Here is a 144,179-nt window from a genome sequence, read left to right as displayed (position 1 = left end):
GAGACTCTCCTCATTATTTTTGCATAGTGATGTGTGCAAAAGGCTGTGAAGATTAAGAGCGATGTAGCGCTAGACATTATTTGGGGACTTTTATTATGAAAGCGTTACGTGCGCACGAGCGCAGAAGCAAACAAATCCTCACAGAGCAACGCATATCGCCTCAGACGGCAGTTTATCTCATCCACGGGCGCTGGAGAAGACGAATAATGTTGGTTATCAGCCTCGGATTGAGTGTGTATTGTGCTTCTGTGCGTCTTATAAGAGTGAGTACGGTTTGCTGATCTAGGCTCGTTGTGTTATGATGCAGTTATCGGCTGTGTGCTGTTATGGCACAATGCCAATTCATCCGTGCTTTGCCTCATAACTTATATGTCGATCTACAGTGTTCATAGATAATGTTTATGATGTTAAAATAATTCATGTAGATAAATAATAACAGTAAACGATGGAAGATATAATTGTGAGTTTAAAAGTAACATAATGCTTGTCAATATGACATTATATTTTGTGTTCATGCATTATTATGTTCATGTATGAGGGGAGTCAATAGATTGTATATTAGTGCTATGATAATGTGGCATATGTAAGAGTGCTATAGTAATGTGTAATAGTGTTGCTGTTGTTAGAGTGCTGCTCTTTGTCTGTTGCAGGGAAACCACATCAAAATACCAGCACAATTCATACGTTACACTCTCATCCGATCAAGACTGTGCCCCTTGTGCCCACATTTCTATGATCACTTGATACTCGCTTTCACCTAAACGCTCCTAAAGCCCATTACGGTCTACACGCCTCCTTCTCTGTCCCTCAGAGTTATTGATTAATGTGTGTTAACGGTTGGCTCCCCCCTCTGATGTTCATCTTCTCATACCTGTCATAATAAACCATTCAAGTTGATCACTCATCTCTGTCGTGTTCTGACCGACACACCTAGTTCACTGCTAAACACACCTGAAACCAGCCCTTATCATCTATAAGAGTAGCCTTCGCTACATTTGTGGTCCTTCGAGCCGGATAAGCAGCTGTGCTGGGAATATGCAGCAGAGTGATGAAGCATCATGGGCCACGCGGCCCAAACGTTAGTTAAGACAGCCATACTATTTGAAGGATTATGGGGTCAGTACAGTGCGACCGAAGATACGTGGCCCACCACATGTCAGCCCCGTCCCATACACGCCTGAAGTGGATGAGTGGAGCCCCCAGCCTCGTGTTAAGTGGAGTAGGGCCCCTGATGTACAGGACGATTTCCCCCCCAGCTCAGAGGAGAGCTTTAACGACAACAGCCTAGGATGGCAACATACCCATCCGCCCTACACTGAAGAGGGAGCAGGGCAGAGTGGGCTACATCGAGAGAGCGGGCAGTACCGTTTTGCGTCCTCTCACAAAGCTAGAGGGGATTCGTGTGAGTTAACAGCCTCAGGCAGAGTGCTGGCAGCAGCACAGCACGATCAGTTTTTTGAGCAATGGCCAATGCCACCCCTCCCTTTACCAGCCGACTCGTTAGCGATAGGGGAGGATGAGTATGATGAGGGACTGCCACCTCCACCATGGCCTTCATCTGATTACCCTCCACCTTCTGCGGTTGCCGAGGAGCAGCGTATGGTCACCGTGATAGACCGAATGATGAGTGAGTTACAGCTAATGAGGGACAGTGTGACTTCCAGCGTCACAGTCCATGCTCGGCCACATTCTACCCCTCGTAGCTTAAACCCCCCGAAGCCTAGACAAGGTCCTGATCAGCATGACATCCGGTCCTACACCCCGGGGCCAGAACCCTCCATGCCCATCTCACGTCCGCAGCCCAGTATGTATCGCACAGATGCAGGATCCTCAGCTCAGTACCCAGCCAGGCCTGATACAATCCAACCACACCCCACTCGAGGCAGGCAGTTCTCGCCAATATCGGCAACTCTGGGAGGAGGAGAGTACAGGGGGCCAGCACCAAGAATTCCTTTCTTCGTCCATAAGAACCCGATGGAGTTCTCTCGTCTTAAACTAGCCCTAACAAACCTGCTACCCACCGACGCTACAGAGCTTTTTAAGTATCAGATTCTGGTGGATCACATAAAACTTGAAGAGGCCTGTCTCAGTGCCGACTCCTTTATTAACTCGCCTAGGCCATACACTGACACCATGGCAGCCTTGACAGAGAAGTTCGGTCAGCCGCACCATGTAGCCTTGCAGAGGATCGCTGCAGTGATGGATTCTTCTGAGATCAGAAGAGGAGATGTACTGTAGCTGCCTTTGAGAAGTTCTCTCTGCATGTGCAGTCACTCGTGGGCATGTTACAGACACTGGGCCCAGATGGAGAAGTCGAGCTGAGATGTGGCTCACATGTGGCCCGACTCCTCACCAAGCTTCCAATGGAGATGAGAGCGAACTTCAGGCGTCAGATGTTCCATCGTCCCGGACACACTCATACACTGCTCGACCTGGCGGAATGGCTTCGATACGAGTCGTGGTGCCAAGGTTATGATAACCCTTCAGACATCCGTACCCAGGGGCCGTCAGGCTACCGAGTCGAGAAGCGACGCAGCAAGCCAGCAGCTACAGTGCTACATGGAGCAGAGAGCTATCCGTCGAACCGGGGATTGAGACAGGAGGGTCAGAGCTCATCTACGCCAAAATGGAAGAGCAAATCAAAACCCTACTGTCCATACTGTGAGGGCACAGAGCACTTCTTGAATAGGTGTCCAGTGATTCAGAGAATCACCAAAGAGGAAGTCATAGAGTGGATCAAGATTAATAAAAGATTAATGATACCCTCCTTCCTGGACCAACATTGGGAGCCTCTCTTCTGGGCATTTTACTGCGCTTCAGGGAACATGCAGTAGCAGTCAGTGGTGACTTCAGAGGCATGTTCCACCAGGTTCAGCTCTTACCAGAAGATCGGTCGCTCCTCAGGTTTATCTGGAGGGACATGAAGCGTGAAAACCCCCCTGATGTCTTTGAGTGGCAGGTCTTACCATTTGGCACTGCGTGTTCACCGTGTTGCGCCACTTTCGCTCTCCAGATGCATGCTAGAGAACTTGGGGGTCCAGTAGAAGGAGTAAAGCATTCAGTGGAGAACTGTTTCTACGTGGACAATTGTCTTCAGAGTGTGCACACAGCAGAGGGAGCTAAGGAGCTGGTTGACCGACTCAGGGAAGTGCTAGCATCTGGAGGGTTTGAGATCAGGCAGTGGGCCTGCAACATACCTGATGTCCTCAGGCACCTACCTGCAGAGGCGAGGTCCGACAGCATGGAGCGATGGCTTTCGCACGAGGAACCTGGACATTCAGAGCCGGCCCTCGGACTCAGCTGGCACTGGGAGACAGACACCTTAGGCTACAAGAGCCGGCCTCTGGAGTATGGAGCACTCACAATGAGAAACGTTTACAAGGTGTTGGCCCGACAATATGACCCTCTGGGATTCATCGCACCTTACACGACCTGTGCCAAGATAATCGTCCAGGGTATGTGGGACAAGCCGCGTGACTGGGATGACCCACTTATCCCTCAAGATCTGCAGAAGGCATGGAAGGAGTGGGAATCAGAGTTACACCTGCTGCCACGCATCTCATTATTCCGACACTATACTCCAGCTCTAACCGATCAGATGGTTGCTTCCAGACAGATCCACGTGTTCAGTGACGCCTCGGAAAGGGCCTACGGATCAGTCTTTTATCTGAGAACAGAAGATACCCAGGGACGGGTATACCTGGCATTCTTGGTGGCTAGATCCAGGGTAGCACCCCGGCGACAACATTCTATTCCCCGCCTCGAGCTCTGTGGTGCCTTGACAGCTGCTCAATTGGCAAAGACGTTAGAGAGAGAACTGACGTTGAAGACGGATCGGACAATCCTCTGGAGCGATTCGACAACAGTGTTAACCTGGTTACAGTCGGAGTCATGCCGCTTCAAGGTTTTCGTGGGTACACGTGTCTCTGAGATCCAGGAGCTGACAGGAGAGAGTACCTGGCGCTATGTTGACTCTGCGCAAAACCCGGCAGATGATGTGACTCGTGGAAAGACCTTGGCAGAATTGGCTGTGCCTAACCGCTGGAGCCAAGGGCCGTCCTTCCTCCTAAAGGGACCTGTTGAATGGCCATCCTCACCAGGAGAGGTACCAGAAGAGGATGTCACAGAATATAAGAAGTTTGCTTCGTGTGGAGTGATATCTAGAGCAGATAGACAGGAGACCCACCTGGGCCAGCCATACGAGTCCTGGAAGGAAATGGTTGAGGCTGTAGCGCAGGAGGTACATGGGGCGGCAGACCAAGATGAGCCCTTGATAGCAGCAGACTACCAGCAGCAAGGGCGCCGTAAAGGGGTGGAAGGTTAGGACGATTCTAAGGGCCCAGGCTGATTTAGGGCCCAGAAGAGCAGACCCCCTTTTTCTTTTCTTATTTCTTTTCTCTTTTTTATACATACATTAAATGTGCTAGGGCCCCTCATGCACTAAATGTGTATTTTGTCCGTTTTGACCATAGATTTAATATTTAAAAAACAAATAATTTATTTACTGTTTCAGTCACACCCCTCCCCCTCACAATGGTTCATTCCACCTGCGCTGTCCGAGCTACGATCCTGAAGCGTCTCTTGTCTTGCTTATTGCACTTGCTATGACGCAGCGCAGACAGTGACACGCGCAGGCACGTCACATCAAAAGTCAGGGCATCAAAAACGGAAAGAAATGAAGGAAAGAGAAGACAGAGAACGCCGAAGTCGACAGTATGTCTCACAGTTTTTCAAAAATAAAGGTAGCTTGCCCTATTCCTGTATTCCAAAACTTTCAGAGTTACTTATTTTTGTTGCTACATGACCTGCTTTTATCTATCGTCCACCTTCCCCCACGTACCCACGTCCCCGTCTCAGCCGAACAAGGTGAGCCTGAGCGCGAAACTTCACGAAGATTGAAGCCTCTAAACACGTCTTATCTACTGTGTTCGCCACATGATGATAACTTTACAAAACAAAAAGTAATCTACACGCTTCAAAAATTACAAAATCAGTTTGCCGTGTGTGTCGTGTGTTCTGTGAAGTGACAGTGCTGCTGCTACGATCGAACTTGACGTTCTTAATATGAATAAAATGCCCCAGAAAAAATAATATACAATTGAATAAAACATGTGTCTGTAGTAACCATTGGCTATAAGGAGTTTACAAAATAGATATTTTAATATTTTATATTAAGAAAACTAAATAGGCCAATACAAATAATAATAATAATTGTTCATGTAAAGTAGGCTATATGTCTATAGCCGCTTTCCGACCAAGTAGTTCTAGGAACTTAGTTCTAGGAACTGTCCACTTCTAAACAGTTCTAAGAACTACTATCCCCTAAACTCGGTTTTGCTGTTTGCGTTCGCACTGGCCAAATGGCCATAGGAACTGGTAGGAGGGGTATGGGAGTGACGCAGGCACGGTGACTTTTATTTTGACGGCGCGACGGACCTTTATTTTGGCAGCGCTGAGAACGCCAGAGCAAACAATGCTCGCATTCTCTGTGTTTATTAGTTAGAAATCTGTCTAACAGTACAGTTTAATATGTTATTAGATAGAACTGTAATAGAAAGTAGACAGTATATGAAAAAAAGGTTATTAGCCTATGTGGTTGATGTCCAGTGTTGCTTGCTGGGCAGATAAACAATCATGTTTGGCTTGGTCCCCTCAAAGTTGCGTTGGATTTTCTCTTCAGCATAAAGGTTTAGAGACCCATCTATCACTGTTTTCCATGTTTGTATAGTTAGTTTATGGAGTAAATATATAGGCTATAATCTGCGTGTTTACATTCTAGCTGTTTTAAAAATGGCGGGTGCTGGTGCTCCGCGTGCGTTCGGTCAATCAGCGTACACTAACGTCACGGATAGTTCCTATAGTGCTGGTTTAGACCCTACTCTGAAGTAGGACCTAAATTAGTTCCTACAAATGGAGTTCCTAGAACTAAAATCGTTCCTAGTTCCTGCGGTGCGAACACGCCAACATCCGGGTACTTTAGCCAATAGTTCTAGGAACTGTGAAAAGGTTCCTCCGGTCGGAAAGCGGCTAATATGTGTACATTATCTTCTGTTGTGCTTGCAATTGCAATTGAGATAATAAATGTTCTCCCTTTTCTGTAAACAAGTACATATTTCTATATTTTTTTCTTGTTTTTGTAGGCTTTGTACTCATCTTTAGACATTTTAACTATGCAATGTGCTAAGTATCTTTTTTAAAGTATACAGGGCATGTTTATTGGGTTAAATTGTATCTGTAAAAAATTTAGGGGTCCCAGAAATTTTGGTTTCCATAGGGCCCAGAATTTCTGGCGGCACCCCTGACCAGCAGGCAGAGCTGACCATCTTCCGGAGAGTTCAGGCTGAGTGCTTTCCGGAGGAGTTGCGTCACCTGAAGGCAGGGAAAGCGGTACTTCGAAGTAGTCGTCTCCTTACCCTGTCCCCGGAGCTGGACCCCGACGAGGGAATTATACGAGTTGGAGGAAGACTCCGACGTGCCGAATGGTTGGACCCTGCATTTAAACATCCTATTGTCCTGGACCCTTTGCATCCAGCAACAAAACTCCTTATCCAGGACTACGATGAACGTCTCTGTCATCCGGGTCCTGAGCGGGTTTTTGCAGAGATGCGCCGGGTCTTCTGGATTCTCCGTGGCAGAGAGGCAGTTCGGAGGGTGAAACACCAGTGCAAGGAGTGCCGAAGGTGGAAATCTAAGCCGCTGGTCCCGAAGATGGCCGACCTACCTGTGGCCCGTCTACGCTTATACAAACCACCGTTTTACTCTACGGGTGTCGACTGCTTCGGGCCTTTTCAAGTCAAAATCGGACGACGCTCCGAAAAGAGATGGGGTATCATCTATAAGTGTCTTACCACCCGGGCGGTGCATCTAGACATCCTGCACAGTATGGACGCAGACTCCTTCCTGATGAGCCTCAGGCGGTTCATCGCTGAACTCTATTCCGACCAGGGTACGAACTTCAAGGCAGGAGAGAAGGAGCTCCGTGAGTCTTTTAACAGCATGTCTCCAGACCTCCAACGACTCCTAGCCAAGCAGAAGATTGATTTCCACTTCAACCCCCCCGCAGCTCCTCACTTCGGGGGAACATGGGAGAGGGAGATCAAGTCTGTCAAGACTGCGCTGTATACTGTCATAGGAGTTCAACCTATCTCTGAGGAGGTACTACATACTATCTTACTGGAGGTAGAGGCAATACTGAATACCAAACCTTTGGGCTATACCTCATCCAGTGTTGCTGACTTGGATGCCGTGACTCCTAATGTCCTCCTGATGGGGCGGCTTGATGGAGCACTACCACCAGTTGTCTACCCTAAGAGCGAGGGACTAAGCCGGCGGAGATGGCAACACTGCCAAGTTATGGCAGATCACTTCTGGGCAAGGTTCATTAGGTGCTACCTGCCAACCCTCCAATCCAGGCAGAAGTGGCATGGTGCCCCAGCTGATCTGACAGTGAATTCAGTAGTTCTGTTGGTGGACCCCCAGTTTCCCAGGGCACTTTGGCCAGTTGGCAGGGTAGTTAAAGTACATCCGAGTGCGGATGGTCATGTGCGATCCGCAGACATGCAAGTCAAAGATAAAGTGTATACCCGGCCAGTTGCCCGGCTTATTACTCTTCCAGTCATCCCAGATGCTGAGGAGGATGAGGAATGCCCTCCAACGGATTCAAATTTAGGATAAGCCTTTTACGTGAGCAAATTGCACGCAATTTGGGGGCGGCTGTGCAAAAGGCTGTGAAGATTAAGAGCGATGTAGCGCTAGACATTATTTGGGGACTTTTATTATGAAAGCGTTACGTGCGCACGAGCGCAGAAGCAAACAAATCCTCACAGAGCAACGCATATCGCCTCAGACGGCAGTTTATCTCATCCACGGGCGCTGGAGAAGACGAATAATATTGGTTATCAGCCTCGGATTGAGTGTGTATTGTGCTTCTGTGCGTCTTATAAGAGTGAGTACGGTTTGCTGATCTAGGCTCGTTGTGTTATGATGCAGTTATCGGCTGTGTGCTGTTATGGCACGATGCCAATTCATCCGTGCTTTGCCTCATAACTTATATGTCGATCTACAGTGTTCATAGATAATGTTTATGATGTTAAAATAATTCATGTAGATAAATAATAACAGTAAACGATGGAAGATATAATTGTGAGTTTAAAAGTAACATAATGCTTGTCAATATGACGTTATATTTTGTGTTCTTGCATTATTATGTTCATGTATGAGGGGAGTCAATAGATTGTATATTAGTGCTATGATAATGTGGCATATGTAAGAGTGCTATAGTAATGTGTAATAGTGTTGCTGTTGTTAGAGTGCTGCTCTTTGTCTGTTGCAGGGAAACCACATCAAAATACCAGCACAATTCATACGTTACACTCTCATCCGATCAAGACTGTGCCCCTTGTGCCCACATTTCTATGATCACTTGACACTCGCTTTCACCTAAACGCTCCTAAAGCCCATTACGGTCTACACGCCTCCTTCTCTGTCCCTCAGAGTTATTGATTAATGTGTGTTAACGGTTGGCTCCCCCCTCTGATGTTCATCTTCTCATACCTGTCATAATAAACCATTCAAGTTGATCACTCATCTCTGTCGTGTTCTGACCGACACACCTAGTTCACTGCTAAACACACCTGAAACCAGCCCTTATCATCTATAAGAGTAGCCTTCGCTACATGATGCATTTAAAAGTTAGTGGCCAGACAAATCCTTATGAAAGTTTACATTTGTTGCAGATCAAATATTTAACACGGATGATTTTAATCAGGTTAAACGTTTCTTTTTAGTCATTCAAACCCCTTTATCTAAACCGCTCTACACATCTGTCATGTTTGTAGTTTTTTAAACACTATTATTTCGTGTTTGTAGTCCTCCAAAGCACAATGGGTTCTGGGTAATATTAGCCGTTATGAGCAGGGATCCACACTTCAGCATGTGTCTCAGTTCAGAGGCTGCATCCTTCCAAGGCTGATCGCTCACCGCGGCGCGACGAAGACTGTCCCAATTCAAGGCACCTCTAAGTGCAGCCTTCCCTTCCCGTGAAATGAGAGATACCATAGATGGATCCTTCAGCCTACCCCAGAATTCATTGCACGCCAGTGATGACAGAAATGCCGAATTACACATTTAAATGTAAGTATTGGGTTTCAACTTACTCAAATATCTAATGATACAAATGAAAAAATAAAGAATTTTTTTTTACATATCTTACTAAGATGCGATTATATTCTTTATTATATACAGAAAATTAGAAAATATGAACTATAATACTAATTTAATTTATTTAAAACAATCAAAATAAAATATTTTTGTATATTGAATCTTCTTTATTTATTGAAGTATGCCATTCAATATTTCAGGTTTTCATTTTAACACAGGAAATTATATGTTTTCTTGTTTCTTAACAATAAACAAAAATAAATAACACAAATAACTAAAAGTAACAAAACCAAAAAGACATTACATTATTTCTGCATTCAAAAACTAAAAAAAACTAAAAAATAATTGCAAAATTGCCTGTTGTTTTACTCCCTGACCGAGGGCACCCTCAGCATGGATGCACTGGCACACAGCGGGCCCCGGGGCCACCGCAAGTATGCGTTTCCCCCTGTGAGCCTTCTCACACAGACTCTGTGCAAAGTCAGCGAGGAAGAGGAGCAGGTCTTGCTAGCTGCCCCTTATTGGGCCAACCGGACCTGGTTCCCGGAACTGCCTGGTTCCCCACTCCCTCCTTCAGGGAACGAGGGTTACAGATGTAACCGAGACGTTTGCTGGTACAAAAGGCCTGAAGAGTGCGCATTCTTGTACCATAGAAACTGTTGACTTCAATCTAGTAATTGTAAAAATAAATAAATAAATAAAAATGACATTCTCATACAATTTTATTAATGTTATTAAACCAGCATTTGTCATTTAAGAAGTAATTGCCTCTGATCATTATGATTTCCACACATTAATTCTATGAATTCATTATATTTACTTCAAAAAATATCCAAAAGTGGCAAAAAATACATACTTAAGAAATAATCTCAGTATATTCATGAAGAAATAACAATAGCTGTGTCACATTCATAGCTATGAATGATCAGAAGTTTATATTTCTCAGCAAATAGTCCATTCTGACTGCAGAAATGGATGATCTGAACACATTAGCTTAGCTTTTCTACTTTTACCATAAACTGCCAAATCAACCGTTTGGTTGAGCATGTTTTTGAAAAATGATTAAAAACATACTAAAGGTTTTTCATGGCACCAAGTCATATTGTAAAGTTAAGGCTCTTACAGTGTAATATGTCCAAAAAAAAAAAAAAAAGCTTACTTTGCAAAAGTTCACCAAAACCAGTTCACATGGCAGGAGTGATTTTGTTTGTTTCTGAAATCCATGTCAGAAGAAGTGTTGTGACAAGTGCTGTTGACTGACACGGTGACATCTAGTGGATTTGTTTGGCATAACACACCTCACCCAGATGGCAGAGATGGCTCGATCAGGTACTCCTCTCAATAAAATATAGAGACTCAAAATGTGCTCAACCATTTGGTCGAGCAGGCAGACAAACACACATAAGCATGAGTGTGTTGCTTTAATACATAGCATAACAAGTCAAATTTGGACTAAACAAAATTGCACGGACAAAAGTGTAAAAATTACATTTGGTACAACTACTGTAAATGAGAAAAATACTTCACATCCTTTTAGCGAATAAAAAAAGCAAACAATTTTGATGTTCACAAAAAGATTTTCTTTACAAATATGCATACTGGCAAAATAATGTCATTAAAAAAAAAAAAAAATGTGAAATGTTTTGGTTGAAAACTGCTTGTGCTGGTTTTGATATATACACTACTGTTAAAAAGTTTAATCGCAATAGACGTGAAGGACTATAAAGCGTTAAGAGCTCGCTCAAGCACTGCGGAGCTAAACCATTTAGTGCTTTGTAAGTAATCAGCAATATTTAAACATGTATATGATGTTCAATAGGGAGCCAGTGTTGACAGAACCGGGCTAATATGGTCATACTTCCTGGTTCTGGTAAGAACTCGAGCTGCTGCGTTTTGGACCAGCTGTAGTTTGTTTATTAAGCGTGCAGGGCAACCACCCAGTAGAGCATTACAATAATCTAGCCTTGAGCTCATGAACGCATGGACTAATTGTTCCGCATTTGTCAATGAGAGCATATGACGTAATCTAGATATATTTTTAAGATGGAAAAATGCAGTTTTACAGATACTAGACACGTGACTTTCAAATGAAAGATTGGTATCAAAGAGCACACACACACACACACACACACACACACACACACACACACACACACACACACAGGTTCCTAACCGACAAAGAATAGTTCCAATTAAAACATACTACATGTTTATAAAACTTTATGACTTGTAAAAAAAATGTTGAGTGAGTGTTTGTTGTGCATCACAATAGATAACGATCATTATTTTAACGTTTAACGATCACAATAGATCATATATTTGTGAGATCATCATAGTATATCATGCAGGTACACAGTGCAACACATGGTCAAAGAAAGGACAGATGACAGAGAGTAATGCAAAATGTTTATTATGCCACTGATACGGATGTGGATGTTATTCTCAGTCATTGCTAGAGTGATATAACACAGTTGTAAAGCTTCATAAGGAATAACGGTCACAGTCTCCAGTACCCGTGATTGCCACCAGAGGGCACTCCACCCCGGATCAGTGTTATTCTTGCAAAGACTATATTTCCCATAACTCACTGCCCGTTTGTATTAATTTGTATTATATTTGTTTGTTTTTTTGTATTAATTAATTAATCAATTATTATATTCACTTTTAAATCTTTTTATTGGAAACATTAATAAAACATTTTTAAATTTTTTACAACCAGACAGCAGACAGTTCACAGCCAGAGCACATGGAGAATGTTGAATAGTTTGGCTCATGAACAGGGTAAGTTAAGACATCATGGATCATCACACCAGTATATGTTACAAACATATATTATGTCCACAGATACATTTAACTCATTATTATTTACGTAAGCTCCGCCCACTGAAACCCACCATCAGGAACCGATAATCCCGGAACGCCTGCGTCAGTTCTGTGGGCTTATTCGCTACCGTGAGTCGGGAGTAGGTTTGCAGAAGAAAAGTGATTAAAGGGATAATTTTTAGTCATTAAATCAAAAATGGCCGAAGAAGGTGAAAACTGGGATGACTATTCAGAAAACGACTCGGTGTTTGTCCTCCTCAGAAACTTGAGTAAGTCTTTGACATTCCCTTTTTTTCTGTTTGACATTTAGACTTTTACCAACAGTGTGTGATAGAATACTAAGTCATGTAAAAAAGAAAAGAAAACAAACAACAAAATAATATTGCTCTTTTTTATTATTCTAAGCAAAATTACCCTTTAAAAAGAAAGTGAAACTAACCAGCAGTATCGCCGCTCCCTAAATGTATTTATATATAGCCTATATATATATATATCAGTGGTGTGCGGTGGTGTCTTAAAATTAGGAGGCGTCCTCACATTTTTTTTTCTGTACTGTATATAAATTAGATTCATTATTTCTCCTCCCTCCAGCTGTACGTGATTTAGATAAACTATTTACAAGTCTATTTTAATTCAGAAAACTGAATATTATTTATTTTGAAATCAAGGCATACACAAAACACAAACCCGAAATTCAGATGATCATAATTCTGAAGGAAGAGTACCAACTGGAAGAGATGTTGGTGAGTGAAGTTTTAATTATCAATAAATTAACAAGGTATATTGTGTTATATTATTTAGTGACTGCCATAACTGAAACAGCATGTTTAATTTTAACATGTTTTGACGTCCTACTTGGCAGGTAAAAAAACAGATTTAGATTAGTGCATAAATCACACAAAAAAAGTGGCATGCCTGTGCTTTAGTGTCATCATGCATGAAAGTAATCAAACTTTGAAATGAATCTCTGTTTCAGCAGTGACATTGCCTTGTGGTCATCGAAGGCCAGCACATTATATCATCGCATGCTTCAAGTATTATATTAAACAGGTAGCTCACCGTTACACTTTGTGCACATACTTCCTGACAGTTATTGATTCCTGTGCTGCCTTTGCATATTTAACCAGTTCTCCTATTTTAGGGACAGACTGAGTTCACCTGTCCTGAAGTAAAGCAGAGAACCTGTGGAGCGAAGCTGTCTTACCAGGACATCTGTCGCCTGATCGTTCTGACGAGCCAGCAGAGGGGTTTCCTAGAGGAGAACCTCGGCCTTCTCACTGCTGAGAGGCTGTGCACATTCAAAGCTGTCAGCTGTTTTTCCACAACTGAGCGTAATAACCAGAAATTCCTTACAGGAATAGTTTACCAAAAAAATCAAATGACACGTTCATCAGTGTCACCATTCACTTTCAGTGTGCTTGATCTTTGGGTGAACCATCCCTTTAAAGTATGCACAGTTTAGTTTGTGTACAGTTTGCAAATTAACCAGTTCATGCCTATACTGTAATCTGTCACACAACAATCCAAATCCCTGTTTGACCATTTCTGAAGTGTCCAGGGTGCAAGTCCTTTGTGGAAAGACGAGATGAGAGTAACCTGTGTGTGCACTGCACTATCTGCACAGCCAGCCAGAAACACACGTACACGTTCTGCTGGAGCTGCCGGAGCGAGTGGAAGGGGCCGGTGCACTCCTGCAGGGATGACCGCGGACTGGAAGCGGTAGATACACTGCATATCTGGATTGTAAATTCTTACTTAGACCAAAGCTTTCTGACCTTTTGGTTGGTTTATTAAACCATTGTTGTCTTACAAAAGTATTTAAATTCTGTTACTTCTGAACAGATAACTGGAGATTGTCTTGTGCCATGCGAACCTGCATTTAAACAGAAGAAGCTTCTAAAGAGAGATGATGTGAGTATTTTCAAAGGCCTAAAAAAGAGTCTGATATTGACCTCTACTTTGATACAATATGTGGACTCACTTTGCATCATTACATTTCTGTATGTGTAACAATCCCTTGCAAAAAAAGCTTTTTGAAGTGTTCCATAAGTATACTTCTTTTTAAACTAAAAATAAGAAAGTATATTTCCATAACATATGTTATCACTGTTATACAGTAGGAGGCGCTATTACGCATCTTCTGAAGGAGTACAGAATCTCCTGATGACAAGCGAAAAACTTTGATGCATCCAAAATCACACACTCTCTTGATTAGGCACTTATTCTGAATACGTAATTACTTCACGACCGCTAAAAACTATGTTCTATATAGAATGAATGTCATCCGGGCGTACTACATTCGCCGTGTTGCCATTATTGTGTGACCTATACTTCATAAAATGAACATGAAGTATACTTATTTTTTGTAAGGGATGTCATAAACTCATATCAATTGTCCTGACTTGCTTTGAATCCCTCTTCTGTCTCAAGATTTACCCAATGAAGGACAAGTCCATTGACAGAAAACGTCTAGCGCTCCTAATTAACAACGTTGAGTTTGAATATGTAAATGATCGTGTTGGGGCCGACCAGGATGAGCTGAGTATGGAGAGACTGCTGACGGGTCTTGGTTACAGTGTGGTGACACTGAGAGACCTCACGGCACAGGTACCTATGTTAGATGTGTATGTATACGTGTGCAATATGAACAGCTGAACAGAATCATGCCGTGTGTTGTTGACGGTCTGATGTCCAGGGTATGAGAGCTGCCATGCGAGACTTCGCCCAGCGAGAGGAGCACAGCCAATCAGACAGCTGCTTTGTGGTGTTCATGTCACATGGAGACGCCACTGGAATCTGTGGAGTTTCCAGTATAGTGAATTCTGATGGGGTAGAGGACACGTTCTCCATAGATGAAATTTTTAATTGCTTGAACACTCCAAACTGTGCTGGACTGCGGGACAAACCCAAAATCATCCTTGTCCAGTCGTGTCGGGGTGGTAAGTTCCAGATTAACAGGAAGTGACACGTTCTGAAGTGATGCATGTTTATACTCCATACACTGTTGGAACAGTGGCAAACAATTTATTGCCCTTTAATAGGCATAGACAGTAAAAGAAATGGACACAGCGACCCCATTGGATTTAACGGAGACAAAGTGAAGTCAATTAGAAGCACTCACTTCCTGGGGGTCGAGCGTACTGCGCAGACTCAAACTGAGCTTGACGACGTAGATGTGACGTGAGTAACCCGTCTGTCTTCTAGTAGCTGTGCCGAGAGAAATCTGAATCATTCCCTTCCGAAACTTGCAGAGACGGAGAGTGTGAGTAGGAGGTGTCCATGAGCAGGAGCAGGAGCAACTTTTGCTAAGTATTCTGATTAATTATTTTGTCATTTTGCCTCCACGTCCCCCCGATCGCCCGCGAGCTTCTCCTCCTCTCCATCCGGTAATCTCTCTACTGTGCGACAGAGAGTCGCGTGGTTATGACGCAATCGTTAGCCTATTTTTACAAAAACTGCTTCTACGGGGCCATAACATAAGATACAAGGTAATGAAGCCTTTTATACATTTTCGTGTTTCTTTAGAAATAAATAATGGACAAATGGAGTCTTCAAACGCCTCAGATGTAAAGTTATTTGCTGTCAAAGTGACGCCAAAATGAATGGGAGTCAATGGGATGCTAACAGCAGGTGGGGGTCCGCTAGCCAATGGCGGCGCCCGGGGGTACCTTCAAAATAATAGAAAACCCTGCCCCCCTCTTAATAGGCTCTATGCACGATCGCCTCCGCGTTTGGTCTCGGCCCGCCCAGTTACATCCGGCGCTGCGTCGGAAGCCGTTTTTGCATTAGGTGGAGATAATGGCAAATTACACTCTCCGTTTACAAGAACTTCCAGCGGTTAACGTGAATGTTGTTAACAATATTGTGAGGCAGTTAGCTGTCACACCTAAGAGTAAGAAAGAGAAGGGCTTTAAATGATCAATTTCGAGCTACATCGACAACTTTGAGGGTGAGTATTCTCTCATATCGCGCGAAATCCGACTAGCGAATCAGTTTCTAAAATCGTTGTCTCCGTTTCTGAGAAAATGAATTTTATTAAAGGTTTGCCGCTATACACTTCGCTATAGAACGCTCTATGCGGAAGTAAAGACGCCGGCTGAGATCCTACCGTAAATTCGTCAGCAGCGTTCGTGCAGAGAGCCTGTTCAGTCAATTCAGCCCTCAACAATCCAAATGTACTTTGGCTTAGAACCTTGGAAAAACCATCAAGCCAAAAGCCAATAACAATAAAACATTAACAATATCATTAATATAGCAATAAACATTCTTTAAGCACTACCACGCCGGGGCCCTGTCATACACCCGGTGCAATGCAGTTTTCCAGGAGTGTTCTGGCGCATTGTTGGACCGGTGCTATATCGAGGAACTGAAATAGACTGAGCCGTTGACCGACTGAAACCTATGGAAGCTTGTTTCCGCCACTGAATAATAAATAAATAATAATAATTGCGATTTTTTATCTCACAATTCTGACTTTTTTTCTCACAATTGCGAGATATGAAGTCAGAATTCTGAGAAATAAAGTCGCAATTGGGAGATATAAAGTCAGAATTGCATGATATAAAGTCGCAATTGCGTGTTATAAAGTCAGAATTGTGAGATATAAACTATTATAAGGTAAAAAAAAAAAAAAAAGTCTGTCTTTTTTTTCCATAGAATTGGACTTTATATCTCACAATATTGAGAAAAGATTTCAGAAAGAAAAACGAAGCGTTGTGCGTATGGATTGTGCAAATCTGATACCCGGTATCCTAAAAGTTTGGAAGGGGTGGTGGATTTTGTTCCCTGACTGGTTGTGTCTCATGTCACAGGTAATGTTGGATGTGTGGATGTCCCGGACGGCGTGCCAAAAACAGCACACACTGAGAAGGACTTCTGCTGCCTGAGGTCCTCTACTCCAGGTAACACACATTTAGATATTATAACATTACACTTTTATATGGTCAACAAAGAACAACATAACCTTAATGAAGTAACCTTCATGCGTTGCTATTACTTAGTTTTTAATGCACTGAATTGTATTAGTTTTCTCTTTGGCTCGCATCTCAGCTGTCGTGCAGTAATGTGTATTCTCTATTCAGATACTGTGTCCTTCAGGCATCCTGAGAGGGGCTCAGCTTTCATCCGGGCTATTGTGGAAATATTTAATCGGCACGCTTATGAGGACGACATTGAGGAGCTTTTCAGAAAGGCAATGTTACTATGAACTACTTAGATTTGTTGTTTAGTGTTGTCTCAGTATTTCACTGCATGTCACTGACTATAACTCAGATCTAAAGTCCAATACAAGGAAAATACTATAATAAAGGAATAACACATTTTTTAGTTGACTATGTTAGTGTGTGTAATTAGTTTTAATTTTGTCTTATATATATATATATATATATATATATATATATATATATATATATTTTAAACAGGTCCTTAAGAAGTTTAAGGATAATCATCCACGTCAAATGCCATGCAAAGACAGAACAACGTTGTCTAAAAAGTTCTACCTCTTCCCTGGGCTGTGAAACGGAAGGACTTGAAATCTGCCCTCCTTTATAAGAAATGTGATCACACTAATGTCTTCTTTTTAAGCTTTGTATATACACATATTACAAATATATAAAGGTGATAATGAAATTATGCGGGTGGAAATTAGCATTTTTGCTATAACTTGGCACATGACATCTCTTCTTTTTTAGACTAATGTTTTTTGTGCATTGTCCCTGATCAAAGAAATAAATAATAATAAAAATAAAATATTTTTTGTTGTTGTTTTCAATGATGTTCAGGGGTCCGTTCTTCTTACGTTGCTTAAAACATCCGATATCAAATGAGACATCCAAGATGATATCATCGTGCTAATCATGATCTGGCTAACTCGGTTCTTCGAACACACCTGCCGGATATGATTAGTATCGCTGGATTGAGTTATCTGAGATAATTGCGTGTTCATGCGAAGTTTAAAAGGGGATATGTATCGATAGTAGAAACATTGATCAGCAATTCGCAGGGGTAGGGGTGGGAGATATTGACAAAAATGAATATCTCGATATTTTTTTCCAGTATCTCGATATCGATATTCAGACGATATTTTTGCCATCCTTCAAAGAAATGTGTGCAAACTGGCAAAGAAGGTCCAGTTGGTCTTTTGACTTGCTGCATTTGACCTATTATTGTAGGCTATAGAAAAAACAATAAAGGAGCTAACTAAACAGAATCTGAGGTAGCCTAGCCCCTACTTTTTCCACGGAAACGGAAATAGGCACCTCTTGCAATAGTGATTATTAAATCAAACAACAATATTGTTGATGATAAATTCAAAGTAAAAAATATATATTTTCAAAACGCTATAAATCCATCCATTTTTCCCCAAAACGCTATAAATCCATCCATTTTCCCCCAAAACGCTATAAATTCATCTTTTTTCTTTTTTTCATTTTTTTTTTTCAAAAATTGATGGTTTGTCTTTTAAAAAAAGTCTTTTGTCTTTTATTTTTCGTGTTTGCATTTATGAGGAAAAATATTATGTGACAGTTCTCCATTATGGACACGAGTGCTCTGAAAGCGGCACTAAAAGACTTTCAAACTTTCACAGAGACATCAAAACAGAAAGCACAAAGCCTTTCTTTGAAACGAATTTATTTTAATTAACCAATTTCCTGGATTTAATACATAAAAAGTAAATATAGGCTAGCAATCACAACATAAGGTGCTTGAACTGGAGATTATATCGTCGTGAACCGGACCGTAGCCTACTCGCCTCACAGGCCTAAAACATGTGAAATATATTTACAGAAAGCTGGTTCTAAACAAAACCATCCAAAACAAAATAAAACTATGTAGCCTAATAAATGTGCATTCTCCGGTGCGTTCACTAGCCTACTGCGAAGATCGCCTATCGTCAACGTAGCCTATCGTCAACTTCATCTTTGCAGCCGACACAGAAATTAATAAACAATTCAAATGTCTTATATGTCTCGAATTTTACATATTCATAATCATTACTTTTGCTGGTTCTTTGAGGCAGCTTTTTAGGTTTATGGCGTTTTGGAAAAGAGCTCTTCACGTAGGCTACAAACACTGTTTCACCAAGGCACAGCGGCCCTTCAGCACATAAGAACAAAAAGAGAAAAAGCACGGACTTACTAATTACGAAACTTTGGTTGAACAGGTGAAACAGTCACAAATTCCTCTGCAACTCAAACCTTCTCAGTACGGGTTATGAGGGATGAGAACAGCATTACAGTTTTCAGCGCGTCCTCCTGTGATTGCTGTGTTCTGACTGGAAAAGTGCGTGCAGGAGCACATGCGCAAACCGTAGGTTTGTAAAATGTCCTTTTGTAAAATGACATATGATAAAATAAAAATAATATATATATAATTTTACAAAACGGTTTTGCGCATGTGCTTCTGCGCGCACTATTTCGAATTTACGTATGAATGTGCGTTTTTGACGACATGGGACCATGGGCTGGGCCACTCGGAGGTTGCTTCCGGGAATAGTACTGCCCTACAGTATTAAAAATCGCTACATATAATTGTTTAGAAGGTTATAGTGTGCGTTATTTGTTTTCTCTTTACCTTCTTTCAGCTCTTTTCATGTTTGGGGGGTCGGATTGTAAAAATTTTGAAATATTCGATATCCCAATTTGGATATTATCGTCTAAACGATATATCGCCCACCTCTACCCAGGGGGCAAAGGGGGTTTAGCAGACATGGGCTGCTGTAAAAGGTTGTTATATAAAAATGAAATCTATGATGTCTGAGGATCACAACCTGGGTGGACAACCCGGTCAACAAGCTGCTGGAAACTTGTAATTAGGGTCAAAACAATGCTACCTCAAATTCTGCTTTTACTCCCCGGAATCACCCAAACATGCTAAAAAGGTTTAATTATATTCATGGATCCTGAGGCATATCTCCCTGATACTTTATGCTAGAAACAAACTGAGCACACCTTTAGAAAGAGTGGAAGATAAGCTTTCATCTGATGCCTTGACTGTACATGTAATTAGAATGTAAGAGTTAACAATGCCTCTTAATTCATAGGTAGGCAAAAAAAAATATATATATATATATATATGGAACATTCCATTTGTAATCGGTCGCATTCTTTTCCCTTTGTTGTTGTTAAAATAAACAAATTACCATGTGAAGTTAACTTTTACTAGATGAAATCATATTTTGATCAGTTTCACTAACCAGACAGTCCTCATGGCCCATAACACATTCAGAGGGAATTCAATTTCAAGCCTATAATAGCCTGTCAATTCAAACAAGATCCAAGAAAGAAGATTACCATTAACGGACGTTAATTGTTTACTGCTCTGTTTCTGTATGTACAGTATATCGTTTACATATTTATGCAATATCTATTATTTGTATTGCAATGTCTAGTATTTCTAATATTCTTTCTCACCGGGATCGGCCATGGGGGTGAGTGCGACAGCCTCCCTAGCTCTGGGTACCAGATTTGGTTCTCCCATCGCGGGGCTATAAGAAGCACTGGGTGGTGCGTTTCCCTGATCCTCGTGATGACCTGTGGTAACAGGGAGAGGCCAGGTTTGGCCCAGCACGTCCTCGCTTTTTGAGAAGAACGTCGGGCAGTGAGCGTTGTCCTTCGACGCAAAGAGGTCGACTTCCGCTCTGCCGAATAGGCGCCAGAGTAACTGGACTGTCTGGGGGTGCAGGGATCATTCCGTGATGGAAGCAGACTCTAAGCCTTTCTCGTCCAGATCGCGGAGAAGATTGGCTTGGAGAATCTGCAGCACGGCCATCGAGTGCAGGGCAGATGCAGCCTGTCCGGCGGTGGAGAAAGCGTGGCCGACGAGGGCTGATGTGGTCCTGCAAGCCTTTGATGGGAGGGCAGCCTTTGAGCGCCATCCAGAAGGCGGGCAAAGGTGCGCTGCAACCGCCTCTTCCACGGGGGGAATGGCATTATACCCCTTCTCAGCAGCGCCGTCAACTTGTGAGAGCGTCGATGAGGCGTGGGAAGAGACTCTCGCGGAGAATGGTGCATTCCATGATTTAGAAAGCTCGCTGTGGAGCTCTGGCAGGAAGGGTGCAGTTCTGGACGCTGGCGATCGGCGGCGGCGGCGATAAAGAAAGCAGCTGTCGAGTCTGTTGGGCGCTGGCTCCTTAGGAGGAGACCACTCGAGGCCCAGCTGGTCAACGGCCCTGGTGAGGAGGCGCAAAAGCTCCGCGTCCTCGCCTGCTCGAGTACGGCCGGAATCCTGGACTGTAGAGGAGGCGGTAGACCATTCCTCGCTGTCAGAGGCCAGGATGGAACAGCTGTCAGCGGTGTGCTCGTCTAACTCATCCGCCTCATCCCCTGACGCGGCGGCGGCGCGGGCAGGAGCCGGCGGTTGAGCGGCCGGGAAGGGGGGCGGGAGGGCGAGAGAGAAGCTCGAGGGAGGGGTTCCGGCGACCTTCTAAGTGCCTCATCAGTCTCCAGTGGTCTCTACGAGCGGCGCTTCTTCTTGCGCGGCCCGGCAGGGACAGGTGGAGAGACAGCTTGGTCGAAAACTTCAAGTCAAGCCCGCAGGGTCGACATTGAAAGTTCTTCGCACTCGGGGCAGCTGCCCGTAGAGAGTGCGGTGGCGGCGTGCTCGCGGCCCAGGCAGAGAGCGCAGATGAGGTGGCGGTCTCCGTTGCTGAGCGGGGCGCGGCACGAGCCGCAGGAAGAACGAGGCATTTTGACAAAAACGCCTCGTGCTCTTTTAGAGAATTGAGAGAAAGTGTGTGTCGCAGGGCGAACACACACAGCAGTAATAAAAGGATATGTCGCCGGATAGCGTAGCAGGAACGGATGGCTGAAGGCGGCCGGGTTCTTCAGGCGCTTTCCTAAGCTTGCTGGTTGCTGGTTTCAATGGCGGCGGCTCTCAAGATCCAGCGATGCGAAGAGCTTCGCTGAAGACAAGAAAATCAGATTTTTCAGCCTGTGAGCCCTCCTTATATACACACTGGCCACACCCATCTTGACGGTTAGAGGGGTGTGGAGGGTGCGAAGCGCCCTCATAAGGTGTGACGTCACACAGGGCTCACTGGTAGGCTGCAGCAGTTGCCGCCGGGCAGCCAATGAGCACGCTCATATAGCCTCACATTACTATTTTTAATGTTTTTGAGAGAAGTTTCTTCTGCTCATCAAGCCTGCATTTATTTTATCAAAAATACATTAAAAAATTTAATATTGTGATATATTATTACAATTTAAAATAATTTGTTTTCAATTTATTATACTTTAAATTGTCATTTATTTCTGTGATGCAAAGCTGAATTTCCAGCATCATTACTCCAGTCTATCACATGATCCTTTAGAAATCATTCTAATATGATTCATTATCAAAGTTGGAAGCAAATGTTTTAAAAATAGAAATCTTTTGTAACAACAATATACAGTAATTTGGGGTCAATAATTAATTTTATTTATTTTTTTGAAATAAATCAATACTTTTATTCAGCAAGGATGTGTTAAATTGATAAAAAGTGATAGTAAAAAAGATTTATATTATTAGAAAATATTTTTTATTATGAATAAATGCAGTTCTTTTAAACCTTTTATTCATCAAATATATTAGGCAGCAGAACTGTTTCCAACACTCATAATAAATCAGAATATTAGAATGGTTTTTAAAGGATCATGTGATAGACTGGAGTAATGATGCTGAAAATTCAGCTTTGCATCACAGGAATAAATGATAATTTAAAGTATAATAAATTGAAAACCAATTATTTGAAATTGTAATAATATATCACAATATTACATTTTTTTTCTGTATTTTTGATCAAATCAATGCAGGCTTGATGAGCAGAAGAAACTTCTTTCAAAAACATTAAAAATAGTAATGTTTCCAAACTTTGGCCTGTAGTGTATAACATCGACTATGCAATACACTTTCATTTATTTAGTGCTAATAAAATTATTAAGCCTATTTGGAGAGAGAGATGTTTATAATGTGAAAATATGTCAGTAATCGTGTGATAACGAAATATGACTAGGCCTAGACTACTTGTTCTGAACAGGTGTCAGTGAACAGGCTGTAAAACTGTTGGCTAATTAAGTTACAGACACTGAAAAACTGATGCTAATTATCTGGGAAACATTCTTTAACAGCGGTCAAGTTGTCACTGTTTGTGTCAAACAAGTTGTGAATTTGTTGTAACATTAAAACAGGAGATCATGACTTACTCTGTGCTCAAAGTGATGCTCGGAGCTCGGAGTGGTTTCCTCTGTGAAGTGTGAACGAAACTTCGGAAGACGCTGTAGCAGAATCAAGTGAACAATTCCAGGATATGCTTTTTTTTCATTGGTTGTTGCGTTAATTCTTACCCAGATACAATAGTGCTATTTTCTGATTGGCTATTGTGAAGCCCCTTTCTTTTTTTGATTGGCTGATAAGTGGCAGGCTCGACTAAGAACTCCAGTACCCCTTTTCCACCAAGGCAGAGCTGGTGCTGGTTCGGAGCCAGAGCCTAGTTTCAAATCGGTTCTTTGTTTTTCCACCGCCAAAGCACCAGCTCCGAACCAGTAAAACTGGTTCTTAAGTAGCACCAGAGCCCGTCTACGGAGAGCCTGGCCACTCCCCATTAAGCCCTATTGTACCGAATTTTGGTTGTAGTACCACCAGAGTTCCACTGGGGGGCGCTCGCCATGAGTGCAAAATGAATGGGAGTCAATGGGGCTAGACGGCTAAATTTGTCTCTTTCACCCGATTGCCGTTGAGAAATCTCAGATTTGATTGTAGGTTTTGCAAGTTCAACATGGGTTTTAGGTCGAAAGTTGAATGAACGAGTACTTATGTCGTTTTGATTTCTTACAGGTTGATTTGTTGTTGCCCATAACACGCTAGCATTCTGCTAATGACGTCAGCATTCTGACGTCATTGACATTTTGAAAGACTTTTTTAAAGCAAATAAGTGACTCTAAAAAATCTAACACCCAGCAATGTGTAATTTCTTTGCATCTATCTTTCGAATACAACATTCAAATTACTAGACAAAAAATTATATCCTGAGAAAAGTGGATTTTGAGGGGTATACCGCCATTGACCTCCATTCATTCTGCACTCGTCCTGTGAGCGCCCTCATATGGAATCAGAGTGGAACTGCAACCAGTTCAGAAGCCGGAAGTGTAGTGAGAGTGAAACTTCTCGCCATATTAGACATTCTCTGGTAGCACCAAATCATTGCAGGGTCTAGAACGGAGCCAAGAAAGAACCGCTTGCGTCAGAGGCTGGGGGCGGGGTTACCGTGGCCAACAAGACTGAAGAGAAACTTGTGACCGCCATTTTCAAATAGCAGCTAATCGAGCTAACAGCAGCTAAACACGATGGACGCGATCTAAAATATAAATCTAAGGCTAAAGTCGGCATCTTATTGTTAAAAATAAATGTTATGTACATGCCGTTACTCTCGCTTGTAATCTCCGTCTGTACAAATAATGGCGAGCCGCGCGAACACGTTGGATCCGCGTGTTTGGATGCCGATGTAGGTCCGCAAAGCCATGAACATCAATAGCAAAGCAACGTGCGCCATTGTTGATATTGTGTTTGTGTTTGGCGCCGCCGCACTAACGTTGCCGAGAAAGATGAGACGTAGCTGTGACGTAAGACCTGGCTCTGCGTTGGCTCTTTTAGCCTGTGGAAAAGCAAACCGGTTCTTCAGTCGAACCAACTCCGAACCGGCACTAGCTCTAGCTCCGAACCAGCACCTGGTTCTTGTTGGTGGAAAAGGGGTACAGGAGAGACGCGTTTGACTCCTGCTGGTTGAGCGGCGCGGCCAGAGAAATGTTGGGCACTGCAGCATATTAAATATATTATAAATAGTTTTTTCTGCGTGAGAAATACAATGTGTGGCGGGAGTGCGTGACAAAAGACCGAAATGAGTGACTGTCACGCTCAATGCGTGACACTTGAGAGCCCTGATGACATATCGTTCACAGTATTTATTTGAATGGAAGAAGTCAGATGTTGCAACTGACCCCGACCCAGGGACGGTTGCAACATGTTAAAAATACCTTACATTTCTAGTAAAAGTGCAAAAATAATCTCCATGTTTTACGTAAGTATTATGCAAACAAGGGCAACTCAACATTATACCTTAAATCAAGGTGGGAAAAAGAATTAAATGAAGAAATTCTACCAGGTGTATGGTTTGATATGTGTGAAATTCAACATTCCTCCACAAGCTCGCAACAAATGAGGGTATTCAATTGGAAGAATTTGGTACGATTTTTTATTACACCTAAAATCAGCAGTAAAGCTTCTTCTACACCCCAACAATGTTGGAGACGATGTGGCAGCTTAGAAGCACACCATACTCACATTTTTTGGAGCTGTGAAAAACTGAAGCCATTTTGGGAAGATGTGCATCTAACCTTAACAAAGGTGCTTGGGTATGAGATTCCACTGTCATGCATTGTCTTGTGCTTGGGTCATATTTCACTGGTTACACTTCAGGAGGACCGATACCTGGTAAAAACACTCCTTACAGCAGCAAGGAAAACCATAACCAGAAGCTGGTATAAGCCTGATTCACCTAAACCACAACAATGGCTTGATGTAATTCAGGAAATAAGGGCGTTGGAACATAGGGCTGGTGTGTTACGATTGAAGGTGGACTTGTATGCCAAAAGATGGCAAAAATGGAAAATTTACTTTGACAAATCATAAGGTCACTGGCTCTCAGACTGTACTCACCAAAGTTTTAGACATAATTGTCAACTGTGCTCTTATATACCCAATTGTCTTCCCTTTCTGTATGCACCATGTTTTTACTTTTTCTACAGTATTCTCAACACAGGCTGTTTTTATTTTATTTTTTGTTATTTGCCTGTTATTGAAATGGCTTATCATATCCGACTCAAATTAGCCTTTTCTTCTATTTGGAAAATTGTATTTGATTGTAAACAGTTGTGACATACTAAAAATACAATTAAAGTGAAAAAAAAAAAACACTTAAATTTCACTAATTAACTTTAGCTTTTTATCTCAATGAGTAAAGAATTCTGAAAATATTAACTGTTTTGGGCCTACTATAATATTATAGTATTATTTATTTCAATAATATTATTGTAGCCTATTATTTATTTATTTAGTCATATTTATCAAATAACGGTTATTGAGTTTTGTTTGTTCATGTGTAGAACATAGGCCTACATAGATTCAGTGTGCAGGTGTTACAGATGCTCTTCAATCTCTCCATATTTCAGTGTCAGACAGGAAGAATTGAACAATTTGCAATGCAACAAACTTTTATTAAACATGCAATTTATAACTTGTTGCAACTGTCCCAACCCTACCAGCCATGACAGAACATCATACGCCTGCTAGACACACTGACTCTGACACATGCTAACCATGTCACTTAGAAGTCAACAAAACAATAATTCAAACTAAGTAAGTTTTGATTAATTCATACAAAATTTCAGGACAGTATGACAAAAATATATCTCATGAAAAAATTTACTTTCATACCTCCAAAACAAGTTTTGTTCAATAAATGCAGCAGCAGATGTTGAATATGTCTACTGTCTTTTTGGTGGGGGGAGGGTCTAACTGTGCATGTGCAGTATGAGTGTCATCACTCTAGCTTGTTTCTGATTGGAGAAAAATTACATGTTGCAACCATCCCCTGTTGCAACCATAGATATCATATAAAGGCTAGATGTCTTAAGGCGGACAAAGAGTATAGAAGCCCAAGAGGCGAAACTCAATAGAACGCTCCATAGCAACAGTTGCCCCCATGACGTGACGGCGCGGCCGCCATTATGGACTGAAAACTGAAGGAAAACGCCGAAAAATAATGGGAGTCAATGGCACTGAAAAACTTGACATAACAAAAACTTAACATAACTTAATTTTTTCTGGCCGTCATATCTAAATATGAAAACAATTTAAAATACATTAATGAGGATGACCGACGTTAAATGACGTTAAATGACAGAAAATATTCGTCTATGTGTTGGTTATGCATGGCCTAATTACCCTTAGGAAAATAGTATTTTGGGACAAAATATTACTATAGAAGTACTATAAGACTACTATAGAAATACTATAGCGGCTCTAGGATATTATAGAGTTATTACAGAACATAACATACTTCTGTGATGTTCTGTAATACCTCTATAATATTTTAAAGCTGCTATAGTATTTATATAGTAGTCTTATCGTACTTCTGTAGTATGTCCCAAATTACTATAGTATTCCTATAAGATTACTATAATAATTTGTCCCAAAATACTATAAGATTCCTATAGTACTTTTTAGTAAGGGTATGTCCCCCACCGAATCGGCTTCATTAGCCTATACGGTTTGCAAATATACAATTATAAAATTACTGCAAAACTTGAATCTATCAATATTTATGTTCTATTATGCATTTTCCTTGTTATATGACTAACAGAAATTCATGAAATAATAGGCTATAGGCAGACACACAGTAATTAGATATAAGTAATAAGATATGTATTCAATGTTGATTTTGAAATTAGTGAACATCACCATATATATGATTTGAAAAAATTATAAATTATAAATGAACATTTCTAAAGACAGTTAATATTTTACATAGAATATCACAAAAATATTAACAACTTGTTTTTTCACCATCTTCAGTGAAAGTGCACACAGTGAACGTTTCAATGGCAAGAAAAAAACAATCTATGAATGTCCTATTACAGGAGGAAAGGAACAAAAAAGATGTGCAATCTAGCAAGTGCACACATGAACTATAAACACCTACTAAAATGGATTTTGCCATTGACTGGCGCTAACGATTTCAGCAGCTTTCAGTCCATAATGGCGGACGCGCCTCCGCAGCGCCATCTACAGACTGTTACCCATAACACAACAGAGTTTCGCCTCTTGGGCTTCTATACTCTTTGAGGCGGAGTCACTTCCGGCATCACCGGCGGCCATCTTAGGACAGGACTCTGTGAATTAAGGTGAGTGAGCAGCACGCACACAAATCCTCTTATCTCGCTGAAATCTGGACGGATTTACAAACGGTTTGGTTTCTTACAAACGTTATTAACGTGGCTATAATTCTGAATGCTTAAACATTTTGAACATAATTATTCATATGTATGCAGTATAATAGATACATCTCTGACGTTTATAACAAACCAAACCGTTTGAAAATCGGTAGAAAATTGAGCAAGTTATGGTTATTTAAAAGTACATGCACCATGTTATGAGTGAGCGAGCACCCTGTCTTAAGATGGCCGCCGTGTGCGGATGTCGAGCTCCATTGGCCAGCAGCGCGGACGAGACATCTAGCCTTTATATGATATATATGTGTGCAACTGTCCCCGGTCTCCCCTACGAAGAACGGGCCCCTGATGTTGTAATATCAGTCTAACATGTTGTTTTATATATCAGTAAATCTAATTCCATGGTTCCTTTGTGAGTTCAAACAGGAAAAATGTGAATCTTTATTATATCTTAAAAATATAGGGATAACAGAAGTGATATGATTAAATAAATGCCTACAGTATCTTCCAATTATTAAACATTTTTTTATTAGAAAACATGTTTTTGCTGGTGTATGTAAAAATGAACAAATAAAGAGTAGAAAATACTACATGCAATAAGAGTTTTTATTTTGAAGCCGCTAAATACACAATTACAGGCAGTTGCACAGGTGAGTCACCTTCGGTTGATTACCAATCACTACAGGGATCTCACAATCAGCACTTTGCAGTTTTTGAAATTTCAATCAAATATCACACAATAGACATTATATAATACTTAACAGATCAGGAGTAGCTGTATAATCCAATATGAATATATATGAAAGATATGAATCAAAGTGTAATTTTTTTTACCATCTGAATGCACATTAACTAAAAGTTTTACCAATTTATCACACAAAGTTGTTTCTCTTTTCTCCATGAGACTCTAAATCTTTATCAAGCTTTTACTCTAATTATTGTCAGGTTGACTTCAAGTCAATTCTGAAGTACATTCTGAATCTTATGTAGATTTCTATCTTTTCTTTAGTTTTTTTGATGACGTCAAAAAACGATGTTTGATGACGTCTTTTCTTTTACTGGCTTTTTTCTCATGTGAGGCCTCAGTTTTCTTATGTTTCACTTTTCGTGGTTTCATGACATAATATGGGCTTTTGAGCTTATGGTTCTCATCTACAGTCTTCTGCAATTTGGTAACAAGTTCTTTTACCTGGACAAACAAGTCTGCACCAATGTCAAGAACATGATTATTTATGCCTGTATAATCCTTTTTTATTAGTTCTTTTTTGGGATGACCCTTACAGGTGAAGACAATCATAATATATTTACTGGACTTGTTTCCCATAAACCTATAGATTTCTTCAAATGCTTCTTTATCTTTCTTGTTACACATTAATGGGGCCACCCAAAGAACCATGTGGGGACCAGGTGTGCACATTTCAAGAGAATCTTTGATTGTTTCACCGTGCTGCAGCTGTGATTCAGGAGACACTTCACACAGAATCTTTACCAGAGTTTTTATATCAGTCTCTGGCCTGTTCAGCACAAGGATCCTCAGATGATCCGTCACAACAGACACTGAGAAAATATACAGAGCATATATTAACATTCATGAGTGCGTATCAGTGGAATCAAACACTGGTGTGTATTAAGTGGTCACGATCTTAAAAAACTGTAAGAAATATTTCAACAAGACACCACTATTAAATAAAGAATGTTAATATATTTTAATACCAACCAAGGAAAAGGAACAAAAAAATATTATCAACTTTAATAATGTGTTGAAACTTTTCAATGTGTGAAATGAACACACCCTCTGGATTCTTTGTAGGTTCTTTAGAATATCTTGGTTCATTGCAAAGAAATAATCTTCATTTTTATAAAAACATTGCCAGAGGTGGGTAGTAACGAAGTAAATTTACTCCATTAAATTTACTTGAGTACAGTTTCTGGATACTCTACCTACCTCTGAACATTACTAGTAAATTAAACAATTTACTGTGTCATTAAACTGAGGACAGAATGAAATCCAGAATTAATGTTAAATTGTCAGTTGGAAGTAAGAAGTCTTACCTTCCAGTTGTGGTTTATCATGAGCTCCACCACACTGTTGAAAAAGAAAGTCAGAGGAAATATATGGAAAGGATTAAAAAAAAATACTATTTGCAGTCATTCAATACTGTATATCACTTCCACTCCGCTTAACAAATGTTTCAGCATAACTGCAACAAAACCGCATTTTTGTTAATTAATAAAGCAATTCAAATTCCATCACCTCTGCTCTGTCAGCTTCTCCTGCTTCTTCTGGTTCAGCAGTTTTCGTTTTGGGCTCTTCTTTCATGTCCTCCACGCATGGATCTGATGAAGATATTAAAGCACGAAGATCAGAAATGGCTGCTTCACTAACCCTAACCCCAACCACACATTTATAAATAAAATAATCCATAGAAGAACAATAGAGTCCTAATAAACTTACTGTAATAATCCATAAGGGCAAAAATAATGTAGGCAGCCTTCATCAGATTGACTGAATATGCAATAGCATGTATTAATATCGTTGTAGTACTTTTTTTTTTTAGAGACAGCTTTTGATGAACAAGAGAATCTCACATTAAATGTAAAATTGTGAATCTACTCACTTTTCTGGTACAAAAGCAAGTAAGCTTCCCCAGACCTACATTGAAAAGATTAAAACTATGATCACTTTCATTCTCAGTTGATTAAGAAATGAACAGAGTAATTTGACGTTATTGGCACGTACCTTTTCAGTTTGCTCTCATCAGTCTGAAGGAAATCACAAGAACACAGTTGAATGATATTAAGCAACAGAAAACAGTGGTAATTTAAATATAAAATAATAACACATTACCTCTGTGACACGACTGTCATCAAAACAGTACCACTTGTTATCTGTAAAAGATTGGATGACAGCAGTGTAGTGACCGCCAAAACGGCTCCCTGTGTGGTTGATCACAGCATAGAGCGAATACTCATGCTCCTGAAACAACATAAAGCAGGTTATCACTAAACTTATGCCTTTTGGAAATATATTACAGTTGTCTGTATTTCATAGATTGTGTTCTCTAATCCTTACCATAGTAAAATAAAATAAAAGGGTTTATGGTGTAGTGTTTAGTGGAGTTACATACCTGAAGAGATAAATGAAGCGGAACATCCATCGGGCAATCATTTTTCACAAACCCATATCCATAGTCATACACAAACCTTTTGAGGTGCAAAGGCAGTATTGTTGGATATTCGTGTATTTCACAACTCTGTGTAAAAAAGTAATACAGTTTTGCTTTTTGTAAGGCAATTTCATTGCAAACCTGTAAAGCTGCTTTGGAAAAACTTGTATTGTGAAAAGCACTATACAAAGAAAATTGAATTGAATGCACCAGAGAAAATGGGGCGCCACTGAAAATGTGAGACAAGTGTCATTTGAACGCTATTCAGAAGTATACTAGCTTTGAGAATTTGGCTCTTAAACATACATTGAACTTTGTATAGAAGTGCATCAGCAGCAAAAGTCCATTTTACCCATTCTGTATCTCTTTTCTCATCGCAAGTCTCACAGTACATCTGGTCATCTGCAACTAATTTTGTAGACTCAAAATATTTACTAACTCCATCTTCCTGAAATCAGAATAAAATGTTTTATTATGATCTGCACACAAACCCTCTTTTAACATATAATCGTGAATACAGAAAGTATTTGATTGAATTTTCCCTCACAAGTGTGAACGATCCATCTCTGATGATTACAGGAATCTGTAGGGACTTGAATGGGCTGTCATCATGGGACTTGTGCTTTTTTGAACATATTCTGATGTTTCTCAGAGTTCCACTAAAGACCTGTTTCAGTTAAATGAATCACAGAGCACACACTATGAGTTATTACCAGAAGATCAACAAGCAAACGTTCTGTTTTTCTGCATTGTTACATATTAAATGAACAGGAACAGAAATAGGCTACCTTGGCCAAATCAGGGCCTACTTTCTCTAGGATATCAAGGAAGTATTCCACAGCATCCTGCTGCTCATTTCCTGAATTAAAGAGATTACAACACACTTCATACACACAAACCAAACTAAATATTTCATTATATTATATATAATTCCCATCATAAACTTACTCTGTATACCAAGAGAATTGATTATTCCATGAGTTGAGACACTCGTAGCACCCCTGGCCTGATTGCTGAGCTCTTCAAATATTTCCTTTAATGCTGACTCTAATTTCCCATTCGTTTCACTGGGAGCTCTAAAATTATACAACTGTTTTTTTTTATTTCAGTACAATTTTTCAATTTAGTCACTAACAATTCAGACAGATGAAAAAATAAAGAAGACAAAACCAACAACACCACTGACCCCAGTAGAACTCTCTCTCTGAATGCTTTGGTCATGAAGAGCACCTGCAATGTTGCATTCAAATAGCAGGTTGCACCTAGATTGGGCAAACCTCTATAAGAACCTAAGGAGAGGCAGCAACAATTTTAACAAAAGCAATAATCATATCAGTAGTAGCAGTCATACTGGGAACGGCAGTATTTGACTATTGACTTTGATTTTGAGATTATAGATTGTAAAATCATTAAACAAAGTCGACAGATTCATTACATATTTGTCAAATCCAATCATGAACTTTGGCCTCTAATAGAGTCATTAACGGTATCTGGTAACATTTTATAATAACATTCAGTTGTAAGTCCTTTATAAGTGGTTAGTTAATGATGAACTAATAATTTACAAAACATTCATAAATGATTAGTAAGTGATATACTAACATTTTATGTATGTTTTTGTTTTGTAAATTCCGTTACAAGTCATTTACAAGTGATTAGTAAATGATCAACTAATTATTTACGAAGCATGACTGTAACGTTGCTGAGCAAGACAGGCGAAGACGAGGATCTAACAAAGTCGACAGCTTCATTACATATTTGTCAAATCCAATCATGAACTTTGGCCTCTAATAGAATCATTAACGGTACAGTATCTTTTTATATTATATCTATATAAAATCATTTTGTTGCAGTTTCATGTTTTGCATAGCTGTTTTAAGTCAAGTCTCAAGTCTAGTTTATTTATAAAGCCCTTTCCACTACAAAGTAGACCAAAGGGCTGTGCAGTACAAAAAAAGTCTTAAAAAAACCAACAGAAAACCAACAACAAGTTATAATAAACAATACCTTTCACTATTTAAGAGGTTTTCATTTTATTTTTAAATTACTTATTTTTACATTTCTCTGATGTTTTAAGAAACTGGACAAGTATGTCAACTCACAGGGAACTTGGTTGGTCTGTCTTGTCTCCTTTGGATCCTTTATATGCATCATGTTAATGCCCTTTGCCATCCAATTTACTTCTTCCATTGAATTACCTGCAGAGAGATACAACTACAACTTAACCTCTCTGTACCACATTTAAATACAATCATTGTAACTGAATCTAATATGTATACACTGTTTTGTGAAAAAAAAGGAAAGAAAAGAAAAGAAAAGAAAAAGGACAAGAAAATACAGCACACAACGAAAGGAATAGGGAACAAAAACAGTCTTTATTAGATCCATAATGAACACTCAAAAGAGGAGGAGAATCGATAACACTTTCTATGAAGCCTGTATTTATTCTGTAAGTAGTATGATACTGTGCAGATCCTAAAGGCACAATATGTAATATTTTTGTAATAAAATATTCAAAAACCACTTGCACAGTGTGATATATTTCATGCAGTTGTGTACTTACATTATCAAAAAAGTTCCCAAGGATTTGTAAATCCAGAGAAATTCCAGTTTTAAATAATGGCTCGTCCCTTGTGATTGTCGCCTATCAATGATGTAATATCTGCGCTATCTTCGGTTTCCGCTTGATAGAAACCATGGCAACATACGTAGACAAATGCGGACGTGGTGGTTATACAGCATCTGGCATGCCGCTGTTGTGTCGTTCATTATGGATCGTGATTATTAACTGGCGATTACAGAAAATCCCCCCAAAAACTAAACGTAGATCAACTGAGGCAAGCAGGCTTTGGGACAAACGGAGTGTGGCAAACAGGACGCGGCCGAGAGCCATGAGAGAACAGCGCGAGGTCGGTGCGTGGTTGAAGCGTCACCTGTGAGCTGCATAGGTCTCTATCTCTCACGGAGGAGCTTCATAAGCATAAAAGGGGGAGCGATGACAGTGAAGGACGAGAGAAGACCAGGCCTGGACTACTTTTCCTTATGTTTTGTTCATGTCAGTCGTCCATGAGGGGCTGACGCTTTTACTTTCGTTTTATTTTATTATTAAAGTGTTTAAAATTGTATTCTCAAAGTGCGGGAATACCCTAACCCTAACCCTTGATTTGCGTGTTGAGGAGGATTGCCTTAAGACTAATTTTATCACTGAAATGGCACTGACTACTAAACATTTCCTATTTAAAAACCAGTATTATTTACAGATTGAGGACACAGCCATGGGGGCTACCATGGCTCCTGATTATGTTGATTTATATTTGGGATTCTGACAGATATGTTTTCAATAATTACCCTTTTTTCTGACAACATTATTTTGTTTAAGAGATACATTGATGACTGTTTTGTTATTTACAAAGGCTCTGAAAGTGATTTTGAAGAATTTGCTTTATATGTGAACTACTTCTCTGTATAGAAAAGATACAGCAAAGAACAGCCTCCTTCAAGCTAAGTGTGCTCATCCAATCCCCTTAAAACGTGGGTTATCCTATAGCCAGTTTTTAAGACTCCACCGTATCTGTTCTAAGAAAGAGGATTTTGAGCCTAAAGCTCAGAACCTGTATACAGATTTCACACACGGGGATATCCTAATAAGTGGCTCGATACTGCACTTGAGAAAGTTCGTATTTTACATGCACAGGAAGAAAGCAACTTGATCACAAATAATAGAAAGAAGAGCTTCCCATGTGCTTTCAAATACACTTAAGTTTTTAGGTAATGTAAGTAGGTAATGATTTGGTAAGTATAGGTATATAGGCAAGTATTATTACTGTTCTTTTGATTATTCATGAGATGACATTATAACACATTATAAGGTTGTTTATAAGACATTATGCACCTATTATAATGCATTAAGAATACCCTTATAAAAAGGGTCAAAGTTCAAAGTTAAACCCACATCAAAGTTAAACTAAGAAACTAAAACTCAGATCACCCATAGAATTAACCATTACAGTACTTTTTTTCTTAGGTTTTCTAAATTGTGTGATTGTTGCTTTCTTCAGGTGAAATGGTCTTACCTGAATCTGAGGACTCTGGCAGAGCAGTCTGATCAGTGCTGGGGGTATGGGACTGTCCCTCAATGCTGTTATTAGAGGCATGGGAAATCACCCTGCTGATATTACAGAGCACACAATTACATCTAGCATATATAATGTCTAATAAGATTAATTCATGCATCAATAAGGCCTTACCTTTGCTCGAAGTGTGACCATGAGGAACTTCTTTTCAGTGGTTTTACATCAGAGTCCAGGTTAAGAGTTCTTCAAATATTTGAAGATATACAGTATACAGTGTAAGATTCTGCTGTATTATCCAGTTTTTCCACAAGTAAACAATCCATATGGGAGTCACATTCCTTCACATTTTCTCTAGTCATGATTTAGATTTAGATTTGTCTAGTGAATCATGTAAGACACTTACTGGTTTGGCAAAGCTGTATTTTCTTTGGTCCTCATTTCATCTGTAGAATAAGCAGTGGTGGTAAGTAACGAAGTAAAAATACTTTGTTACTTTACTTAAGTATTTTTTTCGGGGATCTGTACTTTACTTGAGTATGTTTTATTTGCATCTACTTTCACTCTTACTCCACTACAATATTAAAGACAAAGTTTACTTTTTACTCCGATACATTTCCCCATGCCTGCTCCAAGTATTTATTACACTGATTTTCCAAACCAATGAAAAAACTTGGTTTTCTTCTTTTTTTTTAAAAGCACGCGCTAGGCCGCCCGCGTGCTCGCAAGCTCTTTGCCAGCATACGCTCACGCAGCAGTTAGTTCGAGGTGGAAGATGACCGCTGAAACAGGTGATAATGCAGCTCTTGCCCTATGACTTACCCTGAGGAATTAAACAACTCGGGCGAGGGAGATGAGGAGGAGATTCAAGAAGAGGACGAAGTTGTTAACTTCCAAGAAGTGGCAAGTGTGCTTGATGTAGGTGATGGCTTTTAATATCATTTACCCAAGCATCAGCATTGCGCGTGCCACCTTCTCAATTTGGTGTCAACGGTAGATGCTTTAAAGGCAAACTCAAATGAGGCCTACAAAAAAGTGTCCAGAGCCACATTTTCAAAGTGCCACGCACTATGGAACAAGAGTGGACGATCCACTTTAGCTGCAGAAACCATCAAAGATACATGCAAACTTCAGCTAATTAGGGCCAATGCAACCAGATGGAACTCGATGTTCCTTGCAGTGGAGAGAATAGTGAGGATCGTCAAAGAACAAGGAGAGGGAGCCATCAGAGATGTCTGCACATCATTCAAAATTCCAATGTGAGTACTGTATTTTTGTTTATTGGGATGGTTTTCCGATGCCACTACTCCTACACTATTTAAGCTAGACACACCACACCAACTTTATTGTAGCCTCTACAACTGTCCCATTTATTGTAACTACTACATACTAACTAAATTGCCCCATTAGAACTTTCCCACTCCTAACCCAACTCTTAAACTTATTAACTACTCCATTACAATTATTCAATGAATCTACCCCACACTAATCAACCCACTACAGTTGCCCCACTCTGAACAAAATAAATCACTTAATCCTAAATCCTTAATTGAACATTCTATTCCATTCTAAAGCTACTACCTAACACTTGATTAAACACTCACTATGACTACCCCATATTGAAATAAAAAAAATTCTGTTTCAGGCTCAATCCAACAGAACTGGCCTTTTTAACAGAATACTCTGCAATCATGAGTCCAATGGCCAAGGCCATCGATATTTTGCAGACTGAAACCAACATACAGATGGGATGGCTTCTTCCCACTCTGACTCAACTGAAGACAAAACTGGACCGGATCAAGCCATCATTAAAGTTTTCCAAGCCACTTGTTGATGCTATTCAACTGGGTTTGAAGAACCGCTTCAGTGAAATCTTTGAAGACCCAGAACTGATTGCAGCCGCCATCTTGCTGCCAAAATTCAAGACATTGTGGACCAAAGATGAAACCGTCCTCAAAAAGGGTAAGGCAAAGCGTGTTTCTTTTGAACAGATATTTTGTATTTATTTTCAAAAACCTGAATAGGGATGTCTACTGTGCATTGATGGCAGTTCATGCATTAAACCTCACATTAAAGGGGGGCGGGGGTCATAGGTATAATTAGGGGCCAAGCACCGAAGGTGCGGAGGCACCTATTGTATCTGTTCCATTTCTTATTATTATTCTTCCGCCATGGGAGTCTATGGCAGCCCATAGAACCGATTGCGGGAAAGTTGTTTTGGTTTGACATTCGGATAGAGGACAGTCCCAACACTGAATACACCAATTTTTGTGTTTCTAAGTCATTCCCTCTAGCGCCACCACCTGTCCAAAGTTTCACTTTTATTTTGCTAATAACTTTTGAAGCGTAAGGCCAATCAACAAAATTCTTTTTTTCTCTGATTCCTGAGCTCATGCCAATTCGATTGCACCCTATGACGTCATTTCCGTCATAACAATATGGCCGCCATTTTGAATCATTCGAAAAAGCTACTTTTTCGAACTCGTCCTAGACGGTTTGTCCGATTTGCACGAAAATTGAACCAGATCATCTTCAGGTAGTGCTGACAAAAAGTTATGGAATTCAAATTGATTCGTCAAACCGTTTTCGATAAGCGCACGAATAAATTTTACGTAGCGCTAGCAAAAACAGTCGTAAGGCTGTATCTCCGCAACGGTTTATCGTATTCAGACCAAACTTGGTACATGTACTCACAAGCATGACCTGAGGCAACATGCTGCGTTTCGGCGCAGCGCCACCTACTGGTCCGGAGATATGAAAAATGGCTATTTTTGCTTATAACTTCTGAACAGTTTGTCCAAAAATCATAAAATTGGTCTCGTTAAATTCAGGGCAACATGCCGAGTCGACTGATTCAATTTGACCATATCGGCCATTTTGACTGTCGGCCATTTTGAATTTTGTGCTAAAATGCTGTATTTTAAGAACGCATGAACGGATTGTTACGAAACTTGGTATGGGTCATCAGCACAATGTCCTGAATTAGCGTGAGAAGTTTCGAAACAGCGCCACCTAGTGGTGAATTTTTTAAAAAAAATGCTTATAACTTTGGGTGTGGTCGACTTATTTTCACGAGACTCATCTAATTAGACTCCTGAATTGTTGCCGAGTCCTACGATACCAAACATGCTAGGTTTCACCTTACGGTTTGTGTAGCGTTGTGATTTAGCGCTTAAAAAACATTTGGCTATATCTTCGAAACCGCTAGTCCGATCGAGACGAAACCACCGTCAGAAATTTGGAAACATAGGTCGATATCTAATCTACAATGCCCAAATGCGAAAATATTGATGTTTAGAGGTAGTAAATTCCAATCAAAGTCATGTGTCAGTCATTTTTTACGTGTTTTTTCATATAAATGTCTATAACTCCGAAGCGAATTGAGATATTTTCACCAAAATCGACACATATATGTATGGGCTCACTCTGAGGACACATAAAAAAAATTGTGGGACTGAGCCTCTTGGTGGCGCTATAATAGAACAAAACATGAAATTCCCATTGACTTCAATATAGTTTTGTGAAATAAAATGCTATACTAAACAAATGCATTGGTGTAATATTACAAAACTCAGAATGTGCCATCAGCACCATCCCCTGAAGGTACCCAAAATATTTCGAGACAGCGCACACCTAGTGTTCAAAAGTAATAACAAAATTTCCAATAAGGCTAATAACTTTTGAATAAATTGGCCTATTGAAATGACGTTGGTCTTATTAGATTCCTTGGGTCAGGCTGAGAACATAGATACCAAGTTTACCTCATTTGGCCGAACTTCCTGTCCGCCATCTTGATTTTTATTCAAAACCTACTTTTTCGAACTCCTCCTAGACCGTTTGTCCGATTTTCACCAAAATCGAGTCGTATCATCTCCAGACCGTGCTGACTAAAAGTTATGGATTTCGTGTCGATTGACAAAACCGTTTTCGTATACCGCAGCAGCAAAGTTGAAGCATGATGCCAAAAGGACTACTCAGGCTTTATCTCTGCAATGCCTTGACATATTGACACCAAACTTTGTTTGTCTCATTGTCACTTCACTCTGACCACATCACATCAGTTTTGTGACCTCGCCACCTATTGGTCAAAAGTGATAATCCATTAAATCATATTTTTAATTACTGTTTATATGATTTTTCAGGCATTTTGCCTAAAATCCTCTTTAAATGTCTTTAATTGCTGATTGTTGCAGTTGATCTGACACTTTCAGCAATGTTGGCATGTCTTGTCGTCTTATTCTGCTTGGCCCCGGTAATTGCTGCTTGCAGCTATATTTATTTATTTGTAATCATTCTCTTACCATATAATAATCAGTTAATTGTTTGACCAGTGCAATACCAATGTCCATGTAATGGCCAGAATTGGCCTGGCTCGTAGCCCCACTCCATTCCTCTTATTAAAGGTTAGGGAGGGTAAGAGAGTGATTAAAATATTAAATAAATATAACCTATGCAGTAGATTAACAGTGACACACAATAATGGGAATTTTATTCCATGATAGGTTGCATGCGTTTTATGACAATACAGCTTGGGTTGCATGCATCCTTGAGGTGGAAGGTTTATGTCTGTTAACGGTGTAGAATGATATCATGGCTATTTGCCAAATGACAATTACAGTTAAGAATAGAACTATGAAAAATATGTCATTTGACCATCATTAACTAATGTTCTGAATGCCATGTATGGGATATGCACTGTTTTTCAGGACTGGACTACCGTATTTTCCGCACTATAAGGCGCACCGGATTATAAGGCGCACCTTCAATGAATGGCCTATTTTAGAACTGTTTTCATATATAGGGCGCACCGGATTATAAGGCGCATAGAATAGAAGATACTGCAGTCAAACGTTTGACTGGGTTTGCGTTATGCAGTGGTCACCAACCTTTTCAAGCCTAAGATCACATCCAAAGTCCAAATGTAAACCAAGATACCTTGTTTATACTCGACGCGTCCGCATGAGCGCGAAGTTAATAAAAAAAATAATATCCGTCTGCTCAGGCAGATTCGGCTTAACAGCGCGCGCGCCTCTGAATCCGAAGATGCATGACTTTGAGCCGAATCTGCCCGAGCAGACGGATATTAGTAGTACATCTCATCACACCGGCACCCAGTTTGCGCGTCTAAATCAGTTGTATGGTCTGGTGTTCAGTCTAAAACAAAACAGTTGCGTCAAGTATAAATGCCTCGTCTGTTTGGGGAGTTGCGCGCGCAGTCAGCGGAGGCTCGCGCTCCGGTGTCAGGCGAAAGTATAAACAAGGTTTAAGTCAGCGGTTGTTTAACGGTACGTTCACACGGGGCATCAGCGTCAACGCTTCCCATTGACTTTGAATGGGTGACGTCAAGCGTTGACGCTGGCGCCCCGTGTGAACGTACCGTAACAGACGTTAACATAAGGCGCCAGATCCATATATAAGGCGCTCCGGATTATAAGGCGCACTGTCGTTTTTTGAAAAAAAATAAAGGCTTTTAAGTGCGCCTTATAGTGCGGAAAATACGGTACATCAATCTGGAGATGGAGACCTTGCATCCCCTCGGTAACTTGCATGCCACCTCTTCTGATGGTGACGACTTTTTCTCATCCATCAAGTCAAACGCACAAGAAAGCTCCAAAGAACTTGAAGGATATTTGGCATGCTGTGCTGACCACACCAGTATGCTGAAGACCTTTCTCTCCATCTGCAAGTTGTACATCAGGTTAAACACACCCCTTCCTGCCTCAGCGGCATGTGAGAGGCTGTTTAGTACAGCAGGACTTTTATTTAGCCCCAGGAGAGCCAGGATGGACTCTAGCAATTTTGAAAATCAGCTTTTGCTAAAGCTGAACAGAAGCTTTTACAACTTTGAATAGTATTGTGTAGCTTAATGGTGTGTTTTGAAGATATTTCAACTTAAAGAGGTGGTTCTTCCTCTGATATTTTGAAACAGTCTTACCTTGTATCTTGCACATCTTCTGTTTGATGCAGCTATAATGTTTGGAACGTGTCTATTGAAAGTTCAACCCCTATACTGCGATAAGGTGCTTCATTGTCTCTTTTGATTGTAAATCTAACAAATTCTTAATTGCAGTATCAAATCTCATCATTTGTTCAATTAAAACACTGCATATCACTCCCAAAACAATTGATCTGCTTAATTATTGATATTTACAGTTCATTTGAATATTTACTTTTTACTTCCGGTACTTAAGTATGTTTTAAATCTGATACTTTTGTACTTTTACTCAAGTGATGTTTGAATGGAGGACTTTCTGCTTTTGCTGGAGTCATTTTTTATTTAGATACATCTACTTTTACTTGAGTATAACTTTTGAGTACTTTTACCACCCCTGAGAATAAGGAATAAAATCACCTTAGATTCAACATACCTCAAACCATTATAAAGATTTTTGCACACACAGACACAAATATATGTGCGGAAAAACTATTATTTCTGAAATGATCTATTTTAAAGGCACGGCTCCTTTAAGGCTTGTCAGTAAACAGCCACTGTTATGATTGGCTAACTTCATTGCATAGGAAACAGTATCAACGCCCACTCGCTACTGCACTGTCAGATCCAATACAGTCACTGCTTCAAATTTAAACAAAAGTTTCTTTGCCAATTCTCCATAATACTCATTTACAAAACAAAATGTTCCGAACAAACATATAATCCTCCGGGGTGATCCAGGACGCCATTAAAATAAACCATCCACTTGTTTCTGACGCTGAGATCCTTCTGAAGTCTTTACAGACACTCAAACTAGCTTTTTTAACTGAACGTTGTTTCCCTCTTCCATTTGTCCTGTTGTCGACAGACTCAAGCGTATGGAGTAGTGGAGTATCAGTGTAGACAGTGTGGACTCTATTTGCTATTCTTTATTTTATATTCTATAATTGCTTTCTTTATAATGAGGAGGTTGTTTTAAGCTCTGAAACTTGCAGGATATTTTAATGGTACAAAGACCTCTATATGTCAAAAGATCAAGGCAAATTTGATTTCTCATGCTATGACCCCTATAAATCAGCTACCATCAAGCACAAAAGACAAAAACAAGATGCAATAGATACATGCAAAGAGTCAATGAAAACAGAAGCATGTGGAAAATAGCTACAGTTTTCAGAAATATTCAAAGTGACAAACAGGCATTATAACTGCACTTCAATTTCCATTTAAATCTAAATTGTGTGGTTGTTGCAATCGTCAGGTGAAATGGTTTTACCTGAATCTAAGGACTTTGTTGTAGCAGGTTGCTGAATCCTGGGATGAAGGGATTGTCCCTCACTGAAGGCAACAATATTCTTAAGAGACACCTAAGCATCGCAAGCAAAATAAATAGAAATAACCGAGTTAGTCAACAAAATAGTCAACATCATCTAGCATAAGATCTATGAAGATGAAACTTTCTTTTATATCTAAGGTGAGTAGCCACTTGCAACTTGTTTTCAGTGGAATGACAAAGATATTTTGGGATAGGGAGAGTTTTTTGACTTCATCAGTTTGTGTTAGCTTTCTAAGGGTTCAGAGTATATATTTTTACCCACATTAATTTCACACATCTAGTACAATTATGTGGTTTTGTTTCATTTAAACATTGTATACTTTTTTCTTGATTTACCCTAAAAGAATGGAAGTGAAATGTGACAACATGCTCCAATAGGTGATTAAAATATGACAGATTAAAATATTATCTGATCTAATAGGCTATATATAAAAAAAGACAAACTAAAACATTTAGTCAATAAAATACAATTATTAACTTTTTCATATAAAACAATGGCCTTTTTTAATAATTAAAAATAAAGTAATTTTTGAGTTTGACAACCAACACACCACACTGAACATTCTGAACATTGACTCTCAGTCTTTATTCACATTTTCTCATGATTTCTCAATAGAATTCATAAAAATATAGAATAGAATAGAATAGAATAGAATAGTTCTAATAATGATTCATTGTAAAGCAGTGACAACATGCTCCACCTGCACAACTGCTAGTGTATTCTGCTGTTAGATCAGCATTAAACAACTATCTCAACTGTTAAATAACAGATGGGCTATACGTTTAAAATAGTATCAGATTTGTCTAATTTTAAATAAACACAAAAACAGAGATGAAAAAAAATGAATTCTAGTAAGAAATTTACTTTTGCAATATGGTAAATAAATGTTCAGTGATATCTTCCAAAGATGTTTTAATTTTGGCGCAATTATTAGTGGCGTTTTCTTGCGGAGGCCAAGGGAAGCCAGGCTTCCTCACTTTTTCAGAATATAATCGTCATTTAATAAACACTTTTGTTTTCACAGTTTACGTAATCCTTCTGTCATCTCCTCATCGTCTCTCTTCATTCATTACTGAGTGTTTTATGATGTGTAAAACAGCGCCCCTATAAAAGTGACATGGTGAATGAGCGTTGAAAACATGGTACTGCACCCTATATCTGTGAGGAGGCCAGGCTGAGTTGGCATCCCTTGATAGAAAAAAAAAAGAATGATTAACCAATCAGGTGACGCTATTGTCACGACACTGCTCCCCTGTGATTGGTCAGGACAGTGTCAAGGGAAGCCATGAACTTGTTGGCATCAGGCCAATCACATCACGTTATCATCGTCAATGAATGAATGAATGAAATAGCGGAAGATTTGTGGTTTTGTGCCCATCTTTTTAATTCCTTTATTTATTGACCATACACTCAAAACAAAACAAAGACACATTTAAATGTAAGCCTTACAAACAACCTTTTCACACGTAAGTTTTTCAAGGCGACCGTTATTGATCGTAGTATCACTTTATGGTTCCCATGGAGACGCGTCTTTCATTGCTTGTCACACCGCAGGCACAATAGCGCTGAATGATCAGCTTTTATTTCCTTTTTTTATTCAAAATTTCACAAATTTATTAGCTATAGCAGGATATATCTGATATTCCGATTGTCAAATATGTGCAAGAGGATGTGTTTTGTTGTTCAAACACCTTTATAACAATCGCGTTAGTTGAGCTGTATGCGCAACATATTTTAGGTAACGTTATCTAGCTCAGGGGTGGGCAAACTTTTTGGCTCAAGGGCCACACTGGGTTTTAAAATTTGACAGAGGGCCGGCCCAGTAGCAGATTATGAAACACGATCTCATGAAAGTGCGTATCTATACCACGAATTTTATTTCTCGTGCCATTTATACGCCAAAAAATATTTTTTTGCATGCATATGCTGCGCACTGTAAACCGCTTGGTTAGGATTAGGGGTGCTGAGTGCGTGCCTATTACACGCCATTAAAGGGATAGTTCGGCCAAAAATGAAAATTCTGTCATCATTTACTCACCCTCAAGTTGTTTCAAACCTGTATGAATTTCTTTTTTCTGCTGAACACAAAAGAATATATTTTGTAAAATGTCGGTAACCAAACAGTTGATGCCCCACTGACTTCCATTGTAGGAAAAAAAAAAATACTATGGAAGTCAATGGGGTCCATCAACTGTTTGGTTACCGACATTTTACAAAATATATTCTTTTGTGTTCAGCAGAAAAAAGAAATTCATACAGGTTTGAAACAACTTGAGGGTGAGTAAATGATGACAGAATTTTCATTTTTTGGCCGAACTATCCCTTTAAGTGCGTATCATATGCACGCGAAAACTTCGTTTCATAAGAACTACAAATACAATTCGTCGTATTCGCACTTTCATGAGATCGGGCTGAGCAAACACATTTACGTTGTGGCAACGTCTGCGCGAAATTCAACAACTGAGAGACGACATTCTGACAATACATTTTTTTTATGCTAGATATATCCCATTTAGCATGTTATGTTTTGAGGTTAATTTTTAATTAGTCAGATGTTTGCTACATGGCAGACAGGGGAGCGTAACGTTAGTCGAAAGCCGGGCGATTAAGGAGGATACATCCACAAATCCAGAGAAGCAAAACTAAATAGCAGACAAATCAAAGGAAAAACTAAACATGTGTGCAAGCGGTTACCAAACATTTTTTTCTCTGTGAGTTTTCAAAAAAAGAAAAAAACATTAACGTGCACCAAGTCTATGCGCTTAAGTCGCGGTCTGTTTGGTTTCCATGGTGACGCGTCTAGCTTGTTACAACAGCGCTGAATGAATGATGATCTGCTTTTATGTCATTTTTCCTTTTTTACATTTGTTAGCTATGGCATGAAATATCTGATATTCCGATTGTCAAATATATGCAACGCAATATATATATATATATATAACGCAAAGTATTGCAAGAAAAAAGCTAAATGAATGCGATCTTTAGAATTTTTTTTAAATACTCGACGGGCCGGATTAAACAACCTAACGGGCCGTATGTGGCCCGCGGGCCGTAGTTTGCCCACCCCTAGCTGCTACGTGCTCAAAGTGTTGGATTGTAACAAGCGTAAGTCCCGGTAAGATGATGCTGGGCGCTCTAATAGTTAATCAAAATAGCAACATATACATGGTAACGTATGATTTTCTGCCCCCACCCCTTAAAACACACAGTTTAGAAGTTGTGTCTTAATTGGCTTCCTCAGAAATTTTCCCCACGCCACGCCAATGTTGATATGGCAAAGCTATGTGTGTGACAACTAGCCCCGCGTTAGTTTGTGCCTCGCTCACCTCTACAGAAGGTCAGCAATGGAGGACAGGTTATAAACAACGCAAGAATATACTGTTATCACGCAAAGAAAATGTTCACGCTGAGAGAGACTTTAGTAGCAAATATACACTTACCTCACACACAGCAAGAAAGAAACAACGATAGCCTAATAAAGAGCAGCCTAAGGCATGAGGTTTTGTCACTCTATGGAAAGTTTTAATGGCCAGATTCGTTTAATCGATAACCAATCGTACGATGTAACTTGCTATTATTAACAGATCATCAAAATGCAAATCGAAACTACAGTTGGACCTGTAACTTACAATAAATAGTTTCAGTTCTAGAAATAGTTACCGCCCTTCAGCTGGTGTTCGGACTATGTGCTTAATCTGCCTACCTCGCATGGCATGTCCTCAGTGCAAAACATCTGGTTAGATAAATGAAAGTAAAAATGCAGCAGGGCGAAAACATCTAATGAAGAGCTCAAAACATGAATTTAGCTTTCGCTTTCATCGAGAAAGTAGAGGACGGGTAATTTCACTGCTTAAATTGGCTGACAGAGAACACACACACACACACACACACACATAGGCTACTATTACAAAGGACCGTTTAGTATGTTCCCCAAAGCGATGTCCGACTCAGCCTCAGACAGACATAACCTACGTACCGTTTACCACCCGTCCTCTTCTCGGGTGTGGTTCGCCATTCGATTCATCACTTGGGTCAGAACTGAAAGTGTAAATTAAGCCGAGATTCCCAATAACAACTCAAGATCACGCCCTTTAGATTTAGCCAAGCCTACGTCCAACGTTGTTTTACGAGGGAGCAACGCCTATTAGTTTCCAAATCAGCACATCGCTCGTTTACATAAAAATATAGGATGGCACATGGAAATATAGGCTAAATATCGGGCAATCGAAACCTTTGCTAAACTAAACAGAACATTCGCTTTCAAGGCTGTCTCCAGTAACGTATATGTCTCCCCAGCACGAACACACAGTCAGACATAAACATTTTATAGAGGCGCTTAAAGTTATCAAACATGACTAGTAAAATAAATAATTATGGTTTTTGAAAGAAGGGTTTAGTCAATGAAAAGGGATCACGGGCACGTGCACATTATGTGTAATAATTAGATTCAGCTCATTAGATCAGTGACATGAAGTGGTGTGACAGATGAGATGAGATGACACTCTGTGAATGAGAAACTTTAGATTTCAGACTTGATATTTGTTTCAAAACATTTATTAAATCCTGTCTTTACAAAAAGGTAAAAACTGCACAAAACAGATTAGGAAAAATCTGGTAAAATCAGGCAGTATACAGTGCTATTTGCAGCAATTGCTGAACACCCGTGTAAACATTTGAATCTACTTCATTTGTTACAAGATATTGAGTTCATTTTGTCATGATGTTACGATCCAGATTTAGTTGTGTCTCTTGATACATTTAGAAATATTTATCAACATAAAATAAACTTAAGTAGAAACCTTAATGGCATAGGCTAATCGATCTCAGCATAAAGTCTACATTTGTAGTTCGTTGGAGAAACATGACGGTTGAATATACAGCACACTTGACTCTTGTTAAAGAGCCTCTCCTTCGAGTCTCACGACTTCTGGTTTATTTTCCACCCGGCAACCGGAATATAATGCAGATAGTGGCTTTATCCTTGATCCCGTGGTCAGAAAACTTGTCGGTGTCGTTGAGTTGTTTACTGGTGTAGAGTAATCGTAATCCAGAAGGGTCTGTGAGAATTCAATTAAATGTTAAGTTGTGGCATCAATAATAGTTCAATAATAATCCAGCGTTATTGTTTCTCAAAGTCGTCTATTCAAATCAGAATCACATTTAAGGACCAAATGGGTTTACATGTGCAAGGAATTTGTCTGTAGTGTTCGTACTTAGCGATAACAATAAAATACAACAACACAATAGCCCAATATTCATAAGAGAAACATTGTGAGGTAAGGTACGTGAGTAAAAGAGAGCTTTTAGTGGGTCAGTACCTGATGCCTCCTGTGGCAGTCTTTCAGCAAGTTTTTTTTTGAATTCCATCACTGTTGTGTTATTGAATTCTTCCTCCGAATTTGCGACGTCTATAGTTTTCCTCTCGTTTTGCATTCCGACCACAAACACTTGATATGTTCTCCCCATATCTCACAGACGCAAATAGCCTAAATCACACGGACTGATGTTACTTGAGTCATACTTTTTCTTTTCGATTGCATGTGAACGAAGCAAGTTTTGAAGGATTGCCCAATCGCGTCAAAGTGAAAGACAAACAAGGGATGGTAGAAAACCGAGCACACCCAACCTAAACTCATACATTTAAATAGCCCTCAGTTCAGCTGACGGTTTATCAGAAAGAGTGCAATTTCTAAGAAGTGTTTGGTAAACAGAAAGTAGGGCAGCTCATGTTATCTCGAAGACAACCGCACAGTCCTGAAGAATAAAGGATTCTTCATACCATTATGTAGAAGTCTATTATTTTTACACGACGATATATTTATTCTTTATCGTCAACTTTTATATTATATTTACAAAACTTTAATATTTCATGATTTATTAGAACACCCGCATGTCTGAGTGGTGGTTTCGCTTTCCTTTTTTCCAAACTGAAAGCGAACGCATTATTGGTTCACTTCATAAGTAACATATCGATCCCCTTCCCAACGTCCTCATTCATGCTTGTTGTCATTCTAGACGAACTGAAGAAGGAGCCTTCATCAAGATGGAAGACAACCAAAGCAGTGGACAGTACGACCTTAATGATACAACGCTGAAATTTGTCAGACGGAAAGACGACATTAGTAAGTTTTTTTGTAAATAATCTGTCAGATTAAAACAATACTTGGAGAAACGAAAAAGAGAAACTTTTGAAAAATTGTCGCCAGTGTACGTAAATAATAGAAGTAGCCTACACAAAACGTTGTGTTTTAGTGTTTTCAGTGCCACTGCTGATGCTGGTTTATGACCTTTTAGCTTTAGATGATGACCCCGACATTCTGAGAGCGGAAATGTCTTGTGGTCATGCTGTGTCCCCACAGTCACTAACTGCCTGGTGTCGAAGTTTGCTGGACCAGGTAGGTCAGAAATTCTCTATGTGGAGTTAAACGTAAAAAAATAATAATAAAAAAATAATAATAATAATGTAATAGTCTAATTATTATCATCATTTTAACATGATTGTGCCAGGTAACGCATGTTCGTGGATCAACATCCTTGTTGGTTAGGGAATTTTAGGGTCAGGTTTAGGGTGACGCTTAAGGGCAAGTTGATGACCTTGTTTGCCTCAGTTTTGTTGGTGTGCACAAACCTGTTAGACAGTAGACAATTAAATCTGAAACGAACCTTGTGCATTTTAATGCGACTGTGTTCCTATCTCCCTAAAGAAATCGTTCACAAGCTCTGAGTGTATCTGCTAAATGTCAGCTCTGGGTGAAAGAGTGTTATATGCTCTATCCTTGACAAAAAAGACCCTCTTTGAGAAGTGGTCTTTGTATCTCTAGATGTCTTTTCAGGCTTCACATTTGCTTCTCATGCAATCACATACGCATTCTTAACAATTATCAACAACTTGGAGGCAGAACTGGGCAGCCAGAAGATCGTGCCTGTACTTTCAGTTGGAATCTATAATCATTTTTGTTTTATTCTGTCCTTTCTAACAGGGTCAGTATAAGTTTTATTGCCCAGCTATCTTGCATGGCACAATAAAATGTGGTGCAGAGTGGCCATACTTGGAGGTCAGGAAATTGGCAGTGCTTAGTGATACAGAACAGGCTCATTTTGAAGAGAATATGGCTCTTCTGGCAGCAGCTGAGTACTGCGAGTTCAAATCAGTGAGTATAAATAACACTTCAATGCTCTCATGTATTTTTTATGTCTTCTGGATAATGTGAATTCAGTGACAATTAATGTACAATTAAATATGTCTCTGTATATTGAAAGTGTCCAAGCTGTGAGTCCTTCGTTGAGCGTGAAGACCTGGCCAACCTCTGCGTGAAATGCACTCTCTGCACAGCTGTGAACAAGAAGACCTACCAGTTCTGCTGGCAGTGTATGAGGGAATGGAAAGGAGCAGCTGCTAATTATATCCGCTGTAGTAATGAAAACTGTATCAACCCAGATGTTGACAAGCTAGCAAAGTGTAATAATATGAGGCTGTCTTATGTGAACAATGTAGAATGTCCTGCAATTCGTGCCTGCCCAACCTGCGGTCTCCTTTTAGAACACAATGGGTTCGCTTGCAAAAACCTTATGTGTAAGCGCTGCAAGGTGGAGTTTTGCTTCCTTTGCCTGAAGCTGAAGAGTATATGCAATCCAATCCGTGGGCCTTATGATGTTTGCTCAGTTGCAGAGCGGCAGACTGAAATTCCAGTTTGGAAGAGATAATGTGTTGGAGATATGACCAATCGACGTGAAACACATATGCTCTTTATGTCTTGCTCTTTAAACATATTTTTAATCGGTTCTTTACACTTATTCTTTTGACATGATGCACCATTGTCAAATAGACTATTTAAACAGCAGTTTATTTTTATAAAATGGTTTGGAATTTTGATTAATGCAGTGTACACCATGAAATAACCATGATTTTAAGTTTAAATAGACTTTCCATTTGAAATGTATCTATGTGATAAAAAAAAAATGTCTGATGTGTTCAAGGTATGAGGGATTGAACATGACAAAGACTGTATTTTCATGAAGTGCCATATAATGTTGTGTTGATCAAACAATACAAAATAAATTGCAAAGCTAAAGTGACTGAGCTGGTCCTACTTATAATTTCACCATTATTACAACCAATAAACTGTGTGCTTGCCGTGCTATACAGATCAGAGTACTGAAGATTTGAGCCTGCCATTGAAGAGAGGAGGAAGAGGATTATGAAGAGCAGGCTCATTTAGCACACTCTCAATTTATTTATTTAGGTTTGTGAAATCATAGCACCTCTCTGTCTCCGTTGTCATTTTATGATGTGACAGGCCTCCTCCTTCTCTGTCATGTTCGTGGACCAAAATGGTGTCCAATGGCTTATCAAAATGCATCAATATATTTTAATCACTGTCTATTTGCCTCTAATAGAATATGAAAGACTGGAAAAAGATCCTTTTAAGTTGCATGTAATTAACTTACGAGTGGCCCCTGTCTCTCATGAACTTACAAAGATTTTTACGCTTACAATACATTTACATTTACATTTATTCATTTAGCTGACGCTTTTATCCAAAGCGACTTACAATTGCTATATATGTCAGAGGTCGCACGCCTCTGGAGCAACTAGGGGGTTAAGTGTCTTGCTCAGGGACACATTGGTGTCTCACAGTGGATTCGAACCCGGGTCTCTCACACCAAAGGCATGTGTCTTATCCATTGTGCCACACCACCCCAAGGGTGGTGTGGCACAATACTACTTGCACAATACACAATACTACAATACTACTTGCATAGCTACTTACCACAGATAGCAATGCTTTTGGGCAATATACAGAAGAGATTGAGTAAGCCTACTATTTATGTGCATCTAAGGTAGTACTTGGGAAACCCTGAAGCAATCATTATGCACTCACCATTTCCATCAGTGAAAACGCTCTAAAAGTAGCCTATCGGCCTGTGAACAAGAGAATTTATTTGACAACAGAAGAGATGATGTAGACTCGTGTTCTTTTAAAACAGCGAAGACATGGATATGTTTCCAATAGGATGTTCCTGTCAAATTCATAGCCTCATGATGTCTTGAAAACACCTGGCAGTCATGAGACTCATCATCAAACTGAACAAACAGAAAGGCATTCCTTACGTCTTTGGAATTCTCTTGTTTATCAAGGAAACAAAAGGATTCATCAGTAGTTTCGTTTAAATGACAGGTATACAAATACTCTTTTGTCTTTTCACATGACAAATATGTGGAATTTCCCTTAACATTTCCAAAACATTTCTGATAATGTGAAATGTGCCAATAAAACTTAATAACAGTGTAATGGAAAAATTTGATTTCCATTGATCTTCAACATACACTCACCTAAAGGATTATTAGGAACACCTGTTCAGTTTCTCATTAATGCAATTATCTAATCAACCAATCACATGGCAGTTGCTTCAATGCATGTAGGGGTGTGGTCCTGGTCAAGACAATCTCCTGAACTCCAAACTGAATGTCAGAATGGGAAAGAAAGGTGATTTTAGCAATTTTGAGCGTGGCATGGTTGTTGGTGCCAGACGGGCCGGTCTGAGTATTTCACAGTCTGCTCAGTTACTGGGATTTTCACGCACAACCATTTCTAGGGTTTACAATAGAATGGTGTGAAAAGGGAAAAACATCCAGTATGCAGCAGTCCTGTGGGCGAAAATGCCTTGTTGATGCTAGAGGTCAGAGGAGAATGGGCCGACTGATTCAAGCTGATAGAAGAGCAACTTTGACTGAAATAATCACTCGTTACAACCGAGGTATGCAGCAAAGCATTTGTGAAGCCACAACACGCACAACCTTGAGGCGGATGGGCTACAACAGCAGAAGATCCCACCGGGTACCACTCATCTCCACTACAAATAGGAAAAAGAGGCTACAATTTGCACGAGCTCACCAAAATTGGACAGTTGAAGACTGGAAAAATGTTGCCTGGTCTGATGAGTCTCGATTTCTGTTGAGACATTCAGATGGTAGAGTCAGAATTTGGCGTAAACAGAATGAGAACATGGATCCATCATGCCTTGTTACCACTGTGCAGGCTGGTGGTGGTGGTGTAATGGTGTGGGGGATGTTTTCTTAGCACACTTTAGGCCCCTTAGTGCCAATTGGGCATCGTTTAAATGCCACGGCCTACCTGAGCATTGTTTCTGACCATGTCCATCCCTTTATGACCACCATGTACCCATCCTCTGATGGCTACTTCCAGCAGGATAATGCACCATGTCACAAAGCTCGAATCATTTCAAATTGGTTTCTTGAACATGTCAATGAGTTCACTGTACTAAAATGGCCCCCACAGTCACCAGATCTCAACCCAATAGAGCATCTTTGGGATGTGGTGGAACGGGAGCTCCGTGCCCTGGATGTGCATCCCACAAATCTCCATCAACTGCAAGATGCTATCCTATCAATATGGGCCAACATTTCTAAAGAATGCTTTCAGCACCTTGTTGAATCAATGCCACGTAGAATTAAGGCAGTTCTGAAGGCGAAAGGGGGTCAAACACAGTATTAGTATGGTGTTCCTAATAATCCTTTAGGTGAGTGTATATTGCAAAGTAATGTGTCACATGTCTATATTGTGGAATGTGAACAGGATATATGTACGTTTGTACATCTGTCTCCGTGCAGAGTGAGCCAGGATGGGGATAGCTGAAGAGTGACCTTCTGACCTCAGAGGTCAGGATGCATCTAAAATTTCCTGGTCCCAGTGTCAGAAGCAGTGATGAATAGGAGCATGTGCAAAAGTGTGTCAAAGTTAGTGGAAAACTACTAGGAAAAGCAACAGCTGAAGGAGAACTTGGTAAAGAATATGTTTTTTCTGTGTGTGTGTTTGTGTGTGTGTGTGTGTGTGTGTGTGTGAGAGAGTGAGTTTGTGTGTGTGTGTGTGTGTGTGTGTGTGTGTGTGTGTGTGTGTGTGTGTGTGTGTGTGTGTGTGTCCAGGCGCAGGTCCTTCATCAGATCTGGATATGGCCTGGATCCGGCGGACTGCGGTAAACCTTGGGATAAACAGAGAGACTAATATTAGCGTAGATGCCATTCTTCTTATGATGTAACGAGTACATCAGGATTTATGGGAAGTGTTCCCGGTTCCGGCTGACCTGATCTATGCAGCCTAATATGGAATTATAGAAGTCTATAATGTGTTATGTGAATGCTAGGTCAAAGAGATGTGACAGAGTGTGTCTGCTTCCCGGACAATGGTAGGAAGACTGTTCCAGAGTTTTGGTGCTAAATAGGAGAAGGATCTACCGCCAGCAGTCGATTTAGATATTCTAGGTATTATCAACTGGCCGGAGTTTTGAGATCGCAATAGACGTGAAGGACTATAATGCGTTAAGAGCTCGCTCAAGTACTGCGGAGCTAAACCATTTAGTGCTTTGTAAGTAATCAGCAATATTTTAAAATGTATGCGATGTTTAATAGGGAGCCAGTGCAGTGTTGACAGAACTGGGCTAATATGGTCATACTTCCTGGTTCTGGTAAGAACTCGAGCTGCTGCGTTTTGGACCAGCTGTAGTTTGTTTATTAAGTGTGCAGGGCAACCACCTATAATAGCATTACTATTGTACATAATCATGAAGGTCTCTAGAATCATCCAAACAAAACAAATCTTACAAGAAATCTATAGTTTTTTGTATACTAAGTCAAAAGTCCAAATGTCAACTATAGTTGCAAGTGGGCAAATGCCTTGTAAGTACATATCTCAGAGACCCCAGGCAACAAAATGTAATTTTGTAACAATTATTATTTTTATTTTTTAAACAAATGTAATTTTACTCAGTTTATTAATGTTTTTACTCCACATTTGGACATTTTACTCCACAAAATGTATATAAATTAATTAAAAAAATATTATCTAATTTTCTGATTATATCTATATTATAATTATAATCTGATAATCTCTAATAATATGATTAGAATCAAACCTGATCAGGATGTTACAAAGAGAAAAGTTGAAGTCTTTAGAGTTTATCATTTATTTAAAACATCTGTTTTTCATATAATTCTACAAATTTAAAGTGTGCTAACTTAATATCTGTCTATGTCTGTTCTGTGTTGTTTCTGATTTTGGGATCGTATATGGAATTACTACTGAAAGCATTCCTCTTCTCGTAGCAGGTTTCTCCTGTACGTTGATGGAGAACCTGAATGTATCTGATTCTGTGCACCACCGTACTCCCAGAGCTCTTTCAATTGGTAGATTGCTTTTGTTTAAATCTAAGTCCCCTACCTCTTTGGATCTTTCATTTTCTGGAAATGATAACAGGACTTCTCTGTTATTGCTCACCCACTTAGTCAAATTGAATCCACCTTTAGAGCACATAGATATCAGACTTCGTGATAGTTTGATTGCTGTCTCCTCAGAGGCGACCGATTTTAAGCAATCGTCCATGTAAAAGTTTTGGAGAATAGTATTGGCTGCTTCAGCTGTTTCCTCTGTTTTTCCATCCATTGGAGCCTTTCGCAAAGCGAAGCATGCACAACTGGGAGACGAGGTTGCCCCGAACAGGTGTACTGTCATCTTGTATTCCTCTGTAGGCTTACCTAGATCTCCTTCAGGCCACCACAAAAATCGCAAAAGATCTGAATCATAATCTGGGACTCTAACTTGGTAAAACATTGATTGAATATCTGCCATGATAGCAATTCGCCTTTGGCTAAGCCACACCCTAGAATGTAGATTGACCAATCACAGCGCAGCCAAGAACGAGCTCCCACAGAGCTCCGACACTTTTTCACAGCGCTCCATTGACTTTAACACAGGCGTCTCATATTTTTGGTCTCGGCAGGCTATTACCGTCGTAGTTTTATCAAAAATATGGTTAAACGTTGTGCCTGGGGCATTTGTAACACAGATACGCGTTTCCCAGAGAGGTTGGAGAGGGGGGTGTCCGTTTTTTTCCCTTCCCAAAACCGAAGTCAAATCCTGACAAGTGTCATCTTTTTGGATTAAACTGTGTGGACGTCCTCACAGTCAGCTAAACCCCTCAAGGATCAACAAGTACACTTTTGTGGTAAATGTTGCTTTTAACCTTACTGTGAAGTTATACTAGTTAGACAGTTTTATGCTGTTTTAGGTTATGATTTCGGTTCTCTACCCTAATTAAAGAAGAATCAAGGTGCTAGCAAGCAAGCTTAGCGATAGTTTAGTTATCACGTAAGTCAGGATTGTATGTTTTGACTAGCGGCTGGATGTCAGCTAACTTTGTTATTTAAGATACAAACACCTAACGTTAATGTTACAGACACGCTGTTGTGGTAGTTTTGAAGGTGACTAACGTTACCGCCACCGTGTTGCCCAGATGAAGTTGTCGGACGTAGCAACAGTAACTAAGGGGGGCGGGGCTTAGCCAAAGGTGAATTGGCTCTTGTCTGCATCGATTTAGCACACCAATGAGGGTATTGGTCAGGTCAGGTCCCTGCAACAGTTGATCATTCAGTGAGAAGCCCTGGTAGGTCACAGTGCAGTCAAAAACAACTCTGATTTTGTTCTTTTTCGGGTGATATATCCCATGATGTGGAATATACCACACTCTGTCCTTGCGTTTCAGTTGTTCTAAAGGCACTTTTTTAGCATAGCCTTTGTCAATTATGTCTGACATAAAAGCTTTATAGTCTTTGTGAAACTCTGGGTTCCTGCTGAGCTTCCTTTTGAGACTGATGGCTCTTTGTTCTGCTATACATCTGTTGTTGGGCAGCTTATCAGGATCAATCTTAAAAGGTAATTCAATACAGTAATGTCCATCTTTATACTGTACTGACTGCTCAACGCTCTGCATGAACTTTAGGTCTTCTTGTGACATTTCAGCTTTGTCACTATAATTACGTTAAGGGAAGTCTTCATTGAATTGCTCTACTAACAGCGTTTCAATGTCCACCACTGCAATCCTGTTCACTGTGAAACATGGAGTTCTGACCTGGTCCGATTCGGTGCTCACATCTGGTCGTAAAGGTCCATTCACTATCCATCCTAATGCCGTCCTAAGAGCATAAGGTCCGTTTCCTTCACTGTTTATTATTTGCCATGGTTCTATTGCCTTATGTACATTAGCGCCAATCAGTAGGCCTACTTCTGCATTGAGATGAGGAAGGGTAACTTGTCTCAAATAAGGCCATATTTCCAGGTCCTGTTGTTGAGGGATGTTTTCCTGTTTTACTGGAATCTCTTTCTGAGTGAACATTTTTGGAAGTTCTATGTAATCTTCGCTTTCTAAACCACTTATTTCCAGGTCTGACAGAATGTGACTATGAACAGGTTTTTCTTGTCCCATAGTACGAAGAAGAATCTCCGTCTTTCTGCCTCTCAAGTTTAACTTTCTCATTAAAGACTCTTTGACTCAAATGTTTGACTCAAAGACTCAAAATGTTGCAGAGCTTCCTTGATCAATGAAAGCATATGTCTTTACTATTTTGTCGCTTTTCTTGGACTTGATCTTGACTGGAACTATAGCAAGAATGCATTCACTGTTTCCGGCTCCAGTGTATCCACAAGTTTCATGGTCTATGGAAGTTGTTCTCTTGCTAGTTTTGTTCTCATCACAGCTGCTGGATGTGGGACTGTTCTCCTTTGTAATATGCAAAATACTTGGGTGCATCTTGGAACATTCTTGACAAATAAGTCTTTTCTTGCAGTCTCTGCTTAAGTGTCCTTGTGTGAGACATCCAAAGCACAGTCCTTTTGTTTTCAAAAACTCAATTTTATCTTTGTGTGCTTGTTCCTTATACTTGAAACAGGAATTCAAGGCATGATTCTTTTGACAGAACACGCATTTGACATGAACCGTTTTGTCAAATTGAGGTTTTGTTTCTTTCTTAGTCTCACTTTCTTTTTTCTGATCAGTACAGACACTTTTAACGAAACTACTTCCTTTAGTAGTAACCGTTTTGTTCTTAAAGTCAGAAGCTTTGCTTTTCTTCCCAGCATCAGCACTTACTATCTCCTGAATGTCTCCAAACAAGGGGTCATTTTTTACTTTGGCTTGACGGTCGATATATTGCACTAAGTCTGCAAACTAGCTCTTCTGCCCGTCCTTTCATGAATATCATACGCCACGTTTCTCCAGTTCTCTCTCATTTTGTATGGAAGCTTGGAGATGATAACCCTCAGGTTTGTAGGGTTGTCCATTTCTGCCATGTAATCTACATCTTGCATAGTGTTGCGGCATCCAATCAAGAAAAGAGCATATGCATTTAGCAAGATTACTGCAACATCATTACGGTGATGAACTCCCGTCTTCCGTTTTGATCTGAGGCCATTTTAGTGCCTTCTCAATGTACGCTGAAGCAATTTTGAGTTCATCACCGTAATGATGTTGCAGTAATCTTCTTGCCTCTTTATATCCATTTTCTGCACTCATATGTCCACAACTCCTTACCAGGTCTTGCGGTTCACCACTGGTATATTGCTCCAAATAGAACAGCTTGTCCTTGGCGTTCTCAGTTTTACTGTCTATGCTATTGTCAAAGGCTCGCATAAACGATCTGAAGTTAAGAGGATCACCAAGGAAGATTGGGACATCTCTTTGCGGTAGTTGGGACATATTTTGTTGCTTTACTAGCATTTGTGTGATCTCATTTTGTCTTTGCATTATTTGAAATAAATTGTCTTCTGAGCTTTTGGATTTTGGAAATTGTTGACTGGCATTATGAAGTCGAGTTTGTTCAGCTACAGGCCTTTCTTTTCTTCTGGTTGCAGCCTGAACATCAGAACTTTCATCATCAGGATCTTTCTTAAGTCCTGACCTCCTTTCATCCAATGCATGCTCTGGTTGAACATATTTTTGCACTGATTCAGCAGAATTTTCATGTTCATCAAAAACTTTCAGTTTTGCGTTAGAAACAGCAATTGCTGTCTGCAGTTCTAATTGCTCCAGTTTAGCTTTCAGGTTTTATCTCTTCTACCTGTAGAGCTTGTTTCTTTTTTAAAGCAGCAGCTTTTGCCAACAGAGCAGCTTTTTCAGCCTCTTCTTTCATTCGTAAAATAGAACTTGAACTGGTGGCTGATGATGCGCCAGAACTGTGTCCAGCTGATGAACCTGCTCTTCTCTTTTTCATTACTGCTTAAGCAACTTCAGAGACACTGTCACCTGGTACAATGTCATCATTTTTTGCAGCACTTTCATCCTTTACATGTTAAATCCACTGTTCAGTAGCAATAACAAAATTCCTGATTTTTGATGATTTTGGCTCAAACCAGATATGCTGATCATCTTCCTTTTCATCATCCAGCAAAAGCTCTTGAACATTTTCATTCAACTCAATGAACTCCTGATACAATTTGGTGAGTGTTATAAGAACTTCTTGTTCTATTCTTTCAACATTGGCATCATTTTCTTTTAATTTGTCGATTTCTTTCATTTGAATGGAAAGTTGAGCCATTTTTGACTTTCTCAAATTAATGAGTCTGTTCAAACGCTCCTCCTGCGCTTTATGCATGTACTTGAACACCCTCTTGTGGCCATCTTTATCTGAGTCGGCAATTTCTTCTACGTCAAAAATCAATGAATTGAAAAAAGTAACAACAAAATTACCTTTTAAATTGTATTACGAGTCCAGTTTCAATTTGAAGAAACAAGTTTAAATGTCTATACATCCAAATAGTCCAGACCGGGAAATCCGCGCATCTCGTGGTTTAGGTTACTTTCAGTTTCGTCCGTCGCAATAATCTCAAACTCGCAGTTTTTTCCGGTCATACAACATGGACTGTGTTCATGATCCTTGAAAATCCTTTTCGGTGACCATTGCAACATCAATCCTGGCAAACCGATTTCCACTTCACGCAATTCCAATGTGAAGAAGACTTTTGACTAAAATGTAATGGCAATCTGAGCCGTTTTTCGTTCTTCGCCATTTCCACAAGGGTGTAGCACAAAGGATTTGACGCGTGAATCCATAATTTGTCTTGTAAACTTTACTTTTCCGTTGTCAGGTTACATTTTAAGAGAAATCAAAAACAAAACAAAAAGATTATACACTTATTCACGTTCCAATAACATGAATTCGATCCTTTTCACAGTCAAAAGACTGTAGCACTAACCCTTTCTTCTTCCTTATTCTTCTACAAAAAATTACACGTACGGAGCACGTGAAGCTAGTCAAAATCTCGCGATACAATACAAATAACACAAAATATGCATTTATCAAAAAACATAATCACTCTTAATATAAAGAAAAAATATGACAAAATTATTAATGTAGTTATGGCTCTAACATCAGATATTCTGTCAGCATAGGGTTGCAAAAAGGTGAAAATAAAAGAGCTGGATCTATTTGCAAGCAGTTTTCTTTAATCAAAGTAAACTCAAAATTACACTTCTTTAGGGCAATCTGGAAACAAAAACATGGGAAACAGAACAACACCTATTGTGAGACGAAAACTGACAAAGAGCAACTGAAAATAAGCACTATATATACCGAAACAAACACTAGGGACTAAACAAGGTAATTAACTAGGCACTGGTGTGACATGAGGGCAAATCAAAAACTATGGTAACTGATGAACTAACACAAAGGAAACATGATCAAACACAGAAAACAGTGAAAATAATACAAGATAGCAATCCAAACCAAACTCAAACCCAGAACAGACATTACATTTTGTTTTTTAAAATAATTGATTATAAATCTCGACTGTGTAGGAACTGACGCATATTTTATTCACCCTTTTTGCGCACACCTTTGAAAAAGTCATATTTCACCTATTATCAGTGACCCAGTCTTAGTTAATTTTCCTTTCTGTAAAATGCATCTTCATATCCTCAAAAACAATCTCCTAAGATACAGTATATTAAATGAGATGGAGACCCATACATGGAGACATTCTGGAACAAGCACGTTTACACATTCTTTTTATTTCTATAACATGTCTCTATGTTTTCCATTCGAAACAAAAAAAAATGTATTAAAGGAACACTTCGACTTTTTGGGACTTTGGGACTAAATAGTTCCCAGTATTTAAATGTTTAAAAAATGTCTGTGTCTCATATGACCTTGTTATTTGTACACACTGTGACTATACAAATCACAACATGTAAATAGGAAAATGTTGCCGTTATTTTGTCACTTATCGGGATTAGTATGCTAGCTGTAGCCATTTACATCCAGTCTTTGTGCTAAGCTAGGCTAGCGGTGGGTGCGTCAAACAGACTTACAGCACGCACGGAGATGAAAAAGGTATGTATGGACTTATCTAACTCTGGGGGATACGGTGAATAAGCTAAAGTCCCAAAAAGTCGAAGTGTTCCTTTAAATTTTACAAAACAAAATTGGAGCCATCCAATGACATAATGGCAAAAAAGCAACAGTTTATAATGGTTATTCAGTAGCAGAACTCTGACTGGATCTGGTCTGTGCTGAGGTTCTACCCTGCAGTTGAGAGTTATTATGTTTCTGGAGGAGAAAGAAAAAGAATGAAAGGTAAAATTATACTACACTCAGCCCTTTTAATATCAAATGCAGCTGATGAAGAACTTAAAATATCTGACAATGTTTCATGTTTTTAGCATGCCAGCAGCTTGTTGTTAGTCATTTCACACAAAAAGAGGGGGTTTACATTTAATTTTTTAAGTTCACAGCAACAAAAAACAGCACATTTAATTCAGAGGGTCATAAAGGGGTTGAAAACGGTCAAGTAAACCAAATGACCCCATTAGCTCTTTCCCCACCATTGACTGAATTTTCCGGCTTTCCGTGTTTTCACTGTTATGCGGTAGGGGGTGCCATTACCCATCTTCTGAAAGAATACTAAATCTCCTGATCAAAATATGTGCGAAGATGATGCAAAAACAAGCAATGTAATATAATAATATAATAATCATATGCATATGTAAAATAGTGTTATCATCAATATTAAATCAAAACTGCCTAATGTTACTGAATTAAATGTCGACCCAGGATGAGCCACAGGACTGTGAATCTTTGAGGTGTTGATGATCTACTCCAACCTGTGTTTTGATCATCGTTCTGAATCCGATCCAAAAACTTTTTGGTTTTTGGAGGGGTTTTTTTCTTCCAAAAACTCTTTTTTGCTCAAAATGTTGCTTTTTTTATGAAACTTACCCACATTCAAGTGTTGATAAAAAAAAAAAAAGAATGCTTGCGTTTTTTTATGTTTAAAAGCAAAGGCTCTGTTCTTTCTTTTGATATATTGTATGTTCATACAAAAAAATATTATGAGGGTCATAAAAATTTTGTGAAAATGGTCAAAAACGCTAGCGGGGAAAGAGTTATGCATTTCCCTATAGACTAGATTAAGTATTGAGTCATGTACAAGAAAATAACTTTAAATAAGCATTTATTTTACAAGTAAATAAGGTGCATTTAATTTGTATAAATTGTGCCATACCTCCAAGTTTTGGTAATGCTGCAGGCTACTGCAGTGAATTATTCTAGCAGGTTCCACATGATCAAAGAACAGAGAGCAGAGTTTGCAAAAGAAAACTGTCTTGGGCACCACAAATTCAACCCCTGAGAAAGACAGATGACAAAAAATTAGAGACATAATTATGTGATCACTGCGATTTAATGACCAACCTCAATCTGTCCAAAAAAGTCTCATCACAGAACAACTTACTAGAAATAGACACAAAAAGAAAGGAAAAAGCTTTCTATTTTTTCAAACAAATATTTACATTGTAAGAGATAGTTCACCCAAAAATCAAAAGCAATAGATAGTGACTGATGAGAGGGTGCTTTCACACTGGGACTTTAGTTTAGAACGGGGCTCAGATAGCATGAAAAATCGCTAATGTGAACGCTGTCATGTGGACCCGGGAGCGCACTGGGGTACCGAGCCCCAGACTACCTGGAGGAGCTGGTCTGAATTCGGTTGCTCCCGAACCGTGCCGCGGTTCGCGTGAATGTGAAAGCAACACGGACAGACTCGGGTGCGCACTTGTTCAGGAAGAAAAGGAACTTGCGCATGCGTTTTAGCTGATTATTATGATGTATTTAGTTAAAGAAAACACATGTAAGGGATGACAGTGTTGATGATTTACCTTGGATGCGAGCGAGAGTGAGCCTGCGGTGTATTCGCGCATAGCGCGTTGAATCAGGGCAACAAATGAATGGAAATCCACTGTCTCCTCAAGTGTGCGTTTGCAATCAGCAAAAAGCCAAACACGACACACAGTAAACCTGTTGTTCACTAGCACCAAATTAATAACAAACATAATATATTGGACCGCGTTCTGTTTTCTATCATGCGCCGTGCACGTTTGCGATGATGTAAGATGCACGCAGACGCACAGGGTTCGATAGAATAAAGTTGAGTGTGAAACCAGACCAACGCTGCGGGGGGCGCCGGGAGCAAACAGGTGTTTTTAGCCCCCAACGACACTGGGCTCGTTTTCTGCGGCCCGAGTATGTTTGTGTTTAGTTCTGTCCAGTTGTCTGTTGTTGTTGCGTTATGTTGGTGATTTTGTCCTGTTCATTTACCTTGTTCTGTCAGGTTGTTTAATAAAAGACTGTTGAAGCTAGATCCTGCTTCCTCACTGCTGCATCCTGCATTTTGACCTTATCAGGGACATGGCTTGGAAGAGTTAAGATATAATACCATAACAATAAATAAGTTATAATATAGTTATTTTTAACCTTTAATAATACCAGCTGATAGGGCTCTCTGTATGTTTACAGCATTATGTGAGATATATTTTTTCTTGAGAAAAATGAACATCTAGGCTATCTACTGTAGCCTACCTAATATTTATCCAAATGAGTCAATATTGAATCAAGATTGAAATCAAATCCCAAGAATTGAATTGAAATAATTTGTGTTAAGCAATAATACAAACAGTAGCCTACCAGTCATTGTACCATGTAAACATTATAACATGTTGTCAGTAAACTTAATAAAAATGAAAATTTGATACGGGCACATGCCTATTTAAGATGTACATTATATTGGTTAAAGTTATTTAATTTTGCCAAGATTTACAAAGTGACATTGTAAACTGTGAACAAGTAAGAAATAATTTCTCCATTTCGCTGAACCATTTTCTCATCAGCTCTTTAAGTGAATGAATGATGACTTTTCAATGGCAACTGACAACAGTCCAAACAAATACTGTTTAGCTGGTGGGCATTTCAATATCTGACATGTAAAACGAGGACTTTAAAACTGCTCTGAGCGGAATAAATGTGTAAGGTAACTGTTAATCTACCACGGCCAGCTCTTACTGCTTTTCATCTACATGTTTCTAGTACTGGGAGAACAAATTAAAAAAGTCATAAAACGTATTTTATCTGTGAACTAAAACGTGCTAAATTTTCAAATAGATCAGGGGCTTAAGTCCCTGAAGTCCACCTTGCAACACCACTGGTCTCCATCCACTTTCATTTTATTTTATTTTTGGGTGAACAACGTTAACAGACTGACTGATGCAAATGAACTGAAAAGCCCATGTTCACCACATGTTTGTCATTCGTGGAGTTCTCTTACCAGTGGGGTTGTCTGGGCTGAATGGGGCCGAGAGAAAGCCTTCAGTCGCAAGGGAAGTAAAACAGGCTTTCTTAGCCTCTGGTTCATGCTTTGGTTCAGGGTCTTGTCTGCGTTTACACACTTCTGAAAATAACAACAGACATTCACAAAGGAATCTGTAAGAGAATGCCATGCCATCAACAAATGTTAATAGATCTTAGTTTGGTGCTTTATAGAATTTTTGCCTTAAATGAAAATGAGCATGTGAGCAACAAATACAGCCTGTTGACTATAATATGCTGCTTGGTGTTGATCATACATACAGTAAATGTACAATTCAACGTATAGCACTTCAGTGAATGAATAAGGCATTTATATAGCACTTTATTATGTACTGCTGTACATCCAAAGTGCATTACAATCATATCAGGGGTCTCCCTGCACACACCACCAGTGTGCAGAATCTACCTTGTCGATGTGACGGCAGCCACGGTACAATGGCACCAGTGTGTTAACCACTCACCAGCTATAGTTGGAGAGGAAAGAGAGCTATTGAGCAACCAGGACACTGGGGTTACACCCAGGGTTCGAATTATGATTGAATCTTTGTGGGGGTCTCTTTAAAAAAAGAAAAAAAAGTAGCCTATGAGCAGGCGCGGTGTAGCTTACTAATGTAAATAAAAATGTTTAATAAAAAAGCGTTGCTAACACAATTCAATTTAAATAGTGCATTTGGTTTAATGAGGTCTAATGTTAGTGGACATTTACATTTACATTTAGTCATTTAGCAGACGCTTTTATCCAAAGCGACTTACAAATCAGGACTAAATTAAGCGAGTCATCAAGAAGAGGCAAAAGACAACAACAACGCAAGAAGTGTTCAGAATACGAAGTTCAGGCATTATTCAGAGTAGCATAAGCATGATAAGTGGGATTTTAAGGGAAAGGTTTTTTTTATTTTATTTTTTTTTTTTTTTTTTATTTTTTTTTTTTTTTTTTTATGAGTTTAGGTGCTCATGGAAGAGATGGGTTTTCAGCTGTTTTTTGAATGTTGTCAGGGATTCAGCATTCCGGATGAGGGTGGGGAGAGTGTTCCACCAGCATGGAACTGTGAATGAGAATGATCTGGAAAGTGATCTTGTGGCTTTCTGTGATGGAACCACGAGACGTCGCTTGTTGATTGATCGTAGGCGTCTGGTGGGGATGTAGGCTCGTAGGAGTGAGTGAAGGTAGGAGGGAGCTGAGCCTGTGATAGATCTGTAAGCAAGCGTCAATGCCTTGAACTTGATGCGAGCAGCGAGAGGTAGCCAGTGCAGAGAGATTAACAGAGGGGTGACGTGGGCCCTCTTGGGCTCGTTGAAGACAAGACGAGCTGCAGCATTCTGGATCATCTGAAGAGGTTTGGTAGCACATGCTGGAAGTCCGGCCAGAAGAGCATTGCAGTAGTCAAGCCTAGAAATGACCAGGGCCTGGACGAGGAGTTGTGTTGCGTGCTCAGTTAGGAAAGGCCTGATCTTCCTGATGTTGTGCAGCGCAAACCTGCATGATCGAGCTGTCTTTGAAATGTGATCTGTGAAGGTCAGCTGGTCATCAAACGTTACTCCCAGATTTCTGACCGACCTTGATGGTGTGATTGATGATGAATCAAGCTGGATGGTGAAGTCGTGCTGTAGAGACGGATTGGCAGGGAGGACGAGCAGCTCAGTCTTTGCCAGGTTGAGCTGCAGGTGATGTTCCTTCATCCATGTGGAGATGTCTGCCAGACAGCTCGAGACCCGTGCAGCTACTGTGGGATCATCTGGTCGAAATGAGAGGAAGAGTTGTGTGTCATCAGCATAGCAGTGGTAGGAGAAACCATGTGCCTGTATGATGTGTCCCAGTGATGTAGTGTAGATGGAGAAGAGGAGGGGACCGAGAACTGAACCCTGGGGAACCCCTGTGGTCAGTTGATGTGCTCTGGATACCTCGCCTCTCCATGCGACTTTGAAGGACCTACCTGTGAGATAGGATTCAAACCAGTCGAGTGAAGTTCCTGTGATGCCCAGTGATGAGAGGCTGGACATAAGGATCTGATGGTTCACGGTGTCGAAGGCAGCAGACAGATCAAGGAGAATGAGGAGTGAAGATTTGGAAGCAGCTTTTGCAATCCGTAGGGCTTCTGTGACCGACAGTAATGCAGTCTCAGTTGAATGCCCTTTCTTGAAGCCAGATTGGTTGACATCCAGCTGGTTGTTTAGAGACAAGAAGGATGTTACTTGGTTGAAAACAGCTCTTTCAAGTGTTTTTGCAATGAATGGTAGGAGAGAGATGGGTCTGTAATTCTCTACAAAAGATGTGTTTAGCGTTGGTTTTTTAAGCAGTGGAGTGACCCGAGCCTGCTTGAATGCTGTAGGGAAGGTGCCAGTATGGAGGGATGAGTTGATGATGTGTGTGAGTGCTGGTAGAAGTGTGGGAGAGATGGCTTGTAGAAGGTGTGAGGGGATGGGGTCTAGAGGGCAGGTGGTAGGGTGACTGGAGAGGAGAAGTGTAGATACTTCTTCCTCTGTTAGCGGCGAAAAGGAGGACAGAGGGGTATTGGCTGTGGAAGGGGTCGGTCTGGGTTCCTGTGTGTGTGGAGCTGAGAATTGACTGCTGATAGTTGTTGTTTTGTTGGTGAAGAAGTTTGCAAAATCATCGGCAGTTAAGGAGGAGGAGGGTGGTGGTGGAGGTGGACAGAGGAGTGAGTTGAATGTCTTGAAGAGTAGTCGTGCGTTGGAGGAGCTGTTGATCTTGTTGTGGAAATAAGAAGATTTTGCAGCATGAACATCAGCAGAAAAGGACGAGAGGAGAGATTTATACATACTCAGGTCAGATGAGTCTTTTGATTTGCGCCATTTCCTCTCCGCTGCCCTGAGTTCGGTCCGGTGTTCACGAAGAACCTCAGATAGCCAGGGGTTAGAAGGAGTAGCGCGTGCTGGCCTGGAGGAGAGAGGGCAGATTTTGTCTAGAGTAGAGGTTAGTGTGGAGCATAGGGTATCCGTTGCAGTATTCACATCCAGAGATGAGAATTGTGAGGGTGGGGGAAGAGAAGAAGACACGGCAGAGGAGAGGTGGGAGGGGGAAAGTGAGCGTAGGTTTCGCCTGAGGGTGACTGGTGGTGGGGTTGGTGGCGCAGGGGTAGCGAGTTGTAGACTGAAGGTGATGAGGAAATGATCTGAAACATGGAGAGGCCTCACCAAAATGTTGTCTGTGATGCAGTTGCGTGTGTAGACCAGGTCCAGTTGGTTGCCTGATTTGTGAGTACCTGTGGTGATGTGTCGTTTGAGATCGAAGGAGGCTAGTAGAGAGGTGAAGTCTGTTGCATGTGGTTTTTCGAGATGAATGTTGAAGTCACCGAAGACTAGAAGTGGGGTGCCGTCCTCAGGGAAAGAGGACAGCAGCACATCCAGCTCCTCTACGAAGTTACCCAGCTGACCTGGGGGGCGATAAATTACTACAATATGGATCTTACTGGGAGTTGTAAGTGTGATAGCATGATATTCAAATGAATTGTTGTTGCATAGAGAAGAGAGCGCTGAGTATTTCCAATTGTTGGAAACGAGAAGCCCTGTCCCGCCACCCCTCCCAGACTGGCGAGGGGAGTGAGAAAAGGAGAAATTGCTAGAGAGAGCAGCGGGGGTTGCTGAGTCTTCAGGACGAATCCAGGTCTCAGTCAAGCCCAGGATACTGAGAGTAGAATGAGATGCAAAGGCTGGAATGAAGTCAGCTTTGTTGACTGCTGACTGACAATTCCATAGACCCACGGAAAGAGAGAGAGGAGTGTGTGAGGATGAGAGAATGGGACGCAGATTAGTAGTATCGCGCTGCCTTGTGCGCGTGATGAAAGGGCGTTGTCGAACGATAACAGGAATGTGTTGAAAACACATGCTGATTCGGGAGAAAGATAAGATAAGAAGTGGAAAGGGAAAAGGCGAATTTTAAGTGCCTTTCTGGTGTCCCTGCTCGGTGGAGTCGCGCAGGTAGAGTCGATGGTCTTTACCCGAGTCGGTCTGAACACGAGGAGGCTGAACACGAGAGCTGAACGCTTCCGCTGACGCTTCCGCGACAGCGCGCAAAATACACAGATATACAGAAGAATGCTTTCACCGCTTGAGTGAGTACAGCTGGTTCGGTCTTGCAATTAAGTGGATAACGCGATAATGGGCCAACTTTCGCTTTGAAAGTGCTAGGAGCAGAGGCTTAAAGTGCAAATTAGGCTTTAACAATAATAATTTTCACTCGCGGCTGTTTGTTTAATGTGGCAACGCGTCCAACTAAAATACACAATTATGTGAAGTTAAAAATATAAGGGAAGCTGAGAATCGAAGATGGGCTTACCTTGACTACAAAGCAACGCTGACAATAACAAGAGAGCAGAGTATTCCAGAAAACACACAGTTGCGCGTTTCAGTCGAGCCTCTTGTTGCTCGCTTGTTCTGGAGTGGAGAGAATTTTCACATGAATAAATAAACAGATCCGAGAGTACTAAGTGTGTATTTAAGTGCTCCAGTGGTAGAACTTCTGGCAAGCGTGTCAGAGGTTCTGGATTCTAATCCGCATTCGTATAGTTTTTTTTTTTTTTTTTTTCATCAAAATCGATTATGTTTATCGGTGGTTGTATATCAGGCAAGGACGAGTTTGTGTGCATTTTGTTTTGTAAGAGTCTCCACAACGGATTGAAGCGCGCGTCTGAGTGAAGACTGTGCGCGAGCCACAAACAAACACTGTATCCGCGCCACTGATCGCAGTGGCAACGAGCACTTTGTTCACTTGATTTAAAAAACACAGGGAGTCAGGACCTCAGTTTAATGTCTTATCCAAAGAAAGGAGCTTTTTTTGACAGTATAGTGTCCCCGTCACTCTACTGTCTCTACACACAGACCACAGTGTGAGCGCCCCCTGCTGGCCTCACTAACACCTCCTCCAGCAGCAACCTGGTTTTCCCAGGACTCTGTCTCCCATCCAGACACTAACCAGACTCAGCCCTGCTTAGCTTCAGTGAGCAACTGGTCTTGGGCTGAAGGGTAATATGGCTGTGGCTTTCCCTATACATATTTTTCCAAATACAATAGTGCCACAAAAGTTCCCCAACCAGGAAGCCAAAGTCAACAGTGGCAAAGAAAAACTCCCTAAGAACATGACCTCTGGATTCTTTGTAGGTTCTTTAGAATCTCTTTTTTAATTGCAAAGAAATAATCTTAATTTTTATAAAAACATTGCCAGAGGTAGGTAGTAACGAAGTACATTTACTCCATTACATTTACTTGAGAACAGTTTTTGGATACTCTACCTACCTCTGAACATTGCTAGTAAATTAAACAATTTACTCATAAAACTGAGGATAGAATGAAATCCAGAATTAATGTTAAATTGTCATTTGGCTTCTCCATCCTTACCTTCCAGTTGTGGTTTATTATGAGCTCCACCACACTGTTGAAAAAGAAAGTCAGAGGAAAAATATGGAAAGGATTAAAAAAAATCACTATTTGCAGTCATTCAATACTGTATATCACTTCCACTCCGCTTAACAAATGTTTCAGCATAACTGCAACAAAACTGCATAATTGTTAAATGATAAATCAATTCAAATTCCATCACCTCTGCTCTGTCAGCTTCTCCTGGTTCTCCTGGTTCTGCAGTTTTCATTTTGGGCTCTTCTTTCACATCCTCCACCAATGGATCTGATGAAGATATTAAAGCACGAAGATCAGAAACGGCTGATATTACATATAAAACATGGTTTGAAATAACTCCCAACAGGATTATGTTTAGTTCTGTCATGAGAACTCTAGGAATGATTGGCATGGTAATTGGGTATGACAATGTTGTATGTTTGGTCTTGACGGAATAGATCTGCTACGCTACTGCGGGAGAGCAAGTACGGGACTTGCTACTGCCAATACATACACGACACGCTGCTGTGAGCAAGTAAGACATGCTGCTGCTCGACAATATAGCATACATGAATTACTCCCCAACAGAGCAGGTGACATGACATTTGACAATACAATACAAGCAGAGTGTAATGTATGTCAGAAAATCCCCCACCCCCAGCAGATCTACCGCCAAAACATATGTACTGCTGCTTCTCTGAAGAGCCATAGGAGCGTGTGTATGCTAGCTAATTGGGCCTGGCCCTTTAGTTTTGAGTATGAGAAATGTGGCATATGCTTGATCTTGGCGGATTAACCATAGGTATTGACTGTATTGGTATGACTTACCAATGTGGTATTTTACTTATGTGCCTACATACCAGTGTATACATGCCACGAAGCTAAGAAATTTGGGCCATAAGGCTTTGTTTTAGTGGCCTATTAGACTATGTGTGCCTGGGCCTGCTTTACCGAATGGCTTAACTCTAGTGGCCTATGACTATGAGCCAAAAGCTCAAACATATTCAATTAGAACACGCATTATGTTTGGCTTTAACAAATCGTAACACGTTACAGGCTAATAGAGATGAGAAAAGAAACCCCCCACAACCACCTGAGCAAATAGTATGATAATTTAGCATCATTTGATTCAAACTCTCTATACTCATATTTGTAAATGTGGAGTCATTTGGACAACGTATAAATAATGGAGTATGACTAAGATTTATTCAGCTGAACCGAGCTTGAAAACACACCAGCAATTAAAAATATCAGCCTGGAAAAGTGTTGTTGGAAGTTGGTAAATAAAGTAATAAAGCCCCAGTTAAATGGCTATACGTTTTCTCATGTCTACTATGCCTAGCCGCAATAACCTTACGTAAAAAAGGCTTGCTGCTGCTATATCTTAATATGCATCTCTGCTGCTGTATGCTAGTATTTAACTCCTGCATCGAAAGTAAGACTGTAAAACACCTTTCTTAAATAAGGCATTGTTTGATGTGTCGTAGATAAAGTAAAGATTAATATTTTAAACATGAATGCCCATCCCGGTTCTGGAACAAAGAAGTTCCCAGAATTTAGTGATTGTGCTTAATGCAGATGCTGTATAGCAGTTTCCACCAAGAGAATAGAAATGTACCACGAACATTAGATTTACGAATCATTATTTTACGATATTTGGAAAAGAACTCAGATATTTGGACTGACATTCTATTATATCTATTGTCTGAATTACACTGCTAAAGCTTTAATACTTGGCATATCATATCTGTCCCATGCAATGGTTATGTCAACAACACAATTTGAGAGTGAATCCCACATTGTCACTTCCTGAACTTCGCAGCCTGCAACCGAACTTTCTTTCCTCAGCACAGCATTTACACTTATTCAGTGCATGACATATAGCCGTGAGAGCGTGCAAAACTGCTCACTCATCTCAGCCTGTAGCGATCTCAGAAAGTGCTGCTACATCAGTGAGCTGTGCAAACTGCAATGAGTCTCCTATTTACACTCCTGTTGTTAAGCAAATACTTCTGCGTTCTAAGCAGTGAGTGATTCTGACTGATAACAAACACCTCTGATGGCCACCACTCATGATCAACGACATGTCCATGATTGAAAGGCCCACCGCTGCAAAACGTGCCGCAAACAAAAATGACTGATGTTCTCCAGAGCGCAAATAACACACACATACCTGGTGGAGCGTTTGCCAAAATGATACAGCATCACTGTGGTGCTCTTGCTTTTCAGTTGAGAAATACATGGAAACTGCCTTGGCACGCTTTAGGTAAATTGAAATGACAATTATGTGGGCAGTTTATTTATTTATTTTATTTATTCATTTATTTGACATGGACATTGCAATTAAACATAGTACAAAACAAGTTTGTAACTGATGCTATGCAAAAAGAGTTTATAGCTAGTGCTAATTTTAAACTCCAGTCCCTGGTTGGGCCTTTACACTACAACATTTCCTATTTCATCATAAAAACGTATCTATAGACACACCATATAAATCACTTACATACACAAACTAGCTATTTACAAATGGGTACATTCACATGAGTTCCACAACTTTGCACTTTTATATGAAAAAGCAGACTGACCAAATGAAGTCTTACGGTACGGAACTATACAGTTGTTATTGATAGAGCCTCTGGTGACTCTGTTGATGCTTTGTCTCTGCATAAATGAACTGAGTGGCTCAGGTGCTATATTATTGAGACATTTGAAAGTTAGTTTGAGAAAACATAAATCACCAAAGCTTTCAAAGCTTAACAATTTATACTTCTGGAGAATATTGCAGTGATGGTAGCGGATTGGCTTCTTGTCCATAATCTTTATAGTTTGATTGTATAATGACCTGATGTGTTTAGTTGCTGAGAGCGTGGCCTGTGCCCATGCTGTCATGCAGTATGATATATGAGAGAATATCATAGCATGCATGTACAGGAGGGCGGCCTGGTTTGGAATGTATTGTCTAATTAGTTTGAAACAGTTTAGGTTGCTTTGTATAGTTTTTGAGATTTTCTTAAGATGTTTGTCAAATTTTAATTGGGGGTCAAGGATCAATCCAAGGTATTTAAAATCTGTTACCAATTTTATAGTTGTATCTTGCAAATTAATCAGAAAATTTTGTTCCACATTTTGTCTTTTAATAGAAAAACACATTGCTACAGTTTTAGTTGAATTTAGCACCAACTGATTTTGAATGAGCCATTGACTGACCTCAGCCATACAAGTGGTCAAAACCTCCGCTGACTGTTCCGGTGACTTAGCGGGTGCATAAAAAACAGCATCGTCCGCATAAAGTTGGCAATTTACATCTGGACAGATTTGTGGCAAATCATTTATAAAAAGACTAAACATCAAAGGTCCCAGTATAGAGCCCTGTGGTATGCCCCTTTGAATGCGTAAGAATGGTGAGTCTAATACAAAGGTATCCGACATTAGCATCATCGCTGTTCGTCCTGTAGTTATGAAATAGTATATGCCCAAATATAATTCTGCCGAAAATGCAGCTGCTCATGTACTTCGTATGTAAATAAGGTGAATACATTGTTTGCATTTTAAAAATGGTAATGTTTACATTTCATGATCGACTCATTAACCTACACATGGACTCAAATTAGCAAACACGAACAGCGTCTACTTAACCGCAACATCTGCTAGTGTTCTACTGCTGTTGATATTCGTTAACATTGCAATCTGATTTGTTATGCATGTTGCTGCTGTAAAATATTAGGAATTGCTGTAGCTCTGTTAGAAATGTAAATACAAACAAAAGCTTGTCTCTGTATCCTTACATTGCCTGCTTGCTGCTGCATAAATGTAAAATGCATATTTTCTAGCTGCTAATCCTAGTAATTCACTCTAAGCATTAATTCAGGTTGACATGACACATCAATTAGATCTCATGAATGGTTAGTTCATAAGGAATTGATGAAGCAGACTACGCAAAAAGCACAGTGATATAGCATAAAAACCCATGCACTTATCTTAGATGTTGGATTTCTGAAAGCGCACTGCACAGCTAAGGCAAATGCAACCCAAGTATTTGATGGTTGAGCGGCGAGCTTATTGGCTACTGATACGGCAGGAACCAATCAGCTGCGCCCTATAGATAACGATGTGATTATGAACAGGTGAGTAAAAAGACCTATTAGCCTGCGCCATCTAGAGTTTCATGCCAGAACTTTGTATTTATATATTTTCACACATTAATACAAATTTTGTTAATACATATAGAATATATTATTAGGCCCTTTTAATGAGTGTGGAGTCTTTTCATGATATACACCTGCATGTTTCTGACTTGTTGAAAGTTTCCTTAGTTAAATATACACTCCGGTGCCACAGCCATCATTGATGAGAACAATATGTGTGTGTCACGGGCGGTTGCGGCAATGATGAGATGAATAGGATCTGTGCACAGGCAGTTACAATTGTATTAAACACAAACTCAAAAACAAAACACTCAGAAAACTATGACTCAGAAACATGAACAGAACATCATGGTTACTGTTGTGACTTCTAATGGGAGCAAGAACACTACGGAGTTCACATCCTATCCGAAGGGGAGGTTGGTATCGTGGACAATACATCATATGGACTTACATCCGGGAAGAACCACACATGGAATAAAGTCCCTGTGGCAGGTCCTATCTGAAAAGGGAGGAACCACTACATACGCAGCGGGTTTCCCATTAGTGAAACTGTATCGTGGACAAAACATCATATGGCATTACCACCAGGGAATCACTACAGATGGGCATATGGCCTAGCTCCAGCATACAGGCTGACTGAAAGGCCATGCATCACGAGTACTGGAACTGGCGTTGAATTTTAAAGTTGAATTCGACTGCGGCAGAGTGCAGGAAAAATAAGATAGATCAGGACTATTCAATTCCATTCCTGGAAGGCCATGACCAGTAGAGTTCAGTTCTAATCATAATCAAACATACCTGCCTTTAATAATCAAGTAATCTTAAAGACCTGATTAGATGGTTCTGGTGTGTTTAATTAGGGTTGGAACTGAACTCTGCTGGTCATGGCCCTCCAGGAACAGAGCTCAATAGCCCTGAGATAGATCCAGGGTTTGCCGGTCTCAAAACTAACGTGCACGTTTTTAGCTCAGGAAAGGAAAAGGCGCCGTGTACAAGCAGAGTATCCGTCCAGGTGATCACAGCTTACTTGCTCATACCTGACAACACACAGGATTAAACTGGCTCAACCCGAATATTGTAAAATCTCGTAAAGTTATTAGGTGTCGTCCAGCCTGCCCTCTGCAGATGTCTGTTAGAGAGGTGCCATTGGTTAGCACCCAGGAGGATTCAACACTCCTCGAGGAGTGAGTTTGGAATCTGAGGGGACAGGGCACATTTCCTTGTGCCTGGTATGCCAATACAATAGCATCTATGATCCAGTGGGCCAACCAAAACAGACAAAGAGCTACTCAGAGCACCTGAAGCGGTCCAAGTAAATACCCAAGACGAGTACTGGAAACAGCAACAATAAGGCTGGGGCTTCCTTGTCTCGAGGCAGTTCTTACAAATTTACCACTTGATTTCAAAAAGGGGTAGTGGGAACTTTGGGCATGTAACACAGTTGGGGTCTCAGGATTATGCAAGAGTATGCTGGACCGAACTCAAGACATGTTTCGCTGACAGAGAACGCCTGCTGGTCCCACACCCTCTTGTTGGAAGTGAGTGCGGTCAGGAGTGCTAAGAGGGCCCTTAGCTTGCCTTAGCTTTGATTACTCAAAAGGAGCTCTCTGTAGGTCCAGCAAGACAACAGAGAGATACCATGAGGGAATAAGGCATTGTCTAGGAAGATTCAACCTCCTAGCACCTCTAAGGAACCTGATGATCAGGTTGTGCTTGCCTACCACAGAGGGTAATGCGAGGATTACTGGGTAGCAAACATCTATCTGCGCTTTGCTGAATCAACTGAAGATCAGCTGGACCACCTGGGAGTGGTGTCTACATTCTCTGTGGAGCTAGGATCAGCCAGTCGTCGAGATAATTGAGAATGCAAATGAACACTTCCCTTCCCTTAGCGGGCAAAGTTAAGTGACTTTCTTAAAGACACAAGGAGACATGGACAGCCTAACCCTCGAAGGCAAACAGTTAAAATTAGTTAACATGGGGAGTTAGTGTGTTCAACAAACTTGCATCCGATGTTAACTCCAAGTCGGGAATGCGTTCCTCAGATGAAATCCCCAATTGAGTGGATTCCTATTCAGTTGCCTGTTTTTTGCCTGCAGAGTTTTGCCGTTTAATTAGCTCCTGAGCAACACAATAAAGCTGCTGATAATACTGAATGGACCGTATATAGGGATGCTGTAACAGGCATTGTATTTCCATAGGTAGACGTGGATCAGCTGAAAGTCAGCTGATGTGACCAACCAGAATTTAACACTACGCTTGATTTGATGCGTTACCATGGCAACACTATTTAATATATCAAATCCTTTTGCAATTTCTTATCAGCCATGCCTTGATATTATTCTGACCAAGATTGACGCAATCTGGGTAAATGTAAGAGTATATTTTTACAGGCTGTTGATTTCATACAGCTCAAGTTTGATCTAAATCTCTCAATGCACTCAGAGGATATGAGACACTTCCTGTTTCCCATTTCTCTAAATAAATGTATTGCCTCACCATATCAAAGTCATTGGAGATATCAAATATCTGTTAGCAATTTTGTTGACAATCAGAAGAATCCCCCTAGAGCCTTCTCTTTTGGCTCTCAACGAAGGCAGTCGCATTTTCTTCCCCTCCTCTCCCGTATCTCCCCTGCTTTGCTGCTCTCGTCTCGTCTAGTCTACTGTCTTGTACTTTGAGAGACTCTCTCCGCACTGCTCTCCAAACTAAGAAATTATGGATTTGATCAACTGGTCTCTCAACGCAATTGACACCATCTTCTCGACGAGAAGCTTGGGTTCGGGGGAACCTGCCTGCCCTGCCGGAACGTTCGCAGCTAGCTGGAGAAGCTCACAGCTTTGCAAAGGCAAATGGATCGTTTCGGAGACCAAAATGGACCAGGAGCTGTGTAAATTGGAATGCGGCTACTCATCCCAAGACCAAACAACCCCAATCTTATCTGTTTTCGGCCCCCCTCAACCAGCACTGGCCCTGGCCAAGGCCGCTGTTGGAACAACAACTCCCCGGAATAGCACTGCAGCGAGACGCTCTTGCGTTCCTTCCCCCATTCCCCACTGACACCTGCTGATTGTTGACTCTGTCTGGGACCTGATCAAGGTTGACTCCATGGCAAATGCTGTGTATTGCTATGACATCATGCGGACTGAGGCACCTAGATTATGATGCCAGGCGTAGCGACTCTCCAGGCCTACACATACACAAACTCTTACATATATACAGGTATGCAATCACCCCCAAATCACCCCCCTAATTTTTTTCCTCAATGCTCTGTCTTCCTGTCCTGTCATATTGTAGGTATGTTTGTATGGACAGGTTGATGGCTAATTTCGCTGGTACTTGTGACTAAGTGACAATAAAAGGCTACTACTACTAGGAACCAAAACTGTAAGAGTTTGTGAGCATACCCAAAAATGTTTATATTTTTTTGTTAAAATAAATAAATAATACATTTATAAATATAAATAAAATAAAATACTCCATAGAAGAACAATAGGGTCCTAATTAACATAATGTAAGAGAAATAATAATAAATAAAAATATTTAGGCAGCCTACATCAGATTGACTGAATATGCAATAGCATGTTTTAACATCATTGTTCAATTGTATTTTTTAGAGACAGCTTTTGTTGAACACAAGAGAATCTCACATTAAATGCAAAAATTGTGAATCTACTCACTTTTCTGGTACAAAAGCAAGTAAGCTTCCCCAGACCTACATTGAAAAGATTAAAACTATGATCACTTTCATTCTCAGTTGATTAAGAAATGAACAGAGTAATTTGACGTTATTGGCACGTACCTTTTCAGTTTGCTCTCATCAGTCTGAAGGAAATCACAAGAACACAGTTGAATGATATTAAGCAACAGAAAACAGTGGTAATTTAAATATAAAATAATAACACATTACCTCTGTGACACGACTGTCATCAAAACAGTACCACTTGTTATCTGTAAAAGATTGGATGACAGCAGTGTAGTGACCGCCAAAACGGCTCCCTGTGTGGTTGATCACAGCATAGAGCGAATACTCATGCTCCTGAAACAACATAAAGCAGGTTATCACTAAACTTATGCCTTTTGGAAATATATTACAGTTGTCTGTATTTCATAGATTGTGTTCTCTAATCCTTACCATAGTAAAATAAAATAAAAGGGTTTATGGTGTAGTGTTTAGTGGAGTTACATACCTGAAGAGATAAATGAAGCGGAACATCCATCGGGCAATCATTTTTCACAAACCCATATCCATAGTCATACACAAACCTTTTGAGGTGCAAAGGCAGTATTGTTGGATATTCGTGTATTTCACAACTCTGTGTAAAAAAGTAATACAGTTTTGCTTTTTGTAAGGCAATTTCATTGCAAACCTGTAAAGCTGCTTTGGAAAAACTTGTATTGTGAAAAGCACTATACAAAGAAAATTGAATTGAATGCACCAGAGAAAATGGGGCGCCACTGAAAATGTGAGACAAGTGTCATTTGAACGCTATTCAGAAGTATACTAGCTTTGAGAATTTGGCTCTTAAACATACATTGAACTTTGTATAGAAGTGCATCAGCAGCAAAAGTCCATTTTACCCATTCTGTATCTCTTTTCTCATCGCAAGTCTCACAGTACATCTGGTCATCTGCAACTAATTTTGTAGACTCAAAATATTTACTAACTCCATCTTCCTGAAATCAGAATAAAATGTTTTATTATGATCTGCACACAAACCCTCTTTTAACATATAATCGTGAATACAGAAAGTATTTGATTGAATTTTCCCTCACAAGTGTGAACGATCCATCTCTGATGATTACAGGAATCTGTAGGGACTTGAATGGGCTGTCATCATGGGACTTGTGCTTTTTTGAACATATTCTGATGTTTCTCAGAGTTCCACTAAAGACCTGTTTCAGTTAAATGAATCACAGAGCACACACTATGAGTTATTACCAGAAGATCAACAAGCAAACGTTCTGTTTTTCTGCATTGTTACATATTAAATGAACAGGAACAGAAATAGGCTACCTTGGCCAAATCAGGGCCTACTTTCTCTAGGATATCAAGGAAGTATTCCACAGCATCCTGCTGCTCATTTCCTGAATTAAAGAGATTACAACACACTTCATACACACAAACCAAACTAAATATTTCATTATATTATATATAATTCCCATCATAAACTTACTCTGTATACCAAGAGAATTGATTATTCCATGAGTTGAGACACTCGTAGCACCCCTGGCCTGATTGCTGAGCTCTTCAAATATTTCCTTTAATGCTGACTCTAATTTCCCATTCGTTTCACTGGGAGCTCTAAAATTATACAACTGTTTTTTTTTATTTCAGTACAATTTTTCAATTTAGTCACTAACAATTCAGACAGATGAAAAAATAAAGAAGACAAAACCAACAACACCACTGACCCCAGTAGAACTCTCTCTCTGAATGCTTTGGTCATGAAGAGCACCTGCAATGTTGCATTCAAATAGCAGGTTGCACCTAGATTGGGCAAACCTCTATAAGAACCTAAGGAGAGGCAGCAACAATTTTAACAAAAGCAATAATCATATCAGTAGTAGCAGTCATACTGGGAACGGCAGTATTTGACTATTGACTTTGATTTTGAGATTATAGATTGTAAAATCATTAAACAAAGTCGACAGATTCATTACATATTTGTCAAATCCAATCATGAACTTTGGCCTCTAATAGAGTCATTAACGGTATCTGGTAACATTTTATAATAACATTCAGTTGTAAGTCCTTTATAAGTGGTTAGTTAATGATGAACTAATAATTTACAAAACATTCATAAATGATTAGTAAGTGATATACTAACATTTTATGTATGTTTTTGTTTTGTAAATTCCGTTACAAGTCATTTACAAGTGATTAGTAAATGATCAACTAATTATTTACGAAGCATGACTGTAACGTTGCTGAGCAAGACAGGCGAAGACGAGGATCTAACAAAGTCGACAGCTTCATTACATATTTGTCAAATCCAATCATGAACTTTGGCCTCTAATAGAATCATTAACGGTACAGTATCTTTTTATATTATATCTATATAAAATCATTTTGTTGCAGTTTCATGTTTTGCATAGCTGTTTTAAGTCAAGTCTCAAGTCTAGTTTATTTATAAAGCCCTTTCCACTACAAAGTAGACCAAAGGGCTGTGCAGTACAAAAAAAGTCTTAAAAAAACCAACAGAAAACCAACAACAAGTTATAATAAACAATACCTTTCACTATTTAAGAGGTTTTCATTTTATTTTTAAATTACTTATTTTTACATTTCTCTGATGTTTTAAGAAACTGGACAAGTATGTCAACTCACAGGGAACTTGGTTGGTCTGTCTTGTCTCCTTTGGATCCTTTATATGCATCATGTTAATGCCCTTTGCCATCCAATTTACTTCTTCCATTGAATTACCTGCAGAGAGATACAACTACAACTTAACCTCTCTGTACCACATTTAAATACAATCATTGTAACTGAATCTAATATGTATACACTGTTTTGTGAAAAAAAAGGAAAGAAAAGAAAAGAAAAGAAAAAGGACAAGAAAATACAGCACACAACGAAAGGAATAGGGAACAAAAACAGTCTTTATTAGATCCATAATGAACACTCAAAAGAGGAGGAGAATCGATAACACTTTCTATGAAGCCTGTATTTATTCTGTAAGTAGTATGATACTGTGCAGATCCTAAAGGCACAATATGTAATATTTTTGTAATAAAATATTCAAAAACCACTTGCACAGTGTGATATATTTCATGCAGTTGTGTACTTACATTATCAAAAAAGTTCCCAAGGATTTGTAAATCCAGAGAAATTCCAGTTTTAAATAATGGCTCGTCCCTTGTGATTGTCGCCTATCAATGATGTAATATCTGCGCTATCTTCGGTTTCCGCTTGATAGAAACCATGGCAACATACGTAGACAAATGCGGACGTGGTGGTTATACAGCATCTGGCATGCCGCTGTTGTGTCGTTCATTATGGATCGTGATTATTAACTGGCGATTACAGAAAATCCCCCCAAAAACTAAACGTAGATCAACTGAGGCAAGCAGGCTTTGGGACAAACGGAGTGTGGCAAACAGGACGCGGCCGAGAGCCATGAGAGAACAGCGCGAGGTCGGTGCGTGGTTGAAGCGTCACCTGTGAGCTGCATAGGTCTCTATCTCTCACGGAGGAGCTTCATAAGCATAAAAGGGGGAGCGATGACAGTGAAGGACGAGAGAAGACCAGGCCTGGACTACTTTTCCTTATGTTTTGTTCATGTCAGTCGTCCATGAGGGGCTGACGCTTTTACTTTCGTTTTGTTTATTTTATTACTAAAGTGTTTAAAATTGTATTCTTAAAGTGCTTGATTTGCATGTTGAGGATGATTGCCTTAAGAATAATTTTATCACTGAAATGGCTGAAATGGTACTGACTAAAAAATATTTCCTATTTGAAAACCGGTATTATTTACAGATTGAGGACACAGCCATGGGGGCTACCATGGCTCCTGATTATGCAAATTTATATTTATATACTTAAAGTCTCGTTTACAAACGTCTTTGTAGCGAAGAACAGGCCTTCCTGCTGGTCTGGAACCCGTAGCAAGCTCGCTGTAGAGTAGATATTTGGGTATACGACCATCCTGCATGCGACTGACATGGCCTAGCCAGTACAGGCGTTTCTGGGAGAGTAATGCAAACATGCTTGGTATTCCCGCCTTGGCCAGGACGTCCTTGTTTGGGACACGGTCTTGCCAGGTGATGCCCAGGATTTTCCTGAGGCATCCTAGGTGAAATGAGTTGAGTCTGCATTCTTGCCGTGAGTACAGGGTCCATGCTTCACTACCGTATAGTAGAGTACTGAGCACATAAGCTTGATACACCCTCATCTTGGTATGGGTTGTCAGCATGGAATTATCCCAAGCTCTCTTTGATAGGCCGGCCATAGCTGCTGTTGCCTTGCCAATGTGTTTAGTTCGGCATCCAGGGAGAGGTTGCTGGAGATGGTAGAGCCAAGGTAGATAAAGTTATCTACCACTTCGAGGGTGTAGTCAGCAATGGAGATATTTGGGATGCTGCTAACATCTTTATGGAAGTAAAATAATGACAAATGTTTTTGAAACAAAAAAGCTTGTTGAATTGCACCACTTGAAAAAATATGCATTGCATTAACCCTGCATGCAGTTTAATGGGCTGAAATTCAACATGGTTGTAAATTTAAGCTGTGAATATTTCAATTCAAAAACATTTCACACACGTTTTCATTAATAAAAATTCAACAATCCATATTCACCTTTTAGATTTCACTTCCAAAATATTCATTATGTTTAAAAATACAACCTATAATATTCGACAGGCAATTTTCAGTCCATTTTATTTCGCTTTACAAATTCACTTCAGTGGTTCAAATTCCACAGAAATTTCAACATTTCACATCTGGGAACGGCAGGAATTTCAGTAGATTGCCGATTGACAATCTCCATAGCTGTTAGTCAACCTCACCAGCAGGGAGTGCAAGCGGCTGTTGACGAAGAAAGCGATATAGAGCAACGGGTGAGAGAGTCATTCATTCATAAAAACGGATTTACAGAAATGGAGCCAGTATATGGAAAAGCTGATAAACAACCGAGAGAAATATATGTCTACTACCTCAGATTTAACATTTTATCTACACATCAGCATCGGAGAATAACATTATAATCTCGTTCACGGTAGAGAAAGCTGCTTACATGTGCAAAACTAACTGTGAAGACTAGTTAACACAGCTTTTGTGTCTTTATCAGCTTTTCCATATACTGGCCCTGATCATCATCACAAATACTTACCGCTTGCTCAATTTCTGTCAATCTGTTTTTATGAATGAATGACTCTCTCACTCATTGCTCTATAGTTTTCTTCGTCAACAGCCGCTTGCACCCCCTGCTGGTGAGGTAGACTAACAGCTATGGAGATTACCAATTGGCAATCTACTGAAATTCCTGCCATTCCAGGAAGTCAAATGTTGAATTTTCTGTGGAATTTTAACCACTGAATTTGTGGAAGCTAAATAAAATGGACCGAAAATTGGCTGTCGAATATTATAGGTTGTATTTTTAAATAGAATGAATATTTTGGAAGTGAAATCTGAAAGGTGAATATGGATTATTGTATTTTTTAATGAAAACGTGTGTGAAATGTTTTTAATTGAAATATTCACAGCTTAAATATACAACCATGTTGAATTTAAGCCCGTAAAAATGCAAGCCCTAAAAATACAATGCATAAAAATGCAAGAAGGGTTAATGCAATGCATATTTTTTCAAGTAGTGAAATTCAACTGTCTGGGATTTAGACTTATGTTTGGCCACTAGAGGCCCCCATTGCGTCTCTTGTTGGTTTTCAGTCTCTGTCATTATGTCTTATTTTTGTCACCTGTGCCTTGTTCCCAGTTTGTGTATTTAAGTCACCCTTCTCCTGAGTACTTTGCTCAGTGTTTCCAGTGCCATGACCAAGTCTAGGTCATTCTCTTGCTGTGCCTCTTTTGGAGTTATCTAAATCTAATTCATGTACCTGGTATGGTTCCTTTGTTTTGTTTAATTGACTTTTGTTCTTTGACATTTTTGGAGTACTCACAGATCTTTTTTCAAATTCCTTCTGGATTTACTTTGTGGACTTTTTGGATTTACTTTTTGGAACTGCTGTCAAACTATTTGTGGAAGTTTTTTGGACTTTACTTTTTGGATATATCCTAGGAAAGTTTGGACCTTCCTTTTCATCAAATAAAAGATTTGAAGATTTTTCCCAGAACTGTCATCTGGTTTTCTGCATTTGGGTTCACCTTTTTGACTGTGTTCAAGTTTTCACACTTGTCCTAACCCTGTGTTTCTGACAGAAACACTGAGCCAGACATGGACCCAGCAGATTCATATCATGCACAGGATCTTCGTGGGGAGTTGCTTTTAGTTGCTCGTCAGGAGGCTGCCTTAGCCCAACATGAGACCTTGATGACAAAACATGATAGCCTGCAATCTGGCATTCTCACATCTCTTCAAGAGTTTTTTCCGGACACTGCCAGCCGATCCTGCCATGACTCCAGTCCAAGCACCCCAACCAGCACCTCAGCCAATGCCTCCTAACCCAAGCCTCTTATTTTAACCCCGGCTACCTCCACCTCAACACTTTGCAGGAGACCCTAATGCCTGCAATGGCTTCTTGACGCAGTGTGCTGTCACTTTTGAGTTACAACCATCATCCTTCCCTTCAGACAGGGCTAAGATAGCCTATATTATCACCCTTCTCTCTGGAAGAGCCCTGTCTTGGGCCACAGACATCTGGGAGGCCCACAGTCCTGTCTGTACCAGTTACTCTGCCTTTGTGAGAGAGTTCAAACGGGTCTTTAATCATCCCCTCCGAGGTCGGGAGGCATCGAAGAGGCTGTTGTCCATCCAGCAAGGTAAATGTAGTGTGGCAGACTATGCCATCCAGTTCCGCACTGTTGCAGCAGCTAGTGGCTGGGATCAAGAGGCCCTCATTGTATGTTTCCAGAATGGCCTCTCAGAGGCCATCCAGGATGAGCTTGCTACCAGAGATCCAGTTGGTACTCTTGAGACTCTAATTGAGGTGGCGATCCGCATGGACAATAGACTTAGAGAGAGAGAATGGGCCCGCAAGTCTTCAATCCCCATACCTGCACACCTCACAACTGAAGCTTTCCAAGAAACCCCAGAGCCCATGCAGTTGGGAAGTACCAGAGTGTCACCCACTGAACATGATCAGCGCATGAAAGATGGCCACTGCCTTTACTGTGGCCATTCTGGACATTTCAGAGTCTCCTGTCCTGTGCTTTCGGGAAAAGCTTTGTCCCATGCAGCCAGGGGAGGTCTGTGACGGGAGTTACTCAAATCTCTCCCCTAACCGACACTGGCCTACTCCTTCCGGTAACACTCTCCTGGGGCAATGAAAGACATTTTATGCAGGCTTGGGTGGATTCTGGTGCAGCTGGAAATTTTATGGACATTTCCTTGGCCAAGAAGTTGAGCCTTCGCTCTGAGTCCCTTTCGTCTCCCCTGGTTGTTACTGCCCTGGATTGGCGACCTCTGGGCCATGGAGAAATCATTCGTCAAACAATCCCACTACATCTCTCCATTCTTCAACATCAAGAGGAGATATCTTTCCATCTCATCCAATCTTCTGCATTCCCTGTAATCCTGGGCTATCCCTGGCTTCATCGGCATAACCCCCATATCGACTGGTCCACCAACACCATCCTTGAGTGGGGACCCACTTGTCATGCCACATGCATCTTCTCGAGTTCCTCATATGTTTCTCCTCAGTCCCAAGAACCCCTTGACCTCTCTCGAGTGCCCACCGTGTATCATCATTACCAGGAGGTTTTCAGTAAACGCAGAGCCACCTCGTTACCCCCTCATCGTCCCTATGATTGTGCCATCGATCTGCTTCGAGGCACTATTCCCCCAAGAGGCCGTATTTTTTCACTATCCCCTCCAGAGCGGGCAGCTATGGACAGCTATATTAATGAAGCCCTTGCTGCGGGGTTCGTCCGGGTGTCTACCTCTCCTGCTGGGACGGGATTTTTCTTTGTGAACAAAAAAGATGGTAGCCTTCGCTCGTGCATTGATTACAGAGGCCTCAACAAAATCACAATCCGAAATCGCTACCCCTTGCCCCTCATGTCCACTGCCTTTGAGTTGCTTCAAGGAGCCTCTATTTTCACCAAACTTGACCTGCGCAACGCATACCATCTGGTGCGCATAAGGCAAGGGGACGAGTGGAACACGGCATTCAACACCCCTACAGGGCATTATGAGTATCAAGTTATGCCTTTTGGACTCACTAATGCTCCAGCTGTTTTCCAGGCCCTAATTAATGATGTCCTCTGGGACATGTTAAACCAGTTCGTATTCGTCTATCTAGATGACATTCAGATTTTCTCGGGATCCTTGCAAGAACACACAAAGCATGTTCTAAGAGTCCTCCGTCGCCTCCTGGATAACCATTTGTACATTAAGCCTGACAAATGTGAGTTCCATGTTTCTGAAGTGCAGTTCCTAGGATTCATTATTACCCCAGGTAACATCCAGATGGATCCAAGAAAAGTCCAACTTGTCACCAATTGGCCTACCCCCACCAATGCCTCTGATATGGGAGTAGGAGCAATTCTCTCACAGCGAGGAGTGGACAACAAGCTTCATCCTTGCGCCTTCCTGTCACATCGATTAACACCTGCTGAGAGAAATTATGATGTGGGAGATGGAGAACTGTTGGCGGTCAAGCTTGCATTAGAAGAGTGGAGGCACTGGCATGAGGGGGCACAACACCAGTTCCTAGTCCTCACGGATCACAGGAATTTGGAGTACATCCAACAGGCTAAGCAGCTCAATCCTCGCCAGGCCCGATGGTCACTCTTTTTTAACCGTTTCCAGTTCACTTTGTCCTATCGACCGGGATCCAAGAATTTAAAAACTGGACTCCCTGTCTCGAGTTTACTCCCCCGCTGGTCATGAGGAGCCAGCAGGAACTTGAACTTGATTGATGAGTTGTTGTAGAGCTTCTTCAGAGTGTGCAGTCAAGGCAGTGTCATCTGTGAAAAGCATCTCCCGTATCAGAACCTTCCGCACCTTGGTTTTTGCTCAGGTGCGTGCAGTGTTGAACAGGTTTCCATCGGTTTGAGTTTGGAGGTATATGCCTTCTTCTAATTTTCTAAAGGCGTGGGTCAGCAGCAAGGAAAAGAAAATGCTGAAGAGCGTTGGAGCAAGTACGCAGCCCTGCTTCACTGCACCTCTGATAGGGAATGGGTCAGAGGAAGAGCCATCGTACTGGACAATGCCTTGCATATTATCATGAAAAGAGATGTTGATCCTCAAGAGCTTGTGAGGGCATCCTATCCTTTGCAGTAGGGTGAAGAGGCCTTTCCAGCTGACCAGATCAAACGCTTCAGTCAAGTCGATAAAGGCGGTGAACAATGGTCGCCTCTGCTCACGACATTTCTCTTGTTGCTGCCTCAGTGAGAAGATCATGTCAACTGTTGATCTCCTTGCTCTGAATCCACATTGAGTTTCAGGATATACGCGTTCTGCTAGTGACTGTAACTGGTTTAGTACTACCCGGGCAAAGGCTTTCCCAACTATGCTGAGAAGGGATATTCCACGGTAGTTGTTACAGTCACTACGGTCTCCTTTGTTTTTATAGAGAGTGATGATGGTGGCGTCATGCATGTCCTGGGCCACTGCTCCTCCTTCCTAGCACTGTAACAGGAGCTCATGCAAATAGTGAAGAAGAACGGTCTTCTTCCCAGCTTTGATGACCTCTGGAGGAATACCATCGCTGCCTGGTACTTTGTTACAGGCTAGAGAGTCGATGGCCTTACAAAGTTCTTCCATAGAAGGGGAAGCATCTAGTTCATCCATGACAGGCAGGAGGAGGCAGGAGACAGATATGTTTTCAATAATAACCCTTTTTTCTGACAACATTATTTTGTTTAAGAGATACATTGATGACTGTTTTGTTATTTACAAAGGCTCTGAAGGTGATTTTGAAGCATTTGCTTTATATGTGAACTGTTTAAGACCTTCAATCAAATTCACATATCATGTGGGTATCACTAATGCCAATTTCTTGGACACATGCATATTAATTGTTGATAAACAAATTGTCTTTTCTCTGTATAGAAAAGATACAGCAAAGAACAGCCTCCTTCAAGCTAAGTGTGCTCATCCAATCCCCTTAAAACGTGGGTTATCCTATAGCCAGTTTTTAAGACTCCACCGTATCTGTTCTAAGAAAGAGGATTTTGAGCCTAAAGCTCAGAACCTGTATACAGATTTCACACACGGGGATATCCTAATAAGTGGCTCGATACTGCACTTGAGAAAGTTCGTATTTTACATGCACAGGAAGAAAGCAACTTGATCACAAATAATAGAAAGAAGAGCTTCCCATGTGCTTTCAAATACACTTATAGTCCATTGCGTAATGACAGTAGGAGGATTATTAAGAGTCATTGGCATATTGTTCAAAGCGATCCTCAGTTATTGAATATATTCAATGATCAACAACTTTTTGTGTCTTCTGGGAGCTCTAGTCTGAGGGACAAGCTTGTTCATGCAGACACTCACATCTCTTTTCCGACTATTCTTGTCAATGCCCAGGGTAATTTTCCATGCTTTAAAGGCAGGGTAGGTAGGATTTATTAAAAATTAAAGATCCAAATTTGTTAAAACTTTCTATATATATCAATACATAATTAAAATGTAAGAACTCTGAAAAAAAGAGTATAAAAATCAAGTGACTCTAGACCGTTTAATCTGTATTAAACACAGCTCATTATTTCGATTCGGGACGAATCAAAGGATTGGCTTAGGCGACTGTCACTCTCTCGCAACCATGGCAACCACCCTTTTGCCACACAGCACCTGCCCACTTGCGCGCGACCGTTTGATTTGAGGAGTGCGAGAGGCACGGAACCTGATCACACCTCCGTCCAGTAGATGGCGGTAATGCACTATGTTTGCAAGCTGCCAATAAAATCTATCGAAGAAGAAGAAGAAGGCACTGAACCTAGGAATACCAAAACAATGGCAGAGAAAGAGCAATCTAAATTTACAGTACCGGCATATGCAGTTAGTGAAGGCAAACCAGGCAAAAAAATGCCCCTTCCCCTCCGCTTGTCTCAGGTAAATAATGCGTCCTCTAGCTCAGCGGTCGGAGTCGCGCGTTCATGTGTTTTGGGGGCGTGGCTTTGGAAGAAGCACAGAAATGAGGGAGTGGAGTGAATGGAAATAATGAGATGTCTTTAAAACAGTCGTGAGAGGTCTACAGACACTCGATTTTGATACTTTCTTTTTCAGAGTGCTTACATTTTAATTATGTATTGATATGTACATAAAGTTTAAACAAATTTGAAAAATAAAATTTTTAGACCATTTCTACCTACCCTGCCTTTAATTGTACTTCTTGCACTAAATATGTCAAATGTAAATCATTCACACAATCCTTCTACACTAAAAACATACAAGATTAGACAATTGATTACTTGCAAGAGTACATATGTGATCTATATTATCATCTGCTCGTGTTCACTGTTATATGTAGGCAAAACCACATGTGCATTACACACAAGAATCATTGAACACACAAGTGCCATTCGAAGACAGGATGATACATCCCCAATCTATCGCCACTTTAAGTTTGTCGAGAGGATTTTACCTCATAGAAGAGGCGGAGATAGAGATAAGAAAATGTTGCAAAGGATGGCTTTGAACTTAAGTCTTTATTCCCTGATGGTATGAATGAAGAACTAGAACTTTCCTGTATTTTGTAAAGGTTTTTTTTTTTGTCTTATATGAATTGTATTTATACTCTTTTTTTTTTTTTTTGCTATAATTGAATACCTGTAATATTTTGTCATGCATGCCAATTATCAGATTCTCTTGGAGCTCCACCTGTGATAGAGTTGTACTTGTGATAATTAATTGCGGCCAGCCACCCTCTTGCTCATTTATTAAAGTGTTTGAAACGTGAGCCGGTTCCCGCCTCAATGAAAGTTTCTGAAATAAGGCCACAAAACACATACTAAATATGTGTCCACAAGACTTCTGAATAATGCATTTTGTTGCCTAGAGTTTTTCCTTCAAAATGATGTGAAAATCATCCTGCCTAATGTGATTCACATAAAACAATACATTGATTTAAATTTTGTAAGACACTTTTTGTTTGGAAAGGCAATATGCGAGTGGGCGTAAACGATCCAACACCATCATGAATATTGAGTAGTTCACACCTGAGGAGAAAATGGCCCGCATAATTAGCCTTTCATTCAGGTGTGTCACTGAGCCACAAGAAAGAATGCAAGGACTATATATATATATATATATATATATATATATAAAATTGGTTCACAGTTGGAAACACAGTTGTTGTTGTTTTTTCCACAAATTGTGCTTGCAAATTGTATAATATCCAAGGTAAACATTTCTAGTACTTGTGCAGTTAATTCTCATACTGTATTTTCAGTATATAATTCAAGTTTTGGAATATATTCTCTACCCAAATTTGTCACTAATAAAGCACAATAAAAACAATTTAAAGAGAAGGCTTATATTGACCTTTTAAGATTTTGTTCTATCCTTGTATATATATTTTTTGCTATTTTAACCATTTAAATTTTAACAATATTTCCAGTGTAATCTTTCTTTGTAAAAACTAAAGTATACATTTTATCATATGTATTTCAAAGTTAAGGATTCATTAGTTTGAATATAGCCTACATTGGAACAAACACTATAATAACATCTTAGTTGATGACTTTATTTTTGACAAACCATAATATATATATATATGAAGAGTTCAGATGCAAAAACCTCTAAATGCCATCTGAAATTTTCTTCTAGAATGATCATTTTTATCAAGCTCGTATATTTAATTTCAATAATTTCACTTAAATGGCAATTAATAGGTAATTTTCATAGCCATTTAAGTGAAATTACTGAACTTAAATATACAAGCTTCATAAAAATGATAATTCTAGGAGGAAATTTCAGATGGCATTTAGAGATTTTTGCATCTGAACTCTTCATATATATATATATATATATATAGAGAGAGAGAGAGACAGAGAGAGATGTGGCAGTATTTTACAGTAAAAACTTTATAATCTATCCGATTTTTGTAGTCGATTTTTACTCATCTCAGTATAGCAATAGAGTTTGGTAAAAGCTGTTCATTCATTCACACACAGAAACGCGATTCATATTTAAACAGTCTTTTTGCGTGTAGCCTACAGACACTATTGCGATTAGAACAAAGCAAATATATAACTGACCTATTCCTCAGCTGGATCTGTTGCTCCTCAAAATGAAACTTCCAGCACTTCTGAGGTAAATTTTCCAGGATTATTATTAAGATAGTATTATTCCTCACAGCGTCGTAAAGTACATGACTCTGATAACTCGCGGTGTGTGTTATCCAGCTGATGTGGGCGTTCACAGGTTTGTATGGATCACCTCAGATAATTTGCGTTTGAATAGCACGCGCTCTCCGTGGGCGGGGTCACATTAAAACATAATAAGCTGAAAGAGAACGACTGACATCTCTCTCTTTTCATTCAAATTACATAAACTTAGAATATTTGGGTTTTTTTATAAAAGAAGAGAATTCAAGCTTCATGCCTGTGTGTCTGTATGCCTGTTTGACTGAGTATTCGCTTTACGGTTACGGTTCAGTTACGGTTCAACTGAGTTACGGTTCAGTTTCAGAATGGAATTCACTGACAGAGAAAGCAGAACTCACATCATGTTTACTTTTCTTTATTTGGCGAAAAGCACAACAGTTTGTTTTTATTGTGAGTATACACACAAAAAAAATACACACTTAACAGGATCGATTGATGTATAACACAAGTATGTAAGATCAAAATCAACAGAGTATTTTGAGTCTCTTTTGCACTGATAATGAAAAAAGCGAACAGATCACGCAAATTTATTTAGACTTATTTATAATTAATTTATCCGTGAACCTGATTTGTGAATTCCATACATCTTAGGATGGTGAAAACGACGTCTCCCATCGTTTTACACTTCATAGCGTCATCAAGCTTTGCCTTTGCTATTGTTTTGAAAATGCGACCTCTAGCGGTGAAAGCTTACATATTGTGCCTTTAAGTAAACAATGTCAAAATATGAGACTTGGGAAAGTAAAAGAAACTGAGGAAACTGAGGAAACTGGTTCCGTTGGACACTTTTAAAGTAGTTTTAAATGATTTGGAGAATGAAACATCGGGCTGTAGATGTTTTAGCTAGTTATGTATTGACATTGAAATTTGATTGGATTTGCTTGTGTGTGTATATGTGTATGTATTGTTGGATGTTATTTGTTAAACTCAAATGTGCTGTGTCTGTCAGTCTTGGCCAGGACGCTCTTGTAAAAGAGATTCTTAATCTCAATGTGCTTAATAAAGGTTATAATAATAATAATAATAATAAAAAGAACTGAAACTAAGGGATATATAATCTATTATAACTTAAGTGCATAAAACTATGTTCACTGTGTTATAAATCATCATACTCTTAATAATAATAATAATAATAATAATAATAATAATAATAATAATTAGTTACATTTATATTGTGATTTTCTCTGCACTCAAAGCACTTGAAAGGGGGAATCTCATCAACCACCACCAATGTGCAGCTCCACCTGGATGATGCAACGGCAGCGATATTGTGCCAGTGCGCTCACCACACACCAGCTATAGGTGGAGAGGAGACAGAGTGATTAAGCCAATTGAGTGGATAGGGATTATTAGGGGGCAATGATTGATAACGGCCAATAGAGGGAAGTTGACCAGGACACTGGGGTTACACCCCGACTCTTTTATGAGAAGTTCCATGGGATTTTTAAAGATCACAGGGAGTTGGGACCTCAGTTTAATGTCTTATCCAAAGAAAGGAGCTTTTTTTGACAGTATAATGTAAGTAGGTAATGATTTGGTAAGTATAGGTACATAGGTAAGTATTATTACCTATACTATTAGGTATACTGTTCTTTTGATTATTCATGAGATGACATTATAACACATTATAAGGTTGTTTATAAGGCATTATGCACCTATTATAATGCATTAAGACTAAATAATTGATAATCCTATCAACTGTAATGTTGAAATGGCTAAATAAATGTTTAACTTTTTTTAACTTAATTACCTAATTAAAGGTATAGCGGAGGATTTTCTTTTTCCGGGTGGGTAGTGTAAACTATTGGTCCACCTAAGTGTCAATCATTCTGGTGATATGTTTACGTAAGGCCGTCGTACGTGCTCGTCCCTTAGTTTTCGCTTTCTGCGCATGCGCACTTTCAGGTGTTTATGTGTGGTGAGCTAGAGCTAAGCCATTCATTGAAGCTCGCCGTTTCACCGGGTCCTTTGAAAATGTCTGAGGGTCGCAAGAGAAAAAGTTTGTACGAACTGTATGAGAAGAAGAGAAAGGCCTCAGAAGAGAGAAACAAGATCAGAGTGTTTTTGGGAGATTGTTTCACACGATGGCGTGCTCTGAAAACACAGGTTGGGCTTCCCACTGATGCCTCAGTCGCGAAGTTTCTACTCGACAGGTAAAGTTTGGCATGCTATTTGGAGAAAAAGTGCAAATCTTCTTTTGGAAAGTAATCTTGTATGAGCGATGCCGACAGCAACTTTTAAACAGAGCGTGCACGAGGAGAACCTCGCACACGTTTAATAGGCGTTCCCTCTCGGGAGCAGGTAGAGTGTTGCGCATGTGCATTTTTTCAAAAAGTGGAGAGGGCGGTTCTTATCTAAAATTCGGAAAGATCCTCCGCTATACCTTTAACTAATACCCTTATAAAAAGGGTCAAAGTTCAAAGTTAAACCCACATCAAAGTTAAACTAAGAAACTAAAACTCAGATCACCCGTAACAGAAATTAAAAAAGACTTTTTTTTCTTAGGTTTTCTAAAGTGTGCAGCTGTTGCTTTCTTCAGGTGAAATGGTCTTACCTGAATCTGAGGACTCTGGCAGAGCAGTCTGATCAGTGCTGGGGGTATGGGACTGTCCCTCAATGCTGTTATTAGAGGCATGGGAAATCACCCTGCTGATATTACAGAGCACACAATTACATCTAGCATATATAATGTCTAATAAGATTAATTCATGCATCAATAAGGCCTTACCTTTGCTCGAAGTGTGACCATGAGGAACTTCTTTTCAGTGGTTTTACATCAGAGTCCAGGTTAAGAGTTCTTCAAATATTTGAAGATATACAGTATACAGTGTAAGATTCTGCTGTATTATCCAGTTTTTCCACAAGTAAACAATCCATATGGGAGTCACATTCCTTCACATTTTCTCTAGTCATGATTTAGATTTAGATTTGTCTAGTGAATCATGTAAGACACTTACTGGTTTGGCACAGCTGTATTTTCTTTGGTCCTCATTTCATCTGTAGAATAAGGAATAAAATCGCCTTAGATTTAACATACCTCATACCTGTTACATGTCAGTTTGTTTTTGAACTTTATTCTGTATTCATTGAGTTCAGTTTCCCCCACTCCTTGTTTCCATCACCGCCATCATTAGTTCATTTGGTTCAGCTGTGAGTAGTTAATTATCTTGTTAAGGATCCTTTGTCTGTGCCATTTATATATTCCCTGTGTTCTCCCTCAATCTCTGTGGGTTCTCATTGATGTTTGGTTGTGTTATTCTCCTGTGTTTTTTCTTTGTTCCAACATGTTTGATGATCAAAGTCTTCCTTCCAATGTTTTTACTCATTGTCAGCATTTCTGAGTGCCACCATTCGTAACAGAAGAACCGACCAAAACTGAAGATGGATCCTGCAGTACAATTTCTGTGCCTTGACCAGGACCAGCTTTCTCGAGGCTCACACTGCGGTGTTCCTCAACCTGGAATGCCTTACCTCATTCCCCGATCATTCAGTGAGTATTTTTTTCCGCACAAGCCTCAATGTGGAGACGAAGGCACGCCTGCCCGGTGTGGGACCTTGAGAGAACTTCGAGGTATTTGTGGAGTGGGTGTTGGCTATCTGTGAATCCCAGTTCACCATCGGCCTTCCCAGCGACGGTGAACTCAAGTCCATTCCAGAGTCTCGTCCCAAGATGGCCGCCGTTCCAGAGTCTCGTCCCAAGATGGCCGCCGTTCCAGAGTCTCGTCCCAAGATGGCCGCCGCCACGCCAGAGCCCTCTGCCAAGATGGCCGCCACGCCAGAGCCCTCTGCCAAGATGGCCGCCGTGTCTGAGCCCTCGTTCAAGATGGCCGCCACCGTGTCTGAGCCCTCGTTCAAGATGGCTGCATCATTAGTTCATTTGGTTTTGCTGTGTGTAGTTAATTATCTTATTAAGGTCCTTTGTCTGTCCCATGTATACACTCACCTAAAGGATTATTAGGAACACCTGTTCAATTTCTCATTAATGCAATTATCTAATCAACCAATCACATGGCAGTTGCTTCAATGCATTTAGGGGTGTGGTCCTGGTCAAGACAATCTCCTGAACTCCAACCATTTCTAGGGTTTACAAAGAATGGTGTGAAAAGGGAAAAACATCCAGTATGCGGCAGTCCTGTGGGCGAAAATGCCTTGTTGATGCTAGAGGTCAGAGGAGAATGGGCCGACTGATTCAAGCTGATAGAAGAGCAACTTTGACTGAAATAACCACTCGTTACAACCGAGGTATGCAGCAAAGCATTTGTGAAGCCACAACATGCACAACCTTGAGGCGGATGGGCTACAACAGCAGAAGACCCCACCGGGTACCACTCATCTCCACTACAAATAGGAAAAAGAGGCTACAATTTGCACGAGCTCACCAAAATTGGACAGTTGAAGACTGGAAAAATGTTGCCTGGTCTGATGAGTCTCGATTTCTGTTGAGACATAGGATGTGGTGGAACGGGAGCTTTGTGCCCTGGATGTGCATCCCACAAATCTCCATCAACTGCAAGATGCTATCCTATCAATATGGGCCAACATTTCTAAAGAATGCTTTCAGCACCTTGTTGAATCAATGCCACGTAGAATTAAGGCAGTTCTGAAGGCGAAAGGGGGTCAAACACAGTATTAGTATGGTGTTCCTAATAATCCTTTAGGTGAGTGTATATTCCCTGTGTTCTCCCTCAGTCTCTGTGGGTTCTCATTGATGCTTGGTTGTGTTATTCTCCTGTTTTTTCCTTGTTCCAATGTGTTTGATTAAAGTCTTCCTTCCAACGTTCTACCTCGTTGTCAGCATTTCTGAGCGCCACCATTCTTAACATACCATACCACCTCCTTTTTGGAGCTCCTTTAAGGCTTGTCAGTAAATGGCCACGGTTATGATTGGCTAATTTCATTGCATAGGACACAGTATCAACGAGATTTTTTTATGACATCAATTGCTGCTTTCTTTGTTCAGAAACACATGTGTTTTAATGTTATTTGCATATTTTACTTTTCATTTTATTAGTCTAACAAGTAAGCCTACAGCGCCCCCTAAAGAAATAAAAGTCTTTTGGGCATTAGGACCAGGCATTAGGACCCGGGGGCTACTGCTCCTGCATGCACTAGTGTCTGTATTGTATTATATTGAAATATCCAATGCAGTCCAAGAGGATAGACTCATTATATACTAAGTATATACCGTTATGTAAAGAATACAGTATTTACACTTTATTATTGTACTCTTTCATATCCAAGGTTATGAATATGCTACAAGTTATGCAAATGTAAAATGCTTTTCTATATTTAACAACACTAACTTTCAAAAGTGAAAGACAACTGCTGCTGCTGCACACATTAGTAACTGTATTGCACACCGGACGTGTCATCTGAACCGGGATTTTCAAATTCAGCACGGTGATCCAAAGCAGTGAATCCAATCACAATTTAGGCAAAGGTTTGCTTCAAAAATGATCACACTGCTGATGTGATCATATAGCTAGCACATCTTGAACACATGTGTTACTGCATTACATTATTATCAGCAAGGTATATCAGCAAGGCAAGGCAAGTTTATTTATATAGCACATTTCATACACAATGGCAATTCAAAGTGCTTTGCATAGAAGAAATTAAAATAATAAAAAGAAATAATAATTAAAACAGTTTAGAAAAATAAAATAAAACAGTCGGACGAACAGTGACACGGTGCTCATTCAGTAAATGCATAGCTAAACAGATGTGTTTTGAGTCTGGATGTGAAAGTGACTACAGTAGGAGCACGTCTGATCTCCTCTGGAAGCTGGTCCAGCATAATAGCTAAAGCGGACTCGCCATGCTTAGAGTGAATCCTTGGTATTTCTAGCTGATATGATCCTAATGATCTGAGTGATCTGTTGGGTTTATATTCAGTGAGCATATCTGCAATATATTGAGGTCCTAGGCCATTGAATGATTTATATACCAGTAATAATACTTTAAAATCAATCCTAAATCTAACTGGGAGCCAGTGTAAAGACCTGAGGACTGGTGTGATATGTTCATATTTTCTGGTTCTGCTCAGAATCCTGGCGGCAGCGTTCTGTATGAGCTGCAACTGTCTTATGGTCTTTTTGGGAAGGCCAGTGAGGAGTCCATTACAATAATCCACCCTGCTGGTGATGAAAGCATGCACAAGTTTCTCTAAGTCTTGTCTGGAAACAAAGCATCTTATTCTTGCAATATTTTTCAGATGATAGTATGCTGATTTAGTTTTTGCTTTGACATGACTACTGAAACTAAGGTGTACTATACGGGGTGGTTGTGGCGCAATGGATAAGACACATGCCTTTGGTGTGAGAGACCCGGGTTCGAATCCACTGTGAGACACCAATGTGTCCCTGAGCAAGACACTTAACCCCTAGTTGCTCCAGAGGCGTGCGACCTCTGACATATATAGCAATTGTAAGTCGCTTTGGATAAAAGCGTCAGCTAAATGAATAAATGTAAAATGTAAGGTCTGACTCTAGTGTCACACCAAGATTCCTGACTTGATGTTTAGTTGTTTGACCCCTAGAGTGAAGGTATGCGTTCACCTTGAGAACTTCATCTTTGTTTCCAAACGCAATGACTTCAGTTTTGTCTTTGTTTAACTGAAGAAAGTTTTGACACATCCAACTGTTGACTTCATCAATGCATTGGCACAGGGAGTCAATGGGGCTGTAGTCGTTAGGCGATAGGGCTAAGTAGAGCTGTGTGTCGTCTGCATAGCTGTGGTAAGCAATTTGGTTCTTTCTCATTATTTGGCTCATTGGGAGCATATACAGGTTGAACAGGAGTGGCGCAAGAATTGAGCCTTGAGGGACTCTGCATGTCATGGATGTCCACTCAGACTTATGGTCTCCTATACTCACATAATAACCTCTCCCATCTAAGTATGACCTGAACCATTTTAGGACTATCCCAGAAAACCCCACCCAGTTTTCCAGCCTGTCCAGAAGTATGTTATGATCAACAGTGTCAAATGCAGCACTGAGGTCGAGTAGTACCAGCACTGATAATTTGCCTGAATCAGTATTTAAGCGAATATCGTTTATTATCTTTATGAGCGCTGTCTCTGTGCTGTGGTGCGGTCGGAAACCAGATTGAAAATTGTCAAAGGATCCATTCGAGCTTAAGAATTAGTTCAGCTGATTGAAGACAACTTTTTCAATGATCTTGCCTATGAAAGGAAGATTTGAGATCGGCCTATAGTTGCTTAATATGGTCTTATCCAGATTGCTCTTTTTCAGGAGGGGCTTGACAACTGCAGTTTTCAGGGAGTTTGGAAAACTCCCAGAGAGAAGTGAGGCATTTACCACTTCTAGAAGATCTGCTTCTAAACTGTTTAACACACTTTTGAAAAAAGATGTGGGAAGCAGTGGCGTGGCGTGGGGAAGATTTCTGAGGAAGCCAATTAAGACACAACTTCTAAACTGTGTGTTTTAAGGGGTGGGGGCAGAAAATCATACGTTACCATTTATATGTTGCTATTTGGATTAACTATTAGAGCGCCCAGCATCATCTTACCGGGACTTACGCTTGTTACAATCCAACACTTTGAGCACGTAGCAGCTAAGTTAGATACCTAAAATATGTTGCGCATACAGCTCAACTAACGCGATTGTTATAAAGGTGTTTGAACAACAAAACACATCCTCTTGCACATATTTGACAATCGGAATATCAGATATATCCTGCTATAGCTAATAAATTTGTGAAATTTTGAATCAAAAAAGGAAATAAAAGCTGATCATTCAGCGCTATTGTGCCTGCGGTGTGACAAGCAATGAAAGACGCGTCTCCATGGGAACCATAAAGTGATACTACGATCAATAACGGTCGCCTTGAAAAACTTACGTGTGAAAAGGTTGTTTGTAAGGCTTACATTTAAATGTGTCTTTGTTTTGTTTTGAGTGTATGGTCAATAAATAAAGGAATTAAAAAGATTGGCACAAAACCACAAATCTTCCGCTATTTCATTCATTCATTCATTGACGATGATAACGTGATGTGATTGGCCTGATGCCAACAAGTTCATGGCTTCCCTTGACACTGTCCTGACCAATCACAGGGGAGCAGTGTCGTGACAATAGCATCACCTGATTGGTTAATCATTCTTTTTTTTTTCTATCAAGGGATGCCAACTCAGCCTGGCCTCCTCACAGATATAGGGTGCAGTACCATGTTTTCAACGCTCATTCACCATGTCACTTTTATAGGGGCGCTGTTTTACACATCATAAAACACTCAGTAATGAATGAAGAGAGACGATGAGGAGATGACAGAAGGATTACGTAAACTGTGAAAACAAAAGTGTTTATTAAATGACGATTATATTCTGAAAAAGTGAGGAAGCCTGGCTTCCCTTGGCCTCCGCAAGAAAACGCCACTGGTGGGAAGTGTGTCAAGAGCGCAGGTTGATGTTTTAAGGTGCTGTACGGTTTCTTCCAAAATTTTGCCATCAATTTCTTTGAAATCAGACAAAGTTACTACTTTCTCAGGTGGTCTGATCTGTCTGACCCCAGTGCAACTCAAGGATGTGCTGATCACCTTTCTGATATTATTGATTTTCTCAGAGAAGAAAGAAGCAAACTCACTGCACTTGTTGTCAGAGAGCATTTCACTGGGAATCTGGCTTGGGGGGTTTGTCAGTCTCTCTACAGTAGCGAAAAAAGTGCGTGTGTTGTTTAAATTGCTGTTTATAATATTTGAGAAGAAAGTCTGTCTAGCTTTGCCTAGTTCCATATTGAAAGCATGAAGGCTGTCTTTGTAGATGTTATAATGGACTACAAGTTTTGTCTTCCGCCACATGCGCTCTGCTTTTCTGCATTGTCTTTTCATATTTTGCACTGCTGTTGAGTTTCTCCAAGGTGCTTTTTGTCTGCCACTCTTCTTCCTGACTTTAACAGGAGCAATATCATCAATTACACTTTTAACTTTTGAGTTAAAAGAATCAAGGAGAAATTCAACAGAGTCTGCAGATATGCTTGGTGTTAAAGATATAGCCTTCATAAATAGTACACTAGTGTTCTCATTTAAGCATCTCTTCTTGACAGACACAGATCTCGCTTTAGTGGCAGGAGAGATCAATATATCAAAGAAAATACAGAAATGATCAGACAGTGCTACATCCTTAATAACAATCAATGAAATGTTTAGACCCTTACTGATAATTAAATCTAGAGTGTGTCCACGATTGTGTTAACACAATACCCAGATATTCGAAAGAAGGGTAATTCCCAAATGATATTTGCTTACATTGATAGATATCTTTAAAAAGAGCTGCTAGACCCCCACCTCTCTTTACAGCTCTGCAGACACTCATAAAAGTAAAGTTAGGAGGGGCTGCTTCATTGAGGATTGTTGCACTGCAGCTGTCTTCTAGCCAGGTTTCATTTAGAAGCATAAAATCCAGGTTGTTTGTGGTTATTAAGTCGTTGACTAGAAGTGATTTATTTGTAAGTGAACAAATGTTTAAAAGTGCTAACTTAACAGTCTTACTTTTTGTCCCCACATCAATCTTAGTTTGACGTGTAATAGGCACCAGATTAGTTGGGTTTGCTGTACGGCTATTGAAGGCCTTAGACTTTCTATCTTGTAATAGAACAGCAATAGAGAAAGATACAGGCACACTGGGTTCCCGCTTGTTCTGTAAACATTTGAGAAAGTTACTGTTATCATAGCAGGGACCCAAAACACATCACTGAGAGCTGGTATCAGTTGTTTTTGGTTCACCTCGAGCAGATGGAGGAGGGTGTGGGCCCTGGCGTTGTGGCAGAGGCTGAAGAGCTCTAGCAGCATAATTTTTTATATCGGGCCGATGCCGATTTTCTACATTTTAAGACATTTTAAGCAGAGCAGGCAGAGCTGGAGACCACCACAGTGGAGGAGGCGGACCTAGGGAACATCAAGGTGGAACAGGTGGAGCTGGAGACCACAACAACAGAACAGGTGGACCAAGGGAACACCAAGGTGGAACAGGTGGAGCTGGGGACCACAACAACAGAACAGGCGGACCTAGGGAACACCAAGGTGGAACAGATGGAGCCGGAGACCACAACAACAGAACAGGTGGACCTAGGGAACACCAAAGCAGAACAGGTGGAGCTGGAGACCACAATAACAGAACAGGCGGACCTAGGGAACACCAAGGTGGAACAGGTGGAGCTGTAGACCACAACAACAGAACAGGCGGACCTAGGGAACACCAAGGTGGAGCAGGCGGAGCCGGAGACCACAACAACAGAACAGACGGACTAAGGGAACACCAAGGCGGAACAGGTGGAGCTGGAGACCACAACAACAGAACAGGTGGACCTAGGGAACACCAAGATGGAACAGGTGGAGCTGAAAACCACAACAACAGAACAGGCGGACCTAGGGAACACCAAGGTGGAACAGGTGGAGCTGAAGACCACAACAACAGAACAGGTGGACCTAGGGCACAACAAGATTGAACAGGTGGAGCTGAAGACCACAACAACAGAAAAGGTGGACCTAGGGAACACCAAGTTGGAACAGGTGGAGCTGAAGACCCCAACAACAGAAAAGGTGGACCTAGGGAACACCAAGGTGGAACAGGTGGAGCTGTAGACCACAACAACAGAACAGGCGGACCTAGGGAACACAAAGGCGGAGCTAGGAACCACCAAGGTGGAACAGGTGGAGCAGAAGACCACCAAAGCAGAGCTCAAAGCGGAGCAGACTAAGCTGAAGACCACCACGGCAGAGCAAACGAGCTGGAAACCTCCAAGACGGAGCGGGGTGAGTTGGAGACCACAAAGTTGACATAGGGCACAGATTGTTCACAGACGGCCTCTGTGGCCATAATAAAGCTGTCAGGGGGTGCAGAGAGTTCTGAGACGACCTCCATGGTTGGGTCGGAAACTACCACCTCGGAGGAAGTTTGTGCGGCCCAGACACACAAAATGGTGATTGCCATCACTGGGAGCACAGAGAAAAAGGGAAGACCTCCGAGATTGCCAGGCTTGGGGGCACTGGGACTGCCGGGCTTGAAATGCCGGCCACTCCCACAGAGATCAGAGGTGGATGGTGCTGGCTAGGTAAACCCTGGTGAACAAAGCTCCGCGGGCGCCGGACTTGAATACCATCGAACCACTGTGGGCGGTTTTGGAGAAAAGAGGGAGAAGTACATTCCATCCTCCAACCTCTCTGAAGCAAATGGAAGATGTTCTGATAGACAAATGGTATGATATTCCACTGCAGACAATTCAAAAGTTGTATGAATGTATTCTGAGAAGGTTGGAAGCTGTATTAAAGGCAAATGGTGGTTCAACACCTTATCAATAAAGAGATATGACCTATTTCCCTGCTGTTCACATTATTTTGTCCAACCCCTTTATGTCCTCCTCGCTTCCAGAAATGTCTACACTCATCCTCCACACATTACTTTTAAATACACATACATATAATGTGTCCCCATAACTCAGAGGTCTTCAATCCTGCTCCTGGAGAACCACTGTCCTGCAAAGTTTAGTTCTAACCCTAATCAAACACACCTGAATCAGCTCATCAACCTCTTCAGAATTGCTTGAGTATTCAAAGGCAGGTGTGCTGAAGCAGGTTGGAACTAAACTCTGCAGGACAGTGGCTCTCCAGGAGCAGGATTGAAGACCTCTGCCATAACTTTTCAAATAATTCCAACACTGCTGGTGATACACAAAAAATATATTTTTCTAATTCAATATCCATTTAAATCTAAATTGTGTGATTGTTGCTTTCTTCAGGTGAAATGGTCTTACCTGAATCTGAGGACTCTGGCAGAGCAGTCTTATCAGTGCTGGGGGTATGGGACTGTCCCTCAATGCTGTTATTAGAGGCATGGGAAATCACCCTGCTGATATTACAGAGCACACAATTACATCTAGCATATATAATGTCTAATAAGATTAATTCATGCATCAATAAGGCCTTACCTTTGCTCGAAGTGTGACCATGAGGAACTTCTTTTCAGTGGTTTTACATCAGAGTCCAGGTTAAGAGTTCTTCAAATATTTGAAGATATACAGTATACAGTGTAAGATTCTGCTGTATTATCCAGTTTTTCCACAAGTAAACAATCCATATGGGAGTCACATTCCTTCACATTTTCTCTAGTCATGATTTAGATTTAGATTTGTCTAGTGAATCATGTAAGACACTTACTGGTTTGGCACAGCTGTATTTTCTTTGGTCCTCATTTCATCTGTAGAATAAGGAATAAAATCACCTTAGATTCAACATACCTCAAACCATTATAAAGATTTTTGCACACACGCACACACAAAGAGTCAATAAGTACATCTTTTGACTAAATTATTCAGAAAATTGTATAATTTTGTGACCATATTCAGCAGTGGTAAAAATGTTGAAATGGGTGACTTGTCAGATTTCCAAAGAGGACTGTCACGAAAGGGGAGCAAAAAATGCAGGAGAAGATGAGTATCTAGTGCAAGGAGCGGATTCCAATTCCAATTAAGGAGCAGATTTCAGACATTCCACAAAAAAATCAAAAAGAACATTGGCCTAGTGAAGCAGATGCGGAAAAAGGGAGGGATGGAAGGCCAGGCCCGTAGAGTGGACGACTGGATACTGAGGCACAGCAGGAAGCCAGGCCGGAGCCGGCAGATTAGGTGGCCACCCAGGCGGAGCTGGAGACCACCACAGAGGAGCAGGAGACCAAAAAAGGTAGAGCAGGCGGATCTGGAGACCACAACAACAGAACAGGCGGACCAAGGGAACACCAAGGCAGAACAGGTGGAGCTGGAGACCACAACAACAGAACAGGTGGACCTAGGGAACACCAAGGTGGAACAGGTGGAGCTGGAGACCACAACAACAGAACAGGTGGACCTAGGGAACATCAAGGTGGAACAGGTGGAGCTTGAGACCACAACAACAGAACAGGCGGATCTAGGGAACATCAAGCTGGACCAGGTGGAGCTGAAGACCACAACAACAGAACAGGCGGACCTAGGGAACACCAAGGTGGAACAGGTGGAGCTGGAGACCACAACAACAGAACCGGCGGACCTAGGGAACACCAACGTGGAACAGGTGGAGCTGGAGACCACAATAAAAGAACAGGTGGACCTAGGGAACACCAAGGTGGAACAGGTGGAGCTGGAGACCACAACAACAGAACAGGCGGACCTAGGGAACACCAAGGTGGAACAGATGGAGCTGGAGACCACAAAAACAGAACAGGTGGACCTAGGGAACACCAAGGCGGAACAGGTGGAGCTGGAGACCACAATAAAAGAACAGGTGGACCTAGGGAACACCAAGGTGGAACAGGTGGAGCTGGAGACCACAACAAGAGAACAGGCGGACCTAGGGAACACCAAGGTGGAACAGATGGACCTGGAGACCACAACAACAGAACAGGTGGACATAGGGAACAACAAGGTGGAACAGGTGGAGCTGAAGACCACAACAACAGAACAGGCGGACCTATGGAACACCAACATGGAACAGATGGAGCTCCAGACCACAATAAAAGAACAGGTGGACCTAGGGAACACCAAGGTGGAACAGGTGGAGCTGGAGACCACAACAACAGAACAGGCGGACCTAGGGAACACCAAGGTGGAACAGGTGGAGCTGAAGACCACAACAACAGAACAGGCGGACCTAGGGAACACCAACATGGAACAGGTGGAGCTGGAGACCACAATAAAAGAACAGGTGGACCTAGGGAACACCAAGGTGGAACAGGTGGAGCTGGAGACCACAATAACAGAACAGGCGGACCTAGGGAACACCAAGGTGGAACAGGTGGAGCTTGAGACCACAACAACAGAACAGGTGGACCTAGGGAACACCAAGGCAGAACAGGTGGAGCTGGGGACCACAACAACAGAACAGGTGGACCTAGGGAACACCAAGGTGAAACAGGTGGAGCTGGAGACCACAACAACAGAACAGGATCTAGAGAACACCAAGGCAGAACAGGTGGTGCTGGAGACCACAATAACAGAACAGGCGGACCTAGGGAACACCAAGGTGGAACAGGTGGAGCTTGAGACCACAACAACAGAACAGGTGGACCTAGGGAACGCCAAGGCGCAACAGGTGGAGCTGGAGACCACAACAACAGAACAGGCGGATCTAGAGAACACCAAGGCAGAACAGGTGGTGCTGGAGACAACAATAACAGAACAGGCGGACATATGGAACATCAAAGTGGAAAGGGTGGAGCTTGAGACCACAACAACAGAACAGGTGGACCTAGGGAACACCAAGGCGGAACAGGTGGAGCTGGAGACCACAACAACAGAACAGGCGGATCTAGAGAACACCAAGGAAGAACAGGTGGTGCTGGAGACCACAGTCACAGAACAGGCGGACCTAGGGAACACCAAGGTGGAACAGGTGGAGCTTGAGACCACAACAACAGAACAGGTGGACCTAGGGAACATCAAGGCGGAACAGGTGGAGCTGGGGACCACAACAACAGAACAGGCGGACCTAGGGAACACCAAGGTGGAACAGATTGAGCCGGAGACCACAACAACAGAACAGACGGACCAAGGGAACACCAAGGCGGAACAGGTGGAGCTGGAGACCACAACAACAGAACAGGTGGACCTAGGGAACACCAAGGTGGAACAGGTGGAGCTGAAGACCACAACAACAGAACAGGTGGACCTAGGGAACACCAAGGTGGAACAGGTGGTGCTGGAGACCACAACAACAGAACAGGTGGACCTAGGGAACACCAAGGCAGAACAGGTGGAGCTGGAGACCACAATAACAGAACAGGCGGACCTAGGGAACACCAAGGTGGAACAGGTGGAGCAGAAGACCACCAAAGCAGAGCTCAAAGCGGAGCAGACTAAGCTGAAGACCACAACAGCAGAGCAAACGAGCTGGAAACCTCCAAGACGGAGCGGGCTGAGTTGGAGACCACAAAGTTGACATAGGGCACAGATTGTTCACAGACGGCCTCTGTGGCCATAATAAAGCTGTCAGGGGGTGCAGAGAGTTCTGAGACGGCCTCCATGGTTGGGTCGGAAACTACCACCTCGGATGAAGTTTGTGCGGCCCAGACACACAAAATGGTGATTGCCATCACTGGGAGCACAGAGAAAAAGGGAAGACCTCCGAGATTGCCAGGCTTGGGGGCACTGGGACTGCCGGGCTTGAAATGCCGGCCACTCCCACAGACATCAGAGGTGGATGGTGCTGGCTAGGTAAACCCTGGTGAACAAAGCTCCGCGGGCGCCGGACTTGAATACCATCGAACCACTGTGGGCGGTTTTGGAGAAAAGAGTGAGAAGTACATTCCATCCTCCAACCTCTCTGAAGCAAATGGAAGATGTTCTGATAGACAAATGGTATGATATTCCACTGCAGACAATTCAAAAGTTGTATGAATGTATTAGGGGTGTAACGATTCATCAACTACATCGATGTATCGATTCATATTCTTAATGATCCAACTACATCGATCTGTGCTCGGCAAGTTATATCGATCTAGACATATATCGATCTAACATCGTTTTAAAAGGTAATGAATCGATTGTATCGATACTATGAAATAACGCATTGGATTTAAGCACGTCAGACTTTATAAGGATGTTTTTTTCTTAGCACTTTTAATGATAAAGGCGTTAAACGTTAGAAGTGAACGCCATGCGTGGCGCGCCAGCAGCAGAGCAAAGACAACAAGCAGCGCAAAGTCTCTCACCTCAGAAAGAATTTCCTGTCCTCTCAGCCGCTGTACTGCAGTAGCGCGCACTCTTCAACTGCACGCGCAAATGCGGCGGCGCGCGCTGCAGGCTTATATCGTTTCATAAAGCACAAAATAAACTACAAGCATGCAACGTCGTTACGTTTCAAATTAGAAAAAAACGTGTTGTCCAGATTCAGTATCTGCGGTCAGATGATGTTGTCAGGCTATATGTCCGTGTCATTATTCTATCATTATTTTCATAACTTGTAACGAAATAAAGTCTCTCACCTGAGAAAAACGAAATCTCATGTCCTGTCATCGTTATACTGTGCTCGTAGCGTGCACTCTTTAATTGCACGCGCATAATTAATTGATACCTGATTCCCTTTCAAGAATTTTTGGCTAAAAAGTCACTGAATCGATTTCAAGTCACTGAATCGTTTCGGATCGTATCGTTCTAAATGAACCAATATCGTCCTTGAATCGTATCGACAACCACGAATCGCGATACGAATCGAATCGTTGTTAAAACGAATCGTTACACCCCTAGAATGTATTCTGAGAAGGTTGGAAGCTGTATTAAAGGCAAATGGTGGTTCAACACCTTATCAATAAAGAGATATGACCTATTTCCCTGCTGTTCACATTATTTTGTCCAACCCCTTTATGTCCTCCTCGCTTCCAGAAATGTCTACACTCATCCTCCACACATTACTTTTAAATACACATACATATAATGTGTCCCCATAACTCAGAGGTCTTCAATCCTGCTCCTGGAGAGCCACTGTCCTGCAAAGTTTAGTTCCAACCCAAATCAAACACACCTGAATCAGCTCATCAACCACTTCAGAATTGCTTGAGTATTCAAAGGCAGGTGTGCTGAAGCAGGTTGGAACTAAACTCTGCAGGACAGTGGCTCTCCAGGAGCAGGATTGAAGACCTCTGCCATAACTTTTCAAATAATTCCAACACTGCTGGTGATACACAAAAAATATATTTTTCTAATTCAATATCCATTTAAATCTAAATTGTGTGATTGTTGCTTTCTTCAGGTGAAATGGTCTTACCTGAATCTGAGGACTCTGGCAGAGCAGTCTGATCAGTGCTGGGGGTATGGGACTGTCCCTCAATGCTGTTATTAGAGGCATGGGAAATCACCCTGCTGATATTACAGAGCACACAATTACATCTAGCATATATAATGTCTAATAAGATTAATTCATGCATCAATAAGGCCTTACCTTTGCTCGAAGTGTGACCATGAGGAACTTCTTTTCAGTGGTTTTACATCAGAGTCCAGGTTAAGAGTTCTTCAAATATTTGAAGATATACAGTATACAGTGTAAGATTCTGCTGTATTATCCAGTTTTTCCACAAGTAAACAATCCATATGGGAGTCACATTCCTTCACATTTTCTCTAGTCATGATTTAGATTTAGATTTGTCTAGTGAATCATGTAAGACACTTACTGGTTTGGCACAGCTGTATTTTCTTTGGTCCTCATTTTATCTGTAGAATAAGGAATAAAATCACCTTAGATTCAACATACCTCAAACCATTATAAAGATTTTTGCACACACGCACACACAAAGAGTCAATAAAGGTGCACTGGGGGAAAAAATCATTGTACTTGCATATAATCTAAAGAAACTACATAGATAATAAGTACATCTTTTGACTAAATTATTCAGAAAATTGTATAATTTTGTGACCATATTCAGCAGTGGTAAAAATGTTGAAATGGGTGACTTGTCAGATTTCCAAAGAGGACTGTCACGAAAGGGGAGCAAAAAATGCAGGAGAAGATGAGTATCTAGTGCAAGGAGTGGATTCCAATTCCAATTAAGGAGCAGATTTCAGACATTCCACAAAAAAATCAAAAAGAACATTGGCCTAGTGAAGCAGATGCGGAAAAAGGGAGGGATGGAAGGCCAGGCCCGTAGAGTGGACGACTGGATACTGAGGCACAACAGGAAGCCAGGCCGGAGCCGGCAGATTAGGTGGCCACCCAGGCGGAGCTGGAGACCACCACAGAGGAGCAGGAGACCAAAAAAGGTAGAGCAGGCGGATCTGGAGACCACAACAACAGAACAGACGGACCAAGGGAACACCAAGGCAGAACAGGTGGAGCTGGAGACCACAACAACAGAACAGGTGGACCTAGGGAACACCAAGGTGGAACAGGTGGAGCTGGAGACCACAACAACAGAACAGGTGGACCTAGGGAACACCAAGGTGGAACAGATGGAGCTGGAGACCACAACAACAGAACAGGTGGACATAGGGAACACCAAGGTGGAACAGGTGGAGCTGAAGACCACAACAACAGAACAGGCGGACCTATGGAACACCAACATGGAACAGATGGAGCTCCAGACCACAATAAAAGAACAGGTGGACCTAGGGAACACCAAGGCGGAACAGGTGGAGCTGGAGACCACAACAACAGAACAGGCGGATCTAGAGAACACCAAGGCAGAACAGGTGGTGCTGGAGACCACAATAACAGAACAGGCGGACATATGGAACATCAAAGTGGAACAGGTGGAGCTTGAGACCACAACAACAGAACAGGTGGACCTAGGGAACACCAAGGCGGAACAGGTGGAGCTGGAGACCACAACAACAGAACAGGTGGACCTAGGGAACACCAAGGCAGAACAGGTGGTGCTGGAGACCACAATAACAGAACAGGCGGACCTAGGGAACACCAAGGTGGAACAGGTGGAGCTTGAGACCACAACAACAGAACAGGTGGACCTAGGGAACACCAAGGCGGAACAGGTGGAGCTGGGGACCACAACAACAGAACAGGCGGACCTAGGGAACACCAAGGTGGAACAGATTGAGCCGGAGACCACAACAACAGAACAGACGGACCAAGGGAACACCAAGGCGGAACAGGTGGAGCTGGAGACCACAACAACAGAACAGGTGGACCTAGGGAACACCAAGGTGGAACAGGTGGAGCTGAAGACCACAACAACAGAACAGATGGACCTAGGGAACACCAAGGTGGAACAGGTGGTGCTGGAGACCACAACAACAGAACAGGCGGATCTAGGGAACACCAAGGCAGAACAGGTGGTGCTGGAGACCACAATAACAGAACAGGCGGACATATGGAACATCAAAGTGGAACAGGTGGAGCTTGAGACCACAACAACAGAACAGGTGGACCTAGGGAACACCAAGGCGGAACAGGTGGAGCTGGGGACCACAACAACAGAACAGGTGGACCTAGGGAACACCAAGGTGGAACAGGTGGAGCTTGAGACCAGAACAACAGAACAGGTGGACCTAGGGAACACCAAGGCGGAACAGGTGGAGCTGGGGACCACAACAACAGAACAGGCGGACCTAGGGAACACCAAGGTGGAACAGGTGGAGCAGAAGACCACCAAAGCAGAGCTCAAAGCGGAGCAGACTAAGCTGAAGACCACCACGGCAGAGCAAACGAGCTGGAAACCTCCAAGACGGAGCGGGCTGAGTTGGAGACCACAAAGTTGACATAGGGCACAGATTGTTCACAGACGGCCTCTGTGGCCATAATAAAGCTGTCAGGGGGTGCAGAGAGTTCTGAGACGGCCTCCATGGTTGGGTCGGAAACTACCACCTCGGAGGAAGTTTGTGCGGCCCAGACACACAAAATGGTGATTGCCATCACTGGGAGCACAGAGAAAAAGGGAAGACCTCCGAGATTGCCAGGCTTGGGGGCACTGGGACTGCCGGGCTTGAAATGCCGGCCACTCCCACAGACATCAGAGGTGGATGGTGCTGGCTAGGTAAACCCTGGTGAACAAAGCTCCGCGGGCGCCGGACTTGAATACCATCGAACCACTGTGGGCGGTTTTGGAGAAAAGAGGGAGAAGTACATTCCATCCTCCAACCTCTCTGAAGCAAATGGAAGATGGTCTGATAGACAAATGGTATGATATTCCACTGCAGACAATTCAAAAGTTGTATGAATGTATTCTGAGAAGGTTGGAAGCTGTATTAAAGGCAAATGGTGGTTCAACACCTTATCAATAAAGAGATATGACCTATTTCCCTGCTGTTCACATTATTTTGTCCAACCCCTTTATGTCCTCCTCGCTTCCAGAAATGTCTACACTCATCCTCCACACATTACTTTTAAATACACATACATATAATGTGTCCCCATAACTCAGAGGTCTTCAATCCTGCTCCTGGAGAACCACTGTCCTGCAAAGTTTAGTTCCAACCCTAATCAAACACACCTGAATCAGCTCATCAACCACTTCAGAATTGCTTGAGTATTCAAAGGCAGGTGTGCTGAAGCAGGTTGGAACTAAACTCTGCAGGACAGTGGCTCTCCAGGAGCAGGATTGAAGACCTCTGCCATAACTTTTCAAATAATTCCAACACTGCTGGTGATACACAAAAAAATATATTTTTCTAATTCAATATCCATTTAAATCTAAATTGTGTGATTGTTGCTTTCTTCAGGTGAAATGGTCTTACCTGAATCTGAGGACTCTGGCAGAGCAGTCTGATCAGTGCTGGGGGTATGGGACTGTCCCTCAATGCTGTTATTAGAGGCATGGGAAATCACCCTGCTGATATTACAGAGCACACAATTACATCTAGCATATATAATGTCTAATAAGATTAATTCATGCATCAATAAGGCCTTACCTTTGCTCGAAGTGTGACCATGAGGAACTTCTTTTCAGTGGTTTTACATCAGAGTCCAGGTTAAGAGTTCTTCAAATATTTGAAGATATACAGTATACAGTGTAAGATTCTGCTGTATTATCCAGTTTTTCCACAAGTAAACAATCCATATGGGAGTCACATTCCTTCACATTTTCTCTAGTCATGATTTAGATTTAGATTTGTCTAGTGAATCATGTAAGACACTTACTGGTTTGGCAAAGCTGTATTTTCTTTGGTCCTCATTTCATCTGTAGAATAAGCAGTGGTGGTAAGTAACGAAGTAAAAATACTTTGTTACTTTACTTAAGTATTTTTTTCGGGGATCTGTACTTTACTTGAGTATGTTTTATTTGCATCTACTTTCACTCTTACTCCACTACAATATTAAAGACAAAGTTTACTTTTTACTCCGATACATTTCCCCATGCCTGCTCCAAGTATTTATTACACTGATTTTCCAAACCAATGAAAAAACTTGGTTTTCTTCTTTTTTTTTTAAAGCACGCGCTAGGCCGCCCGCGTGCTCGCAAGCTCTTTGCCAGCATACGCTCACGCAGCAGTTAGTTCGAGGTGGAAGATGACCGCTGAAACAGGTGATAATGCAGCTCTTGCCCTATGACTTACCCTGAGGAATTAAACAACTCGGGCGAGGGAGATGAGGAGGAGATTCAAGAAGAGGACGAAGTTGTTAACTTCCAAGAAGTGGCAAGTGTGCTTGATGTAGGTGATGGCTTTTAATATCATTTACCCAAGCATCAGCATTGCGCGTGCCACCTTCTCAATTTGGTGTCAACGGTAGATGCTTTAAAGGCAAACTCAAATGAGGCCTACAAAAAAGTGTCCAGAGCCACATTTTCAAAGTGCCACGCACTATGGAACAAGAGTGGACGATCCACTTTAGCTGCAGAAACCATCAAAGATACATGCAAACTTCAGCTAATTAGGGCCAATGCAACCAGATGGAACTCGATGTTCCTTGCAGTGGAGAGAATAGTGAGGATCGTCAAAGAACAAGGAGAGGGAGCCATCAGAGATGTCTGCACATCATTCAAAATTCCAATGTGAGTACTGTATTTTTGTTTATTGGGATGGTTTTCCGATGCCACTACTCCTACACTATTTAAGCTAGACACACCACACCAACTTTATTGTAGCCTCTACAACTGTCCCATTTATTGTAACTACTACATACTAACTAAATTGCCCCATTAGAACTTTCCCACTCCTAACCCAACTCTTAAACTTATTAACTACTCCATTACAATTATTCAATGAATCTACCCCACACTAATCAACCCACTACAGTTGCCCCACTCTGAACAAAATAAATCACTTAATCCTAAATCCTTAATTGAACATTCTATTCCATTCTAAAGCTACTACCTAACATTTGATTAAACACTCACTATGACTACCCCATATTGAAATAAAAAAAATTGTGTTTCAGGCTCAATCCAACAGAACTGGCCTTTTTAACAGAATACTCTGCAATCATGAGTCCAATGGCCAAGGCCATCGATATTTTGCAGACTGAAACCAACATACAGATGGGATGGCTTCTTCCCACTCTGACTCAACTGAAGACCACTTGTTGATGCTATTCAACTGGGTTTGAAGAACCGCTTCAGTGAAATCTTTGAAGACCCAGAACTGATTGCAGCCGCCATCTTGCTGCCAAAATTCAAGACATTGTGGACCAAAGATGAAACCGTCCTCAAAAAGGGTAAGGCAAAGCGTGTTTCTTTTGAACAGATATTTTGTATTTATTTTCAAAAACCTGAATAGGGATGTCTACTGTGCATTGATGGCAGTTCATGCATTAAACCTCACATTAAAGGGGGGCGGGGGTCATAGGTATAATTAGGGGCCAAGCACCGAAGGTGCGGAGGCACAATTGTATCTGTTCCATTTCTTATTATTATTCTTCCGCCATGGGAGTCTATGGCAGCCCATAGAACCGATTGCGGGAAATTTGTTTTGGTTTGACATTCGGATAGAGGACAGTCCCAACACTGAATACACCAATTTTGGTGTTTCTAAGTCATTCCCTCTAGCGCCACCACCTGTCCAAAGTTTCACTTTTATTTTGCTATTAACTTTTGAACCGTAAGGCCAATCAACAAAATTCTTTTTTTCTCTGATTCCTGAGCTCATGCCAATTCGATTGCACCCTATGACGTCATTTCCGTCATAACAATATGGCCGCCATTTTGAATCATTCGAAAAAGCTACTTTTTCGAACTCGTCCTAGACGGTTTGTCCGATTTGCACGAAAATTGAACCAGATCATCTTCAGGTAGTGCTGACAAAAAATTATGGAATTCAAATTGATTCGTCAAACCGTTTTCGATAAACGCACGAATAAATTTTACGTAGCGCTAGCAAAAACAGTCGTAAGGCTGTATCTCCGCAACGGTTTATCGTATTCAGACCAAACTTGGTACATGTACTCACAAGCATGACCTGAGGCAACATGCTGTGTTTCGGCGCAGCGCCACCTACTGGTCCGGAGATATGAAAAATGGCTATTTTTGCTTATAACTTCTGAACAGTTTGTCCAAAAATCATAAAATTGGTCTCGTTAGATTCAGAGCAACATGCCGAGTTGACTGATTCAATTTGACCATATCGGCCATTTTGACTGTCGGCCATTTTGAATTTTGTGCTAAAATGATGTATTTTAAGAACGCATGAACGGATTGTTACGAAACTTGGTATGGGTCATCAGCACAATGTCCTGAATTAGCGTGAGAAGTTTCGAAACAGCGCCACCTAGTGGTGAATTTTTTTTTAAAAATGCTTATAACTTTGGGTGTGGTCGACTTATTTTCACGAGACTCATCTAATTAGACTCCTGAATTGTTGCCGAGTCCTACGATACCAAACATGCTAGGTTTCGCCTTACGGTTTGTGTAGCGTTGTGATTTAGCGCTTAAAAAACATTTGGCTATATCTTCGAAACCGCTAGTCCGATCGAGACGAAACCACCGTCAGAAGTTTGGAAACATAGGTCGATATCTAATCTACAATGCCCAAATGCGAAAATATTGATGTTTAGAGGTAGTAAATTCCAATCAAAGTCATGTGTCAGTCATTTTTTACGTGTTTTTTCATATAAATGTCTATAACTCCGAAGCGAATTGAGATATTTTCACCAAAATCGACACATATATGTATGGGCTCACTCTGAGGACACATACAACATACAAAAAAAATTGTGGGACTGAGCCTCTTGGTGGCGCTATAATAGAACAAAACATGAAATTCCCATTGACTTCAATATAGTTTTGTGAAATAAAATGCTATACTAAACAAATGCATTGGTGTAATATTACAAAACTCAGAATGTGCCATCAGCACCATCCCCTGAAGGTACCCAAAATATTTCGAGACAGCGCACACCTAGTGTTCAAAAGTAATAACAAAATTTCCAATAAGGCTAATAACTTTTGAATAAATTGGCCTATTGAAATGACGTTGGTCTTATTAGATTCCTTGGGTCAGGCTGAGAACATAGATACCAAGTTTACCTCATTTGGCCGAACTTCCTGTCCGCCATCTTGATTTTTATTCAAAACCTACTTTTTCGAACTCCTCCTAGACCGTTTGTCCGATTTTCACCAAAATCGAGTCGTATCATCTCCAGACCGTGCTGACTAAAAGTTATGGATTTCGTGTCGATTGACAAAACCGTTTTCGTATACCGCAGCAGCAAAGTTGAAGCATGATGCCAAAAGGACTACTCAGGCTTTATCTCTGCAATGCCTTGACATATTGACACCAAACTTTGTTTGTCTCATTGTCACTTCACTCTGACCACATCACATCAGTTTTGTGACCTCGCCACCTATTGGTCAAAAGTGATAATCCATTAAATCATATTTTTAATTACTGTTTATATGATTTTTCAGGCATTTTGCCTAAAATCCTCTTTAAATGTCTTTAATTGCTGATTGTTGCAGTTGATCTGACACTTTCAGCAATGTTGGCATGTCTTGTCGTCTTATTCTGCTTGGCCCCGGTAATTGCTGCTTGCAGCTATATTTATTTATTTGTAATCATTCTCTTACCATATAATAATCAGTTAATTGTTTGACCAGTGCAATACCAATGTCCATGTAATGGCCAGAATTGGCCTGGCTCGTAGCCCCACTCCATTCCTCTTATTAAAGGTTAGGGAGGGTAAGAGAGTGATTAAAATATTAAATAAATATAACCTATGCAATAGATTAACAGTGACACACAATAATGGGAATTTTATTCCATGATAGGTTGCATGCGCTTTATGACAATACAGCTTGGGTTGCATGCATCCTTGAGGTGGAAGGTTTATGTCTGTTAACGGTGTAGAATGATATCATGGCTATTTGCCAAATGACAATTACAGTTAAGAATAGAACTATGAAAAATATGTCATTTGACCATCATTAACTAATGTTCTGAATGCCATGTATGGGATATGCACTGTTTTTCAGGACTGGACTACATCAATCTGGAGATGGAGACCTTGCATCCCCTCGGTAACTTGCATGCCACCTCTTCTGATGGTGACGACTTTTTCTCATCCATCAAGTCAAACGCACAAGAAAGCTCCAAAGAACTTGAAGGATATTTGGCATGCTGTGCTGACCACACCAGTATGCTGAAGACCTTTCTCTCCATCTGCAAGTTGTACATCAGGTTAAACACACCCCTTCCTGCCTCAGCGGCATGTGAGAGGCTGTTTAGTACAGCAGGACTTTTATTTAGCCCCAGGAGAGCCAGGATGGACTCTAGCAATTTTGAAAATCAGCTTTTGCTAAAGCTGAACAGAAGCTTTTACAACTTTGAATAGTATTGTGTAGCTTAATGGTGTGTTTTGAAGATATTTCAACTTAAAGAGGTGGTTCTTCCTCTGATATTTTGAAACAGTCTTACCTTGTATCTTGCACATCTTCTGTTTGATGCAGCTATAATGTTTGGAACGTGTCTATTGAAAGTTCAACCCCTATACTGCGATAAGGTGCTTCATTGTCTCTTTTGATTGTAAATCTAACAAATTCTTAATTGCAGTATCAAATCTCATCATTTGTTCAATTAAAACACTGCATATCACTCCCAAAACAATTGATCTGCTTAATTATTGATATTTACAGTTCATTTGAATATTTACTTTTTACTTCCGGTACTTAAGTATGTTTTAAATCTGATACTTTTGTACTTTTACTCAAGTGATGTTTGAATGGAGGACTTTCTGCTTTTGCTGGAGTCATTTTTTATTTAGATACATCTACTTTTACTTGAGTATAACTTTTGAGTACTTTTACCACCCCTGAGAATAAGGAATAAAATCACCTTAGATTCAACATACCTCAAACCATTATAAAGATTTTTGCACACACAGACACAAATATATGTGCGGAAAAACTATTATTTCTGAAATGATCTATTTTAAAGGCACGGCTCCTTTAAGGCTTGTCAGTAAACAGCCACTGTTATGATTGGCTAACTTCATTGCATAGGAAACAGTATCAACGCCCACTCGCTACTGCACTGTCAGATCCAATACAGTCACTGCTTCAAATTTAAACAAAAGTTTCTTTGCCAATTCTCCATAATACTCATTTACAAAACAAAATGTTCCGAACAAACATATAATCCTCCGGGGTGATCCAGGACGCCATTAAAATAAACCATCCACTTGTTTCTGACGCTGAGATCCTTCTGAAGTCTTTACAGACACTCAAACTAGCTTTTTTAACTGAACGTTGTTTCCCTCTTCCATTTGTCCTGTTGTCGACAGACTCAAGCGTATGGAGTAGTGGAGTATCAGTGTAGACAGTGTGGACTCTATTTGCTATTCTTTATTTTATATTCTATAATTGCTTTCTTTATAATGAGGAGGTTGTTTTAAGCTCTGAAACTTGCAGGATATTTTAATGGTACAAAGACCTCTATATGTCAAAAGATCAAGGCAAATTTGATTTCTCATGCTATGACCCCTATAAATCAGCTACCATCAAGCACAAAAGACAAAAACAAGATGCAATAGATACATGCAAAGAGTCAATGAAAACAGAAGCATGTGGAAAATAGCTACAGTTTTCAGAAATATTCAGTGACAAGTGGCATTGTGACAAACAGGCATTATAACTGCACTTCAATTTCCATTTAAATCTAAATTGTGTGGTTGTTGCAATCGTCAGGTGAAATGGTTTTACCTGAATCTAAGGACTTTGTTGTAGCAGGTTGCTGAATCCTGGGATGAAGGGATTGTCCCTCACTGAAGGCAACAATATTCTTAAGAGACACCTAAGCATCGCAAGCAAAATAAATAGAAATAACCGAGTTAGTCAACAAAATAGTCAACATCATCTAGCATAAGATCTATGAAGATGAAACTTTCTTTTATATCTAAGGTGAGTAGCCACTTGCAACTTGTTTTCAGTGGAAGGACAAACATATTTTGGGATAGGGAGAGTTTTTTGACTTCATCAGTTTGTGTTAGCTTTCTAAGGGTTCAGAGTATATATTTTTACCCACATTAATTTCACACATCTAGTACAATTATGTGGTTTTGTTTCATTTAAACATTGTATACTTTTTTTTTGATTTACCCTAAAAGAATGGAAGTGAAATGTGACAACATGCTCCAATAGGTGATTAAAATATGACAGATTAAAATATTATCTGATCTAATATATATAAAAAAAGACAAACTAAAACATTTAGTCAATAAAATACAATTATTAACTTTTTCATATAAAACAATGGCCTTTTTTAATAATTAAAAATAAAGTAATTTTTGAGTTTGACAACCAACACACCACACTGAACATTCTGAACATTGACTCTCAGTCTTTATTCAAATTTTCTCATGATTTCTCAATAGAATTCATAAAAGTATAGAATAGAATAGAATAGAATAGAATAGTTCTAATAATGATTCATTGTAAAGCAGTGACAACATGCTCCACCTGCACAACTTCTAGTGTCTTCTGCTGTTAGATCAGCATTAAACAACTATCTCAAATTGTCTAATTTTAAATAAACACAAAAACAGAGATGAAAAAAATGAATTTAAGTAAGAAATTTACTTTTGCTATATGGTAAATAAATGTTCAGTGATATCTTCCAAAGATGTTTTAATTTTGGCGCAATTATTTCTCTATATAATGTTGATATGGCAAAGCTATGTGTGTGACAACTAGCCCCGCGTTAGTTTGTGCCTCGCTCACCTCTACAGAAGGTCAGCAATGGAGGACAGGTTATAAACAACGCAAGAATATACTGTTATCACGCAAAGAAAATGTTCACGCTGAGAGAGACTTTAGTAGCAAATATACACTTACCTCACACACAGCAAGAAAGAAACAACGATAGCCTAATAAAGAGCAGCCTAAGGCATAAGGTTTTGTCACTATATGGAAAGTTTTAATGGCCAGATTCGTTTAATCGATAACCAATCGTACGATGTAACTTGCTATTATTAACAGATCATCAAAATGCAAATCGAAACTACAGTTGGACCTGTAACTTACAATAAATAGTTTCAGTTCTAGAAATAGTTACCGCCCTTCAGCTGGTGTTCGGACTATGTGCTTAATCTGCCTACCTCGCATGGCATGTCCTCAGTGCAAAACATCTGGTTAGATAAATGAAAGTAAAAATGCAGCAGGGCAAAAACATCTAATGAAGAGCTCAAAACATGAATTTAGCTTTCGCTTTCATCGAGAAAGTAGAGGACGGGTAATTTCACTGCTTAAATTGGCTGACAGAGAACATACACACACACACACACGCACACACACACACACACACACACACACACATAGGCTACTATTACAAAGGACCGTTTAGTATGTTCCCCAAAGCGATGTCCGACTCAGCCTCAGACAGACATAACCTACGTACCGTTTACCACCCGTCCTCTTCTCGGGTGTGGTTCGCCATTCGATTCATCACTTGGGTCAGAACTGAAAGTGTAAATTAAGCCGAGATTCCCAATAACAACTCAAGATCACGCCCTTTAGATTTAGCCAAGCCTACGTCCAACGTTGTTTTACGAGGGAGCAACGCCTATTAGTTTCCAAATCAGCACATCGCTCGTTTACATAAAAATATAGGATGGCACATGGAAATATAGGCTAAATATCGGGCAATCGAAACCTTTGCTAAACTAAACAGAACATTCGCTTTCAAGGCTGTCTCCAGTAACGTATATGTCTCCCCAGCACGAACACACAGTCAGACATAAACATTTTATAGAGGCGCTTAAAGTTATCAAACATGACTAGTAAAATAAATAATTATGGTTTTTGAAAGAAGGGTTTAGTCAATGAAAAGGGATCACGGGCACGTGCACATTATGTGTAATAATTAGATTCAGCTCATTAGATCAGTGACATGAAGTGGTGTGACAGATGAGATGAGATGACACTCTGTGAATGAGAAACTTTAGATTTCAGACTTGATATTTGTTTCAAAACATTTATTAAATCCTGTCTTTACAAAAAGGTAAAAACTGCACAAAACAGATTAGGAAAAATCTGGTAAAATCAGGCAGTATACAGTGCTATTTGCAGCAATTGCTGAACACCCGTGTAAACATTTGAATCTACTTCATTTGTTACAAGATATTGAGTTCATTTTGTCATGATGTTACGATCCAGATTTAGTTGTGTCTCTTGATACATTTAGAAATATTTATCAACATAAAATAAACTTAAGTAGAAACCTTAATGGCATAATCGATCTCAGCATAAAGTCTACATTTGTAGTTCGTTGGAGAAACATGACGGTTGAATATACAGCACACTTGACTCTTGTTAAAGAGCCTCTCCTTCGAGTCTCACGACTTCTGGTTTATTTTCCACCCGGCAACCGGAATATAATGCAGATAGTGGCTTTATCCTTGATCCCGTGGTCAGAAAACTTGTCGGTGTCGTTGAGTTGTTTACTGGTGTAGAGTAATCGTAATCCAGAAGGGTCTGTGAGAATTCAATTAAATGTTAAGTTGTGGCATCAATAATAGTTCAATAATAATCCAGCGTTATTGTTTCTCAAAGTCGTCTATTCAAATCAGAATCACATTTAAGGACCAAATGGGTTTACATGTGCAAGGAATTTGTCTGTAGTGTTCGTACTTAGCGATAACAATAAAATACAACAACACAATAGCCCAATATTCATAAGAGAAACATTGTGAGGTAAGGTACGTGAGTAAAAGAGAGCTTTTAGTGGGTCAGTACCTGATGCCTCCTGTGGCAGTCTTTCAGCAAGTTTTTTTTTGAATTCCATCACTGTTGTGTTATTGAATTCTTCCTCCGAATTTGCGACGTCTATCCCTGCAAACATGCCCCTGCGGGGCCCATGCTGGCTTTTTGCGGGCACAGTGGGCTAGGGCCAGCCCACACCAAACCTAAACAGGCCCAGTGTGGGCTTGCCCAGGCGAGGCCCACAGCTTTGGGCTCACCGCGGGCTAACTGTGAGCAGCCCACACTAGCGGGCTGCCCACATTAAGCCCATGGTGGCCCATTGTGGGCCAGCCCGTTCGGGCCCAGAGCAGCTTTTGTACCTTTGGGCCCATGCAAGTTTTGTTTAGGTAGCCCACTTTCATTACGTTTTGGCTGCTTTTTAAAATTGAATGTGAAATTCAATAAGACCTTCCATTTATAACTCTGCTCAGCAGGAAGAAAAAGAAAAAATCCATTATTTGCACTGGATTGTGTCTACAAGACAACACATGATCCCTTAAAAACTCTAAGAACAAATCTTACTTTAAAAAGCCTATTATTTTTACTGGATATGATGTTTGTAATGTAATCCAAAATTAACAGTGTACCATGCAATTGGTGGTAAAAATCTGGCTGCCGCGTAATTTAAAAAAATCTACCAACCTAGTTAATTTTGAATCCTGCATATCAGGAATAAAACAATAGGCTTTTAATTTATTTGAGAAGGTCAACATGTAAAGTTATTGATGGTCCAGAGATATGAAGAAGTTATTACTAGTTATTATGATATCCATCACTCTGGCAGAGTTCGCTGAGTTTAAATTAAATTTTAATTTTAAAGTTTAAATTAAACTTCTCTCTTCTTTTTGTCTGTTTTTATACAATTTTCAATAGAAGTATAGGCCTAATGCCATTTATATCATTCTAATATAGCTAAACATTTCAACAATAAAAATTAGATTAAATTGAAAGAAAAGACAAGTTCACATGACTAATAACACCTCAGTCAAGTCAAATAAATGTTTATTCATTATAGTTGCTTTTCACACCATTGTCTACAACACTCAAAACAACATTGGAGATCATAAGTTTAACTTTAGGCTATACACTCAATTTTTAAATATTTAGAAGGAAAATGTCTGCCGAGATAGAGATTGAGCGCTCTTTGGAGTGCTATTTTTCATGTAATTTATAGGCTATCTTTTTTGTTATTAACTTATAAGAATTATTTGTAGAGCATTCAATGCTATATATATATATATATATATATATAGTATTAAATATATACATTTATGTTTACATTAACAAAAAAAAAGGTTTTAAGTCGGTTATTTATTTTGCTGTAGTGTGTCAGTAGGAAATATCAGTTTATCAGTTTAATTTCCAAACATTCTTTTTGCCATTAATTGTAATAACCAGTGAGATTTGTGTATGCACAAGGAATCTGACAACAGCCGGTATGATCTGATCTCACCATCATCGAGTCTGATAAGAAACAGAAAAAACTGGGAAGGTCTCCGAGATGCTTGAAGAAACCTTCCTGCATTTAATAATTAATAATAATTAATATAATTCATCTAATGAAATATATATTTAAGTATCTATTTTTCTATCCTTAACTCGGCATTACAGTTTAAATTACATTAAATGAAAGATTAATAAATGCGTGTTAAAAGTATCCAATTCCGCGCATGCGTCGAACATCAACTACGTATTTGATTAATCACCGCGCTAGTGCTACAGGCTGCAGTCGTCACTTTCCGCCTTCCTAACGGTTGTTTCTGCCTTCGCAGTGGAATTCTCCTGACTCTGAGGTGAGTTTTAATTGTAAATTGAGTATTATCTTTAACAGTAAATATTTGCCATAGTGTGTGTGTTCTGCTATTATTGTATTTTCAGTACCTATTGTTTTTTTTTTTTGTTAATCCAATTTTTGTCGAACAACAACGGAGTAACGTTAGCAGCTAGGTTGTCAATAAACTAACGTTAGTTAGCTTATATAACGTTAGGCTAAATATGGTCCTTTTCACCTCGTTTACCATATTCTGTATGTTACCACGTCAGATTGTCACAGTAAACTGCTAAAGTCTAAGGAAAAAAAGTTAAGCTATAACTACGTTCGTCTAACGGCTGTGCTCGGATTTTGAACGTGGACGATTAAAATGGCTCCACGATCTGCTTTTGAAGATGGTAACGTTAGTATCAGTGCATTCAGTTGGTTATGGGATATGTTGTGAAAGTAAACATTTGAGAGAAAACTACTCGGTTACTATCGTAACCTCAGTTCCCCATACACAGTGGGGAAACTCCTTTTCCTTGATTTACTGTAACGTTAGCCTATAATGTAAAACGCATTTTTGCTGCGGCACAATGGCACGGGCGCCTCTGGCGGGGCGCGGCCTTGGCCTATTTTAGTCCCAGAAAAACGCCATTTTAGCAGAAAACATTTGAGAGAAAACTGGATGCGTGGCTGTATAGAGCAGCATACTGGTCTTAAAATTACAGCATCCTAATATTAAACATGCTGCCGCTTGTCCTTAAAGGGATAGTTCACCCAAAAATGTCAAATGTCATTATTTACTCACTGTAATGTTGTTTCAAACCTGTATTAATTTCTTTATTGTGCAGAACACAAAATAAGATATTTTGAAGAATGTGGGTAACCAAACAGTTGCTGGTCCTTCCAATGTAGGAAAAACATATACTAGTCACTGTGGACCAGCACCTGTCTGGTTACCCACATTCTTCAAAAATAACTTTTTTCAACAGAAGAAAATCATTAGGGTTTAAAACAATTTGAGAGAGTAAATGATAACAGATTTTTTGGGGTAACAGTTAACTATCCCTAATATAACAAAACTATAAGAACTTTAACACAGTAGCTTTATTAAGAATCTATGTATAATTTATACAGTGAAGTCTAGTGTTTTATTGTTATATTTGTTCATTTAATTTTGTACCCTCCACCAGTGAGCCACCCTCCACCAGCGAGCAACCCTCCACCAGCGAGCCACCCTCCTCCAGCGAGCAACCCTACACCAGTGAGCCACCCTCCACCAGCGAGCCACCCTCCACCAGCGAGCCACCCTCCACCAGCGAGCCACCCTCCGAGCCACCCTCCACCAGCGAGCCACCCTCCGAGCCACCCTCCACCAGCGAGCCACCCTCCACCAGCGAGCCACCCTCCGAGCCACCCTCCACCAGCGAGCCACCCTCCGAGCCACCCTCCACCAGCGAGCCACCCCGAGCCACCCTCCACCAGCGAGCCACCCCTCCACCAGCGAGCCACCCTCCATCAGCGAGCCACCCTCTGAGCCACTCTCCACCAGCGAGCCACCCTCCACCAGCGAGCCACCCCGAGCCACCCTCCACCAGCGAGCCACCCTCTACCATAGAGCCACCCTCCTCCAGCGAGCCACCCTCAATTAATAAATTGTTACTTTTTTTGTATGTTTTGCTCACATCAGGTGCACAGTGGTTAAAGACTCCAAGTGTGTCAGAGAATATACTGCAGTGCACACTACACTACACACTACAGAAGACAGCTGTCTATACCCTCACCAGTCAGCACTTACACTGCAGTGAGTACACACTACAGTGTTCAACACCTGTTATAGATGATGTGTAAACGCATGAATAAATCGTTTACAACACATCTAAAGTGTACACTATTCATCACTTGGAAAATGTGTTACACATCATTCGTAGATAAGATTCGTTGATCTTATGCTTTATTGATTCTTGAAGTGGTAATCTACGAATGATGTGTAACACATTTACAAGTGATGAATAGTTTACACTTTAGATTAGGGGATGCAGAAAGTGTTGTAAATGATTTATTCATGCATTTACACATTGTGTTGAACACTTACCTGTTACAAATGATCTGTACGTGTATTCAAGGCATTTACAACACTTTCTGCACCCTCTAATTGCTACATACATTAAAAAAACAATTTATTAAACATTTATGAAACGCATATTCATGTTTTGTCAATCATTAACTAATCAAATGTAAATGACTTATAACTGAATCTACAAAACATACATACAATAATTAACATATCACTTTTTAATCATTTATGAACGCATAGTAATGTTTCGTAAATAATTAGTTAATCATTTGCTAATCACTTGTAAATGGAATTTACAAAACATACATAAAATGTTAGTATGTCACTTGCTAATCATTTATGAATGTTTTGTAAATTAATAGTTCATCGAATGTTATTATAAAGTGTTACCAGTATTTTTTTTATGTTTATTTGATTTTTTATATTTGTATAGAGAATTTTTAGTCCCTTTCAGAGTGTTAAATTAGCTTTATTAACCTGTATTAACCTGAATTGAATGTTTTATATTTTGTAATTAATAAATACATTGATTTGAAATCCCTTTGACTACTGTACATTTTTTGACAATACAGACATTAGTTATGTGGTGACTGCATCCATTTCAGATGTATAGAATAAGTTATAGTAGCTGAAAAGTATTTATAGTGAAACAGATTTATTGTAGATTAATAGTGCGGGCCCTGTGTGGGCTTAGTGAGGGCTTCCTGGGGGCTAAGTGAGGGCTGCCCGTGCAGGGCCAGCGCTAAGGGGCCAACGTTTTGCCAATGAGCAAATTCTCATGGGCCCTGCGCTGGCAGCCCGCTGGGGGCCCTTAGGCTAGCCCTAAGTGGGCCCGTAAAGGGCCCGTGCTGGCTTGTTTGCAGGGATAGTTTTCCTCTCGTTTTGCATTCCGACCACAAACACTTGATATGTTCTCCCCATATCTCACAGACGCAAATAGCCTAAATCACACGGACTGATGTTACTTGAGTCATACTTTTTCTTTTCGATTGCATGTGAACGAAGCAAGTTTTGAAGGATTGCCCAATCGCGTCAAAGTGAAAGACAAACAAGGGATGGTAGAAAACCGAGCACACCCAACCTAAACTCATACATTTAAATAGCCCTCAGTTCAGCTGACGGTTTATCAGAAAGAGTGCAATTTCTAAGAAGTGTTTGGTAAACAGAAAGTAGGGCAGCTCATGTTATCTTGAAGACAACCGCACAGTCCTGAAGAATAAAGGATTCTTCATACCATTATGTAGAAGTCTATTATTTTTACACGACGATATATTTATTCTTTATCGTCAACTTTTATATTATATTTACAAAACTTTAATATTTCATGATTTATTAGAACACCCGCATGTCTGAGTGGTGGTTTCGCTTTCCTTTTTTCCAAACTGAAAGCGAACGCATTATTGGTTCACTTCATAAGTAACATATCGATCCCCTTCCCAACGTCCTCATTCATGCTTGTTGTCATTCTAGACGAACTGAAGAAGGAGCCTTCATCAAGATGGAAGACAACCAAAGCAGTGGACAGTACGACCTTAATGATACAACGCTGAAATTTGTCAGACGGAAAGACGACATTAGTAAGTTTTTTTGTAAATAATCTGTCAGATTAAAACAATACTTGGAGAAACGAAAAAGAGAAACTTTTGAAAAATTGTCGCCAGTGTACGTAAATAATAGAAGTAGCCTACACAAAACGTTGTGTTTTAGTGTTTTCAGTGCCACTGCTGATGCTGGTTTATGACCTTTTAGCTTTAGATGATGACCCCGACATTCTGAGAGCGGAAATGTCTTGTGGTCATGCTGTGTCCCCACAGTCACTAACTGCCTGGTGTCGAAGTTTGCTGGACCAGGTAGGTCAGAAATTCTCTATGTGGAGTTAAACGTAAAAAAATAATAATAAAAAAATAATAATAATAATGTAATAGTCTAATTATTATCATCATTTTAACATGATTGTGCCAGGTAACGCATGTTCGTGGATCAACATCCTTGTTGGTTAGGGAATTTTAGGGTCAGGTTTAGGGTGACGCTTAAGGGCAAGTTGATGACCTTGTTTGCCTCAGTTTTGTTGGTGTGCACAAACCTGTTAGACAGTAGACAATTAAATCTGAAACGAACCTTGTGCATTTTAATGCGACTGTGTTCCTATCTCCCTAAAGAAATCGTTCACAAGCTCTGAGTGTATCTGCTAAATGTCAGCTCTGGGTGAAAGAGTGTTATATGCTCTATCCTTGACAAAAAAGACCCTCTTTGAGAAGTGGTCTTTGTATCTCTAGATGTCTTTTCAGGCTTCACATTTGCTTCTCATGCAATCACATACGCATTCTTAACAATTATCAACAACTTGGAGGCAGAACTGGGCAGCCAGAAGATCGTGCCTGTACTTTCAGTTGGAATCTATAATCATTTTTGTTTTATTCTGTCCTTTCTAACAGGGTCAGTATAAGTTTTATTGCCCAGCTATCTTGCATGGCACAATAAAATGTGGTGCAGAGTGGCCATACTTGGAGGTCAGGAAATTGGCAGTGCTTAGTGATACAGAACAGGCTCATTTTGAAGAGAATATGGCTCTTCTGGCAGCAGCTGAGTACTGCGAGTTCAAATCAGTGAGTATAAATAACACTTCAATGCTCTCATGTATTTTTTATGTCTTCTGGATAATGTGAATTCAGTGACAATTAATGTACAATTAAATATGTCTCTGTATATTGAAAGTGTCCAAGCTGTGAGTCCTTCGTTGAGCGTGAAGACCTGGCCAACCTCTGCGTGAAATGCACTCTCTGCACAGCTGTGAACAAGAAGACCTACCAGTTCTGCTGGCAGTGTATGAGGGAATGGAAAGGAGCAGCTGCTAATTATATCCGCTGTAGTAATGAAAACTGTATCAACCCAGATGTTGACAAGCTAGCAAAGTGTAATAATATGAGGCTGTCTTATGTGAACAATGTAGAATGTCCTGCAATTCGTGCCTGCCCAACCTGCGGTCTCCTTTTAGAACACAATGGGTTCGCTTGCAAAAACCTTATGTGTAAGCGCTGCAAGGTGGAGTTTTGCTTCCTTTGCCTGAAGCTGAAGAGTATATGCAATCCAATCCGTGGGCCTTATGATGTTTGCTCAGTTGCAGAGCGGCAGACTGAAATTCCAGTTTGGAAGAGATAATGTGTTGGAGATATGACCAATCGACGTGAAACACATATGCTCTTTATGTCTTGCTCTTTAAACATATTTTTAATCGGTTCTTTACACTTATTCTTTTGACATGATGCACCATTGTCAAATAGACTATTTAAACAGCAGTTTATTTTTATAAAATGGTTTGGAATTTTGATTAATGCAGTGTACACCATGAAATAACCATGATTTTAAGTTTAAATAGACTTTCCATTTGAAATGTATCTATGTGATAAAAAAAAAATGTCTGATGTGTTCAAGGTATGAGGGATTGAACATGACAAAGACTGTATTTTCATGAAGTGCCATATAATGTTGTGTTGATCAAACAATACAAAATAAATTGCAAAGCTAAAGTGACTGAGCTAGTCCTACTTATAATTTCACCATTATTACAACCAATAAACTGTGTGCTTGCCGTGCTATACAGATCAGAGTACTGAAGATTTGAGCCTGCCATTGAAGAGAGGAGGAAGAGGATTATGAAGAGCAGGCTCATTTAGCACACTCTCAATTTATTTATTTAGGTTTGTGAAATCATAGCACCTCTCTGTCTCCGTTGTCATTTTATGATGTGACAGGCCTCCTCCTTCTCTGTCATGTTCGTGGACCAAAATGGTGTCCAATGGCTTATCAAAATGCATCAATATATTTTAATCACTGTCTATTTGCCTCTAATAGAATATGAAAGACTGGAAAAAGATCCTTTTAAGTTGCATGTAATTAACTTACGAGTGGCCCCTGTCTCTCATGAACTTACAAAGATTTTTACGCTTACATTACTACTTGCATAGCTACTTACCATAGATAGCAATGCTTTTGGGCAATATACAGAAGAGATTGAGTAAGCCTACTATTTATGTGCATCTAAGGTAGTACTTGGGAAACCCTGAAGCAATCATTAGTTCTGCATATGGTGATGTTCAAAGGTGTCTGCTCACCTATGGTGAAATCCAGGCAAATATGAATGATGCGGAGATGTAGGGATGCTGTGCCATTGTGGTTTTGATTTGTGTTTGGTTTAAAGAGATGCTGTGCTCTAGTTAGTGTTCGCATACTATGTGACTGTAGTCCCACTACACATGATGGGTCTGTGGTTGTCGTCAAGTCAGATTCAGAACCACAAATGAAAACCTTCTCTGGAGCTTACAGAAGATGTTTAAGAAAATAAAATAAAAAAGCATTGTGTCAAATTAGTTGAGTTGCAATTTTCCAAAACCTAAATTTTGAAAAGAATTGTAATAATGTACATGTAAACCACAGTTTTTTTGATTCATGATGAATGAGTCCGCGGTCAGGGGTAGGTCATTCGTATGGATTCATCCGTATTAGCCACCTCGTAAAATACATACGATTTGCCGTGAGATCGGGTTAGGAAAACTCATCATCAAACTGAACAAACAGAAAGGCATTCCTTAAGTCTTTGGAATTCTCTTGTTTATCAAGGAAATGACAGGTATACAAATACTCTTGTCTTTTCACATGACAAATATTATGCTTGGAATGGAATTTCCCTTAACATTTCAGTTGGGGAATGTAATGTATTGTCATTATGACAATGTTTCTTTAAGGGGTGCCTCAGCCTCTGTATTTGTTGTTATGACTCCTCCTACTTTGTTCGTGCACATCAGTTCTCAGTAAAAAAAGAACAGTGCTCGGCACTGAAGCTCTGTGTCAGTCGCATTATTTTACATGGTGTCAGAGTCTGTCAGGAGCAGATAAGTAAAGTATGGCATTATCACAGTTTGATCACCCAGAGATTGACTGGGATGCTCCTGATTTGTATCAAGAGTTCGAAAGATTTCGGAGCCACGTCACATTGGTTTTTGACGGCCCGCTATAGGAGCAAACAGCCAAGCAGCGTGAAGGCTGGCTGGGCACATGGACCAGGACGTCCCAGTCTACATATATAGACTCGATGGGATATCTATATATAGAGAGAGAGATATACAAACCTTTGCACTGGGGCGAAAGTGAGAAAGATGACCTGTCCAGAGTTCTGGATAAATTCTCCAACTATGTAAGACTGAGAAAAAACAAGAGAATAACCAGACATCGCTATAAACAAAAAAAGCAAGGAGAGTCACTGAAAGTTTTGATCACTTTGTGAAGGATTTGAGACACCTGCTCATGGACTGCGAGTATGCTGATCCAGATGATATGTTGATTGATGCGATAATAGCGGGTGTCAAAGAAAAGCGCGTCCAAGAGAGACTGTTAGACAAAGGGGAAGATTTAACACTACCAAAAACAATTGAAATCGCCCAGCAATTTGAACTGTCACAGAAGCAAATTAAAATCCCAAGTGCAAGCAGTAAAGGTGAAAACGAAATACCAAACTATAAACAAGAAAACCCATCAGAAAAATCAGACAAAATATGTGCAAAAAGAAATGCATATAAACCGACCAAAAAAAGGTGAAATCAAGGAAGATGTCCAGCAAAAGGCTCTGTCTGCTCAAACTGTCACAAACCAAACCACTGGGTGGCAGTATGTTGCAAGAGATCAGTTAATGCTGGGTACACAGTGTTGTGGCAAAAATATTCATTAAACAATCATCACTGCGTAAGAGACACTCTGAAATCAAATGATCATTAAAAAGTATTTTATTCTTGCAAGAAGGCCCAGTTGCCACACAGAAGTCACCAGTACAGTCAGTAAAACAAGTGTGACGACGAGAGGGAGGGCAGAGGAGACTTTATACTCCTTTCAAGGTCTCCTGCTTACAGGCCCTTATCTAAACAAGGGAAGGTTTCTCTGCTAATCATCTAATCCTGCTGAGTTTATTCTTACAAACTCACAAGTTCTAAATTGGACGGCCTCTGACCCTAGGGGTCAGAGCCCCTTTTCAATCTGCCTCCTCCTGATGTCTCACCTGTTTCCCAGTGTTTAAAAACACACACACATTAGTCATATGTTGGCAGACTACGTACAGTCCAGCAAAGATCACTTCAATGTCTTAATAATGAAAATAATGAAAATCAACACTGTAAATCAATGAAAATCTAAATTTTCCATTACAATTCCCCCTTTTTATCATTTACTGATAGTTGATTAATCAAACCATAATAATACTTATACTCTTCATCTCTGATTTTCATATGACTGATCACTCTTCTTTAAACTTGTAGGAAAAGAAAGGATTAAAAATGAAATAAGCTTAGGCTGTTTTTGTAAGGATAGGCCCTTAATTTTGTAGCAAGCAAGTAAAGGTTTATTCTGAAACCGGGCTAGACGAATAAGCATTGTTATTGCATCCACAACACTATAGATCGGACCCTCAGTCATCTCAGTATAAACAAGAAAAAGTGTAGTTTATATTTAGTAGGAAAAACACGTCAATTCAATGAGCCATAAAAATACAAAAAGATAAAAAGTAGATAAAAAAATACCTCATTTTCAAACCCTGTCCTTGTACGCCACCTCGTGACACGGATGACTGCTGCTTTTAACCCTCTTTACACATTATCATCGTCCTTAGAAAGAAAGAATAAGAAAGTAAGAAAATAAGAAAATGAAAAACCCTCCAAATTTACCATGTTACTGTAGCTTCCACTAGTTCCACCATCTGCCTAATTTTGTTCATCCTTGGGATAGGCTGTCATTTTCGGCAATTGAACAGGCATTCCGATTTTCTCGTATCCCCTCATGAATACACCAAGGACCACCAATGGACACCATTGGGTCACTTGATGGAGTTTTAGGACACCATTGGGTCACTTGATGGAGTTTTAGGACACCATTAGGTCACTTGATGGAGTTTTAGGACACCATTAGGTCACTTTATGGAGTTTTGAGTTTTAGGACACCATTAGGTCACTTGATGGAGTTTTAGGACACCATTGGGTCACTTGATGGAGTTTTAGGACACCATTGGGTCACCTGATGGAGTTTTAGGACACCATTAGGTCACTTGATGGAGTTTTAGGACACCATTAGGTCACTTGATGGAGTTTTGAGTTTTAGGACACCATTAGGTCACTTGATGGAGTTTTAGGACACCATTAGGTCACCTGATGGAGTTTTAGGACACCATTGGGTCACCTGATGGAGTTTTAGGACACCATTGGGTCACCTGATGGAGTTTTAGGACACCATTAGGTCACCTGATGGAGTTTTAGGACACCATTAGGTCACCTGATGGAGTTTTAGGACACCATTAGGTCACTTGATGGAGTTTTAGGACACCATTGGGTCACCTGATGGAGTTTTAGGACACCATTGGGTCACCTGATGGAGTTTTAGGACACCATTGGGTCACCTGATGGAGTTTTAGGACACCATTAGGTCACCTGATGGAGTTTTAGGACACCATTAGGTCACCTGATGGAGTTTTAGGACACCATTAGGTCACTTGATGGAGTTTTAGGACACCATTGGGTCACCTGATGGAGTTTTAGGACACCATTGGGTCACTTGATGGAGTTTTAGGACACCATTAGGTCACTTGATGGAGTTTTAGGTCACCATTAGGTCACTTGATGGAGTTTTAGGACACCATTGGGTCACCTGATGGAGTTTTAGGACACCATTGGGTCACCTGATGGAGTTTTAGGACACCATTGGGTCACTTGATGGAGTTTTAGGACACCATTAGGTCACCTGATGGAGTTTTAGGTCACCATTGGGTCACTTGATGGAGTTTTAGGACACCATTGGGTCACCTGATGGAGTTTTAGGACACCATGATGGAGTTTTAGGACACCATTAGGTCACCTGATGGAGTTTTAGGACACCATTGGGTCACTTGATGGAGTTTTAGGACACCATTGGGTCACTTGATGGAGTTTTAGGACACCATTAGGTCACTTGATGGAGTTTTAGGACACCATTGGGTCACTTGATGGAGTTTTAGGACACCATTGGGTCACTTGATGGAGTTTTAGGACACCATTGGGTCACCTGATGGAGTTTTAGGACACCATTGGGTCACTTGATGGAGTTTTAGGACACCATTAGGTCACTTGATGGAGTTTTTCAGTTCCTTGCCACTTGCCTTTGGCTTGCTCAGTTGGGGATATTTTGGGAATATTAATTTATTTTTATCAATCAATAAATTCCACTAGAAACAAACCTTGTTGTATTATTTTAATTTAATACTGTGAAGCTGCTTTGATACAATTTGTATTGTGAAAAGCGCTATACAAATATACTTGACTTGACTTGACTTGACTTAGTTTATTCCTCAGTCCGCTCCGGTCCGGTTCCAGGCCTTCTCTCCCTCCTAAAGGCCCGTCACGTGATTATTGTGTTTTTACAGTAACTGTTTCTCCACTTCATGAATGATAGACTTTCATAATGAGCTCAAAGTTTGCATGTCGTACATGTCCAGTAGCGCTAAAGTCAGAAGAATCGGTATCACTTTACATTAGTTAACATCAACTAACGATGAACAATACTTTCATTAATGCAGCATTTATTCATTTTAGTTTCAGCATTTACTGATATATTAATAAAATCAAAGGTTGCATTTGTTAATATTATTTAATAGACCAATGATCCGTTATATATTACTGACATTAACAAAGGTTAATAAATGCTTTAAAAATGTATTTTTGATTGTTAGTTAATGCAAGAACGAGTCCTTAAAGTGATACAGAAACATCCATATAAAGCCTTTGACAGTAAACCTGATTGAGCTAACGATGAAACATCATGTGATTCAACTAATGACTCATTCTGGACGAGTCTCATTAGTGTAATGTTGTACACTTATATAAAAATAGAGCTTCCAAAATGTATTTTATTCACAGCGATGCCGAAGAACAATATTGGGATTTTCACCTTTTCTTAAAAGAACCATTTAAACATTTTAACACCCTAAAGCCCCTCCTGTGGAACGGAGAGATGCACGGCCGTTAGAGGCTCTTCATGGGACCCTCATTACTGTTAAAAGACCTTTAGTTTTATATAGAATATGTTCCTGAAATACTTCTTTTCTGGTGTTTCTGTGGTGAAATCTGAGCTGCAGTTTAATGAGCTTCACTGAGTTTGATGTGTGTCTTTATCGCGGCTCTTTAATAACATGATGCATTTACTCTTTAAAACTGAGAATTTCACTGTATGTTGTTGTTGTTACTTTGTGTGTCTGTAATTTTGTCGTCAGCTTGTTAATAAAATGATTTTTTTCACTGCACTTGTCAGTAAATGAGTTTTGATTCGAAGCTTGATTCGACTCAGAAGAAGAACAGATCACACAGAGAAACAGTCTGAGGAAAACATTTAATGAAATCTACAGCGACAGCGACATGACAAACTCATCAACAGCAGAACACAGAAACTCTAGAGATCATGAGAACGACCAACCCGAGAAACAGCAGAGGAACCCTGCGGAGGAACAACAGAAGTGTGTGTGTGTGTGTGTGTGTGTGTGTGTGTGTGTGTGTGTGTGTGTGTGTGTGTGTGTGTGTGTGTGTGTGTGTGAGAGAGAGAGTGTGTGTGAGAACGACCAACCCGAGAAACAGCAGAGGAACAACAGAAGTGTGTGTGTGTGTGTGTGTGTGTGTGTGTGTATGAGTGTGTGTATGAGTGTTTGAGAGTCTGAGTGAGTGAGTGAGTGAGTGAGTGAGTGTGTGTGCACGTGAGTGTCACAGGTCGGGATGGGCCGAACCAGACTACACCCACCCCTAGACCAAGAACACTTTGAGGAGCGTGCCAGAGACGAGACCAGAGACGGAGGATAAAAGTAACAATTTTATTGAGAGTAAAATAATTTATAATCCTAATCTAAAAGTCTTCTTCTCTCCCTCGTCCAGGGAGGATCCCAGGCGGGGCAAGCAGACACACCCTTCCCCACGGGTGGCGATTCCCAGTGAGGAGTACTGGACAGGTAAGTATTGGACAGGTGAGTTCCTCACAGGTGGGTAGATGATCCAAGTTTCCTTTCCTCTTGCACGTGAGGGGAACAGTTCCCAGCAGTCGATAATGGACAGGTAAGTATCTTACGGTAAGTAGGTTGTCGACGTTCCTTCTCCCAGGCTGGTATCAGGTGCACGGTGGGGGGTAATGAACGGGTGAGTTCTCCGATGAGTGGATGGTCAAAGCTTCCTCTCCTCTTTCACGTAGGGGACAGTTCACAGCAGTCGATGATGGGCAGATAAGTATCTCACGGTAAGTAGGTTGACCGAGCTCCTTCTTCCAAGCCGGTATCAGGTTCACAATGGGAGGAGGTGGAACAGGTGAGTTCTCCGCTGAGCGGATGGTCACAGCTTCCTCTCCTCTTTCACGTGGGGAACAGTTCACAGCAATCAATAATGTGCAGGTAGGTATCTTACGGTAAGTAGGTCGACCAGGCTCCTTTTACACCAAGGGCAATTACAACGGTAAGAAGTAGACAGGTAGACTGCAGCAGGTCCTCCGTAAACACCATACGAGACTTCCCCTAGGGCAGGAGGGGGCAAGCTCAGGAGCGGTGCACAACTCTCACGGGTGTCTTGGACGGGTGAGTACTTCGCACCCTACAGATAAACTTCAGGGCTGTAGCGGACTCACGGTCACAGGTAGAATGGCTCACGTGTGTCGCAAGAAAGACAGGGACTTCACACCGTACCGATGGCTTCAGGGCTGTAGCGAACTCACGGTCACAGACCAAGCTGGGCTTTAGTCACAGACTGAACTGGGCTTTCTCTGGAAACAGACAGAATCATAACTTCACACAGCAATATAATGTTCTCACAGGTGTCGTGGGGAAGACAGGAACTTCACACCGTACAGGTGGGCTTCAAAGCTGTAGTGAACTCACAGTCACAGACTGAACTGGGCTTTCTCTAGGACGGACAGAGTCATAACTTCACGCAGCAGTATAGTGTTCTCACGGGTGTCGTGGGGAAGACAGGAACTTCACACCGTACAGGTGGGCTTCAAAGCTGTAGTGAACTCACAGTCACAGACTGAACTGGGCTTTCTCTAGGACGGACAGAGTCATAACTTCACGCAGCAGTATAGTGTTCTCACGGGTGTCGTGGGGAAGACAGGAACTTCACACCGTACAGGTGGGCTTCAAAGCTGTAGTGAACTCACAGTCACAGACTGAACTGGGCTTTCTCTGGAACAGACAGAATCATAACTTCACACAGCAATATAATGTTCTCACAGGTGTCGTGGGAAAGACAGGAACTTCACACCGTACAGGTGGGCTTCAAGCTGTAGTGAACTCACAGTCACAGACTGAACTGGGCTTTCTCTAGGACGGACAGAGTCATAACTTCACGCAGCAGTATAGTGTTCTCACGGGTGTCGTGGGGAAGACAGGAACTTCACACCGTACAGGTGGGCTTCAAAGCTGTAGTGAACACAGTCACAGACTGAACTGGGCTTTCTCTGGAACAGACAGAATCATAACTTCACACAGCAATATAATGTTCCCACAGGTGTCGTGGGGAAGACAGGAACTTCACACCGTACAGGTGGGCTTCAAGCTGTAGTGAACTCAGTCACAGACTGAACTGGGCTTTCTCTGGAACAGACAGAATCATAACTTCACACAGCAATATAATGTTCCCACAGGTGTCGTGGGGAAGACAGGAACTTCACACCGTACAGGTGGGCTTCAAGCTGTAGTGAACTCAGTCACAGACTGAACTGGGCTTTCTCTGGAACAGACAGAATCATAACTTCACACAGCAATATAATGTTCTCACAGGTGTCGTGGGGAAGACAGGAACTTCACACCGTACAGGTGGGCTTCAAGCTGTAGTGAACTCAGTCACAGACTGAACTGGGCTTTCTCTGGAACAGACAGAATCATAACTTCACACAGCAATATAATGTTCTCACAGGTGTCGTGGGAAAGACAGGAACTTCACACCGTACAGGTGGGCTTCAAGCTGTAGTGAACTCACAGTCACAGACTGAACTGGGCTTTCTCTAGGACGGACAGAGTCATAACTTCACGCAGCAGTATAGTGTTCTCACGGGTGTCGTGGGGAAGACAGGAACTTCACACCGTACAGGTGGGCTTCAAAGCTGTAGTGAACACAGTCACAGACTGAACTGGGCTTTCTCTGGAACAGACAGAATCATAACTTCACACAGCAATATAATGTTCCCACAGGTGTCGTGGGGAAGACAGGAACTTCACACCGTACAGGTGGGCTTCAAGCTGTAGTGAACTCAGTCACAGACTGAACTGGGCTTTCTCTGGAACAGACAGAATCATAACTTCACACAGCAATATAATGTTCCCACAGGTGTCGCGGAGAAACCAGGAACTTCACTCCATACAGGTGGGCTTCGGGGCTGCAGCACACTCACAGTCACAGACTGGGCTGGGCTTTCTCTAGGGCAGACAGAGTCAATACTTCACACAGCAATATAATGTTCTCACATGTGTCGTGGGGAAGACAGAAACGTCACTCCAGCTGTCCTTCCCAAGCCTTTCCGCAATTGGACGTACTCGATCTCTCCAAGCTCTGAAGATGTACAATATACCAGCCTGCCTCTTGGGCGAGCACACGGCAGTTAAAAGCAGACCTTCACACACTCACAGGAATTTCCACTCCAATATACCACACGGGGGAAGAGACGGAACGTCAATTCAAACACTGCAAATCCACTCATCAAGTATACTTAAGGCCAGCACTCACCCTGGGTCTCGGTTCAAAACGCAAAGGATCGGCAGTGAGAGGAAGGAGAATTTAAACACTTCATAGGCATAAACTGGATTCGTTCACCATCCGAACGGGAAGAGGAGATAAGAATGGCAGAGAATCAGTTTAATTCACTCAGTGATATCCATACAGTACACTCCAAGCACTTCAACCCACATCTATCTCAGTATCAAACGTGTGGTAGGAGATTCCATAATCAGTTACTTATCTTCACTCTTTCATCCCGACGATGCACTTCCCTCTTTAAATCCTCTCTCCCTCCGTCTTCAATTCCTCATACACACGACGTTCCTTTTTCCTCACAACGAGCCCTCAACGACACACTTCAGAGAACACTTCCCAACAGGAGCCAGCCACATCCAAACGAGAACAAAAGCACCACAAGCAGGAGAGGAACAACACATGCTTTCTCTTCTTCTGACTTTTTATACTCTCATGAGCTAGCGTGGCCCCATTCAAACGCTCAGCGCAAATTACCCACACCTGCTATCAATCCGCCACTCGGTTACCATAGCGACAGGCACTCACCCTGGCTTTGGGATGGTGTTTCACTTCCCGGATCTCAACAAGGGCATTTCTCTGGCGGGGATAGTCCCGGGCTTATTTGTCACCCCGTGACATACCCCCCCGCCAAACCGTTCTAGTCCCGAGAACGGTCTCCTGACACCCAGTCCCCATACCTGGCTGGTGGCTGACCCCGATTCCCTCGTTGAGACCGTCGGGGAGGGGAGTCAGGTACTTCCGGCCGTGGTCCCAGGCCTAAACCTCTTGGGATTACTGCCCACCCTACCAGCGGGGGTGTCCATGACGTGTCGGCCGGCGGATCTCTTACCACTGGCTTTGGGAAATACGGGCAAGGGCGAATCAGATTGCGATGTAGCACCCGTTCGGGGCCTACCCCTCCTTCTGGCCGCAGTGCGTATACCGGTTGGTCTGGACGGGGTTGTCGCTGAACGACGTACGGCTGAGCCTCCCATCGATCGCTCAACTTCCCTTTCCCCTGCCGGCGATTATCTCGCACCATCACCCTCTCACCGGGCAATAACGGGGCCTCTCGAGCCGTACGATCATACAACCTCTTATTCTTCAATGCCGTTTGGTTTATCCGGCCAGCGACTTGCTCGTATGCCGACTGCAGGCGTTGATGGTGATTTATCACCCAAGCAGATAGATTTCCTCCCTCTTCTTCCCCGGTGGTCCCCATAAGCATATCCATTGGGAGTCTCACATGCCTGCCAAACATTAGGTAAGTAGGGGCATAACCAGTGGTACTATGTATGCTATTATTATACGCCTGTAGCATCGCTGGAAGCCTGTCAGCCCAGTGGCCCTGCTGTTCCTCTTCCAAGGTACCCAGTAAGCCCAATAAGGTCTGATTGAACCTCTCACACCCCCCGTTCCCTTGAGGATGATAAGGGGTCGTGTGGGTCTTCTTGCATCCGTACAGGAGGCACAGTTCGCGGATCACCTTGGACTCGAAATTGGCCCCTTGATCAGAATGGAGGATTTCCGGACAACCAAACGGCTGAATTACATATCTCCAGAGGGCATTAGCGGTAGTAAGAGCAGTTTGGTCCACAGTGGGGACGGCCCAGGCGTATTTAGTAAACAGGTCAGTGATGACAAGAATGTTCTGGACCTGATCCACCGGTCGCCCCAGAGTGAGAAAATCCATGGCCACTATATGCAGAGGTGCCTTGGCCTGGATCGGGACCAACGGTGCCCGGGCCTCCTTCCTAGATTTAAACAAGATACAGCGTGGACACCTCTGGAGGTAAGCCCTGGTAGTGCCCTCCATTCCGGGCCAGTAAAAATGTCGTCTCAACAAGGCCAACGTCCTCTCTTGCCCCTGATGTCCCATCCGGCCATGATAGGCCTCCAACAGAGCTTGCCAACGCCCTTCAGGGACCACGATCTGACGGACTTCCTCTTCTCGACCGGGCTCCTGCAGTGCCCTACAAAGTACCCCTTCTTTTAGGCACAGCCTCGCCCTCTGTCCCAGCAAGCCTCGCACAACTCGAGTCTCAGCTCGACGTTCCGCCCCCTCGGGCCAAACCTCCTGTTCTACCCACGTCCGTACCTTCAGCACATCCCCATCTTCACCCTGCCACGACCTCCAACGTGATGGATCCCACCCCCAACATGGAGGAGGGTGTTCGGACTCCTGTCCCGGGGCTTCAATGACCCCCACCATCAATCCCTCATCGGACCCCGCTCCGGGAGCCTGTAGATGGCCTGCCGATCCTTCACCCGGTAGCCTAGATAATACATCAGCATTGGTGTGTTCCTTTCCTGGTCGATACTGGATCTGGTAGTCGAAATTGGCCAGTTGTGCCACCCAGCGTTGCTCTACTGCCCCCAGCTTGGCCGTTTGTAAGTGTACCAGCGGATTATTGTCTGTGACAACCTGTACCTTGGCCCCCCAAAGATAGTCTTTGAACTTTTCGCTTAGTGCCCATTTCATGGCTAACAGCTCGAGTTTGAAGGAACTATAATTTGAGTCGTTCTTTTCGGCGGGGTGTAAGCTTCGACTAGCATAAGCAATGACTCTTTCCGCTCCTTGCTGTTTCTGTGCCAGTACTGCACCCAAACCAAGCTGGCTGGCATCGGTGTATAGAATAAATGGTTGCGTGAAGTCGGCATAGGCTAGGATCGGGGCCTGCAACAGCTCTTGTTTAAGCCTCTGAAAGGCAGCTTCACAAGCTGGGTCCCATTGGATCGTCGGGGACCCTCGACCCCGGGTTCGCCCGGTGCCTCCAAGCAGTAGGTTAATCGGTTTAGCAATCTTGGAGAAGTCTTGTATGAATCGCCGGTAGTAACCCACAAAGCCCAGGAATGACCGCACTTGACGCACCGTCTGGGGTGAGGCCCACTCTTGCACTGCCACCACCTTCTCTGGGTCAACCGAGATCCCCGCCGCACTGACCACATGTCCCAAGAACTTAACCTCCTTACGGAAAAGCTGACACTTGTCGGGCTGTAGCTTCAACCCGTAACGCTCAAGGGAACGGAAGACTTGCCCCAGATGTTCCAAGTGAGACTTAAAATCAGGAGAATACACGATAACATCATCCAAGTAGACGAGAGTGGTGTCCATCAACTGACTGCCCAAACAACGCTGCATCAGCCGTTGGAATGTGGCTGGAGCGTTGCAAAGCCCGAATGGCATCCGTTCCCATTCATAGAGGCCAAAGGGGGTAGTGAATGCCGTCTTCTCTCGGTCATGCTCGTCCATTTGCACCTGCCAGTAGCCGCTGGCTAGATCGAGGGTAGAATACCAGGCAGCTTGAGTGAGGCTCGTGAGGGAATCTTCGACTCGTGGTAGTGGAAAAGCATCTCTTTTAGTTACCTGATTTAACCTCCGGTAGTCCACACAGAACCTCCAGGAGCCCGTTTTCTTGCGGACCAATACTATAGGTGCGGCCCAAGGGCTGCTGCTCTCACGAATAATCCCTCTAGCAAGCATTCCCCGCAACAAGGTACGAACCTCCGGGTACAAGGTCGGGGGTACAGGTCGATAACGTTCTCGGCTCGGCGCCGCGTCTCCAGTCGGAATTTGGTGTTTCACCGCATCCGTGCGGCCATAGTCCTCTTCGTGGGTGGCGAACAAGTGCTGCCAATCCTTCAAGAACTCGTGGAGTTGACCCGTTTGTTCTTCCCTCAACCCTTCGCCCCGTAAAGACTCTCCCTGCAAATGGGCCGGCAATCCTCTCCCGCTCTCCTCTACTCCTGAACTAACTCGAGCTAGGGCCACTTCAACCACCGTTGGACTCACCCGCTCAAAACTCACTTCCCCCTGCTCGTGAACCTGCTGTGGCTTCACGGATGTCACTCGGGCCAAACACTGGTGGCGGTATAGAAGCACCGGGAAGGGGTTTGCGTTCCGAACTCGGACGGGGACCCTACCCCCTCGGACGATGGTTAGTCCTCGAGCTACTTCCACCTTAGGACCCTCGTCATGGGGTTCCACCAGGACCCATTCATGTGGACGGTAACGTCGAGGGGGAAGCCTGACTCGGACCACAGCCTCGCTTTGAGCTGGAATGGACAGGGCATAGCGACAAACTATTCTTCCCACACTCTCTCGATCATGCTGCTGTTCAGCCAGACATATCCGGCGGCAATCGGCCCTGACACGGTCCCACTCTTGGCCGGCAGATGTTGCGGCCGCTCGTGCCGGTGCACTTCGAAACAGTTCCTCCCAACAGTCCGAGATGACATTCATTCCAATCAGTGCACGATGGGACCCCAGACACGGGTCTCGGACGACCACTACCCCCTTCTGAGGTACTAGAATTCCATGGATCTGTAAATCGGTCACCAAGTATCCCACATACGGGATGTCCAGCCCGTTTGCTCCACGGAGCGTCAGCCAGGGGGCCTCTGCAGGGAGTTGGCTTCCGGAACCAAACAGCTCCTGGGCCAAACTTTCTGAAAACAGGGTCACTTGGGAACCCGTATCCAAGAGACACCGGATTTTCTGGCCATTTACCTGGACCACAACCACCGGACAACGGCCTACCAGGCAGCTCTGAGAAGATAGCGAAGGAGGGGGGTCTGACAAGGGGGTCCCGACCACTTGACCCACAGTGGCCGGAGACTCTAAAAACCCCCTTGTGATGCACGTCGGGCGGAACACTGGCGAACGTAGTGCCCCGGTTCTCCACAACCATTACAGATGGGACGCCCATGTGCATCCCACTGAAATCGAGAGCCCACCGACCGGGGAGGACGATGTTCAAACGGGCGACCCCCATCGGAGTAGGCCCGCTCTCGAGAGTGAGGAGGGTACTGGGGCCGTTCTCGACGTAGTTCTTCCCTCACAGCTTTGGATAACTCAGACATTTGCTCACGGACATCTCTCTTTAATTCCTCCCGGAGGGCCTGCTTCCAATCGGGCGCCGCCGGGGCCGGAAGAGGATCAACAACGTTCGTAGCCAGACAGCTGGGGACACCCACATGCTCCGCCTGGTCATGCTCAAGGGCCAAAGCTTCCCGTCGGAGCTCTTCGAAAGTCAAATTCGGTTCTCTCCTCAGTTGTACCCGCAAACTCTGGCGAACTGGGCCCTCCCGTAGTCCCAGCACAAATTGGTCTCGCAACAGGACCTCTTCGCCCCCCAGGCCATGATCCTGTCTCCCCGTCAGCCTAGAATACTGCTCCCGCAGTTGTAAGGTGAATGCCCGAACGGATTGTCGAGGGCCTTGCCGAGAATTAAAGAACTTCGCCCTCAGTGCTGCTACCGGGGTGGTATCCCCATATTGCCCTGTGAGGAAGTCGAAAATCGCCTGGATTGTTGCTCGATTAGCCTCTGGTGCTGCTTGAACTTCCCTTCTTGCATCCCCTTCCAGGGAATTCAACACAAACTGGACCCTCTCTATGGCGTTCAGACCCTGGAGTCCTGCCAAGTACTCTACCTGGTTTTTCCACTCCGACAGACTCACTTCAGACCCCGGGCCTCCATACCTCGGGGCCCACGGGGCACCCATGAAGACCGGCATGACAGGTGGCCGAGCCCCAGGTTCTTCCCCCTCTGCCATCACCAACTCTGGTCGCTCAACTCAAAGTGTAACCCTGCCGAACTACGCCAAATTTCTGTCACAGGTCGGGATGGGCCGAACCAGACTACACCCACCCCTAGACCAAGAACACTTTGAGGAGCGTGCCAGAGACGAGACCAGAGACGGAGGATAAAAGTAACAATTTTATTGAGAGTAAAATAATTTATAATCCTAATCTAAAAGTCTTCTTCTCTCCCTCGTCCAGGGAGGATCCCAGGCGGGGCAAGCAGACACACCCTTCCCCACGGGTGGCGATTCCCAGTGAGGAGTACTGGACAGGTAAGTATTGGACAGGTGAGTTCCTCACAGGTGGGTAGATGATCCAAGTTTCCTTTCCTCTTGCACGTGAGGGGAACAGTTCCCAGCAGTCGATAATGGACAGGTAAGTATCTTACGGTAAGTAGGTTGTCGACGTTCCTTCTCCCAGGCTGGTATCAGGTGCACGGTGGGGGGTAATGAACGGGTGAGTTCTCCGATGAGTGGATGGTCAAAGCTTCCTCTCCTCTTTCACGTAGGGGACAGTTCACAGCAGTCGATGATGGGCAGATAAGTATCTCACGGTAAGTAGGTTGACCGAGCTCCTTCTTCCAAGCCGGTATCAGGTTCACAATGGGAGGAGGTGGAACAGGTGAGTTCTCCGCTGAGCGGATGGTCACAGCTTCCTCTCCTCTTTCACGTGGGGAACAGTTCACAGCAATCAATAATGTGCAGGTAGGTATCTTACGGTAAGTAGGTCGACCAGGCTCCTTTTACACCAAGGGCAATTACAACGGTAAGAAGTAGACAGGTAGACTGCAGCAGGTCCTCCGTAAACACCATACGAGACTTCCCCTAGGGCAGGAGGGGGCAAGCTCAGGAGCGGTGCACAACTCTCACGGGTGTCTTGGACGGGTGAGTACTTCGCACCCTACAGATAAACTTCAGGGCTGTAGCGGACTCACGGTCACAGGTAGAATGGCTCACGTGTGTCGCAAGAAAGACAGGGACTTCACACCGTACCGATGGCTTCAGGGCTGTAGCGAACTCACGGTCACAGACCAAGCTGGGCTTTAGTCACAGACTGAACTGGGCTTTCTCTGGAACAGACAGAATCATAACTTCACACAGCAATATAATGTTCTCACAGGTGTCGTGGGGAAGACAGGAACTTCACACCGTACAGGTGGGCTTCAAAGCTGTAGTGAACTCACAGTCACAGACTGAACTGGGCTTTCTCTGGAACAGACAGAATCATAACTTCACACAGCAATATAATGTTCCCACAGGTGTCGTGGGGAAGACAGGAACTTCACACCGTACAGGTGGGCTTCAAGCTGTAGTGAACTCAGTCACAGACTGAACTGGGCTTTCTCTGGAACAGACAGAATCATAACTTCACACAGCAATATAATGTTCTCACAGGTGTCGTGGGAAAGACAGGAACTTCACACCGTACAGGTGGGCTTCAAGCTGTAGTGAACTCACAGTCACAGACTGAACTGGGCTTTCTCTAGGACGGACAGAGTCATAACTTCACGCAGCAGTATAGTGTTCTCACGGGTGTCGTGGGGAAGACAGGAACTTCACACCGTACAGGTGGGCTTCAAAGCTGTAGTGAACACAGTCACAGACTGAACTGGGCTTTCTCTGGAACAGACAGAATCATAACTTCACACAGCAATATAATGTTCCCACAGGTGTCGTGGGGAAGACAGGAACTTCACACCGTACAGGTGGGCTTCAAGCTGTAGTGAACTCAGTCACAGACTGAACTGGGCTTTCTCTGGAACAGACAGAATCATAACTTCACACAGCAATATAATGTTCTCACAGGTGTCGTGGGAAAGACAGGAACTTCACACCGTACAGGTGGGCTTCAAGCTGTAGTGAACTCACAGTCACAGACTGAACTGGGCTTTCTCTGGAACAGACAGAATCATAACTTCACACAGCAATATAATGTTCCCACAGGTGTCGTGGGGAAGACAGGAACTTCACACCGTACAGGTGGGCTTCAAAGCTGTAGTGAACTC

General features: G+C 41.4%; 6 protein-coding genes across 19 annotated transcripts; 3 read left to right on the top strand and 3 right to left on the bottom strand.

Moving 5' to 3' along the window:
* Positions 1-12,064: 12,064 nt before the first annotated feature.
* Positions 12,065-17,734, top strand: LOC311279071 (caspase a-like). 5 transcript variants are annotated; one of them, XR_014625513.1, is made up of 11 exons: positions 12,065-12,251; positions 12,651-12,725; positions 12,959-13,032; positions 13,124-13,288; positions 13,534-13,725; positions 13,825-13,893; positions 14,413-14,589; positions 14,678-14,921; positions 15,024-15,162; positions 15,234-16,883; positions 17,064-17,123. XR_014625513.1 is itself a non-coding variant. In XM_084390303.1 (11 exons), exons 1-11 carry the CDS (start codon positions 12,179-12,181, stop codon positions 17,496-17,498), a joined length of 1,362 nt encoding a protein of 453 aa, XP_084246429.1. In that variant the 5' UTR covers positions 12,065-12,178; the 3' UTR covers positions 17,499-17,734. The 5 variants fall into 5 exon arrangements, 3 of the variants coding, with proteins under 3 accessions (XP_084246429.1, XP_084246430.1, XP_084246428.1); XM_084390303.1 differs by lacking the exon at positions 15,024-15,162 and adding an exon at positions 17,403-17,734 and having other exon boundaries at positions 12,962-13,032; positions 16,794-16,883; positions 17,064-17,173; XM_084390304.1 differs by lacking the exon at positions 15,024-15,162 and adding an exon at positions 17,403-17,734 and having other exon boundaries at positions 13,534-13,701; positions 16,794-16,883; positions 17,064-17,173.
* Positions 17,735-28,552: 10,818 nt separating this feature from the next.
* Positions 28,553-46,538, bottom strand: LOC311280530 (ubiquitin carboxyl-terminal hydrolase 48-like). Of its 7 annotated transcripts, none has more exons than XM_084392720.1 (19): positions 46,445-46,538; positions 42,408-42,498; positions 35,609-35,648; positions 35,380-35,448; positions 35,206-35,300; positions 33,235-33,330; positions 32,319-32,421; positions 32,081-32,208; positions 31,921-31,991; positions 31,680-31,799; positions 31,485-31,580; positions 31,094-31,219; positions 30,814-30,942; positions 30,706-30,728; positions 30,584-30,618; positions 30,421-30,471; positions 30,220-30,302; positions 30,018-30,051; positions 28,553-29,522 (listed from the first exon to the last, which is right to left on the bottom strand). In XM_084392720.1, exons 3-19 carry the CDS (start codon positions 35,641-35,643, stop codon positions 28,960-28,962), a joined length of 1,857 nt encoding a protein of 618 aa, XP_084248846.1. In that variant the 5' UTR covers positions 35,644-35,648; positions 42,408-42,498; positions 46,445-46,538; the 3' UTR covers positions 28,553-28,959. The 7 variants fall into 7 exon arrangements, with proteins under 7 accessions (XP_084248846.1, XP_084248843.1, XP_084248844.1 ...); XM_084392717.1 differs by lacking the exon at positions 46,445-46,538 and adding an exon at positions 46,172-46,220; XM_084392718.1 differs by lacking the exon at positions 46,445-46,538 and adding an exon at positions 46,172-46,220 and having other exon boundaries at positions 35,206-35,297.
* A 1,564-nt stretch (positions 46,539-48,102) lies between these two features.
* LOC311286681 (uncharacterized protein) lies at positions 48,103-50,545 on the top strand. Of its 2 annotated transcripts, XM_084402942.1 has the most exons (5): positions 48,103-48,253; positions 48,484-48,590; positions 48,763-48,863; positions 49,449-49,619; positions 49,729-50,545. In XM_084402942.1, exons 2-5 carry the CDS (start codon positions 48,512-48,514, stop codon positions 50,170-50,172), a joined length of 795 nt encoding a protein of 264 aa, XP_084259068.1. In that variant the 5' UTR covers positions 48,103-48,253; positions 48,484-48,511; the 3' UTR covers positions 50,173-50,545. The 2 variants fall into 2 exon arrangements, with proteins under 2 accessions (XP_084259068.1, XP_084259067.1); XM_084402941.1 differs by lacking the exon at positions 48,103-48,253 and having other exon boundaries at positions 48,414-48,590.
* Positions 50,546-59,378: 8,833 nt separating this feature from the next.
* LOC311285968 (uncharacterized protein) lies at positions 59,379-118,747 on the bottom strand. Of its 3 annotated transcripts, none has more exons than XM_084401892.1 (29): positions 118,654-118,747; positions 116,961-117,051; positions 110,969-111,008; positions 110,740-110,808; positions 110,566-110,660; positions 107,550-107,589; positions 107,321-107,389; positions 107,147-107,241; positions 102,569-102,608; positions 102,340-102,408; positions 102,166-102,260; positions 93,358-93,397; positions 93,129-93,197; positions 92,955-93,049; positions 79,778-79,873; positions 78,862-78,964; positions 78,624-78,751; positions 78,464-78,534; positions 78,223-78,342; positions 78,028-78,123; positions 77,637-77,762; positions 77,357-77,485; positions 77,249-77,271; positions 77,127-77,161; positions 69,507-69,589; positions 69,305-69,338; positions 63,912-64,034; positions 61,818-61,939; positions 59,379-60,862 (listed from the first exon to the last, which is right to left on the bottom strand). In XM_084401892.1, exons 3-29 carry the CDS (start codon positions 111,001-111,003, stop codon positions 60,788-60,790), a joined length of 2,175 nt encoding a protein of 724 aa, XP_084258018.1. In that variant the 5' UTR covers positions 111,004-111,008; positions 116,961-117,051; positions 118,654-118,747; the 3' UTR covers positions 59,379-60,787. The 3 variants fall into 3 exon arrangements, with proteins under 3 accessions (XP_084258018.1, XP_084258016.1, XP_084258017.1); XM_084401890.1 differs by lacking the exon at positions 118,654-118,747 and adding an exon at positions 118,355-118,403; XM_084401891.1 differs by lacking the exon at positions 118,654-118,747 and adding an exon at positions 118,355-118,403 and having other exon boundaries at positions 110,566-110,657.
* Positions 64,104-68,470, bottom strand: LOC311285967 (uncharacterized protein). Its single transcript, XM_084401889.1, has 2 exons — positions 65,887-68,470; positions 64,104-65,688 (listed from the first exon to the last, which is right to left on the bottom strand). The coding sequence occupies exons 1-2, from the start codon at positions 67,793-67,795 to the stop codon at positions 64,889-64,891; spliced, it is 2,709 nt and encodes a 902-aa protein (XP_084258015.1). The 5' UTR covers positions 67,796-68,470; the 3' UTR covers positions 64,104-64,888.
* Positions 118,748-125,244: 6,497 nt separating the features above from the next.
* Positions 125,245-127,361, top strand: LOC311286717 (uncharacterized protein). Its single transcript, XM_084402971.1, has 4 exons — positions 125,245-125,406; positions 125,579-125,679; positions 126,265-126,435; positions 126,545-127,361. The coding sequence occupies exons 1-4, from the start codon at positions 125,328-125,330 to the stop codon at positions 126,986-126,988; spliced, it is 795 nt and encodes a 264-aa protein (XP_084259097.1). The 5' UTR covers positions 125,245-125,327; the 3' UTR covers positions 126,989-127,361.
* The last annotated feature ends 16,818 nt before the right edge of the window (positions 127,362-144,179 follow it).

This window comes from Rutilus rutilus, assembly GCF_951802725.1.
Source record: "Rutilus rutilus genome assembly, chromosome: 2".
Lineage (NCBI taxonomy): Eukaryota > Metazoa > Chordata > Actinopteri > Cypriniformes > Leuciscidae > Rutilus > Rutilus rutilus.
Note: the sequence above shows the minus strand (reverse complement) of the source record. Positions and strands in the feature narration are given on the sequence as shown.

Bases quoted from the DNA above. Each gene is read 5' to 3' on its own strand.
- LOC311280530 (XM_084392717.1), bottom strand. From the start codon at position 46,201: ATGTTTTGCACTGAGGACATGCCATGCGAG. The intron at 35,649-42,407 runs GTAAAACCATTT...CTTATTCTACAG, and splicing joins AACAAAGTCCTTAGATTCAG to ATGAAATGAGGACCAAAGAA. The intron at 30,619-30,705 runs GTACGTGCCAAT...TTTTCAATGTAG, and splicing joins GATGAGAGCAAACTGAAAAG to GTCTGGGGAAGCTTACTTGC.
- LOC311279071 (XM_084390302.1), top strand. From the start codon at position 12,179: ATGGCCGAAGAAGGTGAAAACTGGGATGACTATTCAGAAAACGACTCG. The intron at 12,726-12,958 runs GTGAGTGAAGTT...TCTCTGTTTCAG, and splicing joins ACCAACTGGAAGAGATGTTG to CAGTGACATTGCCTTGTGGT. The intron at 16,884-17,063 runs GTAACACACATT...TTCTCTATTCAG, and splicing joins CCTGAGGTCCTCTACTCCAG to ATACTGTGTCCTTCAGGCAT.
- LOC311285967 (XM_084401889.1), bottom strand. From the start codon at position 67,795: ATGTGTTTTCAACACATTCCTGTTATCGTTCGACAACGCCCTTTCATC. The intron at 65,689-65,886 runs GTAGGTCCTTCA...CATTTCGACCAG, and splicing joins GTTTGAATCCTATCTCACAG to ATGATCCCACAGTAGCTGCA.
- LOC311286681 (XM_084402942.1), top strand. From the start codon at position 48,512: ATGGAAGACAACCAAAGCAGTGGACAGTACGACCTTAATGATACAACG. The intron at 48,864-49,448 runs GTAGGTCAGAAA...CCTTTCTAACAG, and splicing joins GTCGAAGTTTGCTGGACCAG to GGTCAGTATAAGTTTTATTG. The intron at 49,620-49,728 runs GTGAGTATAAAT...GTATATTGAAAG, and splicing joins AGTACTGCGAGTTCAAATCA to TGTCCAAGCTGTGAGTCCTT.
- LOC311286717 (XM_084402971.1), top strand. From the start codon at position 125,328: ATGGAAGACAACCAAAGCAGTGGACAGTACGACCTTAATGATACAACG. The intron at 125,407-125,578 runs GTAAGTTTTTTT...ATGACCTTTTAG, and splicing joins CAGACGGAAAGACGACATTA to CTTTAGATGATGACCCCGAC. The intron at 126,436-126,544 runs GTGAGTATAAAT...GTATATTGAAAG, and splicing joins AGTACTGCGAGTTCAAATCA to TGTCCAAGCTGTGAGTCCTT.
- LOC311285968 (XM_084401890.1), bottom strand. From the start codon at position 118,384: ATGTTTTGCACTGAGGACATGCCATGCGAG. The intron at 102,609-107,146 runs GTAAGACCATTT...CTTATTCTACAG, and splicing joins GCCAGAGTCCTCAGATTCAG to ATGAAATGAGGACCAAAGAA. The intron at 77,162-77,248 runs GTACGTGCCAAT...TTTTCAATGTAG, and splicing joins GATGAGAGCAAACTGAAAAG to GTCTGGGGAAGCTTACTTGC.